Below are 135,301 nucleotides of genomic sequence, written 5' to 3' on the forward strand. Positions count from 1 at the left end.
TGTAAGTTCAAATCCCACTTCTGACACCAGTGTAACGTGTTTTGTGTTACTGATCCCAGTCAACATGTCACAATATTATATATCATAGAATTGTGCCATTTTACTTGTTTATTTATTTCCATTCTGTCTTTCTGGACTCCTGTGTGTCATAAATCAGATGCTGGAGGAATTATGTGACTGTTTTGAGTCAACCAGCTCTGCTGTGTACAAGGTGTGTTTTCTTTTTTAGTTAGTTGTATAGGTTTAAAGCTAATTCTTAGGCATGGGTCTACAAATATTTAAGATTGCATAAGTAATATGCACTCTATATAAAAAGTGTTCTGATAAAATAAAAGTTGTGAACATGAAATTGAAAGTATATGTTTAGAAGCACAGAATTTGATCCACGTGGGGCAAACCTTTCCATTTTAAGCAAAAAATGTAATTGTGCTTAAAGTTGTATAATATTTATTGATATATTTAATGTCCCTTTTATAAGACGACAGATTCATACAGTTCTCATATACGTCAGCAGTGTGGTTTGGAAATTTCTTATGATAAACTGCTATATGGATTATTTTGAAGTAAGTATATGAAGTGTTACTTGTTTTGTATTATATGTGTAAAGATTTGAGTCTTGCCAAACGTTTGATTTATATTAAATTTGTTAATTTTTGTGCTCATATTTTATCATATGTTATTTACTGCCATATAGCTTGTATGAATTTCTTTAATTTCGTTGTATTTTTTGTCAGAGTACTCTAAACTATAAGTAAATTGGTATTTTGAGGTAGTATTAAGCCTTTGCTCTCTGGGGATGACATCAAGCAGTAACTGTTACTGTATTCAGGATTGGACTGTTAAGAACAGGGCACAGTAGTATTGCATTAGCTTGCATTTCCTACATCATTTTATATAAATTATTTTATTTGCAAAAGGCGGAGGTGAATAATTTTAGTTTTGTTAGTATGCAAACAAATTCTTTCTGTGCATGAATATAGTGAACTATCAAATTAAATGACTACTTACTGAGGTAAGCATGAAGCTGCTGCGTTGCTGAACAGAGTTGGCGTAACAAAGAATGACTAAGTACACATGTTTTATTTTCTGAATTTGAGAAAGACTTAAATTTTATTGTAAGGTGTAATGTATTATATTGTAAGGTATGTTACAGCTTTTTTAGATTAATGAGAAAGCATAAATATTATTCAAGAGATATTCCTTCAATTCCTTCATTGGTATTTTAGCTTTGTACATCGTACTCTCAATTACCCGTGCAAGGATTATCCTGTTTGCAGCTAATCTGTGCTCCTTTCAGAGCATTTGAAACCCTGTGAAGTATGTCTGTTGAGTTCATGCTGCCCATTTGTATGTAAGCATGAAAACCTCAAGAAATGCTAGACAGATTTTCGTTTGGATCAGACAATTTTAATGATCACTTACTTGACCCACAAAGCACAATAAATCACTGTAGGTCGCGGTGCAAGGGCCGAGAAGGCCCACCCCTTATACATTCACTTATTCATACTTGACCCACATGCATTTTTATGCATATCTCAAACTGAAGTGAAAAATGTTTCAAAGAAGTGTTGTAGAAAAAATAAAACATGTTTAATATTTACCCATGTCTGATAAGTCATATGGTTTTTTAGTTATTTGAACAAATCAGACACTGTTCTTACATTTCCCAGTTTCTGCTAATCACACTCAGAACATGAATAACCTTGGTCTTTCAATTCATGCATCTTTTGCCCTTCATTATCACAGATAATCAGCAGTTTATCTTTCTTGTTTTCTTATTCTTTGAAACTCAAAATCATTCTTTCTTGTACACTATTGTATACTGTATTAACGGATTTTATAATTGAAAATGTGTTTTTTAATTTAAAATATTCCTGCAACTTCTTAAGTTAAAAGACTATGTTTTCTTCAATCCTGAGTTTCAGCTAGTCACAGAAGTGGAAGTATTATAACTATCATAAATGGCAAAAAAAAAACTCAGTGGCTCCAGTCCACAAGCCAACTAAGGGCCTCTCATAAAAGAATAAAAATATGTATAAACCAAATAACTTAAGTTGTAGTTCCACTGAATACAAGTTAATGTAGTTGGAGAGAAAAATTTACTTATTTAGAATAATTTTATATTGTGTTATTCCCTATGAGTGGTCACACCATATGGAATGTTACCATGTATTATGAATGGGTACAACACTGTTGTTGATAATTACAAAGATGGAGCACCTAGTAACTTACACTGTTTCAGCAAGTGGCCTATGTCAGTTCCATCAGATTGTATGAATGAACTTGGGATTCAGACAGGGTTGAAACTCATAAGCACATCAAGATCCTCTGTCATTAGGTAGCTTAGTTTAGTAATAAAATGGGTGTACATAGTATGTTCAAGGAGTAAATATTGTTTACTCAAATTTCAAGGTTTCACTCATAATTGAAATTGTACAATGCTGTGATATAATGCAATTTAATTAACTGGCAGCTGACATAAAAGTTACATTTTAATAATGTGAAATGTAGCTCCCTAGTTATGAATATTAATGATTTGTGTTCAAGCATCTAAGTAGTAAGTTAAATTGTGACAACTTGTCAATGTTCAGAAATATTTAGACTTGTGAAAGTTAGATTTTGTTTAGTATCCCAATGATGTATATACCTAGGGATGAATTTCTGCTCTTTGTAAAATGTTACACTTTTGTTTTGATGTGGAAATGTGCTTGCTGTTTTTAAGGACAGTATATTCACTGGCAACTTGTGATGCATGATCATATTGTGTGCGTCATCCTCTACTGCAAGTAACTAGTCTTATGAGTGCACGTGTGTACATGTGTTACACCAGAGCTTATTTTCTAGCGCTACTACTTGTTTAAAATACACTTACGTTAGTCACAATCTCCACTACTCCAGAGTATTTGACTTTAAGTATGATAGAACGTTGTTCTTCTTACTAGAAAATTAAAAAACTAATATAAATTGCAGTGAGCTTGACATATGTATAACCAAAATAAATTCTTCAAGAAGCAGCATGGCAGATTTTTCAAATTCAAGTGCTGATTATTGCCCAGTAACAGTGATAATGTTGGTATAATTTTTCCTCTTTATGTTTCTTTCTGGCTATTTTCAGAAATAAGATATAATATATTTAGAATGTTCCGGAGAAGTGTTTTCATATACGTGTTTTATACTACTTTTACAACTACTGTCTTTAGGATGCAGTGCCGGCAATTAAGTAGACAACAGAACTGAGATTTAGTTTTAATTGTATCAGGAAAAGCACATTGGTAGGCACTTAATTTCAAAATTAAAATTGTATTCATTTGAACATTTTAAGTTTCTAGATTTAACTGCTGCTCTGGTATATATCCACATCAAAAACAATGAACTTACATGTATTTTCATTCAACATGAATTTTTTTAATCATAAAAATATGTTATTGTGAGAACAGTTGATCAGAGTATTTTGAAAATTTGGTAGATATGTTACAAAGGCCTGAATAGTATGAACTTTATCTGACCTACTGGATGACCTGATTTGTATTGTTCTATAATAGGTACCCAAATTAAGTTTTCATGCAATATGTGCATTGTAGGTATCACCATTTGCTTTAATTGTTTAAAATACTTGAAGTGTTAATGATCAATGATTGTCAGTTATTTAACATTTTTGTTTTTGTTAATAAACTCCTTTTGTCACTATATAGTGTTTCTTACACTTTGCAGTGTGTCAGCAAGCAGACTCTGCTTCATGCTGTTTCCTTGCTCAGCTTATTCTTCGGCCTTGAAAATGGAGGCAACACATTCCTCTGAAACATCAGTTGACTTTCACTGGACTAGACATTTCCTAGAAAACAGAATTCTTCAGGAAACTTTATGTTGGATTGGAGATTCTCACAGTGGTGATTATGATCTGGGTTGTAATTCCATGTAGTTCAGTATATGCCTAGTGATGTTTCGGAGAAATGTATAACATGTATATGGTCCAAGAGTAAGCCAAATTAGAACCAACAAGAAGCAGGCTTGCATGTAATAGATATAAATACAGTAAGTTTACATACCCTATGTCAGCAGTGTCCCAGTACATTTGTAATGAAGAAAAAATCTGGGAAAGAAATTGGCTTTGGCTGGAACCAATGCATGTAACAGCAAAGTTGAATTTTTCCTTGGTTGCCTTTTCAAGAGAATCATATTTTATATCTGCAAACTCCCCTCCCCCTGGCACTGTCTGGAAGGAACGGCGTTTGACTATTATATATGGACATCAAACTTAATGGAGAACTATATGTACCATGAAATGTTGCTGTTGTGTTTCAGTAATGTATGAGGAAGTAAGTAATTCGTTTACCGACTGAGCTCCCGATAGCTTGTCTCTCGCTTGTAGATGGTAGCACGTGTTTGAAAAGAGTCTTTGTTCAGTCTCTCTTTCATAAACTCATTTACAGGCCAGCTGTGTGCTAAAAAGTCTCAAAATGCAATTATATAGAGTTGTTGTCAGTTGCATAATTTGCGACGGTGTAATTTCTTTTGGAACAAAAAAAGGTATGGTTAATACCTGTTTCGTTGCACATGCAGTGGTGGAACCACATGCTTTTCCGTCCTTGTAGGGATTAGGAGGGTTAGAAGGTATTCCGAATCTGTCCTCTCGTTAACTCGGCTTTCTCGTCAAAACTTTTCGCTGCCCTAGATGTTCACAAGGCTCTGACCATTCGTTCATTTTCTTTTTTTTAATCTTTTAAATCAAAATACATTGATTTCGGATACGTCCACCTATATTAATATTTAAATGCATTAATGATTATGTTATGAACTTATTAGAACTGTAGCTCATTCTATACATCTGCTTATCAGTGGCCAATATCACATTTTTTTATTTGTAAATAAAAAGAGTATGCTGCAGCCAGAAGATAAGCTATGTAGGATCTGAGATTCTCACAGCTGTGTTTATGACGAGTTCATGCTGGTTTCTTGTTTGGTTTGTTCTTAGACCCTGAAGATGAAGGATATACCGATGCGTTTTCTTTACCTTAAACGGATTACATGGCTTTATATATCCCAACAGATAAAACTATTTATGTGGGGATATTTTTAAAAATCTGAAGAATCCTTTTTAGGAAAATCGCCTTAACTTTACGCGATCTATTTAAATTAATATACGTCCGATGCTGCCATATTATCGTAGTCATGCAATTGATTATATATTTAACATGAACAGTGCTATTATTTCCTGGCTGCAGTCCGTTAGGAATCTTATTAATCCATCACGCGACGATTCCATACCGTGCCATATGTTGCCACCGTTAGTGTCGATAAAGTTAAGATACTTGTTGATGTCTATGTGGCCCATGGTCCCAATTTCATTATAGCTGTGGTAATATCTGTGGCCACTAATCAGTAATCTGTGATTTAACATACAGTTTACGAGTTTGTAACATCCGTAACAGGCGTGATCCGGTTTGGTTCGAATTAGTGGGCAAAGATCAGAAATGTTGTGAAGGACAGTTTAACTGTACATTTCTGATTTTGACCCATGACGCACATAGCACGCGTCATTTAGTTTATTACGCAGAGCAACATTTACTTGCAGCCAATCGCTGTTCTTACTGTTAAGTTGCCTACCTTCGTTGTCATGTACGGATTATTGAGTAGTTCAAAAAATTGTAGGAAGTTCATTGTGACAGCATTTAAGTCTGTTAATCTGTTTCATCATACAGCTCCTGATATTAATGAATATGAGGTACTGGGTCAAGAATCTCGTTGTTATGTTGTAGTACTGCAGAACGACGATTTGTATAATTTTTATGGTTATATTGGTAGTACTTGTTACTTCAAATTCAAATCCAAGGGCGTCGTAATTAGGAACTGTAGATGACGTAGTGACAAAATTTATTTGTTGGTTGTAACCGATAACGTATGCGACGCAATATAATTACAATTTCTTGCAGCATATCTTAATAATGTTTTCACATAACCCTGCATCAGATTATAAGGTTAGATATGGATTGTATGTGGGTTGAAGGAAGTGCAATTGTCTGGCAGTCTTACCTTAGAAGTGTTATTATTTCATGTGAAATACAATTCAAAATACGTATACAGAAAGGAGTGAGGTAGATAAGTGTATGCACTAAAAGACGGTGAAATAAATCATGGACGTATACAGGTTTGAATGAAATATTGTAATACTGTAGCTCAGTAGTCCAAGGACTATCTGCTTATCCATGAGGTCTTGGTTGATTGTTGGAGTTTTGAACAGATGGATAAAATAATCTAGTGTAAATAATGTGGTTTGAAGAACAGCCTAATTAGAGCACAAGACTTCCAGTTCAACAGAATCACAAATGAGTTTCTAATAAAGGTAGATGTTATTGACGCATTTTAATGCATCCAACTTTTACTTGTTAGAAAAATTTAATGACTCATTTTACCTACATATTCCAGCCAGTTTTGATAATTTAAAAAAAACATCCACCGATGTATGACCATGTGTTTGTTCCTAATGTTATGGATCAGTCTGTCTTGTTCATAAAATTGTAATTTTGTTTTCTAGGAAGCTATGAAAGCACTAAATTCATTACAGACCAATAGAGCTCTTTTAGAGGAGCTGAAAAAGGAAGCTAGAACATCCCATGTTACAAACATCAAGAAATTGCAACAAACTGTTACATTTTTAGAAAGGTATGTAGGCCTTAATTGTTAGGCTTTTGAAAAAATGCACCTCATCGGGACTTGAACCTGTGATCTTACAGCTTGTAGCATAGTGCTTCAACCAACTACATTACTGTGTGCCTCCAAATTATTTACATAATTTTATAAAAATATTCTGTATTGATTTGTGAACCTTTTACAAATATGAATCATATCTCGAGGTACCAAGCAAGATGGCTGAAGCACTAAAGATTCTGACTTGTATTTAGAAGATGATGGGCTTGAATCTCAGCCAGGCACCAACTTTCCTGACAGCTTTCATGTTATTTCCCAATCCCTCCTGGCAAATGCTGGAGTAATACCTCATAGTAGACCATGATCACTTATGTCCACAATCTTTTAAATTTATTAGTTACTATTGTTGCATCATCTGATGCTGTATATCAATAGTGGCCAAACTTAATGAACACTGGAACTAAATATCATTTTCAGAAGTTTTGGAGCCACAGACAGACATGGATTGGATGCAATTTTATAGGTGTATGCTTTCCACACAGCAGATTTTATATATTTAATCTATTTGTGAAATGGAAATTAATATTTTTCCACAAACCATCCTCTGCAGCTGATGGCCAAGTGTCCTACATAGGCTGAATTACTAACAGCGTCATTAATTACGCTACCAAAATAAAAAACCCAACAAACTCTAAACTTAAGGTAGGAACTGCTAATACGTCTGATTTGAGTTGCCTTTCCTTTTCATGTGTTCATAATAGTTCTGTGTAATAGTTGATATTTGTAATTTTATTGTTTGACTTTACATATAGGATCTGTATATTCTTTTAGATCTGGGGTAAGCCTAGAGAAGCTGGATGAATTGTCAGTGATTCATGTGTCTGGAACAAAGGGCAAGGGATCAACGTGTGCCTTCTGCGAGTCTATCTTGCGTCACCATGGTTACAAGACAGGCTTTTATTCTTCGCCACATCTTGTTGCAGTCAGAGAGAGGATCCGGATAAATGGACAACCACTAAGCCAGCAAGAATTTTCTAGATACTTCTGGAAAGTTTATAATTCATTAATAGAATTAAGGGTATGGAACATCATCTATTTCATGGCTTTTCAAAATGCAGTAATGCTTGCAAAGTAAAGACTTCACATTGATTCCAGTCAGTGATGTTAATCAAATCTGTGCCTTCCAAATTTTCTTAATGTGATGGAAATAAAATTGTATGCTGCGATATGTATTATCCTTTGTATATGAAAATTAGATGGATTGTTTGGGGCAACATAGTCAGTGTTTAAAAGACAACTGATACTTGAAGTGTTAGGCCAGTATACAGGATAGGTGCTTGGGAGTCACTGGTTATAGAGAAAATGAGATAAAATTTTGGTACGGGGGGACAGAAAGATGTGTAAAGGTAACCTGAAGGTGGATTATAAGGAAGTAGGTTATGAGGTTGGAAGGTAGACGGAACTGACTCAGAGTCATATCAATTGTTAAACTTTGCTGTTAGCATTACTGAATCTATCTGCTATTGAAGGGTCAAGTACTGAGTAACTATTTATTTTCATGTTATTTTTTCTTTCTTATTTTCTGCTTATAGGATATAGAGCTACTGCATGATTTATGTGACAGTTCTATTCTAAAAAGTGCGAATAATGAAGTCTCATAAATTAAACATAGTTTCCCCCATATAATCAAAGATGTCAGAGATTTACAAACGGTATCAGAATATTCTTGCTGTAACTTAAACTGATTGTCTTGTGCAGTACAGTGTGCTACTTTTATTATATTATTAATATTTATATAATTTCAATATGAATAAATTGTATAATATGTAGGAGCTATGCTACCGTCAACACAACAATCATGAATTTGCTGTTTTAACTATACACTAATTTGAGGCAAAGTTTTTTACATTGTGTTGCACCGATAAGGATCCATATTGGTATTTCAATAACTATACATATTCCTGCCTGATGATGGTTGTGTATGACCGAAACATGTTGCAGTAAAATAAAGATCTAAATGTAATACTGAAATATTTGTTGTGTTGACAGTAGCATAGTTCCTACATGTTATATATTGTCCGAGACACACAACAGGATGCAATCAGCGGAAAAGAAAAATGAATAAATTGTGTTAATGATTTTGAAAAATGACTGCGGACATCACTAAAAAATGGGATTGTATAATGTCCTTGAAATGTATATAGAAAACTTGTACAATTGAGCCAGAATTACTTGTCCAGCTTATTCACATACTCTCACACATGTGTTTGCACACATGCACACAGACTGTCTGTCTCTCTGTCTCTGACATTAAGAAACATACAGAGTGTCCAGATGAAAGGTATCCAAAATGAAATAATTACATTTCAAAAAGCATTTATTATACACATTTATGGGTTTCACCATTACAAAGGTAAACTGTCATAGTTTTTTTCTGAGTATATAACTTTCAGTAAATTTCAGTGTGGGCTTCCTTGGTGGCACAATAAATATCCAGATGATATTTGACCTCATTCCATGTTACTTGAAGCATGTTTGGTGTTACCGTAGCCATAGTGTCCCTCATGTGAGCTTTCAGGTATTGAAGGTTGTTGATCATAACCTGGTAGACAGTGTTCTTCACATAGCCCCACAAGAAAAAAATCCAGTGGGGTTAAATCTGGTGACCTAGGAGGCCAGGTGATTGGTCCGCCTCTGCCAATCCATCTCCCAGCCATTTCTCTGTCCAGGTGATTTCTAACATGGCAGAAATGTGGTAGTGCCTCATCTTGTTGGAAGTTAGTTTGAGGTGGTAAGTGGGACAGCTCCAGCATGTCCAAGTATGAACATCCGGTCACAGTCTTTTTCCAGAAAGAAAAACTGTCCAATCAACTTGTGCATTAAGCCAGTGCATACATTCACTTTGAGGCTGCCTCTCTCCAAGTCACTTGTAACATGTGAATTTTGACTGCTCCAAATCTTGCAGTTGTACCTGTTTACAACTCCATTAACATGGAATATTGCCTGGTCCAAGAAGCACACTTGGCAGAGGTCATCAGGTGATGGTTCAATTCTTTCTAGCATGTCCACACCAAAGTTTGTGTGTGCTACTTTGTCACTTGGTTTCAGTGCATGAATCGTTTAAATCTTGTACACTCTTAGGCAGAGCCTTTTGTGTAGCACGTCATGCATTGTTGAATGTGGAATTTGTAATTGAAACTAGCAGCACAAATTAATATGCACGGACTCCACTGGAATGCCTCTCTAACGCAATTTACATTTTCTTCAGAGGTCTCTGTCTTTCCATGACATTTTACATGCAACAGACTACCTTTACTCCTCAGTTTGTTGTCCCAGAACCAAATGCTTTTCCATGTTGGAGGTTGATGTCCATATTGCATTCTAAGATGATGCTGGGAAGGCATAAGAGATGGCAACTCTGCTAGCCGTAACATGCATTGAACCATTTTCAGCAGTATTGACATCGTTACTGAGCTTGCCAGAGGTTACCACCTGGCCCATTTGTGTAAGCCAGGCATGAAAAGGAACTTTCAGCATTTTCCTTTCTGATTACATAAATAAGATACATGTATGACAGTTAGTTTCTGAGATATAAATTTTTTATATTGATACCTTTCATCCAAACATCCTGTCTTAAGAAAACATATTTTAAATACTGTTAAATAATTTTATATGACAGAACTGTAAATTAATAATAAAGGATTAATAAGATGAACATTCACTGATACCGTGGAAGATGGCTTGCTAAATTGTTGAGTGGGTAATGTTATACTTGGGTAACAATTGTATAAGATGATGGTTGAAGACAGTAATGAAGCAGGTGATTGCAATGGTAAAAAGGGGATTGAATTGGGTGAACAAATAAGCAAAGCTGGGTTTTTCATTTGTGGCATTTGAAGTTAGGAACATTTCACTAGAAGTGTTTGATGGATCTGCTGGCCATGACTTCTTTAAAAGATCCATGTCTAGTTTCTTCCTAACCTCTGACTTCTCTTGCAACAGTAGATATATAGAAGAGGTTGTGCAGCTAGGCCGAATTTCCCCCTCGCCCCTTGCATTCCTCTGCATACTCTGTTCTCCCTTCTCCCTGCCCCTCTCAGTCAGCTTGCAAGCAACACGCATTAAAGCAAGTGCTGTTAATTAAATTTGACTCAAATTAGTTTGATGTATTAAAACAAAACACATTTCTGGAACCCGCATATATCGAAAAATACTTTTAGTTTGAAGCTTTTGTCATTGAACTGCACCCTTTGTATACATAAACTGACATTGCTTTTAATACGGGAATTAAAGAGCTTCCTGACAGTGAGTGTTTTGTATGAAAGTCGTTGCAAGTTATTCTTACTCTAATACTCCAAAGTTAACATGACTATTGCATGTTAAATGTTAAGGATAGAGTATGTTTTGTGAGGTTTTACATCAAATAGTGCCATATGTACAAAAGCAGACAATACTGATGTGTTTTCACAGATTGGGCCATAATATTTTATGTTTTCTAAGATACATGTTTATGAAGGTGAGCCATAGATTACTTCTTTGGATCAAACATGTAAATGTTGCTCTAATAATGATGTTATATATCCCATCTACTTCACAACAAATAATAATTGTCCCCTTCATTTAATATTTTATAGGACATAAGATGTTAACTGAAAGTAATTTTAGAGTTTACTTATTTGGGTGAAGCTTTAAATTTTATTTTAATAACGATGTACTCCCTCCCCCAAGTTCATAATTTTCCTGCTCAGGGAACATAGCACATACCTCAAAAGATTAACAGTTTAAGTTATTCAGGTTTATTATGATTATATTACATAAATATTGATACAAATGGCTATTGCTAAATTTGTAAAGAATACAACTGGACAGTCATTTAAAAGCAGAGAATAAATATGTTTAATTATATCAAAAGTACAAATCCTTAGAGAAACATAAATAGGAATGTGAATGCTGAAACTACAGAAATTTTTAGACCTTGAGTTTGTACATATGTGTCTCTGTAGTAAATTATACAGATAATGCTGTTATGCTGTTATTTCAATTTCATGTGAAAGCATCTTCCAACACATGATGATGGTAACACTTGAGACTGGTTTTAAAATGTGATTACACACTGGTGATGTACGTAACTTGTCTTTAATATACGTGGGTGGCCTCATTACCCTGCTATACATTGCAGTGGTGGTGACATACAAGCAACACTGTGTTATTAATGTCATGTCATAGTCATATTGGTTTCTTTAGTATGAAGTCATGAAGCATATTGTCATGCGTTGCTGTATGTCACAACAAATAACTTCACGCCAGTCTTGGATCTAACAAATTGCACACTTATCCACACTTACATAAGTCACAACTTCAGGATCCCAATTACTTCTCCTGCTGTAGTCACTTCCTGTCTTGATTCCATTCACTCAATACAACTCAACAACTCGTAAGTGCTAGCCTTCAACTCATACTGAATACTGCTCATAACCCCTACTCAATACTCGCTCAACACTGACAAATACTCTCGTTATGTAGCTTCCGCATTGACCACACAGAAATCAGCCTATTGCCCAGCAACGGACTCCATAGATAACACACTGCTGCTTTGCAACAGATATCAGGTATTGTTGTCAGGCGTGTTTACCGAGTGTCGTGCAGCAAAGGGATGAGTGGAGGTATGTGACGTCATTCTCACTTCCTGTTGCGCCATCCAAGTGTTCACATAGTTGTTGCCTAGCAACGTGCCGATACAATCCGCAACTCTCCCATTGCGTGCATGCCCCGAGGCCTCTGTGGCTCAACAGTTCCTACATAGAGCTGGTATGCCACAATATACGAGGGGGGACCCAAAAATAACCGGAATTTATTTTTGTTATTTTTTATTTTTGCATTTTTATTGAACTGTATATTAGTCCCCTTCAAAGTATTGTCCATGTGCATTAATGCACTTGTCCCAACGCTTTTGCCACTGCTCAAAACAGTGCTGGAATTCTTGAGGCTGGATACTGTTCAAAGCCTTTAGCGTGTTTTCTTTGACTTCATCCACATCACGGAATCGCTTTCCTTTCAGACTTCTCTTCATCCGTGGAAAAAAAAAAAAGTCCGACGGAGCCAGGTCGGGTGAGTAAGGTGGATGAGGCACAATCACCATGTTGTTGCTTGTCAAAAACTGTCGGACCGTCAAAGCTGTGTGGGCTGGAGCATTGTCGTGGTGAAGCAACCAGTTCCCATTTCTCCACATTTCGGACCGTTTTCATCGCACACTCTCTCGTAATCTTCGTAACACGTCCAGGTAAAAATGTTGGTTCTCTGTTTGTCCTGGAGGAACGAACTCTCTGTGGACAATGCCATTCACATCAAAAAAACAAATCAACATTGTTTTCACATTGGATCGCACTTGACGCGCTTTCTTCGGTCGTGGTGAAGTTGGAGTTTTCCACTGGCTTGATGATTGCTTTGATTCTGGATCGTACCCGTAGCACCAAGACTCATCGCCAGTCACAATTCTTTTAAGAAATTCTGGATCGTTCTGCACTTCACTCTTCAAGTCGCGGCAAACATTCACGCGGTTTTCTCTTTGGTCATCTCCGAGCAAGCGAGGAACAAATTTTGCAGACACCCGTCTCATGTGCAAACCTTCGGTTAAAATTCGCTGGACCGTGCTCCATGAGATGTTCGTTTCCTCAGAAAGTTGGTCAATGGTCTTTCGACGATCTTCATCAATTGCACGTTTGATTTTGGCAATGTTTTCGTCATTTCTTCCTGTCGAAGGACGCCCGGGGCGTGGCATGTCTTCTGTTGACATGTTGCCAGATTTGAAACGGGAAAACCACTCGTAGACCTGTGATTTCCCCAAAGCATCATCATTAAAGGCTTGCCGAAGCATCCCAACAGTCTCGGCTGCAGTTTTCCCTAACAGAAAGCAAAATTTCACGCACACTCTTTGTTCCTTCTGGTCGGCCATCTCACTAATCGCCAAAGGGTTGAAACAGGAACGCACACAACAGAGCACCACAGACAAACCACTTAACTCAGACTGACGCCAGCTCACTAACAGTCACGGGAGACCCCCAGCTAACACCACCTAGCAGCACAACTCGTAACTACAAAGCATGCGCGCGCAACAGGTCGGTTCCGGTTATTTTTGGGTCCCCCCTCGTATAATACACTGTGTAACTTATACAAGATTCCAGAATTCTGCATTAACTGACACTTCCATCTGTGACATTTGTATTCTTGCTACCACATTGTTGCATTGTTATGAGTGATTTCTTGCACTGTAACTTTCATTTGTTCTTAAATTATTTTGAGGGAAAACACAACAAAGTACATTTTGTATTGGATGCTGTTACTAAAGTATATTTCCCAAATTCAATTTTACAGGCAGCTGCAAATGCTTTCAGTGCTGGAGAGAAATGATTTAATGTTGTGTGTGTATAAGTTTTCATTTATTTTGTGCTTTGTGAAAAAAACATTTCACATGTATTTATAACATGCATACACAGATACCCACAGACCAGAATGCCATTAACATCTTCGTGCAGTTTACAATTAAATCCTTAAAACACTGTACAGAAAGACTTTGGCTGTTCATTTTTGTTATTATTGTTGTAGATGAGAATTATAACTTGTCAATTCTTTTGTTTCAGAAAACAGAAAATGACATGCCGCCATACTTCAGATTCTTGACTGTGATGGCTTTTAATGTTTTTTTGTCTGAGAAGGTGGATGTTGCCATTGTAGAAGTTGGAATTGGTGGAGAGTATGATTGCACAAACATCCTTAGGTAAACAGACTTCTATCTGACTTAGTTTTCTTTTTAAACAAAAATTGTTACATTATCATGAACACAGCCCATTTTCAAAATATGTGCAATACCTCATCCTCAGGAAGTCAGAAACATCTGTTTTACACCATCTTGAATACTGATGGCCATTTGACACTGAGGTGTACTCTACAAAAGGTGATGTTTGCTTGTTGGGTTCAGTTCTTTTATACTTCTTTTGGTGATGGTGTTGCATTAGGTACAGTTTTATTGGTTTAAATGGACCAGCAGTATGCCACAGGGTCTGAACATCGAGTCACTGTTATAACGAGATATTGAGCCAGGAAATTTCTGTTATGTTATAATTGAACATTCCAGTGTCTGTGTGATGTCATTTTTTAGTGGTTACGGCCCTTGTTATTGTAGCATGCAAGCAGGTATCACTTTATCCTTTGAGCCCAAATTAAATGGCTACATGACTATGAAGCTCCTGTAATTAGTATGATCTTCTAAATTGTCAAATTCTTGAATATTAGAAAATTGGTGACATCTTCATAAATGTTTAGTGTGAAGAAAACAAAAGTGCATAAATTGCTTAACAGAACAGAAAATATGCTTTTTCCTACTGCATAGTATACATAAAAATTGGTGACTCATTTTGAATGCAGTACAGTTTACCATTAGATTTTGTTAGTATGCAATATTACTTGGTGCATTAATTGTGCCACATTCAGATTACGTGTTTTATCAATATTGTTTATTCATAAATTAGATGTAATATGACCAAACTCCTCCTTGACAGACTAAGAGTCACTGAGATAGTTGAAATGCCTGCCATTTGTGGAACCATAGGTTCATTACCAAGTTCATAAGAACTTGTCACTAAACCTTTTCAGATGAATCCAGTGCACATCCTCGCACCCTATTTCTTGAAAATATGGTTTAATATTATTCCACCTGCATCTCAGTTTTACAAGTTCGGTCTTCCCTCCAGGCTTTCTGACAAACCCTTTTGTACCTGTCATACATACCATTAAGAATTTTATACACTTTTGACTTTATGTTTTTATATAGTAGATGGAGAGAGAAAGTTTTGGACTGAGTGGGTGGCAAGCATTTCCCAAATTTAATATACTCATGAATGTGATTACACGGCATGTCCACAAGCTGGGGATGGATGGTAGTTGCAAATATAATGAATAAGCTGTCAAGGACTGCCAGCAAAAGGTGGCCGCTCAACTTAATGGTTGGTTGGGAATGGGGCTATCAACTATTCACCGTAAGGAGGCCAGCATGTTACAAAATATTACACATTAAATAATTCTGGAGGTGACGTGTAATTGTTAATGAACACTTAATAATCCTGTCCTTAAGTTTTTATGAACAGTTGTATCAGTTAGTGTCATGGGTATGTGTGTCATCATAGTCTGCAGTTAGTTCCTAGCATGGCTGTGCCATAGCTCAAGCAGTTAGTTGCTGGTGGCCCGGGTTTGATCCCAGGTCTGGTCAAGTGGGATTTGTGGTGGACAAAGTGGTGTTAGGGCAGGTTTTCTCCGAGCACTTCGGTTTCTCCTTCCAATCTTCATTCCACCAATTGCTCCACAATCACCCTCACCTATCATCTGGGCCTGGTACAATAGGCCAGAAGTGGACGCAGTACAAGGGACTTAGTCCCACTCCACTAGCAATAAAAAAAAATAGTTCCTAGCAGCCGCTAGCAAAAATAAGTAAATGTTGATATTGAGTAGGTGGAGAATAGTGAGGAAGGTTAAGATTTAAAACAACAGTATGCCTTTTGGTAGAACTCATTAGAATGTAAAATCAAATGTGGTCAATGTCTTCTGTGTGCTTTTAATTTCATAAAGAAAATTCTGAACTGTAGGGCAGTAGGTTTATAAATCACATGGTCAGAATTGTTTAAAAAATGAATAAAGACTTTTGAACAATTATGTCTGTATTAGTTTGCCCATTCAGAAGGAACTGCATTGCAGTTTGTGGAACATTTCTGTTGTTCACTGCTTACACTTAATACCTCTAGGGTCTTCGATTCACACGTTATTTTTATGGCCTTCAGAACATAATTTTTGTTGGGGAAGACTGCATAAAGAAAGCTGTATTCACTAAAACACTGACCATCTTTGGAATGTCATGTAAGTAAAATTGTAGTACAGATATGTCTTGTTAAATGCAAAATCATGATTTTAATGCGCTCAACTAATTTAGACTGATTTCAGGTAGTAGTACCTGCTTTAATGTGGACTGCATGTTGGCTGATTGAGAGAGATGAACAAAAGGTGGAATGCAGTATTGTGTGGGTGGTGGAGGAAAAATGTGAGGTGGAAGGGAAAGTGTGGTCTAGCCATGCACCCTCATTTCTGCAACTGCTCCTGTTCCTCTTGAAGGGATAATAAAATCTTCAGTACTGTATTTTGTTATGGTCAATTTATGCAATTTCCAGTTTCACCCTCTGTGACTTTTTTTTGAAACACAACTCACATAAATTGAAGAGTACCTGTACAGTACTACTCAAACACAACACTGTGTTATCTTAAAACAAAAATTAAAATACATAACACCATAATGTAAACATTTCTTTTTTTTTCCCGTGGTTACTATGAAATACATGAAGTCTATGTATTCACTGTTAAGATTCCACTGCTTTTCTTATAGGGAAAAATTAACTCAGACTCAAACCCATTCATTTAATAGCAGAATTAACAGTTTTCCTGAGGTCTCTCCAAGAGGAACATTTGCTGTATTTATCTTTCTTTTCCTACCATGGACTGTTTGGGGGAAACAGGATGAGACAGACTCTTGAATATTTGGCTGTTACAAGTATATTATGGATTATTTTGAGAATGACTCAGTTCTGAGAGTACAAAATCTATGTTAACATTTATAAACACTATACCTTTTACATATTTGCATTGATTAGCAAATATATAGTTGTATGAAGTGAGAATAATGTTAGGCTTCTGTAGGTATGTTAGAAGCTCAGTGACATTCTCTGCCTTATATAGAACTTGAAGGCTCATTACCATAGTCTACCAGTGGACCCAGTTCAGAGTCAAATGAATCCTGTCCACATTCTTAAACCTTATTTGAGATCCATTTTAATATCCTCTCATCTGTGCCTAATTCTTGTAAGTTGTCTCTTCCCTTCAGGTTTTGTAACAGCATGCCCTTCCCATCTTATGCTGCTTGATTTGATCACCATAACATTTAGTGAAGGCTACAAATTATGAAGATCCTCATTTTGCAGTTATTTTTCCTCATCTTCCTAGTATTTTCTTTTGTTAGGTCTAAGTGTTCTCAGTATCTGTTCTCCAAAACATGTCATAGTCAGAGTATACATTCATGAACTTTCAAAATATTTTGTGGCTTATAGACAGGTTTCAACTGTTGGGATAACATCACTAGGCATTGACCACACAAGTTTGCTTGGAAGCACAATAGAAGATATTGCATGGCAGAAAGCTGGGATTATGAAACCTGGAAGCATTGCTTTTACAGCGGACCAACAACCAGCAGCAGCGTTAGAAGTGCTCAGACAAAGAGCATCTGAAAAGAAAGTAAGGCTAAGCTTATGGGAGATGAAGGAAGTACAGTGTTCAATTGAGGTGGAAATGTGCTGTTTACCATATTTTATAAGAGCTGGTGGAAGTGACCCCCCTTCAAGCATGTCTTGCAGCACAGAAGTCTTGTAACACATTCTGAAATTCATGCCCAATATCTGAAGCCATTACACTTGTTTCTTCATTCTAAAGAGCTTCAGTGGTGCGAGGGTTATTCTTGTGCACTTTTCCCTTCAGGTTCCTACAAAGATAAAAGGCACAGTAACTAGGATTAAAAGATGTAGTTGGGGAAAGTCTGCTGATGATTAGTAGGTTCTGAAACACCTGTTGTAGAGTGCAGTTGTCATCAGTATTGCTGTGCTGTAAATAGCCATATTTTCACTTGGTTGAAAAAGGGATGTAGTGTATTGCTCATCGCACAGATCTGAATTCAGTTTGTTGAAAAATGTAAGGCCATTGATTTTCTGCATACTTACAGCACATAACACCCCTACAAAGTATTAGCATTTGTTCAATGGTCTGAGAATTTTCTTGTTTCATATTTGTATATTTTGTGTATTTCCAGGTGTCTTTATGATTTGTGAGAACTGATCTCTAATCATGCTTAAAAGTCTTGAACCTTTTCTTTCTCTAGGACATTCCTCTTGGATTGTCTCTTTTTGCTGTAAACTGATTTGTGGTGCACCACTTTTTGCCATGCTTCATTGCAGACAACTGTGCGGGAACTAATTCTTGTGGGCATTCACAGTGAATCTCCAAATTAACTCTGTAATTTTTCCATGTTATGAAGGATCTGATTATGAAAGCTCACTGTTGAAAAATATACATCAATGCAGCAGTGGAACTCAGTCCTGAAGACAATATATATGAACAAGCACAGTCCAGTTACAATATGTTTGGTGACTCTGAATGACTCAATGTCATATCAACAAGTTAATGCAGTATTCACAGTGATCCTGCTTTCTTCTGATTTGAGCTCTCTGTATATAGACTGAGAAAAGAACAACTGACTTTTACTCATGGATCACTGTTTTAATAACACAATTGCTATTTGTTATTTCATTAACTAATACAGAAATCAGCATTTTTCATGATCACATTGCATTTATTTATTCTATTTGCCAAAAATATAGCAACATTCATTTCCCTACAATTCATACAAAATATAAAGCGTGGGGTGTGTACACATCATCATTATGCATACCAAATGTTGCTTGTGAGTGTTGACACTTCTGCTTTGTGTTCAGGAGATCTTTGGCACAAGTACTGATCTGGAGACCAACTTTCCTGATTGAGGTTTTCCTCATTTCTTCTGGGCAAATTCTGGTATATTGCCTTAACTTAGGCCATGGCTACTTCCACATGCTTTCAGATTCACTGTTCAGTAATACTGTCATTCAATGCTGTAAAAACTTGGCTGTTGTGGGCATCATAAATCAAACAAAAATTAAATTGTCATTGTTACATGCTGTTTCTCAGATGTTGCTAGAAAATTATTAATGATATATATATTTTTTTTTTATTGGGTGTAATGTGTGTATGTGTTTTAGAGGGTGTGCTATGTGGGACCATGTTTGTATCTGCCCTGTCTACTGTTATTCAGCTGTCCAGACTGAATAGTAATTGTCAGACAGCAAGGCAACAACAGAAAGGATGGATGCAGACTCATTCCAGCATGGCAACACACAGCTTCTCCTCTAAAATGTGAAATATATAGCAAGTGTCATGTAACTTCGAGCAATGCCAAGAGTAACCTTGAATGTGCAGAAGAAAAATTTCAGACTGGCTGGAGGGTGTGAGAAGTGACATGCGGCAGTGGAAAAACAAGTGTTAAGAAACTCCTCCACCACAAGCTATGCGCAGGATTTGAGTATGAATGCGGGGCCTTGTTCAAAGTTATGTGACACTGTCTATACAATGTGTGTTATGTAACAACCTGATTGAAATGTCTGAAGACTTCATGGCTAATAATCCATCTAGTTACAGCACGACATCTCAACCATGGCAATGGCATGTTAGAATTATGACAAATGTGACTTGGTTTATTGACACTTGTGTGAATGATGCACATGTGATCTGACCATAAGAACAAAACATTTAACACACAAGTCTGAAGGTGGAAAAAATCTTCATTCTGCCCTATTTGTTTCTTTCTTCAAGTATAATACGTGTATCATGACTTGACCCAAACAGAATTTAACACTGTATTTTTATTCTTTATGCAGACAGATTTTTTAAAATAACATTAAAAGTGGGTGTGTATAGACATAAGGAGATAAAGGACCTGAAGTTTGTATTGATCTGCATTTCATATATATATATAATATGAGTGAGAGCTGTTTCTTTTGTTTTAATTTCATGAGGATGTATTCATAATAGCAGCATGCCAGTGCTCTGGTATACTGTGAATGATGGTTACAGAAATATGGGATTGAGTTCAACCTCTTAACATTGTTTATAAGTCATATAAAGACTGTTTTATTTTAAAAGCTAGTGTTGTTCCAGAGCACCTTGCTCATTGCCCCACCACTGGAATCATATGATTGGAGTTCTTTCACAACACAACTGGGAACTGTAGCAAAAGTACAGTTGGTCAATGCATCATTGGCAATTCAGCTGGCAAATGCATGGCTCTGGCAACATGGAAGTGGTTTGTACTTTTTAATTACTATTTGAAGGCTTTTCAAGTTAGTGTTAAGAAACCCTCTTGTATTTTGCATATAACATAATGATATTTTTGTTTGAAGCAACTACAGAAGTTTCAGTCCTGCAACAATTTAAACAATTCCAAGTAACATGGCATTAGATTGTATGTTAGTTGTGTAACTTAACCAACATGAGATGCCTTTGCACTGCTGCTTGTACTGCAGGCAGAACTGAGATAGGGGGATAGGTAAAGTTTTCCCTGTGCTTAATTAGTTAAGTACGTATGGGGGAATGAAGGCATAGTTCCACCTTTCTTGACCTCGACACTAGATGGAGGTGAGCTTCACGCCCCTGCTGCTTTACTCCTGGGGAAAGAGCCCCCAGTACCTATTGGATAGGTTGGGTGGGCCCCACTGACAGTCTGGACACTGGGAGAAGAGAAAAATCTTGCACTCCTGGAACTTGAACTTAGGCCGTCCAGCCCATAGCCCGTCACTATACCGACTGAACTGGACTGATAGGAGGATAGAGTACAGTTTAATCTCACAAAATCACTTGATGTCTGATGAGAGTGAAGTTCATATTTCTCTTGACAATATGTTTGTTTTGAATTTGATCCATATTCCTGCTACAACGCTACAATCGGAATGCATCCATTCCTAGACAACAGAAGTGATGCAATATAGTAATTATAAAAATGAGTCTCCATGGTTACAACGAATTGTAGAAGCACTGCGTGACAATGGGAAAACTGAACTGTGGGAAATGGTGCCTGGTATCCGGTCCGAACAACACCTATATAAAGGAGGGAACATACCAGATATTTCAGAGTTGGATAGACCCGTGTGAACGCCAGAGTTGGAAGAGACCCACGTGAAGTTATCTGTTGCGCTGCATAGGCAACACATGACAATATTTTATTCTGTACCCAGAAGTTTAATGTGTTGTGTATTTCTTACAGGGGTTTTTACTGTATTACTAACATGATGTGAATTTATTGTGACAGGCGGACATCCACCTGCTGATGTAGCACTGAGAAGAGAGCAGAGTAGAGTGTCAGAAGAACAGGTACCTGTATCACCAGTATTTCAAGTATCTTTTAATATGGCATCGGGCCTGAAATTTTGCACCTGGCCTGGTAGGAACCAGATCATCAGTGAGGGGTTGGTACATTACTTCCTGGATGGTGCTCACACCAGTGAAAGTCTGTGGCTGAGTATTGACTGGTTCATTCAGAATTCACATGCAATTTCTAAAAAGTAAGTTGTATTTTGTGCAGCATACTGTACCTAGGTCTGATGTTCAAAAACATAAAAATCAGAATATACAAAACTAATTTTGCCTGTGGTTCTGTATGGGTGGGAAACTTGGTCTCTTACATTAAGTGAGGAACATAAGACTGGAGGTGTTGAGGAGAATATTTGGACTGAAGAGAGATGAAGTGACAGGAGGTTGCATAAAACTGCATAATGAGGAGCTTCATAACTTGTACTCTTCTTGAAGTATAATTACAATTATGAAGTCAAGCAGGACGAGGTGGGCAGGGCATGTAGCACAAATGGGGAGAAGAGGAATGCCAGAAGGAAAGAGACCACTGGGAAGACCAAGGTGTAGGTGGGTGAGCAATATTAACATAGATTTAAGAGAGATAGGATGGGATGGTATGGATTGGATTGATCTGGTTCAGGATAAGGACCAGTGGAGGGTTCTTGTGAACACGGTAATGAACCTTCAGGTTCATGCTGTGAAATTCTTGAGTAGCTGCAGAATTGATGGCTCCTCCAGAAGGGCTCAGCTCCATGAGTAAGTAACTAATACTGTACTTAGGCGACTATCTTTTGTGAATATGGCTACTTATACCAAAGTAACCAAATGTGAATAACAGGGGAATTCAGCCAGAACACTTGCAACATACACTTCCATTTTCAATGATCCATGGACAGCTTAGTTTTAATAGCATGTTTCATCATAGTACAGAGTACTGTCCATTGCATTTTATGTTATGTCACTGCCTAAAATTGGGTCATGGTGTTAACAGATATGCAATGAAATATTGTCAGTATCTTTTTGGGGAAGTTAACAGTTGCTGAGCTAGTCAGATTCCCATTGCAGCCTTGCCTGCCGATTACAACCATTCCGCCTTTCTTCAGAATTAAATTTTGTATAATTAACATGTCAGGTCAGATATTGCAATTAATCTCCATTATGGGTTCCTGTAGGCAAAACTGATAGCATTTTAATATCTTTGTGCCTACTCTGTTTACTTTTCTGTACTTGATACCACAGTCTTATTTTCTGTCTCAGTACAGTTGGTTATACTTAGTCTAACTTCCCATTCCCCTGTTTCAGCTTTGTGCTTCTTCAAAATCTGTTACTTCCAGACTGAAGTCTTACATACCATGGCCTCTCATATCTTGCATTTCTTTGTTTGTTTTTCTCTTCTCTGCTAGTTGCATTTACTACCTCCGTTCTCATCATGTCTTTTATCCTCCCTATTTTGCAACTAAAACTACTCACCCACTCCTTTAAACTATTATTTTACGAGCAAGAATCAGTAAATAGGTCACAGGTGGAGGTAAAACAGCTCTAATTGATGTAATAGGTTTTCTGTGTGTATCACTAGGTAGCACAGTCCAGCTTCATGACAGTCTAGGTAGCTTAAGTTAAGATATAACGGGAGACTGCTGTAATATAATAAGATGCATATAAGAATGTGCTACAGAGGGCCAGATGGATATTGCCTAGGCCTTTTTTGTATTTGCATTTATTTTTCACAGTAAAAAAAAATAGGTAGAAGATGTGCATGTTCAGAGGCTTGTTTTAATAGTCAAAACGGCAACTGTGCTTGAGGATGTGCTACCGAAGAGCAGCATTCTGTTGTACGTTTTATGTGGGCAAAAAGACTCATGTAAAAGATATTCATAAAGAAATGTTTCCTGTTAATGGTGGGATATGCTTATCATGTACAGTGGTTCACAGCTGGGTCAAGGAATCTTTCGAAAGTTGCAGATGATGCCCGATCAGGTTGCCCTGTTTTAGATTGCAACAGAAGCAACTGTGCAGCAGGTGGAAGAGTTGATTCAAGCTGACAGGATAACAATAGACCTTGTAGCAACTGCACGAGGGTGTTCCCATGGTTTAGCATGCAGCAAGATGCATGATCGATTGAAGTTTTGGAAAGTGCACGCAGGAGGTGCACAGAGAACTGAATGACTGAGAAGTAATGAACCAAATGGGTATGTTTTTTTCAACATCTCTTGATTGATTGATCAGTAACTGTCAGATGACAGGTCCACAGTCTCTTCCAAAACAGTTCCTCCACTTAATGTGATCTTCTGTTTTTGGAAAGAGACTGTCCAGGAAAAGTGATAATGTGGTAGTTTTTCCATTTGCTTTCCACATCGCAGTACAGCAGCCGTTCAAACCACTCTGGTCACGCCTGTTGCTATACGAACTTGAACCATCTCGAGCATCATTTGTTCTGTGCTTCAAGTCGCTGCTGATGACGCTGCTTCCGGCATCAGTTTTTGGTTTTTGGTGTCTCTCTTCGTCTGATGCCTACCCTTTGACCTGTCCAGCAAGGGAGGCCCTGCCAGTAGCTACGCTACCGCTGGTATAGCTCTCAGGGTCCTTGGCATACTCAAACCCCCTCACCACGAGACACCAACGAGGGGGAACATCTCTTATGGTATGCATATAAAGAAGAAATGCTTAACAGGATTGTTACTGGGGTCGAATCATGGATGCATTACTACCAACCCAAATCAAAGCTTTCTTCAGTGCATTGGAAACATTCCAGTTCACCTTCAACCAAACCATTCAAGGTTATGACATTGGCTGGGACACAATATTTTGGGATTCTCAGGGAGTACTATTAGCCCATTTTTGGAAGCATGGTGAAAATGTGAATTCTGTGTCATACTATGAAATGAAGTTCTGTTGAAGCTTTGGGATGCAATTCGCATAAAACGTCCAGGCCAACTGGCAAGAGGGGCACTGCTTCATCATGACAATGCCAGACCCCATACAGCCTCAACAACCCACGAGAGAATTCAAGAACTACAGTGGGAACTACTTGAATGTTGCCTTACAGCGTGGACTTGGTCCATAGTGACTTCCGCCTATTTGGTCTCCTAAAAACCACTTTGGTGGCAAACATTTTGCTGATGATGAGGTTGAAAGGGAGGTGCGGAAGTGGCTGAGACAACAGCCAAAAGACTTTTATGCTGCAGGTTTCAGTGCACTGGTAAAGTGATGGGACAAGTGTATCAATGTTGATAAATAAATGTTTTCCCCAGGTTTGAATATCACATGTTTTACATTTTATATCAATTTGTGACCTATTTACTGACTCTCCCTCATAGAATATAGTTTTCCCTGTAGGTTTACCATAGTACAAGATGGGTTATCTTTACATTTACATTCATATATTCAGTATTTTTACTAATATCATATACCACATCTGAAATCTGTTCTTAACTATTACTACAAATGATGTGTGCATCCACAGTCTAAATGACGTCCAGAAACCATGGCATACCTTGAATTTTTGTAGCCAGAGACAGTATTTCCATTTGAAGCAGAAAGTCTCTATGGCAAAATTATGGACTCATATTTGGTAGATAGTGCATGAGTCAGTATGAAATTGCTGAAAAAGCATAGAAACTGCTCCAGAAATATAGAACTGGAAAAATTTCATAAGGTATGATGGTAAAGGTAAAAAGATATTTTCATATCTATATGATATACTGGGTATATGAATTCAAGACATGCCATTTTTTCTAAAAAAAAAAATTGAATCCTGTTTGTTTTCACAAATTTTTCTTGATGAATGTAAAGTGACCCCATATTTTTTAATGAAAGCAATTTTAAAAAATTGTTATATCATAGTTTTGTCAATACTTCATAAATGATTTTTGTAATATGATTAGTATAACACCCATTCAACAAGAAGTCTCAAGAAAATGTGGATCTATACATCCACTCCCCCACACATCATGGCATAGTGCTTAATTAGTTAAGCACAGGGACAACTTTACCTCTTTACCTTAGTATAACACCCATTCAACAAGAAGTCACACCAATTTTATAGATTGGTATTATTAACTTCCCCTGCTTTCATCTGTATTTCTTTTCAGTCTATCAAATGATATGTCAAGGCTGACATTTAACGCCATCTCCCATGAATAGCATGCAGAGGTAGTTGCTCATAAACTGTTATCCACTACGAGTATACTACACTTAACATATCCACATGAAAATAGTGTTACTACTTACAGAATAGACATAATACACTGAAACAAAAGAGTGCTTGCTTGTTAATGACCTACTGCATAACTTACGAGGTCTGACAGTAAAGTTCGTGAACTTGCCACCGTGTTTGCCATGGCAGCAGTGGATAGAAACCTCAATATAGTTTAATGACATTGGCATATCAGCATTTCACAGTCATGTTGTTGATCTATGGCAGTCTATCTCTAAGTGGTGTCTATTTTTGTCTATGTGTTTTGGTGTGCCATCATGAGAATGTCAGAACGAACATTAAATTTCCTGTTAAACTTAGCAAGAGTGGAAGCAAAATCAGAGAAATGTTAGTACAAGTTTGTGGGGATAATGCTGTGAAGAAAACCAGCAGTTTACAGGTGGGTGACACGGTTTTCTGAGGAAAGAAAAAGTTGTCACTGACAGAGAGATGACAACCAGCAGTGAGCAGAACTGAAGAAGATATTGCAAAAGTTTGTCAAATTATGAATGAAAATCGGCTGTCAAGGAGCATAGCAGAGCAAGTTAATATCGACAGAGAAACAGTTAGGAAAATCTTAATTGAGGATCTTGACATGAGGAAGGTGTGTGCAAAAATGGTCCCAAAGGACCTGCTCACACAAGTCTGTCTGGGAGGGAGTTTTTAGCCAGTAAACAAATAACTGCGCTAAACACCCACCCTATTCACTGGATGTAACCCCCAGTGACTTTCTTCTGCTTCTGAAGATAAAGGAATATTGAAAGAAGCATTGATGACATCATGAGTAATATGACGGCAGCTCTGAAGGCCATTCGACAAAACCAGTTCCAGAATTGTTTTGAAGGGTGAACTAAACACTGGCATCAGTGCATAGCTTCCCAAGGGAAGTACTTTGAAGGTGACCACAGTGATATCCAAAAATTAGGTTTGTAGCACTTTACCATGATGAGTATGCGAACTTTACTGTGAGACCACGTGTATTCATCTGACATGTTAATGTTCAGCAGTTAATGTAATTTCAGAGCTTTCATTTTGCCATTACTTTACTTTTTTGTACACAGTATATAGAAGGATCTGATCTATTTTGTTAGCATTTTCATGTCATTTGATTTGGTATAGTTAGCCCATTCTCCTGGTTTTTAAGTAGACAGAACAAACATCAGTCCAGTAATGTTTCCAGTGAAATCCAGACAAACATGTTGATCAGCCATAAATTTTCATGTTGCATTACTTTATTATTATTTCGGTTATTTGTGGCAGGTTTTTTTTTTTGTTTTGTTTTCTTTATTTATGTATTATAATTAAGCCAAATATTTGGGGAGGGGGAGTAGAATAAGATTAACTCTTTGGACTAAGGTTACATTGCCACTTTAAAGTTTCCATTCTGACTTGCAACAGCAAATGTTTCAACAACATAAACTTGCCAGGTGTATAGTATTTAAACCTGTGTTAGAATTACTTTTGACTTATTGCACTCATAGTAGTGTATGCATATTAATCATACTACTCTCTCAAACAATTCTTTATGAATATATTCCTTTATTTTATAACTGTTTATTTCAACAGTATAATCACAAAAGAAACCAAATGAATGAAGCCCATGGCCAGTTTCATGTTATGTATTAAGAGTGTTGGTTGGATCACAGAAAGTAATGGACAGTTTCAGTGACTGTAGGCCCAGTTGTTTTATTTAAACAAAGACTGCTAGTAGAATTACTGTGCTCATTGCTTCTAGGAACACTCCTTATCGTGTTCTGATATTCAATTGCACTGGAGACAGAGATCCTAAGGCACTTCTTTTACCACTGTTGGACTGTGACTTTCAGCTGGTCATTTTCTGCCCCAACACAGTTACAACCAGTGTTGATTCCAGCTCAGGTCTGTAAAGAAACATGTAACTAAATTTATTAAACTTAATTAATAACTTCTTTATTGCAATATTTCATGTGCATTGTAATTTTCTTCAATCACAGATCAGGCCAATTACAAGATCAATATGATACAGCAGCTAGAGAACTGCAGGAGGATTCAGGAAGTTTGGTATGAACTCCAAGAAGAAAATGTAAAAAATAAAACCAGATTCTTCAATGTCCTCCATCCAATATACATTCGAAATAATGTTCCTAAAAATCTACTTGATTCCTGTAATTCAGTCAAATCAAAAGCAGAAGTGAAACTCTTTCCATGTGTGTCAGAAACTCTGGCTTACCTCAAAAAGAAAAATGAAGATGAAAGCTGTGAATTTCACATATATATCACAGGCTCTCTCCATCTAATTGGATGTGTACTAAGTGTCTTGGATCCAGACCTAACATTGGCCACTTCTCAGCTGTCAGAAGGCATTGGTGTTTCAGCAACTAACGGTACAAATATGGTGGAAAGTTACAGCAGTTAACAAGAGCTGTGTGCAATGTAGACTTAAGGAAGTAAGTGTATATTGTATAACCAGAGCTGAAGAGTGATTGCCAAGGAACGTAATGATTTTGCTAGATTGTAAAGTATACAAAAGGAGAGGGAATATGGGTGAATCTGATGGATTTGTTACATTACTTGGATACAGTATATTAAATTGTATTTAATATACAGGGAGTTTCACGACTTTAGGTCATAATTGCAGGAGGTGATTTCCTAGGTCTTTGTGATCGAAGAAGTTCATATAAACATGTGTCCGATTTTGGACAGATACGGAGTTATGACCGTGTTAAACTCAGAATAGAAGGTAACGATTACTGACAATAAACGGAACAAAATAATAAACCAGCATAATACATGATACATTTAAAGTTTGAATGTAAAGTTAACTTCGTAAAATTACTTTTAATTTGAATTTATTGGTGCTTAAAGCTGGTTTTCGAAAATGTCGCTGCTGGCCGCAATGCAGGCTGCTGCTCGGTTGTGAACCGCGCCGGACATACCAACCTACCCTGCTCTCAAGTGTCGAGATAACGAGAACTCTCTCTCTGTAGCTGGCTAAAAATAGCGACCTGCCAGCTGACATATGCGGTTCATACGAGGGCGTGTACGGGAATGAAAAAATGGTCATAACTCCGTAACCGTCCAAAATCGGACACATGTTTATATGAAATTTTTTGATCACAAAAACCTAGGAAATCACCTCCTGCAGTTATGCCCTAAAGTCGTGAAACACCCTGTATAGAAAAGGACACACGAACAGACTCCTCTTAGACAATCTTGCATTTATCTTCAGCCATGAACAGCATCTTGCTTTCTCAGTACATTCCAATGTATTTTAAATTTTTTAAAATATTGTTCCATATGTATTTTATCAGAGCCATTCTTGGCATTTGACAGAAATGCAGCAAATTCAATTTCTCTATGTTTTAACAAAGAATGGTTATCAAAGCCCAGAAGGCTAAAGCTGTGGATGCAGTTTGATGATGTTAGCATGAAGAATGCTTAGTTAGGTCCACCCAGTCTTAACCTCAGTACTAATGGGAGTCAGTGTCCAATTTTTATTTTTGCTCCTCTACCCCTAGGGAAAGAGATCTGGTTTAAACGTTTCAATTATTTCTATCCAGTAAGTGTACTTTACCACATGAGAGCTGTTTAGTACTGTTAATACTATTGTCACGTGAGTGATTTTATCAGTAGATCTATTTTCCTGACCATTTTCTGAAACAGACTCACAGCATCAGAGAAAAATATAAGAAAAAATACTCCTCTGTTTGAACTCTATTACAGATTTTGTTTGAGATTATGTATTTGGTGGCCATCAAAATGTTTTATTTCCAGAAGAGTGGCAACACTCAATCAGTCTTCCTATTATGTATAATGAATGAATGAATGAATGTAAAAGGAGTGGCCCTTCAAAGCCCTTGCAGTGCGACCTACAGTGGTCTATTGTGCTTAGTCTTCCTGTTATGTTTAAACACAATCTTTTCCCCATATTCTTTTTCAGAAGAAAGGAACTGAACTATTTACTTAATTGTGTGGGTTAATTTAATAACAGTATTTCAGATATGAAAGTTGTTTATTTCATTTAACATTTAATGTTATATGTGAACTGATGCGGGTATCCTGTTCTCTCCAGTCATTGGAATGGAGGTACAAAGGTGACTATTCAAAATTACATTACGCATTATTTGAAATACAGAATTTATGGCAATAGTGTTCTCTCTAATTGTGAAGCTCAAAATAGTGATCCAGTGTCATTAGCCTTAACTGAAAACTGCAGGAAAATAAGATGTCACATTATACACATCAAAATGTATCAAAAGTTATTCCAATTATATTCAATGCAATTTTCCAGATTATGTCAGCAATACTGTAATTATTCCATAAATATGCTGTAAAGAGTAAGAAGTCTCAGGATGTAGATACATTCAGAATCACATAAAAAAGTTACTTTCATCAGCCATGCTGCTTAATGTACGTAGACTCACAAACACAGAAAGCTGGAAACTACAAACAGGTTTTAAGTGCAAATCAAACTGAAGCATGAATGTTTGTATGCTTATACAGAAAAAGTCTTTCTTTCTTTATTTCTTCAAGGGATAAAGTGGAGATGGAATATACTAAAAATTTACATATTCTAAGAATGAATTACAAAAATGTCTGGAATTAGTTACAGTATCCAACTATTCTGAAGGATCCTGAATATTACTGTCTTGTGAAGTCACTTGAACAAGCGGACTTGTGTTCGTGGAGTTCTTGTACACCGACAAATATATTCTCTTCACTGGTAGTAGAGCTCAAGATTCATTCCATCATGAATTTCATCTGCATTCATTGTTAATGGAAGTAGACATGTAAATATTTGGGAATGACAGTAACAAATTTGGCTTTTCATAGAATACCGTACATATCTGATGCTTAACAAGAGGGGCGTCAGTAAAGAATCGCTGCAAACTATGTAAGTTGACTAGAACACCATTATACCAATGAGATATTTCAGGTTTTACACATAGGTACCATGCTTGCAACTTTCAAAGGACTACACTTTTTAATATGGTTGAAAAGAAGAAAAATGTTTAACTTTTATGTTTTACTTGTTTGTCTGTTTAATTACTACAAGTATATTCTCCGATTGTATAGCACTGATTTGTGTTTTGGAGATGCCCTGGAAAACTGCTAACCTGACTGAGGTTTCTGAGGTTTTCCTCAGTCCCTTCAAGCAAATGCTGATATTACTACTAATTAGATGACCACTTCCTTTCATATCCATGTTTATCCTGCCGCTGCTTTACAGTGTGAGTTGCTGATAGTATAAAAAAATAAACAATTATATAGCACCAAATTATAGTATGATATGCAAATAATGAACTGGAAAGAATATGGGAGTGGTTCCTCTTGGTGTCCCTCATTAGGACAAAATTGGACACACAATGCAATGTAAATATATGGAAAAATTCACATTCTGGTGGGTAGTATTTCACAGCATGCAAAGGAACAAACTGCACTTTAAAAATTGGAAATTTGTTTTTATAACTGCTTATGAGCAAAATAATTTTAATACAGTTCTTACATCCACAGTGTATCTAAAAAGAATTTATTGTTAAAATCAAATTAGTCCCCATGATACTGTATACTCTTGCTACATTTCACTTTTAATTGTTGAAGGCATCCTTGAAACTGTTCCAAGTTATCTCCTTGAGATGGCAACTCACATTTTTGTGGATGTTTTGGGTGGTGTGAAATTACTTTGGAAAGAGAAAATTCAGTCGTAAATTTTGTTAATGGGGTGGGGCAAATCTATTTTTGCAAAAGAAATCTTCAAATAATTAATGTAATAAATACAGATGTATTGTGATGCAACAGAAACTAGTAGTTTTCATGAAAGACTGGTTTCATCCAACATATTCTTTGCATGAGTTGTTCCAATGATTCTAAGTAAAACTGGGCACTTGTGGTTATTCCTTCTGGAACATATTACATGTGTGATTCCTCTTATGCGAGTCACATTACTTTTCAGCAGTACTATGCATGCACACCGTACTGCTGTAGTTCAAAAATACCAAAGGTAAAAAAGGATACAATCCTGAAGTTTAATATGGTCCTTGAAAATAGTATACCACTTCTTCAGGACAATCTTCTCCCACCGTGTTCCTGTTTGTGCAGCAATTAATTTCTTCAAATCTCCAATTGTATCATCTGGGTTACATTTAACACGGACTTTTTTCCCCAGCCGATCATTGCAAGTTACCTCCAGCATTGTTTCTTCTAATCGTCAAGAAATCGCTTAGAAACAAAGAAACACATAATACAAGTAAATATACTTTACGGTCACAACTGTTGGAAAATGACAATGCAATATTTTACTCTGCTGTGTGGCCTGTTTCCTGGTTCAGATATATTCTACAGCCAAATAAATATGCACTGTAATACCACATTTTTTTTTCTCACAAAATTTTTGTGTTTATTTATGTTTTCTTAGATTCGTATTAAAGTACAACTTGAAACATACATATTTAGCGTCATAAAATTGTACACTACCGAACATTCTTGCCCACAAAATTTTAGTGTTTACATTTAGATTTGTATTAAAGTATAACTTGAAATTAATTACTATTTAGTATCATAAACTTTCCTGGTACAGCTTCACAACCTTATTCATTCTATCACAGATCAGCTATACACACATTTAACAAACCTCTACTAGATTTACAGGGTCCTGACCACCCTGACGATGGTGTATAACACGCAGAATTATTGCATTTTAATACTCTGTCTATCGTCCGGTATTCTATAAACTAGAAAACACAACGTTTCGAGAACTGTAACTGTTTCCGTTCTCAGTTGAGGGAGAACGAGCTAACCTCAATTGACGTAGCTCTTTCTAAGAGACCCAACTGAGTCGGTGTCTTCCACTATGGACGGAGACATCCAGTTTCCAAGACGTTGTGTCTTTTAGTTTCTAGAATACGGGACGATGAACAAGTCCAAAAAAACCTCAGTAATTCTGAAACTTCTACCACACTAAGCTTTCTACGTACCTCAAAATTTGACAACAGGAAACAAAAACTTAAACGCATGCTCTTCTACAGTTATACCAACATAATGAAAGACAAAGCTTATTTCACATATCTCAGACATAAGCTAAATGAAGAAACGTCCGAATTATAATGCCAGTGAAATAATAATTATATGTAAATCATGGCTACTAGAAAGAAGGCGCTACAAAGTAAGAAGTAAAACTCTGGAATGAGAACTTTGTTCCATGTTGTACTCACTGACAAATTGTACATCAAAGGAGATTTAATAAATGTAGAACTCCAAATGTTTTATAGCAGTTCTATAGCAGTTCTATAAATATGAAATAATACATGTTTTACAAGTTTAATAGTATTAATTTAAATTACTTTATATTTGTATGATATAGTTGTCTTATAGACTAAGCAGTAGGTCGCGGAAGTTATGCTTTTGTCATTCTCCACATCATTCCACACAATTCCCTAGAAAGTGCTTGTTCAATACAGCTGGTGGTGATATGGCCCAGCAGAATGAATTGTTATCAAAAGCAGAAGAAATAGCAGAGGAGGTAATTAGAAACTTAAGTAGAATAAATATGTGAGCATGTGTAGTGTGTATAACATTGTTGCTAACGGTTTATAGAAAAGAGGAAAAACGTGTAAAGTCATGTCATTCGCCCCAGTTTTAAATGTGACGTGTGCTAAACATGTTAACCATTTCTTTTATTTAGGTACTAAGACGTGGAAAACATATCCTACCAACAGTAGCTAGGTTGTGTCTGATTTCAACATTCCTTGAAGATGGTATCCGAATGTGGGTCCAGTGGACTGAACAACGCGAATATATGGACTTGTCTTGGGGATGCGGCAAGTTTCTGGCCACAGTTTTTGTTTTGGTTAATTTGATTGGACAACTTGGCGGTTGTGTTATGGTTATAGGCAGGTTTCGAGTTACAATTGCTTGCGGAGTATTATTCTTCATTGTTGTTCTTCAGGTGAGTTGTTTATAGCAAGACATGTAGGGAGACTATAATTCAACCAGTGCAGTTGAGAAAGCATCTGTATATTAAGTAAATTCTGGGAAAAATCGTAATGTACAGGTACCTAATAAACACACTGAAAAGGTGGCAGCGTTAAAATGCTTAGGAATGACAGTGTTAAATAGAAATAGTCATTATGAAATTAAGAGTCGATTAAATTTTAGAATCCATGCTATTGTTTCAGAATATTTTGTGTTCCCATGTCTCATATAGGGACCTGGAAAGTAAGTATGTTATATCTACCTATGGTTGTACCTATTGCTTTGTACAAATGTGAAATTTTGGATCTCATTCTAAGGGATGAAACAAGATTGATTCATTTTTATTTAAAATGCAACAGTTCAGTCTTGTCCATTTATCACCATAGCATGGCATGTCCTCAGGTTATGGATAGAGGAAACAGCTTCTAAATATTGATGGTACCTGTAAATATGTTGAATAAGCAGTTATAGAGAGCCAACAAGGACTGGACCTCTGGCTATTGGTTTGGACAAGTGGTTAACAATTCCATACTGTAAACACTAACATGTCATGAGGTGTTACATATTGTCAGCTTCCATGAACATGACAGTGAACTAACTGAGCAACTCTCAGGTTCTCAAGAGCAACTCTGCATGATGGAATTAGATACTAGTTTATTTTGTATCATATTTACTGTAACTAATGTTAACATCCTTCTTTCTTTCAGACCGTCGCATACAGCATTCTGTGGGATGTTCAATTCCTTTTCCGTAATTTGGCTCTTATCGGTGCATTACTCTTGGTCCTTGCAGAAAGTAGAGTTGAGGGGAAGAGTTTATTTGCTGGTGTTCCTTCTTTAGGTGAGTTGAATTTTATATATAATTAAATTATTTATACATAGTTAGCATATTTACTCCAGGGATACTTATGGCATCTTGCAAAAAGAAGGTATGTAGATTTCATCATCGTGGAAATAGATATTTTTGTATTTTAAATATACTGAAGCAAATTATGTCATTGAAAGAAAACTTCATTTCTTATCTTTTTTTAATGCAGAATGTTAGAAGACTGGTTTAGTTTCTACTAGTCAGTAGGAATCAGCCGCTATCGTAAGGTCATCTTCTTTTTAAACAGATTTATATTATTTGCAGGTGAAAATAAGCCCAAAAATATTTTGCAGCTGGCTGGAAGAAGTCTTTTAGCCTTTATGTTCATCACTCTGTTGCGTTTTGAATTATCACCTATGCAGGCAAGTAAACAATTAAGCTATTTTACTTAAAATTATCATGATATGTACAAAAGTTTAAACTGGCATTACTGTTTCATGTGAGTGTGGTTGTTCATGATGTCTTTAACCGTATAGTTAAGTTTCCAGTGTGCTGTATGTACAAAACCTTTTGCAATAAGTACAGTGTTCTTCTTGCATTTGGTATTATAAAACTGATATATCCTTTTTATTATTGGAGCTCCCAAGTACATGGGTTTTTTTTTTGGGGGGGGTTAAATTGTCAGGAATGCTGAACGATTTTATCCTTGAAGGATCACAGAGTGTTTCCTGTAAGAAACATACTAACATGTGACAATATGAATTACTGAGACATCCTAGATTGGGGAACATTTGATGAGTGTACTTTTTATTAAATTTTTAACTTTACTTTCAGATATTTCAAGACGTACTCGGTTCCATATTGATGGTAATGGTGACTATTGGCTTCAAAACCAAGCTCAGTGCATTGATCCTGGTTTGTCTGCTTGGAGCCCTTAATTTCTATCACAACGCCTGGTGGAATATTCCATCATATAAACCTCTCAGGGATTTCCTGAAATATGACTTCTTCCAGGTGAGTGACACTACATACTTCAATGTAACATGATGTTTACTATGCTCTAGTAAGTTCTGATCTCCTTCTCATCCATCTAATTTGCAGTAAGCGTCAGTATGCACAGACACATACACACAGTTCCATGGTTCTGTACTACATGGTGGCTGGTGCATCACTTGCTGCGAGGCACGTATGAATCTTGCCAATTAATCAACAACCTGACAGGTGATAACATTTTGAACGTAGGGAAGTTCTTACCTTGTTCACAGGTCACAGGAGGTGTTGAAAATTCTGTCCCTGTACATGTAGACATTCCTCACACTGGCAGAAGCTGTTCTGCAGGAATATTTGCAATTTCCCTACTGAAACTTTGTACTTCGAACAACTTCAGAAAAAAAAAATCAAACAAGTATTAAGATCAAGTGAACATGCTGGCCAAATACCAATGCTGATAATTCTGTCCCCAAAGACAGACATCAGACAAAGTCTGCATAGATATATGCATATGTATGTATGTGTAGTGTGGGCAGTAGCTGAGTCTTGCTGAAACCAGCTATAGAGTCTTTATTCTTCTGGGAACCCTGAAAAGAATTGCCCGAGATTGACCTGTACATATTTTTTGCAAATAATTGTTTCATTAAAACCACAGGTCCAGCAATCCTTCGTGCACTTACAGCAGACCAGTCACCAACTTTCATCAGATGGAGCAGGACTTCAAGTGTTAGATGTGGATTCTTTAAACTGCAGTAGTGATTATTTTTGCATATTTGTGTATCCCTGTAAGTGAAACTACACTTCATCAGAAAAGAATGTCAATTGCAGATCCATCTCCCCTTCAACGACAGACTGTAGAAACCAGCTACAGAAATGAACTCTGCTAGCTGAATCATGCAGCTGCAATGCATGGATTACTGTTGTTGTATAAGGTCTAAGCTTCAGCAATTTTGTTGCATTCTTGCTTTAGACTTTGACATTCCAGTCTCTTGAACTAGACATTTCAGTGATTTTCTAGGTTCAAGTCTGACCCCTATGTCATCTAATTCTTGTCTTTAAGAGTCCTGTTGTTCTAAGTTTATTCACCAAATTATGAATTGTTTGTCTGCTGGGAACTCTTTCATTGCGAAATTTACGTTGAAATTTTTGCCAACACTTTCTAGCAGATCTGTAATTTACATAGGTGTCAAACAGATATATATGTGTTGCTCTGAAGTATACCTCACCATGATGTACCACACTGTTCACTAACTGTAACTGAGAACAAATGGCCAACGGGGCTGGTAACTGCTGCCATCTTCTGACAAATTATAAACAAAGTTCCACACGAATCACACTCCTCACCGTGAAACAAAATGCCATCAAGCGGCCATTCATTCCAAACATTGGCCATTAAGCATGCTGATTCATTGGAAAGATTCATATATGCTTTCAAAGCAAACAGTGCACTGATTGCCATGAAATTCAGAGCTATGGAACCATTCAACAAATTAAAAACCTCCCTCCCTGTGTGTGTGTATAGTAGAAAATGTAACAAAATGACTGCACCAAAAATATTTGTTTTCTCTGAAACACCACTCAGTCTGCTCAGTTCATGTTTACTTTAGCATTAGATTTCACTCAAACGTAATTTTGTTATACAACTCTTACATTACAGCAGTTTGTTTGAGTGCGTGTGTTTTTCTTTCCAGTATTCTAGATTGTTTTATATTCCAACTCTAAGGAAATCTTTCTCTTGATTGTAATACCACTTCCACAGTACATATTTCATTTCATCACTTGACCTGAATTTCTGGCCTCGTAATTGCCTTCTTCATGGCACAGGCAGCTGGAAGTAACAGATGAGTGACACATCAAGACTATAAGGGGGATGGTGAAAAGCATCCCATGTCACAGCCTCATCAGCCATGTGTAGGCAAGAATTGTCATTAAAAAATAGGCACCTTAGGACAGATCTGCCATCTTCTTTCTAGGATTGATTTCATAGGAGGTCACAGTAGTCATCAGCATTAGTTAAATGGCTTTGATCCAGGAATTACACGATTAACACCTTTAGCTACTGAAAACAGTGGCCATTGCCTTGTTTGCTTATGTCATGGTGTTGACATTTTTTGAGTGGAGGTGAATCTATGTGTTACAACTTCATTACCCTTCAGGAATAAACTCATGGTCACAGATGTTATGATACAATTTCTTTTTATATTGCTGATTCAGAAGTGCTGAAATTTTGAACTAGCATCATCTTTGCTCTGTTAACAACAATTGGACAACCCATCATTCACTGAATTTACTGAAACTCTTAGAAGTTGTGGAAGTGAGCTGTGATTTGTACAGAATTCATGGCACCTGGGAAATCAGAACCCAGCCTATGAAAATCAGCAGCAGTCATAACTTAGTTTTGTATTGTGTTGCCATGGACATCATGACTGACTGACTTACTTACTCGTGGAGCTGAGCCCTTCTTGAGGAGCAGCCAATTCTGCAGCTACCCAAGAATTTCCCAGCATTTTATGGAACCCGAAGGTTCATTACCATTTTCACAAGAGCCCTCCACTGGTCCATATCCTAAGCCAGATCTATCCAATCCATCCCATCCCATCCTATCTCTCTAAGATCCATTGTAATAGTGTCCACCCACGTATGCCTTGGTCTTCCCTGTGGTCTCTTTCCTTCTGGCTTTCCCACCAATATCCTATATGCATTCCTCATCTCCCCCATTCATGCTACATGACCTGTCCACCTCATCCTCCTTGACTTGATCATTCTAATTACACTTGGAGAAGAGTACAAGTTATGACGCACCTCATTGTGCAGTTTTCTCCAACTTCCTGTCATTTCATCCCTCTTTGGTCCAAATATTTTCCTTAACACTCTGTTCTCAAACACCTTCAGTCTGTGTTCCTCCCTTAATGTCAGAGACCAAGTTTCACACCCATGAAGAACCACAGGCAAAATTATAGTTTTGTATATTCTAATTTTTATGTTTTTGGACAGCAGACAAGAAGACAAAAGGTTCTGGACTGAATGGTAGCAAGCATTACCCGAGTTCAATCTCTTAATTTCCTCCTGAATCAGGTTTTGATCTGTTATCATTGTTCCAAAATATTTGAACTGTGCCACATTTTCAAAACATCTTTTTCCTATCTTTATATCCTGATTTTGCCCTGCATTTTGGTGAAGAGACAGTAACATATACTTAGTTTTCTCTGTGTTTACTTCTAAACCAACCTCTTTACTTGCGTTAATTAAAGTTTGTGTGTTTTTCTTTATGGTATCTACATTATGACCCAGTAGATTTGGACATCATGACAGCTTCACTAAAATAATCTTTTCTCACTATAGAAGCACAACATCTACTTTTGAACTTCACAAGAGATTTATATTGTCTGAGTTATTTTAATGGTTATTCTGTATGTGCATTCATTACTTAGTTTGGCCCCAGTTTTAGTGATGGTAATCCTCCTGTTCATATGAACAGTTTCATCAGTCTTTGCATGTTTTATATATGTTTATTTGACTAGCAACTCTTTGATTTTTCTACTTGTACATTTTTTGTTGACATGTACATCTCTTTAATGTAGTGTACTATAGTTAACACTCTTCTGTGAATGTTCACTTGCCCTTGGAATGTCTCTCTTCAGTCATACAATTAGTCAAAGAAATGGTAAGGTATCTGTCTCTGTGCTTAATTAAGCATCACACCTTGAAGGCATATGATGAGAGTAGAGGTATACTTCATGCATGCTTAACCTCACCACTAGATGGAGGGGAGTGGTCAGTTTCACATTCCATCCAGTTTACCCTGGGGAAAGCATGTCCAGTACAATTTGGGTATGAGCTGGATGGGCCCCAGGGGTGTTTCGGACATGTTGGTAAGGAGAAATATCTAAGCCTCTGCCAGAATCAAATCCCAATTCTTCAGCCATCAGTCCCGTAGTCTAATCACAACTTCAGTTATGCCATACTGCCTCTTTCAAGGAGTGGACCATATTCAATGTGTGATACTATTGATGAGAGTGATACAGGGATTGTGAGAAGTCGTGCACATCACACTAAGCAGTTATATTTTGCTGGTTTAATGCACAAACTACAAGACATGCAGCACTTCTTATTAATGTTTATAACCTTACATCTTAGAAATGCAAAATCAAATCATGTCTTTACAACATATGCTCAAAGTGGCTTCCCCGTTCAGCAATGCATGCACAAGCTCTGTTTCCCATGTTCGAGGCCACTTTGTGGAACACCTGTAAACTGATGCTGTTAATCACCATTGTAATGTTCCTCTTGAGGTCATGCAGTGTATGCAGATTGTTTTTATAGACAAGTCCTTTGAGGTACCCCCAAAGGAAAAAATCTGTGGGTGACAAATCGGACAAACGCAGGGGCCACAATCCTTTCGAAATGAGATGGTCACCAAAAAACTCGCGCAAAAATTGCATGGTTTCATTAGATGTGTGGCATGTGGCACCATCTTGCTGCAACCAATACTCATGTTCATCACCTTCAAGAAGCGCAATAAACTGTGTAATGATGTCTTGCTACACTGGACTGTTCACAGTTGTTTCAAAGAAAATTGGGCCCACTATTCAAAGATGTGATACAGCACACCACACTCCAATTTTCTGACAGTGCAAGGGCTTTTCATGTAGCACAGTGGATTTTCAGATGACCAAATCCTATTGTTTTGACTGTTCATGTAGTCACTAAGGTGAAACCACGCTTCGTCAGTGAAGAAAACCTGATCAAACTCTTTAATTCCATGGTTGCCAACAAATGTCCGAAACCATCTACAGTACACCAAGCATTTTTCTTTATCCAGGTCCTTCAGTTCCTGCACACAGCAAACATGATATGCACGAAGGTGTGACTTCTTCGTCACTTTCTGAGCACTTCCGTACGAAATCCCTGTTTGTGCTGATAGTCTCCTCAGGCTTTTTGAAGGGGAATGCTGCAACATTCTCTCCACGTCAGCCAGTTTAGCCTTAGTCAAAATGGCCAGTCTCCTGGATCTCTTCCTACCTGAAACTGAGCCACATTCCCAAAATTGGTTGATTATTCTCATTATTGTCGAATTGTTAGGATCTGCAGAACCCGGATATTCCCGACAATACTTGTCTGCAACATGTGCATAAGAACGACTTGTGAAATAATGTTTCACAATGAAAACTCGTTCATGGGAAAACGACATGTCTGTCACACAATAAACACAGCTGTACTGCAGATGTCATATGACCGATACATGACAGATGGCGTTTCTACTCACTGTTAGTACTCCTACATTACCATCTGGTGGTAGGAGATATAATTATATTAACTACAATACAATGTATAACAACTTTTAGTTTGATGTGTGCGACTTTTCGATCTTCCTGTAGATAGTCCTTGAACATAGTCATACAGTCTGATATGCCCATTGCCATTAATAATAAAGGTAAGAGGCCATGAAGGCCTATAGGGTTGTAAGATGTTGAGTCTAGACAGTTGGTTTACAGATGGCAGTCAGCCACCCTTTACCCCCCCCCACGAAGATTCCTGGTACTCATTTCTGTTAGAGGCTAAGTTGAGCCAAGGGCCATGGGGGCAGCTGGAAGAATTAGGTCAATTGAAAAAAATCCACTTCATTAGGACTTGAACCTGTGACCTTCTGGCTTGTAGCATAGTGCTTCAACCAACTACACTACCTCATGCCCCCCCCCACCCTATTGCCATTAATATCGGTATCAAAATGCCAATAATTCCAGTATTTATTTGCTGATTCTAATACATTGTGTTTTGTCAAGAATCTTGGTGTTCTTTGTTCTATAGAGATCTTCAGGATGCAGTTCATAAGAGAAAAGTTTTAATAAATTATGTGCAAAGGTATGCTAAATTTGGTTGTAATAGCATTTCATATTGTGTATACAGAAAAGTTAACACAAATAAGACTTTAAGATCAGTGGATAGGCACGTTTACCACAATTATAAATACTGATATGATTTGACAGTGATCCCTTCATTGATGGTGTGTCGAATAACATTCACGTGTGCATTGTGCCTGCCTCAAATTTTCCAAATGGATTATTTAGTTAAAATCAGATTGTTTTGAGAAAATGTAAAAATATTAATAATCTACTCGTCATTTCCTGGTACTTCCTTTCAGTGTTCCATTCTCTGAATTATATCTGCATATGATTTTGGTTTCGTATGGTACAGGACATTATGTGATGAATGATCAGAGAGCAGTCCACTAGTTTTTGGATGTAGAGTTATGTCCTTTATCTTGTGACTTTTAAAGATAATTACAAGTTATCTTCTGGTGGAAAAATTTTACCAAAACTGGTGTAATTTTTATTTATTTCTTACAGACACTCTCCGTGATTGGTGGTCTTTTGATGATTGTATCGCTTGGTCCCGGCGGTGTTTCTATGGATGAACATAAGAAGAAGTGGTAAATGTTTTGTTATTGATGCAGGAAATATGTTGGAAGTGAAGTAATGCAAAAACTACTGATATTTTATTGAAGTACTTTTGACCAAATCTTATGAATCAGCATGACTGTTAAGCCTGACAAAAGATAATTATCATCCCAGGAATGTCATAAGTAAAACCACAAGGGAGGAGTTCTGTTTTGTGTGTGTGTGTGTGTCCCTGCTATGAAATAAGGAAATCTTGAATTCAGGGTACTGATTGGCCATTCTTTACCTCATGACATGTTGGTAAACGAAGCAGTTGAATTAAATGGCAGTTGACTTCATTTTGTATTTTTATTGATCTGGTAAGAGTTGCAATGCTTGCAGGATCTCCAGTACAGTGCATTTCATAGTGTGTCAGTACTCTGTGATCGAGGTTTCCTGCTGTGGATTGTGCTGGTGAGTGTTACAAACAAAATGGACAAAAATGTAAACCCAGTTTTATCCCATTTTCAATTGATGTTTATGTGTCTTTTGGGGTAGTTTCAATGTCCTTTTAGACTATATGTCCATTTCATTTTTGGTTGATTTTGTACTGGTGTAAACTTTATTTTGGATGCCAGTTTGTGTAATTTAAAACACATGACAGCTGAATGAATAATTTTGGGCCTTTGAACAAGTCTGACAGGTTGAAGTGAAATGTTCTGCACATCCAAATTTGTCATTATTGAGAATACCTTTAGTCAATAAACCATCCTGTCTGGAATATTAAGTTTGCTGTGATTTGTCCTCATTGTACAGTTTTAAAATCAAAATTTGTTACCTTCATTGTTCATTATAGGTGTGGTATTCATGGTGTGAATTTTTTATTTCATTGAGTATTGTGATATGATTGGGTTTTGTTGTGTTTACTTTGGCTGGTTTTATGTATTGTAACAAGGCTGAGCATCTTTGTACTTGTCTCAGTTTCAATAGAAGTTTGAATAAGTATGAGTTAGGGGTTCTTTCATACTCAGCACTTTAATTAAGTAAAGATGTTGCATAAAAAGTCTGTACTTATGGATTAGGTGGTGGATAATTACAAAGAACAGCACAGTAATCTGTTATTGGAACAAGAAGGGTAAGTTATATCTAATTTTTGTTTTTTGGTTCAGGAACATTATGATTTTATTTGTATTCACTGGGCATGAATAACCACAGTCTAAATAATGTTTCTGCTAAATTGTGTGCCACAAAAATGACATGAAGCATTATTACCATGTCATAACACTTAAGATTAGCGTAGTGAAGCAGAATTCTGATGTAAGTTCCAGGGAACTGCACTGTTATATATGATTTTTGTTTTAAACAATTAAATTCATATAATGTTTTTCCCCTTGTAATAAGATCAATAGCAATGAGTATTTTTTGTGAGTGCAGAAGAGTTGGATGCTGCTTTGGTTAAGTCAGCTGACCATAATGTGTAAGTTTGCTTCATGAAGGCACTATCTGGAAACTCCACGGAATTATTTTGTTTCATTTCATAAAAGCCACTACCATATATGTATGTCACTGCTCTGAACTGTATAGAAGCAAATGGGAGTAATTGCAAACAGTGCTGTTGAATGCTTTACTAAATTTATTGCCAGTCATGCAGGTATGTCTGTAGGTTATGCAGAAGCTGATGCCCTGAACTGTATTATACAGTTGCCATACTTAGTGTTCATTTAATATGTGGGACCATTTCATGCACAGAAAGGAAATGTGGGTACTGTTATATCACAAATATTAACAATGCTGAGTTCTTGAAATAAGATCATCATTGCTTGAAAATAACTCTGTCATTGTTAAATAATAATTCAACTGTAATTGGAATAGATGCAATGTACATATAAATTTTAATTTTTAATACAGCGACTCCACTGTGTTTATATTATTTATATAAATGGTTTTTATTATTATGTTTCAAATTAAAAATTAGGGAAAGCACATCAAGAATTTGAGAAATGCTGTATGCTAGCCAAGAATGAATGATGTGGTTCAGTGTTTCAGACATCCTTTGCCTTGAAATGTAAGTCACATGTTCTAAAATAAACAGTGAAGAAAACTGAAGTCAGCGATGAACATAACCCAAAACACAAATCTGGCAGTGTAATTTCTGCACTGGCCTCCACCGTTGTGTTGCTGCGCACTAGTTCATAACTTCATTTTTTGGCAGAAAGACATTTCAGTATATCACTCTTCCAGATTTCCAGCAGTCTGTTTCATAACATCTCTATTGCAGGCATAATATTCAATTCTTGGCACACTCACTGGCATGTAGAACAGAATAGAGTGTGTCGGAAATAGAGGGTTTCTAATATGATGCATTTGTTTCCTCGCCATTTCACTGAAAATGCTGCAGTATGTTTGAATAATAAGGGTATATTCAGTGAGGATTTTAAAGGAGGAATTTTCAAATTATTTTGTAGTTTTGTTACAGGACCTTAGTGATAAGCCCAAACCCATTGATGTAACAGTGTACTGAACAAATCTATTTCCATCTGCCTGTAGGTGCATGCCCATCTTGTAATACATGACCATTTAAATTGTATCATTCTGAGTATTAAAATATTTGGTGTTCAATGACCATGTGCTCATGCCATCAGTCACAGTGGCCTTGAAAGCACCTTGAAATGTAGGATTTGCCTGTGTCTCTTCACGTTTCAGAGAAAAATTATTCTTTGACCCTGAAGATGAAGGCAACATGTTCCTCCAAAACATTGGATGGCTTTCAACAGACTACATGGTGTTATATCCCAAAAGATAGGACTTCATAACCACTGCTATGAGAACCTCAAATCCTTCTTTAAATTTGGCTAAAGATATCTCCTTTTTCCATTTCACTTCACATCAGCAGCGTTTTGGGATGACCAGTGATTCAGATAAGAGTCAGAGGAAAACTGCTGCTACTCTTCTAACTCTATTCAAACTTTGAAATTGATTACATACATAGTGGAATTTAAGAGGAGTCACCATATGTAGAAGTTCCTTCAATAAAATCTCAGTTAATATTGATACTGTGGTATGTAGAGCCATTACTATGCAATGATCGTGATATGTTCGGATATACCAGGGCTGTTTCTGGGCAATGGCTCAGTAAACAAGTTCCCACAGCAACAGACACAAATGCAACAATAGAAGACCTGTTTTCTGTGTGGTCCATGCTGAGATGTTATAAGCAAGGGCAAGGTTAGAGCTTAATCAGTTCTGTATGCAAGTCTATGAAGAGAGGACTTGAGCCCAGGGGCAGAGGAATAGCCACTGTGGAGCCATTACCAGAAAATGTCTAGTAACAGACTGAGTACACTAGACTGTGAGCTCTAGTGAACTGTAAGGTGTGGAAATAGCAATAATGTTATACTTATTTGTATTTATGACCTGTAAGTGGTGAATAAATTTATTCACCAATCCAAACCACCCCATATAGTCACACATATACCGACAATACTCTTCAGGTTTTCTCCTTTCAGTTCTGATGCCACTGTATTAGTGGAAAAGGTTTGCAATGTTTTTAGGGGGACACAATGCCTCCATTTTTAGAATACTGCAACACTGTGCATTTTTACAAGCATGATAATTACTAATGACATGCTGTGTAAATGTAAGCATACAATGGCATGTTTAATTATGAAAACTTAAATACCCATCACAAGGGTTATACTTCAGTTAAAATTTTCCCTATTAGATCAGCTTATATAACATGATTAACTCACTGTAGGATGTTAATAAGAACTTACCATTTAAGAACATCCCTTATAAACAGTAATTCAAGCAAAAATTCTTATTTTTCTTCTGTAATTTTTTTACCAAGAACTGAACCAAATTTTAGTTACTATCTGTAGTGAGCATCCACTTTGAATGTCACAATCCTGACACTGGTGAAAATTGTTATGCCCCATTGTCATATTACTATCCTTTATTCGACTGCTAACATCATAGCAGTTTATTTTATGACATGGATTTGCAGTTATTTGTGCACAGTAGTTAGACTGAGCTACCTGCCTCTCTTCAGTTCAAACTTTTACATGCCGCTGCCTGGTAACATGATGTGTAGTCATTTGTAATGGTCTGTGATAAATAATTATTTTTCTCATATATAAACAGGTATAGGAATTTTCCTCTTGGGGTTAAGAGAGTGTGATAAACCACTCACAGGCATAAAATAATTCTCAGGTCATGTATGTGCTGACATCTTTCACTTTGTGACTTTCTTTGACACAACTGATTTGTTGCCAAAACTGAGCATGCAGTGGCGAATGGCTTGCTGACACAGGTGGAAATCCTTGAAAGGTGGAGCCAGTATACTGTCGAGAAGACCCAAGATTTCAGTGTATTTATCCAGAGCCTGTCTCACTTTACCTTCATCCATCAGTTGTGTTGCTTTATGGAACATTGCATCTGTGTCCTGTGGAAAAAGTCAGAGGGGAAGTATTAACTTATTATTTGAAAGATTTTTATTAAATGAAATTAAATGTTAATGGTGGTGTAGTTCATAATATTTATAATTTCACTGTGAACAGAATGGACCACATATCTGCTGAGGGCTACAGGCTCATTCCTTCTTACAGAAATGTTTAGCAATCTGTCACTGCAGTACTGCTTGATCTTCTGTCCTGCCACCTAGTCAATTTCTCATCTCACCAAGACTGTCTTAGTATGTCAGTGCATGAGAGGAAGCTGTCATTCAGATATCCTCTCAGAATTGTTTTAATGATCTGTGCACACCTTATTTCAAATGGCATGCTTTATCTGTTAGGAAGTACTTGTAAATACTACTTTGTTATTCAAGATACAACCGAAAACTGATATACAGCATTGTCACTGTCTAAAGGCATTAACAAATGTGAATACGTTCAATAACTAATTCAAGGTAAAGATTTTTGGATTGCTTTGTACATTGAAAATAAGACAGAAATATTGTCTGATAAAATTGGATGTGATTATATTATCATGTAAAATTTGGCGAGATTTGTGAGGATCTTCTTGCAGTAGCACTGATGTGTGATACCATTGTACTTTAAATTTATTATTTTGAAATGAGCTTTCATATGGGTAGAAGATTATCAGAATACTGTGAATGAAAGTAAATTTATATTAATATTAAATTACAGGAAAATGTTGACTGAAGAAATGTGAAGTACCTGGGATCTGACCTGAAATGATAAAGCTCCCAATCTGGTAGTGGATATTAGAGGGAAAAGATTGGAGTAGTTGAAGTATGTGATTAGAATAGAAAGGATGGTCAAGACATTTTTTGAACATATGACAGAAGATAGAAGGAAAGTGGGAAAGCCTGGACTGAGGTGATTGGAAGATAACAGAGAATGATTTTTGAGAGCTGAAAGTAAAGAGATGGAGGAAAAAGACAGACAGTGAAGATGAATGGGCTGTAGAGGAGATTGATGTTCTTAAAGAACTATAGAGTCAAGGAGTATGAATGCCTACTGGCTTGAGATAGGATAATTATTTTTGTGCTATGGCTGAGTGATGAAATGGGACAGACCAGGGACCTGTTGTAACAAAATCATTGCATTATTTTGTCTTACTCTGTCATTTGTGTTTAACCAATAGGAATGTAAGGATCTCTTTTATTCCAGCAGTGAGTATGTGAACATGATTAAAGTGTTTAAGATAGAAAGTCAGTCCTAAACCACAGGGCCATTTTATGTTGGAAAACATTCTGCATACCACTCTGATGATACAGTCTTCACATGTCATGTACTGATTTCTCAAAACCATGCATGTGAATCCACATTTTGTAATTGGGGCATGTACACTGAGACTGATATTGGCCGTGCCATAGCTCAAGTGGTTAGTCACTGGCTTCCCACTGTGGCGGCCTGGGTTTGATCCCGGGTCTGGTCAAGTGGGATTTGTGGTGGACAGAGTGGCGCTGGGGCAGGTTTTCTCTGAGTACTTCGGTTTTCCCTGCCAATCTTCATTCCACCAATTGCTCCACAATCACCCTCACCTATCATCTGGGGCTGGTACAATAGGCCAGAAGTGGCCGCAGTACAAGGGACTTAGTCCCACCCCACTAGCAATAAAAAAACAGACTGATATTACAAAGAATGGTATACAACGGTGAATGAAGAGTAAGCACACATTTGTAAGGAGGGCTCATCACAGCAGGTATATTATACAGTGCAGCCTGGAGCTCTGCAGATATATGCTCAAAGTGGTCAGTGAAGAAACTGCTGTGTTATACAAGTGATACGAACCAAGGAGTCACATTTCACTCAGCAGCATCCAGTCAGCGTTAATAACCTACAAATGGAAGCCCACATATTAAAAGCACTGAGTGCTTAAGGTTTGTGTGATTCGGTATTTGGGCAGGACTCCATCATTAGTCCACACCTTATATCAGAACATGAAGCTTGCTTCATGTTTACTGCCAACACTGCACCTCCACATTAAAGGGTTTCATGTTCACAGTTTAATGGACATCAATTTTATATGCCAGTGTGAATGAGGAGTGCTGATATGGCCTCTTTAGTCTCCAGCTCTTACTCTTGTGGGGTATTTGTGAGAACAAGTTTTTATGGTTTCCAAAATGTATCTCAGGGGAATGAGTGTAGCTTGCTTGTACACACTTGTAATTAGGCTGACATGCTAATTTGTTGTTATGTTTTTCAGAAATTATTCAGTGTAATGTGGGTCCATTATCATGGCTTGGTACATCCTCAGATTGTGGATGGAGAAGATGGTTTCCAGGTAAGGTGGGTAGCTGCAAATATATTAACTTATCAGTTACTGACAGATAATAATGGGTGATCATAGAGTTTGGGGGTCGAGCAGACACTCAGAATAGGTTTCAATCTGGAGGCTTTGTGAACATAGTAATGAATCTTTATTTTCTGCCTTGAATAACTAACTATGAATTGTTCAAGACCCTATACCACATAGTTTTGTAAGTACATCAATGTCACCTAATGAATGAGCAGTCAGATTTAAGTGAACGAACTATTTCTAGATTTTATGTTAGATCACTATAATTATGTTGTTTTGAAGCTCAACCTTGCCATAACAATTAATCTACTGATTCTAGTACTTCAGATTCAGTGGCAGGCTCCTAATATGTGGCTTCAGCTTATGGAAATACACTGCATAAAATGTTGTAGGTTTTACCACATGTTGGCAAATATTGCAGCTGCCAAACCTCCCTCCACACAAAATCATAACCTTGAAGACAGCAACTTCAGTGTTTGCCAAAGTATTGGAAAACCTTCAACATTTGATGTGTATTCCTGAAAGCCTAATATATCAGATCAAAAATAATGTCTGTCTTTTAATTCAAGTTAAGTAAAACACTGTAATGTGACACTGTTCATTTATTAATTCACATTGTGATCTTCCAGATTATAACACGTTACAGATTTGTAGGTACCTTCTGCTTGAAGATTTCTCCAGTGTTGGTAACCTCCTTTGAAATTACAATTTGTAGTAACCTATCCATTTTTTACTTTCTTTATGAAGGTCTTTCTGATGGTAAATATAAATAAGAATTAACTACAGCAGCATACACGGTGTGTCCAGGTTCTGTTAGGACCGTGTTCATTAAAAATACAAGATGTGAATTTTTTTCAAAATTTCACTCTTTTTATTCAAAATAGTCTCCTTCTGAATCAATACATAGCTGGAATCGATTGAAAAGTTTTAGAAAACAGTCGCTGTACTCCTTTTGTGGAATCACATTTAAAACTGTGGTACATTCCCTTTGGATGTCCTTGATGGTGTCGTGACGGTCTCCTTTCATTGCCAACTTAACTTTTGGGAACAACCAGAAATCTGCTGGAACCAAATCTGGCAAATACGGAGGACGATCAAGGACTGCGATCCCTTTTATGGCCAAAATAATCGTGCATGATCTTCGATTTGTGGGGTGGGGCATTGTTGTGGAGGAGCAACCAGGAACCTTGCTCTTGATATTCAGGTCGAATTCGAAGAATTCTCGCCCACAAATGATTGAGGACTCCGAGATAATAATCAGAATTCACTGTTTGACCTTCTGGCAGAAATTCCTTGTGAATGAATCCTTTGGAATAGAAGAAAATGGTTAGCAGTGTCTTTACTCGACTCTTTTGCATGCGCACTTTCTTTGGTTTCTGTTACTTTGGGCTCAACCACGCTGCATTCTGCCACTTTGTGAGAGGCTCATGTTGAAAATACTATGTCTCGTCAGCAGTAACAATCGATTTTGTAAATTTTGTATCACTTCGGGCTGATCATAACATGTCTTTGCAGTGTTCCAATCTGGCATGTTTTTCGTCGCCTGACAGCATGTGCAGTACAAACTGCACACAGACCTTCTGTTTGCCCAAATCCTTGGTCAAAATTTGATGCACAGTACTTTTTGGTATTCCCAAAAGCTCCTCGATGAGTCTTGCCCTAACACATCTGTCTGATGCAAGGATTTTGGTCACCTTTTCACATTTTCTTCAGTGCGACTTGTTCTTGGCTTTGATGCATTTGGAGCATCTTCAATGTCCTCCCTGCTGTCATGAAATACGACATACCATCGAAAAATGTTCAAGCAACTCAAACAATCACTACTGTACACACTTTTCATCATTTTGTACGCTTCTCAGGCTGTTTTGCCTTACTTCAAACAAAATTTGATGTTGGCTCTCTGTTCAACTGCCATTTTCCGACAAGCGTGAGAACAGTACTGTTACATTCAAGGTCAGAACACATGATGCAGCAATGCTTGCACTTTGAAATTATAGACAGCCGCAACTGAAACTTCAAGAATCTTGACGCCACAATTCGCGTACAGATGGCAATGCAGGGCAAAAAAAAAAAGAGTCCTAACGGATCCTGGACACACCGTGTATATACAAAGTTTGCAAGCTGCTTCTCTTCAGAGACTGCTTTATTTGGGTCTCTTCACTGCCAAAATTTAGTTATTCTTTCATGAACTATGACGAGATATGCAAGATCTGATACCACGGTTTTCACTGGAATGGCAAGCTACTAGGACCACCTAGTGAAGGGAGGTCATTGCCATCTGACTGCAACTTCACAGCTTCACAAATGTGGGATTCATTATTCTAATACCCATCTCCCAACATGTGGTCAGCATGAAACGTTGGAAGGAAGGAGGAATGGTAGCATTCCAGGTTACACAACAGAATCTGTGTATGATGACTGTCAGAGTTTGCTCATTACTTTGTGAGCAAATGTGTGTATTGTATTAATGGGCTGCACTGTCACCCATCACATCAACCCCTGATGACAGAGGAACAGGCAGTCTCTGAAAAGTTGAATACAAATTCTGTTTCTGCAAGCTTCATCATTTGAGAAGATTGAATTAACTAGACATAGTGTAGCTAGATTGCGAACAATGCTGGTACATTACCTGCAGGACTTTCAGTCCTCTGAGTATGTTGGTGTTCTCTTTGCAGACAGCACATCGGATCATGAAGTCTGAAGTGTCTGTTGGTACAATGATCACATTGTTGCACTTACGGATTTTACCGTCTTCTGTGCCAGTACATCGAAATCTCATAATTCCCTGGTTCATGTTGTTGAACATGGGCCAGTCTTCATTACAAGGCACACAGAGACAATCAAATTTATATTGAGATTTCAGAGTAGCTTGCCTCTCTGCTCGAGGGGTCTGAGTGAAAATTGGTCCATAGTTTTCAGCAATCATCTCTCCGCAGTGGATGTTTTTGATGGCACGAGCTATAACTGTTGTTCCCTGGAAATATCTGCAAAGATAAATATTCTACATTAATGTAATTAATATTTATTCAGAAGATTATTCATTGCATAGAGGCAGAATATATTTTAATACATAATGAAATTCTTCTTTAGTTATACTTATCTTATAATAAATATATTAAGAACAAGAATTCATGATTACGTGAATAATTCTATCATCATTAAACCTTTGAAAGAAAAAGAATATACACAGCAGTTTATACAACTTTATACACTTAGTGCAGCCAATCAGGTGGTGTGTTGATTAATCAGTCAGTTTGTATGGCATTTCATGGTATCAGGAAAGTTGTGTGTGTGTGCATGTGTGACTTATATCAGCACAGTTATTTTTTCTTGAGATTTTATGGTTATGAGATCATGTGTTCAAATGTTAAGTTTTTAAAAAGAATGTTTTAGAATTCAGTCCTGTTGATGTCTTTTGCCAATTTATATTTGTACTTTAGCGTGATTCCACAGTTTCTGTCATTAAAGGACAATGAAACTGGAATTCAGAAGTTTTATACTCTTCTGGAAAAAAGTTACTAATAGAAGGGCCCACAGAGACATTTGCAAGAGGAATACTAATGTGTTAATGCAGTAATAATGATAAGTGTAGGGTGGTTCTCATGGCAGTGGTTATGAAGAGGTCTGTCTTCTGGGATATAACACCATGTAGTCCGTTGAAAGTTAACTGATGTTTCTCAGGAACATGTCACCTCACCTTCATCTTCAGTGTCAAAAAATATACCAAGCAAGAAACCAGCGAGAAAGGTGGCGGTTTATTATTCAACCATGAAAATGGAGGCGACATGTTCTTCTGAAACATCGATCGACTTTCAACAGACTACATGGCAGTATATCCCAGAGCAATAGATCTCTTAATGATAAGTGGTTGTTAGTAGTTTTCATTGCTGTATATCTGGTTCAGTTCCAAGAATGTTTGACTTCAAGTGAACAATTTAAATTCTGCTATATTACCTCCTACACTTTTGTGTAGGATTATGTAGAGTAATACTAATAGAGATGGTTGTGCCACTGTTAATCTAGTTTTCTGATATTTAAGACATCACCTTGTTATTCCTGGGTCACATGAATGGTTGAACAGGGCTAGGGTTGGAAATAATCCCCCCCCTAGGAATACAGAGCGAGCAGAATCAATTTTATTTGGTTTTTCCAATTGCAGTTCAGAAATCTCATGAGCATTGAATTGTAATAACTGAAGATGATGCAGCAGTAATGCTCCGACAAACACCTCATCAGGCATTAGCTCCTGTTCTGAAACATGAACATTGTTTTTGTTTTAAATTCAGTGAGTTAACATTGTTCTTACATAAAACTATTTTCAAATACTTTTACAATTATTTATATATGATTTCTTATAATGAGAAGAGTTGTTCTTAGCCCAGGGGTGAATTAGCCAGGGCATGGAGCAGGCCATACCACCGCCATTTAATGCAAGCTTCAGAATGCATGGAACTCTACACCCACTTCCCCATACATCTTCATGGCATGGTGCTTAATTACTTAGGCACAGGGACAGTTTTACCATAACAGTGAAGGCTAGGAGGCTGTGATGGGTAGGCAACATTAAGATTAGTCGTAGGATGGTAGGCAGAAGGAACTGGCTCAGGATCTTGTCCAGTGTTAGGATTTAATATTAGTGGTGCTGAAATCTCAGGCTGTACTAAGCATAACAAGCATAAGGCAGCACTGTACTCTCACAAAGTGGAGAAACCTAGAAGTTCATAATCGTACAACAAAAATAAGATGAATTCTTCCTTCTTTATGGCAGATACATATGATTAGGTACATGGTGTGATATATAAGACGTAGGAAGAAATTACGATGCTTGGATTTCCTTTAACTTCTTCAATTATATTGACAGACCTGCCAAACTAGTAATATGCTTCAGAATATACTCGCCTATATTAATCTAGCTTAAAATGAAGTTGTCTTTTTCTCTAGGAAAATACTGTTACAAATGGAGATCTTCAAGTAACAGTCACAGATCAGACTCACTAGTTTTAAAGTTAATCCTTCAAAGTCCAGCAACATCCTCTTAATCATATAGTATATAATAAAGGTAAAATGTAAGGTAAAGTCCCTGTGCTTAATTAGTTATGAAGGCATATGGGGGACTGGAAGTACAGCTCCACCTTTTTGACTGGGGCACCAGATGGAGGTGAGTGGTCGTCTTCATGTCCTTGTCACTTTATCCCCTGGGGAAAGAGCCACTGATACCCACTGGATATGAGGTATATGTTCTTTATATATGTTTTGATTATAAGGAGAGTGTCATACCTGATTCTGATGGGTGCATGTTGAAAAAACCTGCCACTTTAAGACACCTGAATAATAAAATGGCTGTATCTGTTCTCAGTAAGAAGTCGAGTGCTGTTCGCATTCCTGAATGACCCACAAGATTATATACTGTTCGATAGTCTGTGGGATGATATTTCTGAGAGCTATTTACAACATCACAGCCCTAGAGAGAAGACATTCTGATATAAACAAATACTCCAAATGCTAGCCACTTATTTATTATGACTTTGACAATATGTCTGTAATTCACAGTATACTTTCAAATATCTGTAATTTAAGATGTAACCTATTAATACAGATACAGTATGGTCAGTGATATTTTTCTGTTGGGTATCCAACCTGGAACTTTTTGGACTGGAATTTGAAAAGAATTGTTGAAAGTGTTCTTCTGAAGTTCATATTTTATACACAGATGTCAATGAAACAAACACAAACGCTCTCTCATCATGATGAGCCAACAATGTGGGGTTTACATATGATGGTCATTTCTGCATGAACTGACACAGTACTTTACAAAAAAGTCATGACTCAGTATGACATAATAAATCATTTTGTCTTCTGAAATTTATAAATTGTAATCCAGGATTTAATTTTCCAGTTAATATTCACTATTGTACCATATTTTATTAAGAGATGGCACTTTTGCAGTAATTTACACATATGAAGAGGCAATTTGGAAAGACGCAAGAGCCCAAGAAAGTAAATTTTACAGAAGACATGAAAAACTGTGCAAGATGTAAACAAAAGTAAACAGATTTGAGGCTTTCACAGCGGTGACTATGAAGAAAGCAGTCTTCNTTTAAACAGACCTTCCTAGTAACTTCAGGGTTAAAGAGCCTCTCCTTGATTGCCATTTGTAATTCTGATAATTGTATAGCTTACAAATCATGTTAAAATTTTGGTTTCATGCCTATTTCCAAGAAAGGACAATTTAAAAGTAATCTCACTGAGATAAGTTTATTTCAAAACAGTGTTCTGTATTTTACAACCTCTGTGTTTGGACTAAACTTTCTGTAATTTTACAAATACAGTACATAGGTAAGGCCACTTAGATTAAAACAGTCTGGATGCATGCCATTTTCAAATGGATGACCATAAACAGACCAGTACATTAGAATAATCCAGACTTCTCATATAATGGAGGTGTATGCATGTATGTACATAGTATTTATTTCACCAAAATGTGAACTCATGCCCTTTTCCAAATTACCTCTTCACTTTTATTTGTAGTTTAATGGAATATGTTAATTCAGTTCATTCTGAAATTGGAATGTATATCACAGCATTGAGTAATATAAAATCCTTTCAAACAGTATTCTTCTCTTAGGCAAGAGATCAAGAATCACACCAGTTCAAAACAACAAGCATAATTATAGTTTTATACTGGTGATGAAACAAAGAATAACAGAAATGACAATGGCATTAGTATAGTAGTGGTAACAAATTAAAGGATACAGTTAAACTGTGAGTTCTACTTCTGTGTGTGTGTGTGTGTGTTTCCTGCATGCATGCAAATGTATAAAAATATAAACTGTCTATAGAGGAATGTTGCTAATTTCCTTGTATGACTTTTCCCTATGGTTAGTTGAGACTTATATTTTTACCAGAGACAGCAGTGAAGAAACCTGACTATCCATTCAGCTTTGATTCACATAGGAATGCCATGAGAACTGACCATCGTTTCTATGTGATACAAAATCTGGAACTGTTCTCATCAAATACAAAATGGTAACAGTAATCAGAATGTATGTTTTTTAGCCATGTTTGTTATTTGTTAGATGGACAGGGAATGTTGCACTCATGAGAGAGACTGGAAATGGAAATAAATTTTGGTTGGAAAACCTGAAGAGAAGAGACAATATGGTGAACCTAAACCTAGATGCTAGGATAATATTAAGATTGAACTTAACAAAAATGGGGTGTATGGTTGTAGACTAGATTTCCGAGGTGGGAAGTTCCCGAACTGTTATTGTTGTAACTATCTCTGTGAAAGAAGATGAGAGAGGAAGACAAGGTCACACTTCTGCAAGCCTATTGCATCAGTCTGCCACATGACACAAAGCTGTGAACATGTACTGTTTCTACACGAGTGCTTTTTCGACTTCATGTTTCGTTTTGCCTGCACTGGATGGCAAGATCAAGCAACGTATCTGCATCAAGTTTTGCGTGAAGCTCTGTAAATCTGCTACTGAAAACTTTGAAATGCTTTGTGAGGTTTTTGGAGAACATCCTTTAAGCCAGCCAGTGGTTTTTGAATGGCACTCACGTTTGAAGGCCGGTTGAGTGTCAATTGAAGATGCCAAACATTCAGGGTGACCAAGCACCAGCAAAATGACAGAAAATGTTTAAAAAATTCGAGAACTCATTCATGAAGGCCATCACTGAACAATCCCTGAGCTCGCAGATACCACTGGGATCAGTTATGGAGTTTGTCAGGAGATCTTAACAGAAAATTTGAACATATGCCACATTGCTCCTTCATCACAATGCGTCCACCCAGACGTCCCTGAAAACCATAGAGTTTGTGATCAATAATAATATGGTTATCGTTCCCCATCATCCCTACTCACTGGTCTTAGTCCCTGTGATTTCGCTTTGTTTCCCAAATTGAAAGTGAAACTGAAGGAACGATGTTTTGAAACTGCCTGACATCCAAAGGGAATCACAAGCAGCACTTGTCAGCATTAAGGAAAATGACTTCCACGGCGCTTTTGAAGATGGAAAAAACGTTAGGGTTGCTGTATACGTTCCCAAGGAGATGGCAGCCAAAATTGAGTAAGTTAAGCCGGTATTTCTTTTTGAACCTAGTCCAGAACTTTCTAATACACCTCATATCTAGCTTAGAATGAGATCCAGTTGTGGGTTTTTGTGAACATGATGAATCTTCAGATTCCATGAATGGCCAGCACACAATGACTATCAGTCTCAAAGGAGAACTCCACACTGTTAGTTTAGTTAGTAGATCACCTATTTGTTTATGGCCTTCATATATCACTCTGACAACTGGACATATAACTTTTAATGTAAAATCAGAGTTACTGCAACAAATCTTGGACACCGGCAAATTTATGTCAAAATCTACCATGACCGACTTGGGATTTGCTTAATTTTAATCATAACTCGACATTTGATACCTTTAGGTTTTCAAGATTATATATAGCATTATTTTCATACCTTTTTCAGAATGTCTCTCATATCAAGGAAATATTTGAGTCCCCGCTGTGACAATATTCGTAGAGCCATGAGGCAAATAATGGAAGCTCCTGAGGACCACAGGGTTTCAAGTATAGGACACTCAACTGCATGATGAGTTGCAAGGGCTTCTGACTGGCATGCAACACTGCAGAATGCCACTCTGGTGCATTGATTACATGGGTAAGCAGCTTCCAACCTAATATCACACAGAAATCAGAACCTGTGACAATATGAGTAAGCTTATTCTATTATTCCAGAATACATTTCAGAAAATTATCCATTTTAAATATAATTTTTTTTTGCCCATGATAACAATAAAATTTAAAAAAAGGATATACATTTGTGACTCCATGACTGGCATATGTATACAGACATACAAATAACATTCTAAAACCAAATTCTCATATTCATCAAAATCTCAAGATTAATCTTTTTCAAAATCACAGTACTTTCTCAGGCTAAGTAAAAATAAGACAGAAGTTATCTATGGGAAAATCAAAGTATCAGTACTGTCACTTCATTTTTAAAACTAGAAAAATCACAGCATTTTGTATCCATCTATCTGATCTTTGGCATGATTACAGCCATAACTCCTGAATGCAAGACAACAACTGATCTGTAAAACACAGCAGTGATTGCCATATTGAATTTCCAAAGAGATTTCCAGGAATTCCACAGATACATTCTTGTAATATTAAAATTCTGGAAGCTCATACATTCCCTTACTACCTCATAAAATTCAAAGTTGTCCCTGTGCTTTATTAAGCAATGTCACGAAAATATTTGGGGAGTGGCAACAAAGTTCTACACATTCTTAACTTTGGCACTAAATGGAGATGAGTCAGCTTCATGCTGCAGCTGCTTTTTCTCCAGGGAAGGAATCCCTTGGTCCCACTGGAGAGGAAGCTGAGTCAGCCCCAGAGCCACTCCGGACACTGGAAAACATTTATTCCTGCTTGGAATCAAACCCTGATCCCCTGGTCATCCAACCCATAGCCTGACTGCCATATATTTGTAGCCATTAACCCCTTGAAGTGCATTATTTTTGCAAGAACCCTTATCATACAGTTTTCAGGTATATGATGCCACATAGCTCAGGCTTATTCCATTTTCAGGGTATTAGAGAATTCATTTTAATATTTTAATTTTTATAAAGTTGTTAGATGCATCATACTTGAAACATAGATTAAAATTGTATTTTACTAGATTACACCATGCTTACAATTTTAGTAATTTTTGTGGAATTTTCACCTGATGACAGTCATGTGACTGAAGCATGTTGTTAGACTGTAGCTTATGGAAATAATGTTCATGTGATGGTATACAGTGACCATTTGTGATTCTTATACAGACAGGATGCCAGCATTATGAAATCAGGAAAGCCATGATTAAGGCATGCACTTTTATTATGTACAATACCTTCTGAAGCAATGAAAGCAATGTGTGCCAGCATGTTCTGCTAATAAGACTGCAACAAATGCTGATTCAACCACCAGCGTATCTCCTACTTTCACTTCTTTCCCTGCCACTGCAAATCGCCCCATATCCTTGTTCTCTTCTATTTTTACTGCAGAACTTGCTGACACATAACGTGAATGCTGCTGCCAAGTCACACTGGGTAAAGTTGCATCTTCTGGAAGTGTTCTAGGCTCTGATTGAAATATAAAGGAATTACATGATCTGCTTTATGTCCTCATTATGGCAGAATAAATGAAGCTGACTTATGATGGATAATTATTAATCTTTTGTAGTTCATCGTGGAATGGTTTGGTGAATTTACATTTCCAAAACATATATACATATATGTTGCACTTCTTGAGATTTCTTTTTTGTTATGAAAATGTGACTAACTTTCAGGTAGATGTTTAGGATTGGAGAGTACACTATTAGAAGCCATGTCTATGATATGGATGTTTCAGAATAGGGTCACTGACTCTCAAAGCTGTCATACAAATTATATTAGCAAATCAGCCAATAAACCAGCTGACCATGCCTGATTAGCAATAACTTGATTACATTTTTTTATATTAATTTTTGATACAGAATCAGGAATTTACTTCACATAGCATTACTTGCTATAAATAGAGAGTGGCACATGAAATGATCCAGTATTTGGTTTAGTATCAAATATTCAACTCTGTAATGAACAATGTTTTGTAACATGTTAATCATGGAGATTAGTTCTAACTCTTCCTGAGTGCACTAGTGTGGCACTGTTCCTGCTTATGTGCTAGTTTACACAAGATGGCTGACAAAGGAAAACTGTCTGTAGAACAGCGCATTAAAACAATGCTGTTCTTTACTGAAACAAGAAGTGTTGTGGTCACACAGAGGCTGTTTCATGCCTGTTTCAAATGTGATGGGCACATTCATTCAAAACAATTCATAAATTTTATAATCAGTTTAATAATGATGGTTCAATGTTGGAGAGGAAACGTCGCCAGCTTTCATCTGTGCATTCTCTGGAGAATGACGCTGTCAGAGTGGCGCTGCAAAGAAGCCCCAGTAAATCAACAAGGAAGGCTGCAGCACAACTAGGGATATCCAGACAAAGGGTGCAATGAATATTGAAAAGTGATTTACAAAATGACAGCGTTGCCTAAACTTGCACTTCAAAACAAACATCAAAGAATGACATTTGCTGAATTGGCTCAGAATAATGAGGTATTGTTAAACAATATCTGGTTTTCTGATGAGGCACACTTGCACTTGGATCATGTGGTTAGTAAACAAAAAATTCAATTCTTGGCATCAGAGAATCCATGTGTGATTCATGAGGAGGTGCATCAGGCACCGAAAATTACAGTGTGGGTCACCATCTCAAGTTACATACTGCTAGGGCCAATTTTATTTGAAGACACAGTGAAGAGTGACCATGTTGCACAATACTTTTTTGCCTCACCTTCTTGCTACAGGTTTACAGTTACAAACTCAGTGGCTCATGCAGGATGCAGCCAGGCCGCACACAGCCAATGTTGTTTTGGACTTTCTGCATGATACTTTTGACTTGCGTGTCATCTCAAACCAATTTCCTTGATTGTTTCGCATGTGGGCAGAAGTGATCATGATTTAAACCCATGTGACTACGTTTTGGGGGATTCCTTAAGTAAAAGGTTAAGTCACAAACAATAAAGGAATTGAGAGCACTAATCATTCAGGCCTGCAACGAGATAACTGAGGATATGTGCCGTTGAATAGTCAACAACATCGCAGTTCATGTTGAAGAAGTTGCCAGATATAATGATGTCATATTGAACACTTGATTCACAGAAGATAAATATCCATGCAAATTTCTTTCTTTTTGTATGTTCATTTCTAGTATTGTACTTGAAATAAAGATTTTATTAATAGATCAGGTACTGGATCACTTCATGTGCCACCCTGTATGAAATTGCAGGAGTATACAGACTTACATGTTGGGATTGCAAAAAGTTTACACAGGACAGACCAAACATTAACTGAACATTAGATATAAAAGCCATAAAAGAAACAAAGTATAATAGGGAACATTCAGGCTACATTACACACATCTTAAATTATATTCATAGATATGGGAAAATAGAAGATATCACAGAGAAAATACATTATGCACAAAAATACTGGTTAATGGACAAAAATGAAAGTTTCTATATTTACATGTATAAGGAACAGGATAAAGTAATACATGAACAATTATTTGGAACAAAAAATAATTATCTGTTCGACATAGTCTTAACTATAACATCCCCGAAACATACATATGATCATGCATATGCACAAAAACAACCAAATATAAACCCACACACACCCTGCACCCTGTATCTAAACACTTCTACATTCGTTTTCCTGCAACAAATATCTTCACAATTGAACCACAGCATCATAGTAAGCTCACACATAAACTATACACAAGCACTTATTTTGAATGCATAAAATTCTAATAAAATAAAACAAACTCCGTGGCCTGTAATCCGCAAGTGAACTGTACTGACTGAGCAACCGCCGCTTGTCTGCAAAGTTAGTGACAACTTTAGCAGATAGAGGGTATCGTGGTCAGCACAACGAATCCCCATGGCCGTTAATCTCGGTTTTCTAGACCAGAGCCGCTATTTCATTGAAATAGCTCCTCAGTTATGCTCACGAGGCTGAGTGAACCCCGTTCCAGACCTACTACTTCTCAGAAAATCTGGTAGCGCTGGGAATCAGACCCAGACCTCTGGATCTGTAGTCAGGAACTCTGACCACAGAGGCGGTCATCATTACATTATATTTACAGACACCAACAAGTGAACAAGACAACTAAAACTAGCATCTCATCAGTGTGTGCTACATCACAGTAAATATTAAATTAAATTCACATGTAAGCTATGCATATACACCCATTTGAGATGCATGAAATCCTAATGTCACTACATTATAAACGAATGAGACGACAACCCAACCGGTACACAGCATAGTATACAGCTCAATTATAACAATGATAAATGGTGCACGGCTTTAACATGGCATTAGCTTTATTATTTTCATAATAATTATATTTGCTTATTTTAGTTTGTATATATTTATTTATTTGTTTTTATTAATTTTGAATCATTACAACTTGGATTCCGTCCATATAATACCCTTGAAAAGTTTCCTTTTAATATCTGTAAAAAAAAATACCCTGAAGATGGTCTAATTAGGACTGAAACATGTTGGGGAATTAGAAGTATATGATCGACAAAAGTTCAACAGAAATTATATACTTTCATGGTATAATGTGTTGAGTTTATGTAAAAGTATAACAGGAAGAGTCCTTAAGTTGTTTCCATTGGATTACTTTGTCTGAAGATTTTACTAACTGTGAAATTACTGGTGTGTTGACATCCATTTTTTGCCATCTTGAAATTGATTTTCCTATACTGTATAGTAAGATGTGAATTACATGCTATGCATAAATTGTTTAATCATACCTAATCAGGCTTTTTAGTAAAAAAAAAAAATCTAAAAATAAGTTCATAAGTACCATTAGCAAGGACCTTGTTCTTGGCCAACATTGTAAGCATAATTTGCACGTCCATTTCCCATTTTCGCTTTCTTTCCACAGGTAGTTTGGCTAAGTCCAGGGCCGTGAGAGTGCACCTGAAAGCTTCGAGTGCATCCTTCAGTTGTTTTATTGCAAGAAGACAGCGAGCTTTCCTGATATAAAACACAGTTCAGTGAATTACTTACCGTCAAGTAACACTGTGTATTATCATGATACGTATTATATTTTTTGTTTGAATATATTCATGTAGGAAGTTTGAGTGAAGATAAGAAAAAAATATTACAATATTATTTGAAAAATTAATTACCTATTTCTTTTCAGCTTATGCCAGAGAACACTAACAAGGTATGGTAGCTGAAGCCAGGAAATGCACATCATAGCATCACAGTAATTATTTACATTGCTTTCTTATTATTCAGGGTACAATAAACACAGAATAAGCCAGGATAGCTTATTTGGTATAATGACAGGCTATGGGCTGGATGGCTTGGGTTTGATTCTTGGCAAGGGCAAGAGATTTTTCTCTACTCCACAGCATCCAAACTGGTTCTGGGGACCACCCAGCCTCCTATCCAATGAGTACTGGGGACAGAGCGGATCAGTATCTTATCCATTATTCTTGGGAGTGGCAGTAAATCCTTTAGGAAGGGCCACACATAGCTCAAGTGGTCAGTCGCTGGCTTCCCACCGCAGCAGCCCGGGTTCAATCCCGGGTCTGGTCAAGTGGGATTTGTGGTGGACAAAGTGGCGCTGGGGCAGGTTTTCTCCGAGTACTTCGGTTTCCCCTGCCAATCTTCATTCCACCAATTGCTCCACAATCACCCTCACCTATCATCTGGGGCTGGTACAATAGGCCAGAAGTGGCTGCAGTACAAGGGACTTAGTTCCACCGCACTAGCAATAAAAAAAAAACTTTGGGATTTATACTCTTACAACAGTGGAAACTCTGTACTTTAAAGAATTCAAGACATGTGATCCTTACAGTGATCAAGTGACAGACATCTATAAGCACACAATAAGTACTTGACTATTTAAGAAATTCTGTATTATTACAGAACCTGGAGATTCAATCTCATCACTGCAAGAGCCATCTCTGTCCTGATCCACTAACATTCCAGCAGTGTGTGTCCCTTCCATACATTTTACTATTATTCTTCCATTAATAACGTGACACATGCCCATTGGTAGGCAACAACTCGGTCAACACATTCCCGTGGCAAGAATTGGATAACTTCCATTGCTATGCAGTGGCGCTGTAAATACAACACTAGAGCCAGTATAGCAAGAGGTGTTTCCTGTGTGGTTCGCATATATCCATTGTTGGGCCATGGATGTGTTTTCTATGGATCCACCTTGAGTCCTGCGGGATTAGGACCTGAGAATGACTGCTGGCGAGGACCAGCAGGAATTGTAAATGACAGACTCATCCTCTCATCAGAGAGGATGTTGCATAAGGACTATAACCACAAGTGTTCAGTTGGAAAATAAAATTACCGATCGTGAGCCTCAAGGGGCTTGTTGCCATGACGAACTGACTGGCGTAAACCGCCAGTCTTAAAGTAACTCTGACTCTGACTCAAATCTGAGAAAATGAGAATGGGGCGAGTCCTCGGCAGTGAAGGAAGAAGGGTTCAGCTGAAGATTGATTGTGATTAAGAGAGATTGTAAAAGAAGGTGTTAATAAATCCAGTCCAAAACTGTTATTATTAGTCACAGACCCATAAACTCATGACAGTATCTTCATATCCCATGTAATCTGTTTGACTAAGATTTCCCAATATAACTATTATATGCATTTCCTGTGCTATAGTTCCTGTCCTCCTCATCATTCCTGATTTATATACAGAAAACAAAATATTGAGGCCCCTTATTTCAGAATTCTTTTCCCCATTTATCAATTCCATTTCAAATATTTCTGTCACCAATTTATATTTAAAAACATTTTTTTCCTCCTCCCAAGTGAAATTTCATTTTCATATACGAGTAGTCTCCTGTATCAAAATAAAATAACTGAAACATACTGCATCTTGCATCTGTAAGTATGGATGGATCAGTACTCATTGTGTTGTGTCTTTGTATTATATGTAACACAATGTTGCTTGCACTAGTCACATTACACTTTATGTTTGGTTCTAATAGTACATGTTTGCTCTGAACAACATCTTCAAATCTATGAAGCTTCCTGTTTCCCATATTTTTCCAATTCAGAACATATAATTTTAGTCCCTATATTTGTATAGTGAGGATATTTGCTTTTATCGGTTCTTGTATATATACACACTACCAAAGTCTGTAAGTTCCTGGAGCGGCTGCAAAGCGTCATATGGGAATTTACTGCCAATATGTTTACGCAGTGCTTCCGACAGCTATATCAACGTTGGCAGACTTGCATTGCGGCCAACGGCAACTACTTGGAGGTCCAATGTGGATCTGTATAAGTGTATGTGAATACCTTTTAATATGATGCGATAAAACCACATTCCACGAACTTAAAGACTCTACCACATGTATATATATATAGTATACATACACACTTGGTCGTCGATTTACAACCGACTTCCATTCTGACTGACAGATCATAAGTCGATCTGGTCGTATGTCAGCCATATATTTATTACCAGTATTTTTTAACTTTTTTAATCTTTTTATCATCTTTATAATTTATTTTTAGAAACTTTTACATTTTAATCATCTTTTATTTTTAATTTTTTTGTGGTCGTAAATCGACGAAGCGTGTGTCTATATATATATATATGTGTGCACTTTTTTAACAGGATAATCAATATATATTGATTATCCTGTTAAAAAAGTGCAGAAAAAATTTAAAAGACTATAAATAGTATTCATGCGAGATCTAAGGTCAGTGACTATGGTATATTAATATAATAATTGCGTTTTTCAACATTATCTATCATCCTATTATTTTTCTTTTTCTTGTTTAAATCACAACGTTTCAGAGATTGGATTCTGTCTCTGTCCTCACATAAAAGTCTGCTCAGTTGGACCCAATTGATAGAGCTAGTTATTCTCTTTTGTGTTCTATCTGAGGACTCAGAGAGATCATCTTCAAGTTGACTCTATGGTATATGTCTCCCAGCATAAAGCAGGGATTAAAGATCAGTAAGCAAGAATATCTAGTGACTAATTCTATCGATTGAGCCCAACTGAGTAGGCTTTTGCCTGAAGACCGAGACAATATCCAGTCTCTGAAACATTGTGTTTTAAACAAAAAACAGGACGATGGATAATGTCCAAAAAATCAACAAAATTATTCATATAAATGTCACTTTATTTGGTGATTATGCTACAGCTGTCTGTACAGAAGGAAATCTCAAGAGGGCCTTTATAAATTATATAATATAAATAATGAATAGAATATGAAATTTTCAACCCCAGAAGCAACAACAACTGCATTTTGAAGGAAAGGACCTATAAGAACAAACATGACTATTAGAGAGATAATGCTGTTAATGTAAAAATAACAGATTTAAATCTGTGGAACACCCTCACTATAAGTTCTTCTCTTAGAATAAGAGACCAAATTCCACGCCAATGCAAAACACGTAAAATGTGTACCTAGCTGCTCAGCAATATCCAGATTCACACTTTTTGTCCTAAAATGTATTTGTGTTTATATATGGGCAGTACTTTGTTCATACTTACCTGTCAAGAACTTTGTAGCTAAGTTCTGGTGGATAATCAAGTGAGAAGACCAGGTCAATATCTTGCAATGCCAATTGATACTTCTGTAAGTGGTAGAATGTAGCAGAACGGTTGGCCACTGTAATAGCAAGTTCCCGGGTTGAATCTGAAAGTTATTGAAACTGTGCAAGATATTTGTCATGTAATGGGATTATTCTGAGCTAGCTGCAGTCTCTGATTTTAGTCTCTGATGGGACTGGAGAAGACATATAGTGGGATCATTTCTGTAAGTTTCTACTAACTTCTGAGCCAATAAACTAATGATGATGAAAGAATACACCAGTCTTACCACTGAAGGGTCTTCCTTACACCTTGTTAATTTTCATCTCTTACAGGTACTGTGCTGAAATTTTGAAATTAAAGAATATTAACCCAGCAACACTATGAGCACTGAAGGGAGAAGCAGAATTAGCATTAATAAATAAAGTCACATTTCAAAATAAGGTAGATGAAGTACATCACTTTTGTAGGGTAAATTTTCCCATAAATCAAGTAACAGTATGGCTGAACCACATTTTCCTGATTTAATGATCTGTTATAGTCAGGCATGTAACATGTAGCTTTCAATGAGATCTATTAAAACTTCCATATTCTGAACATGAATTTAATATGAAGATGACTCAAATTATGTGTGAAACTGCTATGTATGTCTCCAGACAATGAACTATCTGTGTTATGTGGGCAATTTATTAATCATTTTGGGTGTATTTATTCAAAGTCACAAGGTCAGATAAACAATATTAAACCATTAAATGCATTACATATCTTACACCCTGTAAAGTAAGAGCTCTGATATATTTCGGTTTTCAATTGCCAGTTTGTTTGAGTAACACTCTTCTCCAGTCATCTCCTTAAGTGGCTCCGCTATTGTTTCATATATAACTGTAGGTTCTCATTGTTTCTATTAACAGGTGTCCTATGTTTATTACCACTAACATTTGTGTGAACAGAAGGGATAGATGACCTGAGGGAAATATAGGGAAGTATACTGGAAAGGGAATTATAACAATATTATATTTAAGCATCCTGTTGCACTCCATACGATAAATGATATAAACTCCGTCTAGATATAAACTAGCCGCTGCAGCACTTCAAACACAGGGCGAATAACCCTAACAATTTTAAAATTTTAAAATTTGGACAAGAATTTAAAGGTTTAAAATTAGAACTAAAGATTTTATTATGGTGCTATTACAATAAACTCAAAATTAACGTGTGTGAAGTAATCTACGGGTGGACAGCTATCAACGAAGTAGAAGTTGATAATGACAGGGAGAGTGTTTTAGATGTTAAACTTTGAACTGGGTGCAGTGTGACAGCGACGTGAGTGTTTACACCTGATGATGGCCGTCTGAGGCCGAAACATGTAGTGTAGGGAGCAAGATCAAAGACACAAATATATTGTTTGCACTTGAGACGGAGTTTATATCATTTATCGAATTATGACAGTTCAAGGGAAATATGGAAGGAGTTAGTACATGGACGTCATTCTTTTTAATTGTGCACAGAAAAAAATATTTTATACAGAATTTGAAGACGCCATATATTTAGAATCAATCTCACTATAACATGTCATGTGCCTAGCAAAAAGAGTCTCTTAGTTATTGTCATCAGATGGAAAGGTGAAGTTACAAGCAGGGTGATGACTTGAACCATTTAGGAACAGGTTAGTAACTGAAATGTTGTATATTTAAGAAAATCATCAGTCCTCTTTTTCCTTATTTTATTTAACTCTAATATAGAGCTGCGTTTCTTTAATCATTGGCATCAGTTTCGAGTTTACATGTATTTATAGGACATTATATCAGTAATATAAATTGAGAAAATCTACTACTCTGCAGACATACATTACAGGTGACATCCTAATTTGGAAATCACCACAGTATTATCTGTATATTACATATGAGAAAATAAATGTATCAAACAATTAAAATCACTGTACAATGATGCTACCACACAAAATAATTTAAATTCCATTTATAGACTATGTTTTAGTATGTTAAACATGGCTGGAAATACAGTACACCCATGTCAACTGCAAACAATTTTGATTATACATGCAAAAACAATGGCAAACAATTATCTAGAAGATTTGAATATACATACAATGTTTGACCCTGGCCATGACTCTGAAACACTACAATTTGGTTAGCCTAATGCCACTGTAATATTTTACCTCCTAACATGACATCTACCCTGCAACCTATGGACCAAGTAGGTATCAAAACATGCATGTTTTATTATACATGAAGTCTCTATAGGTGCAGAATCCAAGCTACACACTTTTGTACTTTGGTAGCTCAAAGCAGGTCACGTGCATATCTAGGCAATAATGGAGTTCATGCAACCATACACATATCCTCATTTAACCTACAAAATAGTTTCTCCAATGCAGACTTACCCGACATATTCTTTTCAAGGAATCAAATTCCTGAGCTGGATGAGGGTTTTCTGTATTTAATGTAATTACATTATACTTTGTTAGATACGGCAGGGGGTTAATAATGCAAATTCTTATTACAAAATTTCTAATTACAGTGGATGTTTTATAAGATAAAGCTGAAATTTCATTTGAGCCTAATATTTACAATATTTTTCCTGATAGAGGAATTATTTGTGTTTTTGGACTTGCATATCTCTATTGTCTTTCTAGATCTTAAATACTACTTTCAACAACATGAAAGTTATTACAGTATAGAGGGAGCAAGAAATATATTTCAGGATGAAATCTAAAAGATGAACTTCCTTGCATTAGGAAAATTCCTACCTTTAGCCCATGGTATTTTCATAATGCTCTTTGTGTAACTTTGCATTGCACTCTGGTAGTTTCCATTTTGGAATGCTTTGTTTCCTTCTTCCTTTAATTGTCCTGCTTCTGTTTCATTTTTTCCAGAACTGGAAGCCTTTACCTCATATTCATGAACAACAGGCAATTTATAGACAAATGAAAATCGCTTTTCATCACTTTGAAGAGTTGACAGTTCTTGTAATTTTTCATCACTAATTGAATTACGAAGATTTGAATGGTGACACTTTAAGAAACCACAGTCTGTGTCTAACTTCTTTTCTGCTAAAGAATCCAGTTTCATTTTAGATGTTTTCAGCTTGTCTTCTTAGCTTTATATACTAACTGGGCAGTGCTGCAGACATGAGCAGGAGGCATGGGTTGCTAAATTTGGCACAGTCTATTTTAAACCTTTAGTATGAGAGCACCATTAACATGCCACTGCCTGCAGCCAATTGAAATAGCAGAAAAGCTATTTGATCTTATTCCAGATTCATAATTCACACAGTATGGTATGCATTAAGCATAAAATGCAAGGTCAGATATCTTGGAAAATCAAAATAAGGTATGAATTATGTTTGCTTCCAGGATCTGTTCCTATCCAACAAGATATTTATGAACAGTACAAAAGTTACGAGTAATTCTGACATGATATAAAATACAACACTGAAAATCACATAAGCATTATATGGAACATTATATATACATTTTTATTTATCGATAGTGGGGTGGGACTAAGTCCCTTGTACTGCGGCCACTTCTGGCCTATTGTACCAGCCCCAGATGATAAGTGAGGGTGATTGTGGAGCAATTGGTGGAATGAATGTTGGCAGTGGAAACCGAAGTACTCGGGGAAAACCTGCCCCAGTGGCACTTTGTCCACCGCAAATCCCACTTGACCAGACCCAGGATCGAACCCAGGCCACCGCAGTGGGATGCCAGCAAGTAACTGCTTGCGCTATGGTGCAGCCTATATATACATTACTTCAGAAAATGGTAATGTATCTTGATTCAAGTTTGACTCAAGTTTCTCCCTAGTTTGCTTGGGTAAATAAGAGGAAAATGTCCTAAAATATGTTGTGGCCACTTCAATCCAAATCATTTCTAGAATACTGTGCTTAATACACAGAATTACTGAGGTTTTGGACTTTTTCCATTGTCTGGAATTTTAGGTAATAGAGGACACGACGTTTTGGAAACTGGATTTGTTTCCATCTTCAGGTGGGAAAGAAAGACACCTACTCAGTTGGGTCCCTTAGAAAGAGCCAACTCCAGTGAATACAAAATTATAATTTTGCCTGTGGTTCTATATGGGTGTGAAACTTGGTCTCTGACATTAAGGGAGCAAGATAGACTGAGGGTGTTAGAGAACAGGGTGTTGAGGAGAATATTTGGACCGAAGAGAGATGAAGTGACAGGAAGTTGGAGAAAATTGCACAATAAGGAGCTTCATAACTTATACTCTTCTCCAAGTATAATTAGAATGATCTAGTTGAGGAGGATAAGGTGGGCAGGGCATGTAGCACGAATGGGGGAGACGAGGAATGCATACAGGATATTGGTGGGAAAGCCAGAAGGAAAGAGACCACTGGGAAGACCAAGGCATAGGTGGGTAGAGAATATTAAAATGGATCTTAGCGATAGGATTGAATGGTATTAATTGGATTGATCTGGCTCAGGATAGGGACCAGTGGAGGACTCTTGTGAACATGGTAATGAACCATCGGGTTCCATAAAATGCTGGGAATTTCTTGGGTAGCTGCAGAATTAGCTGCTCCTCAAGGACTCAGCTCCATGAGTAAGTAAGTATTTATGCATCATAATTTGAGCCTGTTAACAAGAATCTGATGAGTGCATCGCTGATATGTAATAAGATTATAAATTACGTAAGGTCCTTACCATAGATAACACTAATCTGGGGCCTTATGTAACCTGAAAATGACTAAATTGTACACAAACATGTCATTTTATTAACTTAAGGTCCAGCTTATGGTGAGAATTGCTGTTCATAAAAATTAACTGTTTTGCATTTATCGCCTATTTTTCTACCAGCTTTACTATCCTTGTGGTAGTACATCGGTTTTATACCTCAAAGAGTGAATGACACGGCTTGCCTCAGTTTTACTCAGTATCGCTGAGTATGAACTACACAGGGTCAGAGGGGTCAGAGCATTAAACAAAATCTTTTCCGGCAGAAACAGCTGCCTTACTATCGGATCGAGATATCGGAACCTTGGACCCCTTGGACCGGGCGGACCATTGCTACCGATCACTACCGATTGCTACCGATGGCTACCCATGTGTTGAACAGTGATCCCTAGTGCCAACTACGGCATCTCAACACGATTCAATTCCGCCATGCAGACATTGTTTTAACAGCAGTTTCAGGATCATATATAAAAAAAATCTTCTTGATTAAATAAATTGGTGCATAATCTACCTAAATTATCTCGAAGAATAGATAAAACCTGTTAGACGGTAACTGTGCTCTGCACTTTTCCATAAGTTCCATCTTCAATATTGGTAGAGGGTATAATAATCAGCACCACCGTAATCACGTGTTTTACGTAGAAGTTGATCTGTGTGAAGTTTTTTACGACTGTACGTTGGTTGGAGTGCAGTATATTATGTCGAAATCACCTGAAGCTAGACATCTGCTTCATAGTGGATATTTTCATCCTGTACTTCGAAAATTACAAACATCAAATGTTGAAATTTCGCCTTATAACTTGGTGTTTCCAGTATTTGTTGGGTAAGTTGAAGGTTATCTTTGATGTCCTTACTCTACCCACAGGGATTATAACTGGCGGCACGCGATCCGTATACGGACGGGGACAATTTCCACCTGTTCCCCAAAATAAGTTTTAACGATTCTCTGCCCTGTATAAAAGACGACCATTCTTGTCGACAACACTTACGAGAAGTGCTTTCGAGGTATTTCATGTAATTTTCCAGTTTATTTCACACGACACTTAATAAAGAACTTCGGAAAATTATGGAATTAATATGACTCCATGATCGTATGCCGTCTCCATACAATGTAGCATGTTTAGCGGCTTAAGAGTACTGTTTTCTGGGAAGTAACACTGTAGTCCAGTAGCTTACTGTTGTGAAGAAACGTGCTTTAACCATCTTGGTTGTCCTTTGACCCTGAAGATGGAGGCTGTAGTTTCTTTAAAACTTAGAAAACTTTTCTAGGCTTTATCACAGTATTCTAGAAGACAGTAATATTCAGCCACCAGTATGAGAACCTCAGATCTAACTTCAGCAGCTGATATTTAGCATGGTAAGCCTGGCAATAAGCCCCTACCCCATATGTAATGGTGAGATCACCTTGCTGGGAGTTTACTATAAAGTCACAGTGCATGCCACTTAAGTCTTGCTCATGAGCATAACCACACAGCATGACAACAGATGGCACTGCTACTGTTGACGTTAGAAGTAATGCGTTAATAATTACATTTGTCAGTTGCATTTATTTTCTTAACTTGGGACATAATTACACCCTTTTATGTTACAACATATTGTATTGAATACTGAGAAATGCTCAGCTTGCAGATGTTCAGTCACCAAGTCATCTTTTGGCCAATTGCCATAGGCACCTGTATTTTCACATGGGCATTACTAGTTCAAGTAAATGTTTTTGAGTTCTGTGAGTTCAATTCTTAATTTGTGTGTTTGTGCTTAATCATTGCAGGATTGATATCTGAATCAGTATATTTGAAAGAAATATATTTTTATAATGAGCCCATGGGTAGGTATCTAAGTATAGTGCAGTCATCAGATAGGTACTTAAATTCTCCATAAACATTATCACCAGTACAGGCACAATAGGACATATGGAAGCTGACGTGCCGAGGGGACCTAATATGGATTCCACCTCACACTATGTGAAATCTTAACTATTGTAAACAATTTTAAGTGTTGTAACTTTATTCTCTTAGTGTAATCAGCCAATATACAGTAACTGACTTGTCCTGTATCATGTAACAATGATCTATAGAGACAAAATAAATACATACATACATACATAAGGTACAGTGTGACTCCACAGTGGCTTGAAATTGGAGAGCTCTGCCTTATTTCTTTATTCTTCTCTTAATTGTAAATTCTAATTAAAATGTGAGTAGATTTCTTGTATACCAAGGTGCAGCAGCAGTATCTGTAACTGATCTACACTACTGTTATGCAATGCAAGATGGTATTCATCACTCAACATGCTCATTGGCATGTAGAACAACCCCTTGCATCATGAGGATATTGGGTATAAATATGAACACTTTGCTCATGTTGGCCTAGCTGTGGTTGGGCTTCTGTACTTCTGTACGTGAGAGTTCTACCCCAAGTTAATGGGAGGTCTTGATTGTAATGTAGATGTAATAAATAACAGCAATGCCAGTAAAGTTTAAACTTTTGTCTTCCTATTATTTAGGAATAACGAGAAACCGGTAGATGTTAAAAGCATGCCAGGAGTAGTCCAGTATGGTGTCAGCAATATAGAGGAATGTTTGAGACCAATTGTGAATAAAGGGCTGAAATTAGTACTGCTATTTGGTGTAGAACATGGAATTCTAAAGGTTGGTGATTATCACTACTTCTTCAAAGTTGGAACTCTTTCATGCCTTTAAAACCAAGTTTGTTTCAGGTTAAAGACTCCAGATTGCCTCACAAATATACTGACTTTACAAAAGCAAGGACATTTGTACAGTCAGTACGGGCTGTTATAACAATCTGGAAGTTGTAACATGATAGCCATACTTTATCATATCTTATTAAATCATTAGAACCCCAATAAATGTCCATGTACTGACAGTAATCTGAAGTGAATATGAGACAAGTACCTTATATAACTTTTCATACTGTGAAGTGCTAAAACTTCTTGATGTGTTGTTTTGGAGAACGTTTTAATCCTGAATGGAAGACAGACAATAGACTCATCAAGAGAATGAAACGGACCATAGATAGGCCTGATCCATGAAGATGGTTGTGGTGGTGGTGGTGGTGGTGGTAGTGGTGGCGGTAGTGGTGGCAGTAGTGGTGGAGGAGATCCTTGGTCTGTTTTAATATATTGCCTCAAGGGACACAGGGAAGCCTGTGTCTTAGCCAGCACTGAGGGAAGTATCTCCCATTGTATAACACCATTCACTTCTAGTTTATGTGCATGTTGTCCTAATAAGGAATAGGGAAATATTTAACATAAAAAATACTAATTTCCCTGCAGTTATAATTGACAGTAACCTGAGCTAGGAAGTACGTATTAACTCGCTTTAGAATTAGCTGCTACTTATTTACAATTAATAGACTATCTAAAATACTTGATAATGAATGTACGCTCAATGCTGTATTATGGTTTGATTTAACCTTTTCTGGCATATGGAATTGTATGGGGATAGAGTGTGCAGGCACTTACTAGATGAATATTCACCCTTCAAAAAGGGCTGTAAGGTACAGGCAGGGTTAAAACAACTGGAATCATATAGAGATAGTTTTAAGCAACTAAAAATATTAACAGTACACTTGCTATATGTTCAGAAAACAATCTTATATATGAAAGATAAGTGTAACTCTGCTGTAAATAAAGAAATACATACAGGGTTGAATAAAAAGTAGTGGCAACACCTCTACATTTCTGAAATGACTTTATTACCTGAGGTAAACACACTTATATTCCTTCAATATAATCGCCCCCCCCCCTGTGTACCACCTTCTGCCAAATTTGTGGAAGGCATTGTACACCATCAGTGCGTCCACTTCTGTTGATGTCCAGCAGTGACTGCCCTACAGCATGAATAATCTCCTCTCTTGTGTTGTAACGTGTCCCTCGCAGTGGTTCTTTCATTTTGACAAAGAGATCATAATTGCACGGACTCATACTGGGTGAGTATGGCAGATGTTGCAGTATCCCATTGCCAGCGGCAAAGGAGATCCTTGACAGCATCAGCAGTATGAGCCCTTGCATTGTCATGAAGGATAATGTGGTTCGTTGCCAACAAATGTCGCTTTCTCCTGAGTGCTGGATGAAGATGATTGCACAGGAAATTGCAGTAGTAGGCAGCATTTACCGTCTGTCATTGAGGTACATTATTGTCACTTCAAGTGAGGTTCGTATGAGTGAGCCCAAGTTTCGTCCAGAGTGACGATCCTTCCAAGGAAGTCGTCACCTTCCCTCTGGTACCGGTCCAACAGGTCCTGTGCAATTGCATAACATTGCCATTGTTGCACCTCTGCCATTGTATGGGGTACCCAACGTGCTGCAATTTTGTGGTATCCAAGGATATCATGCAGAATGTGGAGCACAGTTTTGTGACGTACGCCTACCTCAGCAGCAAACTCCCGTGCAGCCCATTGATGATCGACATCCAGCAAAGAAGCAATAAGCTGAATTATGTGGTTGTCAACATGGGATCGTTCTGAACGATGGCTGTCCTGCATGGCATTCCTCCCTTCATGGAATAATTTCACCCATTGTGGCACTGTGCGATATGGCAAAGCAGCATCACCACATGCTTCTCACAGTCCCTGATAACAGTTTTCTGCACTACGACCTCATGCAACTTCAATTTACATCCAGGAGCATTGTTCTTGTTTCATAAACATGTTGTTAGGGTGCTTGAACTGGGCTCCTGCACTTCAAGACGATGCACAATGCAACTCAATGAAACACAACCAGAGCCACTCACTGCACTACTTCAACTGAACTTCTGCCATCAGCTACAGACGGCGCTAGTGCCACCTGATGCACAACTTTCATGTTACGGCAGTGTTGCCACCAAATTTTATCCAACCCTTGTGCATACAATACTGTGGCGTATTGGCTCTATGCAGGAACTGTTAAGCCACAGAGGGCGATTATATTGGCATGTTGCTAGGTGACAACTCTGTGAACACTTGGGTTGTGCAATAGGAAGTGCGAGTGACGTCACACACTCCACTCATCCTGTAACTGCGCAGCACTCGGTAAGCACCCCTCCCTGCTATGCTGCGACATCACACAACAGGCGAGTCCATAAAGAGACTATTGCTAGGCACTCAGTATACATGATGTTACATAACAGTGGTAGCTATCATGTAACTGTTTTCTGTGTTGTCAGTGTGGAAGCTAAATAACGTGAGTATTTGTCAGAGAGAGTTACTAGCATTAAGAGAGTATTCAGTATGAGTTGAGGTCCAGCAGCCACGAGTTGTTAAGTTGTATCGAGTGAATGGCAGTGACTACAGTGGGAGAAGTAATTGTGATACTGCAGATGGCAGTAATTTGGACACTGTAAATTGTGTAAATGTAAGAGTGAGTATACAATAAATTTGCTACATCCAAGATGGCGTGAAGTTATTTGTTGTGTTACAAACACCCAACATATGACGATACAAATAATAATGACTGTCATAAGTATGTACATAGCGGCCTCCGTAGTCTAGGGGTAACGTTCCCACCTCATGACTCAAGGTAAGCGGGTTCAAACCCGGTGAAGGTTGTGGAATTTTTAAGGGTGGAAAAATTCAGGGAACAAGTCCTCTGGGAGGGACTTAAGCTGTGGGTCCCGTGTCATAGATTTATGGCACATAAAAGATCCTCATGCCTCTGGGAGACCTCTGAGGGAAATTAGGCAACAATTTCCCACCCAAGTAGTTTCAAATGCTTGTGGTAGATGGGGGAAATATCAGGTACCGACGGCCGACCTCGTTGGCTGAATGGGGCTGATAGCACGCACCAGTACCGGTAGGGTATGGGGACAGTAGAAATTAAAGGGGTATGCACAATGGACCAATAACTGGTCTAAGTGCATAGGGAAACCCACCCCCTCTAATAATAATAATAATAATAATAATAATAATAATAATAATAACAATAATAATAATAAGTATGTACATAATTTAGAACCCTTGGTAGCAGGTTGTATCTTGTATAACAAATTGCCTAACAACATAAAACAAGTAGGTAAGAACAAACAGTTTAAGGAGGAATTGAAGGGCTTGCTTGTTAAAGGGATGCTGTCATTCAATGGAAGAATTCTATGAATTGGCTACTGATAAGCAGATGTATAGAATAAGCTATATTTCTAATAAGTTTGTACCAACAACAACAAGAACAACAACAACAACAATTAAAACCACATGGGAACTGTAAAAATAGAATCAGACAAATGAATTAATTAAAATAACAATATCAGCATACAAGAAATAAATGTGGATGTCGATTCCCCTGGTAATCGACAAGTTATTGCTAGTGTCCTTAGTGAATACTTCCTCAACGACGATGACCATGCTGGTATTAGTGATATCAAGGGTAAACATAAAAGCACCATTAATAGTGATCCATCACACTATCTGGCCCAGGCCTTAAATAACTTCTTGCTGAACATACAACTCAAATTTTCGACAACAAAGGAAATTGAAAGCATCATTAAATCTCTTAAACCTATAAAAAGAAAAGAGTTGGTATGGTGAAATACCCACTAAATTACTTAAGGTCAACTCTCCTTATATTATCTCACTTCTGAGTCATATATGTAATACATCCCCTTTATCAAGAGTCTTTCCTCATTGCCTGAAGTACTCTATAGTAAAACCATAAATTGAAAAAGGTCATAGAATGGATATTTCCAACTACAGACCAATGCCCATGCTGACCTCTTTCTCAAAAGTCCTTGAAAAACGTAATATATAAGACTGCTTGAACACATAATTAGTAACAACATACTAGCGAAAGAGCAGTTTAGATGCAGGATAAATCTAACAACAGAAAAAACAACCTATGTACTAAGTAATGAAATCATAGATGCCCTTGATAAAAAATTACTAGTAGGCGAGATCTTCTGTGATCTAGCTAAAGCGTTCAACTGCATTAATTGTGATCCTCTAGTGCTCAAATTAAATTGATGTGGGATAAGTGGCAAAGCTGATAATGGGATTAAATCTTACCTTGTTGATAAATATCAGAGGGTGGAAATAAAAAACATAAACTTTAGCAGTCAGATAGCTTCGAATGGGGTAAAATAAGGCATGGCATCCTACAAGGATCCATACTAGGTTCTTTGCTCTTATCTTCTCATTACCAAACTTTGTTAAGAATAAATCTAAACAAATTCTGTTTGCAGATGATATTAGTATAATAGTTACCAACTCTAACCCCACAGATTTTGTAGGTGACATAATGACCATATTCCGATACTTAAATAAAAGTTCAGGGCCGCACCATAGCTCAAGCGGTTAGTCGCTGGTTTCCCACCGTGGTGGCCCAGGTTCGATCCCAGGTCTGGTCATGTGGGATTTGTGGTGGACAAAGTGGTGCTGGGGCAGGTTTTCTCTGAGTACTTCGGTTTCCCCTGCCAATCTTCAGTCCACCAATTGCTACACAATCACAGTGGGCCAGAAGTGGCCGCAGTACAAGGGACTTAGTGCCACCCCACTAGCATTAAAATTTTTTTTTATAATTTTTATAATCTCATACAATTTACAACAATTGTACAACAAAAAATGGGCCCCAAATTAACCTGGATGTAAGGTACACTAAGAAAACAATTTTTAATGCACATGATACAACATTAATTGGATTAATTATAGACAGTATGCTGTCTTGGAAGCCGGTCACGGTAGCCGAGCAGTCTAAGGCATGTACTGTTTTCGCTTGCTCTGAAGCCGGGATCGTGGGTTCGAATCCCACTCAGGGCATGGATGTTTGTGTGCGTTTTTCTGTGTTTGTCTGCAGGTAGAGGCCTTGCGACAAGCTGATCTCTCTCCCAAGGAGTCCTACCGTATGTGTAAGATCTAGAAAAACCGAAGTGAACGGAGTTCATGGATGTATGCCTAGGCCCACTGGGGCTGTAGTGCCAAGGAAAAAAAAAATGCTGTCTTGGAAATTACATATTGAGCATGTTTACACATGCTATGTAGAGCTTGTTATGTGCTCAGATCTGTTAAACCTTACATGTCTCAGGAAGTAATGAAAATGGTTTACTGTGCCTACTTTCACTCCGCTATATCATATATTCTGGGGAAACTATGAATAGCACTGAAATCATCAAGATGCAGAAGAGGGTAATTAGAATTATTACAGGATGGCAAGAATAAATATTCTTGCAGAGATTTTTTTAAAAACTTAAAAATATTACGGTTTCACTCACAGTACAAACTCTCACTCCTAGTACAAACGACACAGCATGCACGTAAACTACACGACTAATAATAAGAATATACAATCAAGAGAAATAAACGACATCTCCCACCATCAGAAGGAAAACAACGAGACCCAAAGTTGGCTCACGATATTTTAACATAACTAATTTTTTACATACAAAAGAAAATTTTAATACAATTTTAAATACATTGGGAGGCTACCGTATGGAAAAGCGAATATCATATTGTGTGCAGTGGAAAATCCCAATCAGAATACCCAGCAAATACACTTAAAAGAAACAGCATAATCTACACTACAAGAAGCGTCATCGTGAATGCCTAAGACAACATCAAAACTAACTGTGATAATAACAAAATTTATACAGTGAGCATTATTCATAGCTTAAGTGCATATCATTAAAACATCTTATGTGACAGTGTTTCCTGATCGTAGTGGTGCGCCTCTGAGGATGATTCTTTTGAATTGAAACATGTAAGGTGATAAAGACTGAAGTATTGTAAAGTTGTATGTCACACTGGACTGAAAAATATCCACTTTGTAATTAATAGCGTGATGGACCAGAATGAGACAAATCAAACTCACTCCTAGTATTTGTGGTAGACAACAAAAGCATGTACAATTTAAATTCTAACATACACAACATAAATATGAGGCAAAAATTCCACTTCCACCAACATTCAGCAAAGCTATCTATGTATCAAAAATAGTTCACTCCTACGACATCAGAGTATTCAGTAACTTCCCTCAAAGTCTCAAAAAAGCAACTGGTAATATTAAGCAATTTAAAACAGCATTGAAACGTTACTTACTCCTCCATACGGAGATATTTCAATGTAAACAAACAGTAACTAGTATCAATTCTAAGCTACAGTGTATTCTCAAGCATGTTCCTGTATCATTTTGCTTATTTGCAGACTGTGCAATATGTATCCAATTAGCATGGTAATATTAATACTATATTATAATCTATAAACTTTTCAAGCAAAAGTATTACTGTACAGATACTATGTTTTTGTATTGTACTTGACTTTCTCCATATCCTATGCAGTCAACCAGTAATTTGATTTATAGATCATAAATAAATTCAAATTCATAATTATTAATGTATTTTGATAATAATATAGATGGGCATGTTCTATATCAATGTATTTTGATAAAATAAAAACGAATGAGTGAATGAATGAAGAGCATGCTAACCCTCATACAAGATGTGTACTGTATCAATAATAAACTGTTTTTCAGAGCAGCTTCTTTTCTATACTACTGGTATACAGAAAATTAGATGCAGGAAAATAAATCTGTTTACTTATTTCCTAAATATCACTTACTTTTAATCACTCTGTGCTGGATTTTAAAACTGAAGTTCTAATATATATCCCCTTTTGACTTTGTTTTTTCCTCTGACATGTCATACATGTATGCAGTTCTGTATCTGCTATTTCTGCCTCTCAGTAAAACAATGCACCACGCACAGTAATTGAGAAGAGTTGTTACTTTGGTTCTGTCCTTCCAGTTTAAGCAATATTGCCTCTTTGAATTCTGGCATGTTTATAAATATTCATGGTTTGATGCAGGATGAGAAAGGATCATATGCTGACTCCCCAAGAAATCCAGTAATTCAAGTGATACCCAAATTAAGAAGATGCTTCCCAGATCTTATAATCATGTGTGATGTAAGTAAGCAGTTATAATAAGGTATGACATTTGAACACTCAGCAGGTGACCAGCTATAGTGTTAACATTCCATCGTTTGTAGTACTAGTGAACTGAAAACATTATCTGTCACCATTATAGATTTAATAGTAAGTATGTGTTTGTACATTCATAGAGGAACACCAGACTATTCCATGTTTAATCTTCTGGCCTGTCTGCTATACCAGAAACTTCATAAAAGTAATGTGATATATGTTACTTGCTGCAGGTATGTTTGTGTGCATATACAAACCATGGCCATTGTGGCATTATGAGCAGTGATGGAGTCATTGATAATGAAGCCAGCATTGAACGAATTGCACAGGTAGCATTGGCTTATGCACAAGCAGGTATTTTCAATATTTGAGTCCAATGTGAGAAGAATGAACATTGATCCCCAGGGTAAACATATTTAAGCAGCCTCCCTCCTTTCACAATCACAACTCCAAATAATAACATACTATGTAGGATTTGAGGTTTTCACAGTGGTGACTAAGAAGATTACTATCTTATGGAGTGTGACATTGACTTTTGTACCAAATGACATGGCATTACTTCTGAGAAGACAGTAGTGTTGAAAGACACTAAATGGAGCAGTTTTGATTTGCCTTACATGTAAGCTAAGGTAGTGTATAATACAGTAAAGAGGAATCAGTGAACTATTAGGGGCAGATGTATATTCGTGAACTATGTACAAGTTTTGTATTAAAAGTTATAACAGAAAAATTGTAGACTTTATTGCATTAAACAGTAGTGGGCTTCACAGATAGTCTTGCAAGAGGGAAATGTTTCATTTTTACAATGTGAAATGTAAATTGACAACTTTTCTATTAGACTTATGGCTAGATTCACTGGTATGAATGTCAGATAAATAAATCACAACAGGTCACAAACCATTGTCCATGCATGATATATAAAATTCATATGTTACTATGTTTACATGTTTTCAGCTCCCATTGAAGCCACTTTCTTTGTGTGTTCCCCTTTTGTGAATTCAGTGTTGATCTTGAGACTGCCCTGCTTGCTAGTTCAGCTTTACATTTACATTTACATTTATTTTCATTTCATCGATCCAATCCTTTCCCTGTAGGGCTCGTTGTAGAAGATGTCACATATTACAAATTCATGATAACTATACATCATAAATCTTAGGTCCAATAGAGTATATAAGTCAGGCTTCATGCAGACAGCACAAGTTGTCAAGACAATATACATAAACTGTTGAAACACTATTGTCACATTGTCACTGTTGCTGGATATGACACTCAAGCAAAAATGTTAAATAAAATTCCTTTTTTTTTTTTGAAACAAATGTGAATAGGGATTGCTCAGTCAGTCAGTGAACTGGGTGACCAGGATTTGCTTCCCAACATAGGTAGGGATTGTCCTCCTTGCTACCACATCCAGAATAGCTCTGGGCCCCATCCGGCACACCTAAGGAGTGATGGTCTCTCTCTACTTCCTATTTAATTAATTATTTTTTTAATTTAATTAAACAATGGAAAACTTAACTATTTCTCTTATTTTGAAGAAAGTGTTAAATTAATATTAAAAACTTGATGTTAATTTTCAGAACCAGTATTTCATCAATGAAGTCAACAACCATCAATAAGACCGATTCCACAGGAACAGAGTCTTCCATAGAACCTTCTGATAGTTGTCCATTGTCATTCAGTACACCAAAAATTGTTTCATGTTCAGTGATAGGATATAGGATGCTCTGTGTAGCAAGGACACAACTGACTTTTAAGATATGTGTATACTTCAAATTAGGATGAATTTTGTTATCCTAACATATATGCCTGATTCTTATTCCCTGAAGCATAATGCTCGTTGTGAAAGTGATGGTTTATCAGATAGTTGAGAAATTCCCAACAGTTTTGTGAAACCCAAAGATTCATTACCGTGTTCACAAGAATCTACCAACAAGTCCTTTCCTGAATCAGATGAAACCAGTCCAATTCTCACACCTGTTTCAGTAAGATTTATCTTACTATCCTCCCATCTATGCTGAGATCTTCCATATTGTCTCTTGTGTTTATGTTTTCCAACCAAAGTGTGCTTGTATTCTGTCAGAACCTTTATGGGATGTATTTTAGCACATTTTATTTAACTGTTATATGAATCCATTCTTTTATTTATTTTGATTATAAAAATACATGAATAAGAATGTGTAATACATTAACTCTTCTAACTGTTTTGTACTAAACAATTAAAATCAAAGCTGACGAGGTGTAATTCAAAAGCTGCAAGTATTATGTTTTTGGAAATTATCCATTGTCTTGTCTATTTAAAAAAAACCGTCCTGTTTCTTTTTCAAAACACATCTATTGGACCCAACTGAGTAGGTTTTACCTGAGGACAGGGACAGAATCGAGTCTTCAAAACGTGTTTTGAAAAAGAAACAGGACTTTTTTTTTTAAATAGAAAAGATGATGGATAATGTCCAAAACATAATACTTACTCACTCATGGAGCTGAGCCCTTCTGGAGGAGCCGCCAATTGTACAGCTACTCAAGAATTTCCCAGCATTTTATGGAACCCGAAGGTTCATTACCATGTTCACAAGAACCCTCTACTGGCCCCTATCCTGAGCCAGATCAATCCAGTTCATAACATCCCATCCTATCTCTCTAAGATCCATTTTAAAATTGTNTTCAAAACGTGTTTTGAAAAAGAAACAGGACTTTTTTTTTTAAATAGAAAAGATGATGGATAATGTCCAAAACATAATACTTACTCACTCATGGAGCTGAGCCCTTCTGGAGGAGCCGCCAATTGTACAGCTACTCAAGAATTTCCCAGCAATTTATGGAACCCGAAGGTTCATTACCATGTTCACAAGAACCCTCCACTGGCCCCTATCCTGAGCCAGATCAATCCAATTCATAACATCCCATCCTATCTCTCTAAGATCCATTTTAAAATTGTCCACCCACCTACGCCTTGGTCTTCCCAGTGGTCTCTTTCCTTCTGGCTTTCCCACCAATATCCTATACAAATTCCTCATCTCCCCCATTCATGCTACATGCCTTACCCACCTTATCCCCCTTGACCTGATCATTCTAATTATACTTGGAGAAGAGTACAATTTATGAAGCTCCTCATTATGCAGTTTTCTCCACNTAGCAAGCATTACCCAGTTCAATCTCCTCTTAATTTCCTCCCAAAACATAATACTGTAGCAATATACCATCGTCACAAACTTTTAGATCTTATTTTTAATTCAAAAGACTGACCATAACATATACTGTACATGGGAAGTTTAATTCGGACACAAAGACACTTTGGATGACCTAAAGACTGAATCTGATTTGATATTTTTGACTACAGAAGAATGTGGTTTGGTATGTTTATACAGTGTGGAGAGATTTCATTTAAATACTGGATACCTGGAACAGAAGTCAAGTATGGGCATTGAAGAGAGAGCCATTTGAGACCAGAATTGGTTTTATAGCTTCATGATGATGATTATAGATATCACCAGTATAATAAATGCTAACGCCATACTGAGTGTTATATAAAATATCGATTTAATTATGATTTTTCATTTAAGTATTATGTTACATTATGGAATATTCATAGTTTTACTGTTAGGTTAATCAGTATCTAAGAAAAGGAAGGTTTCTTTGGGGGGAGGGGAAGTGGAAAAGTTATGTAGTACTTGTTAGTACCAAGCCATTAATAGTGTATGTGCATAGAACTAGAAAAGTGCAGTAATGTACTCATTTGTGTGAGTTCACTGTGGGCGTGTTCTTTTGCTACTGGTGTTATCAGATAAAATAGAGAAAGTATTAATCATTGAAATCATTCTAATTTTACAGAGTATAATATGAATTTTAATATAAAATTAGGAGTATTTGAGTTTTAAATTTCTGTAAATAAGGACATATTTCAAAGAAGGGGAACATAGTTTTAGTAAATGAAAGCGTTATTACATAAATGAATAAAAAAATTAATGTACTGTTATCATATGCCATTCAAGCCCCAATTTACCTTTAGAGATCTGATATTTTGAGAGAAGTAGGGGATTTAGGTAGCTGTAGTATGTGAGGAACGTGTTTTATAACCAAACTTTATTTTATTCTGAAAAGGGATGTAATAATAATTAAGTATAGCTTGAAAAATGATGTCCAAATCAATTTTGTACCATTGCAACAGAGCAAAAATATATTGCCCATAATAATGTGAAAATTACTACTGAAAATTCTACTGAAAATATATGACAGACATGTAAGGAAAATGAAATTATTGAGTGCTCTGTGGGAGATACAAGGTGGAAACACAATATTTTGTTAAACTCTGAGTCATATTCAAGCTGTTCATCCATCACACTGATGAGAATATAGCATAAGTGGTAAACATGAAGCATGCAGAAAATGTTAGACCTTTATATCCTGAAGACAAACCTATTAATATGTTTATAGAATATTTGCAAGTTTCTTTACCTACAGTAAAAAAACCAGGGTCTCAATTTTCAGGGGCTCATATTGTGGCTCCATCAGATATGATGGATGGACGAATTGGTGCAATTAAAAGAAGCCTCATTGATTATGGACTTGGGAATCGTGTCAGTGTATTGTCTTATGCTGCCAAGTTTGCTTCCGGTTTCTATGGTCCATTCCGAGATGTCACTAAGTCTGCACCTGTGTTTAGTGATCGGAAATGTTATCAGCTTCCACCTGGGAGCAAAGGACTTGCTACTCGAGCTGTTGTAAGTAAAGTTCTTAATCTGCATATAAATATAATGTTGTTTAATGGTTTCCCAGAAGTCTGGAGAAACTTTAATAATGAGGACTTTTAAATTTGTGCTCTTCACCAAATATTATTTGTTAAAAAAAGTAAAGCTATCCCTGTAACAGGCCGTGAAGGCCCATAGGGTTGTGAGATGTTGAGGGTCCCACATTATCTACACAATCGGCTCAAAGATGGCGGCAAGGTTGTCATCCTTACGCGCTGGCCGCGCTTTACTCCCCAGGAAAATTATTTAATTAATTCCTGGTACTCATTTCTGTTAGAGGCTGAGTCAACCCCAGCGTCATAGTGCAGCCGGAAGGAATAGGTCAATTGAAAAAAATCCAATGACCTCATCAGGACTTGAACTCGTGACCTTCCGGCTTGTAGCGTAGTGTCTCAACTAACTACGCTACCACATGCACCCAATATTTGGTTGATGAATAAAATGCCAGAGAGGCTGATATGGGCAGGACATGTAGAACATATGGGGAGATGGAAAATGCATAAACTGCTTTTATTGGTATAATGTAAAGGAAATTTTATGAATTAAATAATTGAATTTCAGTAACTGATTATTTGGTTTTTATATAAATTTAATAAAGTTTGATCAAAGCTTGTAAAATTGTTCAGTGAGTTTGATTTGTTTCATTTTTGGTCCGTCACACTAACAGTGTGACGAGTCCATCCAATGTGACTCACTTTTCTCACTTTATGATTCACTAGCCTTACATGTTTCGATCCATTTGGATCATCTTCAGAGGCACCAAACACTTTTTAGAAACCACTATCACAACAGTTGTCATATCAATTACACATGTATTGCCAAGTACACAATGTTCCATCTATCAGTCACAGTAGCCTTTCTGGTTATAGAAATACAGTAGAACTTGGTTATAACATCATCAAAGGGACCTAAAAATGGTGTCGTTATAAACGAATGTCGTTGTAACCGAAATGGGCACTTCCACAGTAGCCTTATGTTAGTCACGTAAAAATCTACCAAAAACCGAGTTAAAATGTTGCATTTTTTAGTGAAATACGTAGCTAAGTACAGACTAAGGTAACATTAACGTGGAATTGCCCAAATGTGTAATATCAAAGACATATTACAGCGCTTTTCACTGACAATACACACAATATTTCACGAATCACTTCTTTCCCTTCAATACTTAAAACTTTCCTTTTCATTGCCATGTTTTCGCTACTGCACTTCTCTGGGTTTAGGCAGGAACACTATAGGGTAAGAAGACAATGTGAGGTCCTGTTAGACGAGATTCTAGGAAAGGAATGCAGTTAACAACCTGCCGCGTCCTCTTGCACTATTCACGCAGTCCCACCCCACACCTTTGTTTTCGCATAAAACCCACGCTCCTCTTGCAGCCCGCGGTCGTATTCTTCCAGGACAGTCACGTCAGCAAGTAGAGAAAGTGAGGGTGGGCAGACACATCGAACTTTCCCACGATATCAGAGAAATTCAGGAATGAAAATGACGTTACATACGAGGTTGATGCATTTGTGCATGTCGTACTAAGCAAGGTATAAAAACAGTTGCTTTATGAGGAATTAGTTTGTACCATTGAATATTTGACGCAATAGACAAGGTGTCGCAGAAACCGATGTTGCTATAACCAAGTTTTACTGTATTTAAAGTTGTTTTTAAAAACTTTGATCAAAATTAAAATTCATAAACCTTACGGTTTGTGTCAATAACCCCTGTTGTCTCTCTTCTAGGTGGCTGATGTTGTGCTGCCTATGTAACTTGAGTAAGGAGATTCTTAATATAGTCCATTATGATTTCTGAAGATGATCCAAATGGATCGAAACATGTAAGGCTAGTGAATCATAAAGTGAGAAAACTGAAATAGTCACACCAGATGGACTTGTCTTTTATAATTTATAATTGTTCAGTGAGTGTTTTAATTATCTGTGGAATGTCCACTATAAATAGTATAGTATAGTCTTACAACTTACAGTGTATCAGAATTCCCTGTACTATGGTGATGTTAGTTTAAGACTAGCAGTTAATGAAAAATTAAGTCATGAAGTTTACAAGATCACTGCCAAAATGCATGTGTATGCTAGACCATGAGTTAAGTTTCCTGAATTAAAAAATGATCATTTATTTTAGCAGAATTTCTCTACAGATTTAGAAAATTTATACATAGTGCTCATGTGATGTTCATACCTTGTTGAACACCTGAAATGTGACTGACTTAATGTAGATTACTATGAGAAAAGGACTTGTGAGGGGGGGGGATAGTATGTTTTGCATGGTAGGTAAGGCTAGCACTGTATTCTAGCAGTCATTACTTAAAGTTAAGAGTTTTGAAAATGAGAGAACACAATGTTTATTTATGCCCTGTGACATCAGACACTTCAGAATGGGAGTTTGTTATTCCTTAGGTTGGCTGTTTTAGTATCGCTTCTAAGGATTGATGGTAGCAGTACACGATCCAAGATTAGAGAATGCAGATTTTTAAACAAAACTATTTATCCTTATGCCACTCTTACAAATGAAATTGTTAGATTAAGTTCTGGTATAGGTGGCTAAAAAGTATAAAATTTGGATTATTAAAATATTTGAACTAGGCAGCATCATAACACCAATGTGGCTGTTTATGTATTATGGGTTTTTAAGTGTGCCTGTGTTTCGTGCACTGCTGCAGATATAGCCCCTGTTGAAGAATTCTGTCTTCTAGGATGTGACATTCCTTTGTAGCTTTGGTGCACTTCCATCAGACTACACCAAATCACATCCCAGAAGATAGTAATCTTCATTATCAGTGCCTTTAGAATCTCAAATCTCACATAGTTCCCATTGCTTAGAATGATCCTTTGCATAAGAAATTTTCTTATAAACCCCTTGTGAATGTCAGGATGGCTTTTTAATTGTTGAATAATTCTTTCGTACTTCTAATTCAGACAGACATGATTCTTCGTTAATTTGTCATTTGCATTAGTCTTTGAAAACCCCATTTTAACCACAAAAAGTAATCTCTGAACTTCATTATTGTGTTACAGAGCAGTTATTCATCATATAACCACAGAGGAAATGTGTGCATACACCCATATGTGTCAGTGTATGTGTATATTTTTTCGCAGTAAAATTAAATCATGTTGCCATTCCAAACTTTCATTGCCCTGTAGGTCATTAGACAAATGAATCTTCATGATCTCTCTGGTATGTTATTTTCAGTTGCGAGATGTAACTGAAGGGTGTGATATGTTGATGGTGAAACCCGGACTTGCTTATCTGGATATTGTCAAGCAGACCAAAGATGCACATCCAGAATACCCATTGTTTGTGTATCAGGTAAGCACAGTTCATTTCTTGATTTTGTATGAGTAAAATTACTATATGAAGTTGCCTGGTGCAGAGTAATCTGAGGATATAAATTATGTTAAAATTGGTTTTAAAAGTAATTTGAAAGGTAAAGAGATGTGTTGTGCCCTTATTTTTCGTGATTAATACTTTCACTAATTTAGGTATCCGGTGAGTATGCAATGTTATACCATGCTGCTAAAGCTGGTGCCATTGATCTTCGAGGTGTTCTGGAAGAAGTCTTACTTTCAATGAGGAGAGCTGGTAAGTTCATTGCCAACATAAAGAAAATTCATATGTTCTAGGCACGTGTCATGATGCATGTTAGATATTAGTATGTTACCATATGTAAATTTTACTGCATCCCAATACTATCAAATCAGTTCATTTTAGATTCGATTTATACATTATATTATCATGATTTATGGGTGCCTATCAAAAGGGGTTTTGGAATAGATCTTGGATTTATTGACCACATTAACACACTATTCATAGTTGCACTTTACAGATCACTGACTCACATGAACTAGTGTCCTCAGTCTATTGCATTGGCAAGGCAACAGATTTTGACACCGGAATTCTACATTTTCGCTGAATTACACACTTCAGATATCACACATAGTCTTCTTTCTACAGCTGTACTCTTCAACTTAATCTTTTCATTACAGCCTCCAGTGCAGAACTCTTCTCAACTGTAGCACCATCTTTTCTCAGCCTTTTGTAAATCTCAACTGAACTAGTTGCCCCAATTCTTTTCTTATAATTCCTTGGCATGGGCCATGTAGACAACACCTCATTTCCCCCCGTTGCTGTGGGAACATGTTTACTGAGCAGTAACTCTGTTGTTGTAGAGGTGTGTTTACCACACCATTGCACAGCAACGTCCGCCATCCGGTTGTTTGCTTCGAGGTCCTTGCCCAGCAATGGGTCTATATGCCACAGTATTGTAACGTGTTTTTTGTCACTGAAGACACCGTTCAGATTGTTAATTGGTTTATTTAACAACCTACAAGTCTTGGCTACAATTAATTATCACAATGTTACAGGTTTACACATTTTACAAACCCTACACACAAATCTCTTCACACTGTCCTCAGTAGTCTACATGTATTCACAGTACAATACGAGAGCTATACCAGTGTCACTGTATCACACACTCCCAATTATTTCTCAGTTATCACAAACTATCACTGATTATCACACATGCGTCCGGTTCTTCTTTCTGCGACTGCTGCTAGATTCCAACTGTCTTCGGCGGCTGCTACATTTTAACTGTCTCCGGTGACGGCTACATTTCAACTCGACTCAACTCACTCAACTGTCTTCGGCGGCTGCTACACTTTAACTGTCTTCGTAGGCAGTGTACTTCTCTTATAAACCTTCAGCTGGACAATGGGAAAACGCCTTGCTTCCTTGTTGCCTAGTCGCGTGTGTACCGGCGTTGCTGGGCTTCACTGCCAGGAGTTGTTTACGGCTATGTAGCAACTGCGGCGTCCCGTGTTACATCACCGTTGGTGGGGTAGGGGAAGGAGTGTTGATTTGCCTGTTGCCGTAGTAACGACAGTGCTCCGATGCCGCCACGTCACCGCTGGGGAGGGAGCGGGTGTCCTCCATAGCGCAACATGTCACAGTATCATAGATTTTCAGAATGTCAGAACCAATTTAATGTTACTACATTGTAAAGCATTAGGTATGCTGAAGACTTTAAAGGACAGATAAAGCACAATAAACCACTGTAGGACGAGGTGCAAGGGCAGTGAAAGCCACCCCTGTACATTCATTATAGGACAGATAAATACATTCTGAAGTGCAGTATCTAAATGCCACATGCCTCTGTTATGACTTTACTCATTCTTAGGTGTTAATGTTAGAAGGAGCTGAGTGATCAGCTGTGTGTTCCAGAAATAGTAATAGACACTTAGTGTGTATTGGACAGGAGGCTGGAAAGCCAGGTATCATTGTGATTAAACTCTAGCTGTATTTTTCTAATGTGCCATATTTCTAACCATGATTTTGTTGCAATACATGTATAGGAAGTCCTATGGTTCTTATTTGCAGGTAGGAAAAGTCAGATTAACAGGACTGGCTTTTAATAACCATAGAATAAGTAATACATTATGAATATTACTTGTACATATGATATGTTATTATCTCCACATAAGAGACAAATGGAGCAATGTCCCATCTATGGAGGTTCTACATTTATTTTAGATAATTTTCTAACCAATTCTTGATGATAATAAAGGCCAAAACATCTAGGATTGTATGCAATAATTTTAATAAATCGTAAATTGTATGTGATGGTTTAAATAATACAAATGTAGATAATTGCTCAATACAGTGGTAAAATGGATTTTACATCCAAAAAGTTAGCTTAATGTTTGTTTCTCTCCATTTTGAAGTTTCTGTATCACTTGTAATATTTACAATTCTGTTCTTTATTTCAGGTGCTGACTGCATTATCACATACTTCACACCAATTATATTAGATTGGTTACAAGTGAAAAGTAAATATTAACTATATATATATACATACATATATCCATACGTATATATACAGACATACACAGGGCTTTTTTCTGCCAGTATGCATACCAGCAAACAACCGGTCTGGTCTTGAAAACTTGTCAAAAGTTATTTATTTTGACCCAGAGCTGAAACCAAGTGTGAGAATACCAGGAAACATATTTTTTAAAAAAGCACTGTCTGTGTGTGTGAATAAACGTAAATGAGGTGTGATTAGAATATTTATGGACTGATTGTGAGGTGTTACTACCACAGTACAGAATTCCTCTTTTAGACGATTTTTTTTATTTCTAGTGGGGTGGGACTAAGTCCCTTGTATTGTGACCACCTCTGGCCTATTGTACCAGCCCAAGATGATAGGTGAGGGTGATTGTGGAGCAGTTAGTGAAAATTGGCATGGAAAACCGAAGTACTCGGAGAAAACCTGCCCCAGCACCACTTTGTCCACCACAAATCCCACTTGACCAGACCCAGGATCGAACACAGGCCGCCGCGGTGGGAAGCCAGCGACTAACTGCTTGATCTATGGCGTGGCCTTTAGATGATGATAGAATACATTCTGATCTGTTGAATCAAATTCTAGAATATAGAAGTCTGAAGTGACTTGTTGTGAAGAGATGTGCTGGCAGTGGTTCTTATTTTGAAACAGTTAGGCTTTAAAGAACAGTGACTGTGCATGAAGTTCTATTTTAAACTAGATACAGGTTCTATAGAAATTTCTGTCCTGCTTTTTATGTGGGGGGAAAATGAAAAGAGCTAAATCGTTTGATTGTTCTTTTATAATTTCAAAATGGAATGACTTCGGTAGAAAATTTATACACAAATGTTCTGTGGCAACTACAGGAAGATGTGCAGTGAGAACATGCTAAGAAATTGCGCCCTGAAAATATTTTTTTTTTCCCACCATGTCAGTGTTCTTGCTCACCCTACTTTTTCTGTAAGAAACTTCTGGCATGCATGTCTGTTCTACAGATCTATTTCCATGTGGACTTTTCCTGTATGAAAAATTCTAGTACCCAAGTGGAACAAATTTGATTATATTGGTATAATTAAAAAGCAATTACAAGAGAAAAGGGAACTATATAAAAGGTGACAACATGGAATAGCCACTAAATGTGCTAAATATGAAAGGGAATTCAGTTAGGAAATTTTTATGACACCTGATATAGTTTTCTGCATAGCAGGTGAATATTTGTACTTTGTTTGTATAACATGATCTCCTATGTTACTTCTGCAATGTCAGTCATGACATGTCCAGTGAGAGGAACATGGTAATGAACCTTCATATTCTATAAATAGAAGCAAATCTGTTGACCACCTGAGTAGCTATCATCTTGTCAAGTACTCCTGAAGTTAATTTTGCGAAGTGAATTTGTGTACAGACCTTTTTAATGGTTCATGTTAAGAGTTGTCTTTTATGAGCTCTCTTTCCAATTGCAAGCTCAACAAAAGGTCTCAAAATTTTGCATAATATCACAGTGCTGTAGTGTCTTCCTTTTTGATTGTAGTTCTTATTCAAGTGCCAGTTCATGTAAGGGTAAATGCTGTTTGTCATGTTAAGTACAGTAAAACTTGGTTATAGCAACATCGGTTTCTGCGACANAAATTTTAACTATAAATTCACAGAGATTTATTTAAAAACTTATACGTGTACATACCCTCACTCCTATTATTTGTGACAAACAAAAGAATGTACAATTTAAATACTGACATCCATAACATAAATATGAGGCAAAAACTCAAGTTCCTCCAACATTCAGAAAGCCTGTCTCTGTATCAGAATGGAGTTAACTCCTTGGCATCAAAGTGTTCAATAGCCTCCCTCAAAGTCTCAAAAAATAACTGGTAATATTAAGCAATTCAAAACAGCACTGAAACTCCTTCTACTCCATAGGTGAATATTTCACTGTAAACAAACAGTAACTAGTCTCAATTCTAAGCTACAGTGTATTCTCAAGCATGTTACTGTACCATTTTGCTTATTTGCAGACTGTGCTGTATGTAACCAATTAGCATGGTAATATTAATACTATATTATAATCTTATTAATTTTTCAAGCAAAACTATTATTGTACAGATATTATGTATCTGTACTTGATTTATTCCATATCCTATGGTGTCAACCTGTACTTAGATTTATGGAACATAAATTCAGATTCAAATGAATAAACTACAAGGATGTGAGCATGCATGACAACAATATTTACATGTTGTTTACCCATATATATATATATATATATATATGGCATTTGAACCTTCAATCATGAGTTCAGGGGTTCTCTGGTAGGCTGCACAGTGTGATTCTCTCTCTATGTTATCTGAAATTATGGATCACTTAATGGAGCTGCTACTTACAGAAACTAATTTGTAAGATGTGAACTACCCTTACATGAAACATTTCATCACTGTTGAAGTTTCTGTTATTTTTAGAGAGCACTATCCTCTGGAACTGCTAAATGCTACTTTAATTACAGTCATGTATCTCAAAACTACATTTATGTTGGCAAAACAATATATTAAAGTTAATAGTTATAACTGAAGTACAGATATTGGTATAACTGTTAGAATATTGGGTTTTATAATTGTAATAATAAATTTTATGAGGAGTATATATATTATTTTTTAAATACATGTTGTGACAAATAAATTGTATTTTTTGAATGGTTTTCTTTTGACTTGGCCAGTCTGGCATGGAGGCTCCTGAATGCAAGTTTATGTACAGACTGCTACAATATGGTTACAATGTACTGATAGGTTAAAACACATTCCTGAGCACAGAATATATCATATGAAATGGAATAAACAAGATTCCCTAATTGTATGAGAAATGTGCAGTACGAAGCTTGCTGTCATCTGGATTGTGGCTTGTTCACAACTTCTTGAAGGTGGAGGTAGCACATTTCTCTGACACATTTATACCCATCTACCAAACTATGTGACATCATGTCTCAGAAAACAGCAATCTTCACAGTTGCTGCCATGAGAATCTCTGATCTCATACAGTGTACAATAAAAGTCTGGGATTGAACTTTCTGTTGTGCTTGGAACAAAATGACAAGCTAACATAGCTTGTGTGAAACATCTAGAAGTGAAGTATACATTTCTGTACATGATTGTTTTTATTGTTGTTACTGCTGATGACAATGGAACAGGTCGATAGGCAGTAGGTGCAATACTGTTTCATTAAAGTCTTGTTTCTAAGGAAATTTTCAAACAGATTTATTTGCTGCCATGTGATCATGAGTCAAGGAGTTCGAATGACGTGTACAACTCTAGTAAGCTCAGAACATATCAGAGTTGTTCCAATATGTACTGCAGGATATGCATGAAAATATTAGCTGTGTTTATGCCTGTACTTCAGTCATAAGACATATGACTGCAGATAAAATTACTGACAGATGGAATATTTGTCTACCAGTTGGTTGCGAAACTACTGAATGTAGCTCAAAAGAAATGCCAGAAAGCAATGTGAAGAATGCCTGCTGTGTCGCTAGGAAGAAGGAAATTGCCTTTTTCAAAGGGTAACAATTTGAGACTACTGAACATTAACACTCCACCTTAGAAAGTAATTCAGGCCATTTACAGATAAAGTAATGGTTACTATTTTTGGACTTTTTGGAGTTATTCATATTAATTTGCTGGCAGGTGATACCAAAAGTGGCTACTGAATATCTATTAAATGCAATTAGGAATATGATACAGACTTGTCATTTTCAAATTGAAGGATGCTGTTGCTGAATTTGGAAATGAAGTCAAATCTAATGTCACCTACCTAATTAACCTGACATCAACTTTACCGAATCAAAAATAATAGATTAAAAATCAGCAAGAAATAAAGTGAATGTACACATATAAGCTAATGTGGATGCAACTGCAGCAAAGTAGCTGTGGCCTCAGTCATAACTGCAGCAAAGTAGCTGTGGCCTCAGTCATGTATGACTCCCTTACAGATGCCAAAATCACACTTACAGCCAATGTTCTTCAAATACAAATGGGAATATGACAACACTGAAGCCACATGACATCAATATTATGACAAGAGCCTAACAAGAGATGGCATCCCTTCCTGGGCAATGACACGATAAACAGACTGTTACATCATAAAAGAAGTTAGACATTGCTACAAAATGAATAAACACACAGCAGAGCAAAAGTTGAAGATGGTGCTTTCTATGCTATCCAACCCAAGGTTATATAACGAGCCCTCTGGGGCCCAAGAAAGACTGCGCTGGCAAGGCCAGCAGCATGTACAAATGGCAGACCCACCCAAACAAGACCATAACTGTCAAATAGTAATAGATATCTCGACACCCAAGGCTTACTGACTGACTATCCGCCAGTTGCAATGTGACTTTGACTTTTCCTGAATTTCTTCTTAACTGAGTTCATATTGTTGCGTGTTACCTATGTAATGTGTCTCTTAGATAACGCGACGAATAAATTCACGCAAGTCTCAGATTCAGTGAATCTTTATTGGACACACAAGTACCATTATCATCCACATATAACGTCGTCAAACGTTTCTTGCAACTCCATTATAGTTACTTCTTGCAGTGCTAATCTCGATGAACTCTTGTATTCCCTTTGTTGGATTCGAGCTTGCTTCTGCTCTACTTGGGGCTACCCTAAGAACTGACTGGTCTCTTGTCGAAGCGGGCTTTTACTAGTGACATTCAAAAATGATTGACACTAGATGTTTTTTCATCACAGCAACCATTTACTGGAACAAAGTACATACAGATTATATTAGAGGTATTCCCCGCCAATGTCTATGCACCTTTGCCGCGGTTCTGGCAGTTTCCGTATTTGCACAGCAAACCAGACCTTGGGGGGGGGGTATCCCGGTGCCAGTGCTGGACAACTGCCTGAAGCTCGTCGTTGGAGGTGAACCGTCTTTCATTGCATCGAATAGAGCGTAGTCGCTAGGGGCAAGATCAGGCAAGTATGGCGCATGAGGCAGCACGTGTACCCTAGAGCACCCAGGGCGGCAATGGTCTGCCGACTGCCATGACGCTGTGCACTGTCATGTTGGAAAAGAATGGGGCACCCGTTGAGCACCGACCATCTTCAAGTCCTGATGGATGACGGTGTGCAGTGCTCTGCGCGACAAACCTGTTGCGTTCTCTAGTTCATCGAAAGTGATGCGCCTGTTCTGCAGTATCAAGTCTGACGCGCTGGGTGCTGTCTGGTGTGCATGCTGTTGCTGGACGCTCACTTCTTTTGCTTTTTTCCGCACAGTCCTTGCCGTCTTCGAACTCTGCTATCCAGCGAAACACGGTTCTGCAACTTGGTGCTGCTTCCCCACATATGGCTGCTAACCTCGTGTGAATGTGTGAAGCAGCCACTCCTTCCCCCCAGAGAAACCATGTCCACCGTTGCCCATGATCGTCTGCTTCCATGTTGTCTGAGCGTTGTCCACAACTGCACCTGCACACCGCCACGAATGACGCAGCACTGTTCGACTTACGCGCAGTAGAATGGTCATCTCGTGGATATTGTTTTTATAAAGTTTCTCCCGTGTGAGACAAACACTAATCAATTATAATCACATAATTCATTAATAATCGGTTTTGGGAATCCCTACTGTGCAGTTTTTCTTTCTTTTTTCCAGCAACAAAGATAATAATTGTTTTTCTTCTTTGAAATAACCTAATTCTGGTTATTTCAAAGAGGGCGTCCTTTTTATCACTGTATCGTATTCAGCTGTGTTAACAGATGGCGATAGTGTGTGCTATAGTGATTTCGTAAGGCAGATTATCCGTAGCGCTATAATTATTTGTAATTACCAGTTACAACCATTTAACAAATCCAATTACCAATCCAAACCACTAACATCACTAGGCACTAACATATGACGGGTTTTAGCGTGTTATTTGTGGCAGCAAACCTACTTTGTAATCCGTGGTGGCCAGGATTTGTGCGATATGTTCCATCTACGTAAATTTATTTTCTCGTCTGTAGTACGAATAATTAGGAAGTTGATAGTTCATATTCACAAAAATAGTGAATAAAATACCCAGAGTTAATAATTTTGTGAATAACCAATATAATGGGTTGGACTGTCATTGTAACATTGTACCAAAATCCTAAACTTTCTCATCATGAAATTTCATTCATTTGATATATTGTACTCCAAATTTTACAAACGCTATAATTAATAATTATGTTAGAATTTTTGCACTGAAGTATCTTCTGGTTATTGTCAGATTGTCCGTACTAAATTTTTGGTGTAGGATAATTATTTTGGATATGCTTTAAAATGATATACTAAGGAGTATCGAGCTCCATGCCGGACATAACGTCAACGACGTCACCAGTCTCGATAGCCACTAATCAAGGTAGACTGGGTGACGTGAATAGTCCAGTTGCGACGTGAGTAAACGAAATAAGTAGTTAATAATTTTAACGATTTTTTTGTATGTTTAATTAGGGTTACCACCTATTAAAATTGGAAAGACGTTTCTATGGTCGTTATAGAATCTTGTTTGTATTCTAAATTTTGCTTTATGTATAATGTAGTAGCGTATGTAATAAAATTTTCCTGAAGAAAGCAAACATCTGTGAGTTTGTTTCCTGCATAAACTTGCTGCTTTAGCTCGAATGACGGAATTTATGGTGTTGTGTTATATAGCCTTAGGATTTCGCCTGTATTTGAAAATTTTTTCTATTCAAATATTTCACATTTTGAACTTTGGAAATGTCAAGATGTGAAGTTTGACAGTACTTATTTAATTTATAGTAGGTAAATTTGCCTTCGTATTGTCGCGGAAGCATCATTTTATATATTGTAAACATTATGTTTATATTAGTGTAACAACCGTGTTTTTTTTGAGGGGGGGAAGGGGGTGATATTTTATGTATTGTGGCTACAGAATTTCTGCTCCTGTTGTTTGTCCCCATTTTCTGTTGGATTCGTACAGTATGACTGGCAGTTTATCTGTCTTAAATTGTAGGAATTAATGGCATGAGTAAACATCTTCAGATTCAATGATGATGTGTCATACTGACATGCTGCAGTCTTTTACTGTTCTTCTGGTTACAAAATTTAGGTTTATGGTGTTGGACAAATTCTGTGCACTGTCATCACACATTGTAAAATATCTATGATATAGTTTCAGACTGCTGTTATGTAACTTTCCTGGCTCATGTAGAAGTATGTCAAGTTGAGACTGACCATTTTGTTCTATTTTTGAGGCTTGTCTGAATCACGGCAGAGGAGTATTGAAATGCTACATTCATTGTGAAGTATTAAATGCCAGAGTTACTTTATATATTTACATTTTTTTCATCTGCTGTATAAGTGCTTTCTTGTCACCAAAATGTAGGGCAAAATCATGACATGAAGATAGGAAACAGGTGTTTTGAAAATGTGTCACAGTTCAGATATTTGGGAATGATGATAACAAATCAAAACCTGATTCAGGAGGAAATTAAGAGGAGATTGAACTCAGGTAATGCTTGTTACCATTCAGCCCAGAACCTTTTGTCTTCTCATCTCTTGTCCAAAAACAAAAATTAGAATGTACAAAACTATAATTTTGCCTGTGGTTCTGTATGGGTGTGAAACTTGGTCTCTGACAAGAAATAAGAAACATAGACTGAGGGTGTGTGAGAACAGGTTGTTGAGAATATTTGGACCAAAGGGAGATGAAGTGACAGGAGGTTGGAGAAAACTACATAATGAGGAGTTTCATGACTTGTACCCTTCTCCAAGTATAATTAGAATGATCAAGTCAAGGAGGATGAGGTGGGCAGGTCATGCAGCATGAATGGGGGAGATGAATGCATATAGGATAGTGGTGGGAAAGCCAGAAGGAAAGAGACCACAGGGAAGACCAAGGCATAGGTGGGTGGTCAGTATTAAAATGGATCTTAGATAAGATGGGATGGTATAGATTGGATTTATCTGGCTCAGGATAAGGACCAGTGGAGGGCTCTTGTGAACATGCTAATGAACCTTCAGGTTCCATAAAATGCTGGGAAATTCTTGAGTAGCTGCAGAGTTGGCTGCTCCTCCAGAAGGGCTCAGCTCCTTGAGTAAGTAAGTATAAGTGCTAGAAAAAACAGGAGAGAAGTAAATGGTTTTGGAAGTGTGTTTTGTGTACCTAGGCCATGTATTTCTTCTTTGAACTTCAGTCTCTTGTTTTAGACTTGTGTCTGCAGTGTGGAATGATTTCTTGTTCCCACTTCATACAGCCAGTATGAAGAAAAATAATATTAAGCAATAACAGGGAAGGGCACCGCAAAACAACAGTAAACAACAGATGAAGAAACAGACCAGTTAAGAATGCCAAATGTTGTAGTGTTGAATGGAATATCAGTTTCGGTCAGAACTTTGGCACTAATTTTATCTTAATGTTACTCCCCTCACATCAACAATGACAATGCAAATGATAGTGTATCAATTTATGGAATAGTACAACACAGGTGACCACCTGAGAATGTCCGCATTACCACACAGTGATCAGAACATGCCATATTATGTTCTAATTGATTCCATATCCATTGTGAGCCAAAAGTCCCTGTACACTTATTGCAGATGATGAGTATATTCAGACAGTCCCTATACAGGGTGATTCAGAAAGATGGACACAATTTCAATTGGCTATATTTCCTGAATTATATGTTGCATTTGAATTCTGTAAATTACATTTGATTATACATAAAGGAAGTTCATAGATGTTCAATGTGCCCCCCTCCGGCTGCACGGATAACATCAAGACGGTAGCTGAATTCATCCCACACTCGATGACAAATATCTTGCGTCACTGAGTTCACAGCAGCTGTGATACGGTTTCTTAGGTCATTCAGATTTGTGGGAAGAGGTGGTACGTAAACTGCATTTTTCACGAATCCCCACAGGAAAGAGTTGCAGGGTGTGAGATCAGGAGACCTCGGTGACCAGAACTGAAATGCCAGGTCTTCATTCCCCATGCGACCTATCCATCGTTGAGGTAGAGATTCATTCAGGTGCCATTGAGGTGGAGCTCCGTCCTGCTGGAAAATGTAATCTCCTGAATTAGAGACTTTACAACATCCTCTTTCAAATGTACTTTACAGAATTCAAATGCAACATACAGTTCAGGAAATATAGCCAACTGAAATTGTGTCCATCTTTCTGAATCACTCTGTACATTACTTAAGTTACAGCATATGTTGGAAATGGCACCCACATGCTTGTAAACAACCATATGGACATATTGTTTGCAAATACGGACAACAGTTGAATCAGAGGGATGATCCTGATGAAATTGTGATAATTTTCTTAATTTCAAGGAGAGTGAGGATTTTATTTTTAAACTGTCCCTTTCATTGCCTGACGCTGTGTCGACAGTGGCATTGCGCGCCATGTCACAGTGCAGAGGGGGGGGGGATGGAGCGCTGACTCACCCGCCACGTCACTGCTGGGTAGGGAGGGGTTGTCCTCCATTGCGCAACATGTCACACTATATATATACACTGCCGTCCAAAAAGTATCCGACTTTATTTTTTTCCACTGTAAGTAATGGCCAAAGGGATGGGGAAGCTGAATGTAGTGGTAGAAGGGACTTAATGTGCATGCGTGATTTTTCTCTAACTTGCAACACTGCCGGATGCTTCTGTAGCTGCCAGATAGCGAAGTAGTGTAACACGTGTTTGTCTCGTTCTCATTTCCCTCAAGATGACAGAACACCTGGAGCAGCGATACTGCATCAAGTTTTGTCAGAAACTTTTGGATACCCAAGGGGAAACAATCCACAAAATTAAGCAGGCTTTTGGCAATGATGCAATGGGGTCACTCAAGATAAAGAGTGGTTCAGCCGCTTTAAAGATGGCTGTATGTAGGCATACAGTGACCAGCATTCCGGGAGACCGTCAGTGAGCTGAAATGCAGATGTCATTGAAAAAATGCGGACACTGATCATGGAGGAATGTCGTTTGACCATCTGGGAAGTTGCTGATGAGGTTGGGCTCAGCAGAGGTTCCACAAACACAATTTTAACTGGGGATTTGGGCATGCGAAGAGTGGTGGAAAAATTTGTGCCCAAGCTGCTTTCGCTGGAGCAGCAACAACTCCTTCTTGAGGTCGCGCAGGACATGCTGGAGTGCGCCAGCAGAGATCCTGAGTTCCTGAAGACTGTGATCACTGGTGACGAGTCGTGGGTGTATGGATATGACCCGAAAACCAAGGTCCGGCATCACAGTGAAACCATCCAACATCCCCAAGGCCCAAAATAGCATGATAGGTTTGGAGCAATGTGAAGGTGATGCTAACTGTTTTTTTTTATTACCGAGGTGTTCTGCATCATGAGTACGCACCACTGGGCCAAACTGTCAGTAAGGAGTACTACCAAGAAGTCCTTAGCCATTTTCATAATGCATTTCGGCGCAAGAGACCGGAGCTGTGGGATGCACACACCTGGCAGCTGTATCATGACAACGCCCAGCTTATTCAGCACACATGATCCAGGGTTTCCTGTCCAAGCATGGCATTTCTGCAGGTTCGCCAGGCTCCGTACTCTCCTGACATGGCTCCTTGTGATTTCTGGCTGTTCCCGAGATTGAAGACACCGCCAAAAGGCTGCCGTTTTGACAGCTGCGAGGACATCATGCAGAATGTGACAGTGCAGCTGTATGCCATCCCAAAAGAAGCCTTCCAAAATTGCTTTCAGTGATGGAAGGACTGCTGGGCTAAATGTGTGGAGTCACAAGGGGCCTACTTTGAAGGGGATTCGGTATTGTAACCACCCAGATACAGAACTTTGCTTTCCCAGCCCAAGGTCGGATACTTTTTGGACAGTAAATTAGATATGATGTATGTAGTTAACTTGAACTGTTGTGAAAGCAACTCTGTTTCTGTAGACTATCTTTGTATATATCGCAATGTATATGCTGAAGTTCTTGCTTCTTTTGATACCTGATTTTGTTTTGATTGCTTGCATCCTGTTCTTTCACAGACTGGAGACAAATGCTTCCTAATGACTGCCCCCACTGCAAACAACCATTCTTGGTTCAATGCAAAGAATGAAGGTCCAGGACACCAAGAGGTTGCACACAACCCTCATCTATATAACAGAAACTTGCCACAACATGTAGGTCCTCCCAGTGATGTAAGCAGATTTACATAAATATGGTCTTTCTTTTCTTGTATATCTGATCAAAGGAAAAAGTTTAGTCTGACTGTTAAAGAAAGTGTAGCATGATTGTAAATAAAGTGACCAAATCAGTGTATTATTAAGAGTTCATCTGATAAAATAGAAAGGCACATTAATTTCTTAAGGTCTGAAGGTTTACCATGAATCTGAAATTAATATTGTTGTGTGTTTTAGCAATGTTAGCAGTTTTACTTGCATCAGTGAGGTAAATAAATATTAGTTGAATGCAGTGCAGCAGTGAGAAAATGGATGGATGATATTAGTTCCTACTTTTCCACCCTTTTATTTTTCTGAAGTAACTCACCATACATTCAAACTGAAATGTTTTTCAGTGTCCAAAAAATTAAATGTAATCTGTTCTGTAACTGAAATTATGTGTTTTTATTTTCACTTTTCTTCATTGGAAAAGAACCACGCTTGTGTCATCACTATACTGTCCTTGCATTCCCTCTTCAAACTTTAATGTAATTTGCCTGTTTTTATAAAATTTTGTATGAATTTCATGCCATTGAAAGTCACCCCCAACCATTTTTTTTTTAATTTCCTAGAATCAGTAATAACTTGGCATATGTAGAAACTTGTGAGGTGGAATGACACAGATGACACTGTAAGAGCATGAAGTCATATTTGGTTATAGATAATGGAAAAATATGCAAATTCTGTTGTAATAGAGCTCAAAGACATGGGAGATGAAACTAATTTCCTGTATATCTTGTGGTTTTGTGTTTTGAAATGTAATGCATTGGTAAGAGCTCATTTCTAACTTATCTTATGTTAAATTTAACGAAAAAAGAAAAGAAAACATTACTGTGTCTAACAGCCACTATGGAATTAATGTTACTTCTTGAATTCTGAAATAAACAGTGTGTTCAACTTGTGACAGATAATGATACATGCGTGAGAGAAGTGAAAGGGAAAAATCAAATAGTAGGTTACTGAGCTTAAGTTACAGTTGCTTCCTTCTTCAGGTATATTACCATTATTTTAGACTGAAAGAACAATAATTTGTTATTGTCATCTCAGAAAATTCCTTTGTGATAAATGAACATAAAGAATATGTGAAGTATATATATTTTCAGATATTTTGTTGTTTAATTTTCATATAATTTCATGATGCATTCTCTTCTTCCTTTGACATTTGAACTTTTACGTGGATTTCCAACAACCAACTCTCTCCTTCATCTTTGTTTTCCAAAAGGCCCCCCTCCAGAATTTCCTCCTGTGTTCTTCTTTCTGCATGACATGTTAGTTAACCCCATGTTCCCATATCATTTCCATTTCATTATTCACTAATCTTCATATTGTTTTGTGCTATACAGTGTATCTCAGGAGGAAAGGTCAATATTCTGGGAGGTCATAGTATCGGTTATTCTAAGCAAAAAAGTGTGTGTGTATATATATATATATATATTTGTGTGTGTGTGTGTGTGTGTCCGATTCCAAATGGCTGTGTCACTATACAGTAGTTAGGATTTGGCACCCAATATTGTCCTTCCCTCCCACCATACTCCACCACTGTCTGTGAATTGGTGTGAAGCATCAGTTGGCCATTGTGACTGTTGATAGTGACATGGTAGGAGTGTTGTGAAAAATGGCACACATCTTCACAAATACCCAACATACTGATGTGCTGTACATTTACAACTTCTGCGATGGCAGTGACACCACTGCTGTTGAAGAACACTGTCACTAGTTTCCTGTGCACAGAATTCTAGATTGTAGAGTGTTTTTCAAGGTGTTCAGTGCATTTCGTGAATGTGGTATGCTTCCCAGTGCTCATGTCTTATCTGCATGAACATGTCAACAACATGTGGAGGAACAGGAAAACATTCTTGAAATGGTACAGTGTAGCCCTACTACTAGCCCGCAAAGACTTCCTATACGTCTTGGTGTTTCACAAACATGTGTATGGTGAACATTGCATGGTGACAGCTTGTACCCATTTCACACAAAGCATATGCAAAATCTACACCCAGGGGACAGTGCCATGCATCTAGGATTTTGTCATTGGTTACATACTAATTGCAAATTGCTTAAATTAATACTCTTCACTGATGAAGCTACTTTAAACCGTAATGGAATCAACAACACATGTTACTTGCATCTTGCATCTCATGACAGTCCACATGGTACTGTGGAAACAATTTTTCAGTTGTCATTTTTCTACGAGTGTGTTTTGCTTTATGATCGATGACATGTTGATAGGTCCTGTTATTTTAGAAGATTGTATGACAGGACATAATTACTTAGACTTTCTGCAAAGTGGATTACCAGAGCAACTAGAGGATGTTTCTTTGACAACATGGATTGCTATGTACTTTCAGCATGATGGAGCCCCTTCTCATTACACCTGACTTATGATGCAGCATCTCATTGACACTTTCTCTAATCTCTGGATTGGTTGTGGTAGTACCATTAAGCAGTCACCAAGAACTCCAGGCATAATCCCGTTTGATTTTTGTTTATGGTATGTATACAGTGGCCGCAGCTAAAAAAGGGAACACACATCACAAGATACGGTTTACACAGAATATAAGAAAAATGACCCCCATAGTGGAAGAACCACACGCAAGTTTTAATTAAGACACATAAGATGAATAATCTTAACAAGTTTTAGTGTGTGTAAATTTATTATAGTTGACGAATATGCACTTTTTAAATACTTTTTAAATAATTTTATAAAGACATATAATGACAATCAATGCAATAGATTAGCATAATTAGGGCACCTGATGATGGCACTATGTTGCCAAAACATGTCGTGAAGTAACAGGTGAAATTGAGTGCACTACAAGATGGCCACTGTATACATATCATGGATGAAAATCAGTGCAACAGGACGCTAAAATACAGCATTTGTTTATGGAGTTGGATGAAGAGTAAAGTACAGAAGAAAAGTGGATACACAAGACAAACTACTCAGTCACATGGTGGAGGTTATCCTGCACTTAAAGGAATGTCAGGATGCGCTCAGACAAGCAACACGCCATGTCCTCACATGAGGTGCAAAGTGCATTAATGTTGATGGTGGAGTTTTTGAAAATGTTTTATACTAGCTAAACTGTACCAGCTTTGTCACATGAACAGTAAATGCTGGTATTGGAAACAGTATGTAGTATCTCTTTTCTATCAACAATTTTGGAACTGTACAGTGACATAGCTCTGTCTTGGAAACCGTTTGGAGTAGGACATGTGCATATATACTTTTTTGCTTAGAATGACTGATACTAGGACCTCCCAAAATATTGAACATTTCTCCTGGGACACTGTATATTGAGACAATAGCAGTGTCATAATATAAACCACACACATACAAGCTCACATTCTTTCTGTCTCTCTCTCTCACCCCCTAATAATTTTATCTCAGTTGTGCCTAGTTCATAAACATCTGTTGTGGTCCATGTCCACGTTTCTTATCTGTATGTTAATATAGACATGTAATAATTTGTGAATGAACGTATTTTCCTGTCTTTGGCATTTCCCATTCCCAAAATGTATCCCCAACCTGATTGGTAAAATTTCCTTGCATTTTATTCTTTTTTTAATTTCTTCTTCTTATTGAGTATACCATGTATATACGTACAAATGCTCTTTGGTCTGGCTTATAGCAAGCATGGCAGTCTCAGTATCAGTGGTACACTCCGGCATCAAAACCCCCACTGAACACAAGCCACCAGATGAACAGTGGCACAGGGACTAGTGACTCATGGAACTGGGGTGGTGGTACAAGCTATCAGCAGCAGCCCATGCAGTATGGGCAACAGTTACAACAGAACAGTCAACAGTATTTCTCACCATACAGGTAGAATTCTGAAATATTTGCAGTAGATAATAACTACAGTAACACTGTGTTAAGGAAGCAGATATTCGTTGAAGATACCATCGACTAAAGGTGGCATAAGAAATATTCTAATCTTGTAGATGTTTGTAGATGAAAGTAGGTCAACATATCAAGTGTTGCATAGTACTCCTTGTTTATGAAACTGTACTTACTTACTCACTCATGAAGCTGAGCCCTTCTGGGGGAGCTGCCAAGTCTGCAGCTACTCTAGAATTTCCCAGCATTTTATGGAACCCAAAGGTTCATTACTGTGTTCACAAGAGCCCTCCACTGGTCCCTATCCTGAGCCAGATCAATCCACTCAATACGATCCCATCCTATTTCTCTAAGATCAAATTTAAGATTGTCCATCCACCTACGCCTTGGTTTTCCCAGTGGTCTCTTTCATTCTGGCTTTCCCACCAATATCCTATACGCATTCCTCGTCTCCCCCATTCGTGCTACATGCCCCGCCCACCTCGTAACTTTCATAATGAAGTGAGCACTCCAAGAATATATATAGGACCATGTAAGGTGTATTAAATTCACATATTTTCCAAGATCACAAATTTCTTTAGGCAACTGGGCTCCGAGTTAACTGGCTGCAGTTGGTCAAGAATTAGGATAGCTTGTAAACTCCATGGACTGGAGTGTCTTGAGGAGCTAAAATGTACTCAGTTTGTCAAGGAATTCTCCACGTTTTACAGCACATAAATGTTCAGTTCCTTTTTCACAAGTGCATGCCACTGTGTCAGATCCATTCCATACCATCTCTCCATGTTTATTTAAAGTCAATTTGGAAATTATCCTCCTGTCTCTGTTTAGGTCTTCTGAGTGGTCTGTCCAGGTTTTGTGACTAAAATTGTGTGAGAATTTCTCATCGTAATGTGTTATGTGGCCCGCCCATCTCGGTTTCCTTGGTTTAATAATCCTAAAAATATTTGGTGAGAAAACAAATAATTGGGCTCCTTATTTTATTTTCTGTTTCCTGCTGTACATTCTCTTGTTAAGTCCAAATCTTCTCAGCACCAGCCTCTGATCTTTACAGTTTTAAATAAGGGACGGGGAGACCAAAGACTTTGAATTGAATGGTAACAAGGTTGTAACATAAAAATTATTGAAATAGTTTTAGTAGTACTGTTTTCTTCCCTATACAGTGGTGTGATACGCAGTGTGGTTTACATTGTCTTTTTTAGACATTGAAAAACAAAGTTGGCATATGAGATCACCTTGTTATCTATGTGTGTGTCTGTGTATACCACGTCTAACATTTGGATGTGTCATTTTCTATGCAGTCCATGTCCTATCAAAGGAAAGTAGGTGATTAGTTCTTCCCAGAACTTCTTATTATAAAACTATATCCATGTCCCCAAATATTATAAGGGTAGTAAAATCAGGGAGGATTAGATGAGTGTGGCATGTAGTATGCATGCAGAGGTGAGGAATACATACACATTATATGGATGGAAGAGGAGTTGGGTTAGCTCAACTGGTATAGCAACAGGCTACAGGCTGGAAAGCCACGTACAATTCCTGGCTGGGACAAGATTTTTCTCTTGCACACAACTTCCAGACCAGCTCTGGGGCCCATCCAGCATCTTACCCAGTGGGTACTATGGGCAATTGCCATGGGTAAATCCACCAAGGTATGAAGTTGCCTACCCTCTGGGTAATAGTGAGGTCAAGAATGGTGGAGCTATACCTCTACTCCCACAGAGGGTGTAAGGGTGTGGATGGGATTTGTCTTAGGATAGGGTGCAGTGGGAGACTCTTGTTAATATAGAAGTAGACGTTAGGATTTTCTCCACACATTGTGTGGTTTTCGTCTAAAATATTTAAGCTTGACTTTGGGCTGGAAAATGCTTCTCAGGCTTCACAGTGTTGTTCTTTGTTTGGAGTCTTGGCTACAGCATTTGCACTGGTTGACTTGATAGAAAATAATATAGTTACTTAGCTAACAAGAATTACTGTAACCACTGAGTATTTTAAGCTCAGTAAAATAAAAGAGTTCTGTCATACTCCTTGCTGTCTATTGTTTCACCGTGAAATGTTTCTAACTGTGAAACTTTTGTAGTAATACTGAAAAGATGTTTTTGTGAAGTTTTGTGTTTTAGTAGCATATAGTCATAATTGCATTATTTGTTGTATTGTTGTTTTCCTTAATCTGAATTTTAACAGAAATTGTCACAACTTTTAGTGCAACAGTCTTGCGATTTCATTCTTTCAGAAACCATTATGATCCGTCTGTGGCTAGACCTTACCCAGACCCATGGAACTGGGGCTGGGAAGAGTCTGGGATCTCAGAGAATTCAGAGCCTCTTAGCAGCAGCAGCAGTAATAACAATAATAATAATAACATTAATCCTGATCCTGCATGGAGGTGGTCTGTAGAGAATACGGCAACCTACCAAGAACATAATATTCCAAGTACTAATGCAGGTTACAGTTCAGGACAGCATGGGCAGAATTACACCATTGCCCCTGTGCATGCAACTTTCAACACTGGGCCAAATACTGCAGTAATGACTCCTGGTACAGCTGCTGTTATAGCAGAATCCTTCGGTTCAGGTTCTGCTGACCAGACAGCATTATTTCACAGTGGTAGTTCACAGCATCTTGAAGGAAATAGGAATCCCTTCACACCGAACTATGTAAAAAATAATACTGTAAATCATCCCGTTATTACATCTGATAATCAGTATGCTACAATAAGTACAGCATCAAATTTTGATCAAGGTATTTATAATCATGGATCCCATGGTGCAAAAAGCAATTTTGAACAAGGCCATGTGAGTAATGTTAACATTTATCAGCAAGAGACTTGCAGAGCGGGAAGAGGTGGAGAAGGAATGGTAGATCAAACTGCAGTAACAAAGGAGTTGAAGAATGTAGAAAATATTAAACAAGACACTCGGCAGTTATCATTGGATTATGTCACAGGAGGTGGAGAATTCACAAATGTTCCTCTAAGTGCCAATGATACAGAGACCATGAAAGATACTAAGGAAGAATTGGACTCACCAGCAAATGATGTTCCCGAGTTAAGCACAGAAAGCTCAAGTAGAGAACAAGACACAAGTAAACAAAGTTTCAGTGCAGGAAATGATGGTCTTTCTTCACAGTGGTCTACAGAGAGTTTACCAAGTTCTGAAGAGCTGTCTCAGACTGTAGAAGGGAATGAAATTGTTTCTTCTCACCCAACTGTACCTCAGTCACATCTGGTTACCAATACGCTTCAGGTAAATGAGCAGAATGATCAATACCAGAATTATGAACCCAGCACTTATGAATTTAATGATGTTAAGCAGGGTGATAGTCAGGCAGAAAGAGCTGATCAAGTACAGAGCTTGAAAGGTGTTACAAATAACACTTCTGTCAGTGAATCAAGAAATTTATATCATCAAGACTACCAGAACTACTGTACTGATCGTTATGCTGTAGAACAGACCACAAATGAGACAGTAAGTTGGAATAAAGATACAGGAAACAGAGGGTGCAGTCAAGTTGATACAAACTCTAATGCATATGGTCATTTGTCTGTTGGTAGTAATAGTTCAGCATCGTCCTCCAACCTCTATGTGCATGGTGATCTATGTACAACACAAACAGAATCCATGACCATTAAGACGGCGTTGTCTGTAGAAAGTGTTTCCAGTGCTTTAGATAGCTTAACAATATCAAATGAAAATTTCAGATCACCAGATGTGGAAAACAAAGAGATCATTTATCCTGAACTTGAAGACAATTCAGGTGCATTGTTGCCTTCTCCGGGACATAGCAACCAATCTTTTGAAAGTAATGTGAATGTGACTCCACCACCTGCAGTGCCTGGACATCCTCCAAAGAGTATTGGGATTACTCAGGGAAGGAACAGTAAACCGTACTCACTGAACCAGAAACATACAAATAAATACCAAACCATTCCACCTAGTGGAGAAGGAGCAACTGGTGTAATTGAGCACAGAAGCTACAGTCATCTACACTTACCTTCAGTAGGACCAATTGAACCAGGTGTGAATATTTCACAGTTTACAGCAATACCAGAGATTATGTCACACACAGTAAACAACCTCATGCAGCCAACATACAGTCACAAGGCTGTGGAAGCTCCAGGAAGCCTTGTTAGCAGAAAAAAGAAAACACCACCACCTCCCATGACTGAAGATGCGGTGAACTTGGAGACAGTACCAGATAATAAGGAGAGACCTGACTTCATAGATGTTCCACAAACAGCTCCTGTAACAAGACCACATACTGCTCCTGTTGGCCAGGTAGGCTTACAGAGTTTCTTGGAGTAAGCTAGTATTTTTGGATGTTTTAATGAGAGAGCTATGGATTTACTTTATTTTGCCATGCACTGCTCCTGGGTATGTCAGTAAGCAGGCCTAGCTGCTATAGATTGAAGGGTACTTAGGCAGTTTAGGCATATTGTCACACATAAGGGGTTAGAATGACGAATAATTGTGGATTCTAGATTTGATGATTGGATTTATTGGATGTCTCTGTTACAGTTACAGTTGATTATAACAGCTTGCACATTGAACTACTCCTCAATAAAGAAAATATCATCGTTGTCTGAATCTTGAAGAGTTTCTAGTGTTAAATTCTGTATCTCGATCTTTACCCTCTCAAACTCTCTCTGGCTGTCTGAATCTCAGACTGAACTAACTTCATGCAGACCGAATATAGATCGCCATATCGAACAGTTGATTGTTCTCTTTTATTCTTTTTTGCCATGAAATATGTGACAATCTCTGGGCAGCGCTTTGATTTGTACAAGCGTATTTGTTGCCGTTGGAAATGTGTTTCAGCTAGCTGTTGTCTAGCAACAGATGTCTCTGCTGTGCTTCTCTGACTGCACACTTCTGGCATTCAGGTGTCATGTCACACTATTAAACTGTAAGTGGAAGATAGTTAACAAATAATAAATAGAATATATATATATATATATATTGTGACGTGAATGGTGCAGCAGGAAGTAGGGGTCATGAGTGATGTCACATACCCCCACTCCTTCCATCATTACACAACGCTTGGTAAACACCCCTCCCCGCTAGGCTGTGATGTCACGCAACAGGAAAGTCCATGCAGCAACTGTTGCTAGGCAATCGGTAAACACGGCGATTACACAACAGGGAAGTGAGGTGCATTTTCTGCTCTTTGGCTGAAGGTTTATAAGAGACACTGGAATGCCTAAGCAGTGCAGTGGAAGTCTAGCATTTGCTGCAGTTAGTTGGGCATTAGCAGTCGGTTTCCAGTCTTCAAAGAGATGAGGCGAAGTCCAGCAGTTACAAGTTGTTGAGTAGTATCAAGTGAATGGCAGTGACTACAGCAGGAGAAGTAATTGTGACACTGCAGATGGCAGTAACTTGTGTGTAAATTGTGTGAATGTAAGAGCGAGTGTGGAATAAATTCGCTAGATCCAAGATGGTGTGAAGTTATTTGTCGCATGACATACACCCAACATGTGACAATATATTTAATGGAATGAAGACTGTAATATAAATAAGGCTCATCTCTGAGCAAAATAACATCTTTGGGCATTGAATAAGTAACAAAATCCTAAACATAATTTGGCCCAAGAAGAAAATAATATACTGTAGTATGATCTACATCTGCCCATACCAAGGTAAAACTCCCGGAACATAGGGGATGCGTAACACGCTAGATACATAACGAACTAGTCTTGAACTATGAATTATTTTGCAGAGTTATGAAATCTGTGGATTGACTAAAGCTTCAGTGACCCTTCCTGATTAAAGTTTCTCCCATTCACTAACCATAGAAAATTGGTGGATTTTACAGGGTGTTCTTATTCTAGAATTCTCAAGGTGATTAACTGCATAATGTTGAGTTGCTCAACACTGATGCATCTGATCACTCAAGAGTATTCACTTACAGATACACTTATTTGATGTTTCAGGATTCGTTAAGAGGAATGGCATCTCAGTGGACCCAACCATCAAGTTACAGTACAAGTCCTGAAAACCAAGAGGTGGCTCCCCGTTGTGGACCAGATAGAAACCAATATCTTGAGACTGGGCAACTCAGCAGTGATGAGAGAGAGATTAGATCTGCAGTGCCAGATGTGATGGAAACGCAATACCGAATTTCAAGGAATGGTAACAGCAGTGTTTCAAGTGAAGGATTCTCGCCACTGCTTGGACTTCGTCGCATGATTCCCGGTCAGATTACTGATCAGCATACCAGCACAAACATTTATCAACCAGAGAATGTAGTTGACATCAATTGTGGGGATAATTTTAGTGAAGATATTTCAACACCTCCACCAGGCCTCCATAGAATGGTTCCTGGGCAGTTTACAGAAAACGAGAATTCCATAATGCAAGTTTTGGACTCTGCTCATACTACTGAAAATTCTTCAGGTGAAATGTTCCTTGATAGAATGGTCCCAGGACAGCTGACTGAGGAAAGTGTTGGTGGTGGTAGTTTTGTTTCAGATGCTGGAAGCGTTAAAACAGTACCAGCACACAGCTCAGTGGATGATATTCCACCACCTGGTTTGAGGAGGATGGTTCCTGGGGAATCTAGTAGCCCAGAAAGTCAAGGAAATTTTGTACAGTCAGGATTGACAGCAGGCACGTTCCAGCCCATTGATGCAGTTCCCTTGGAGCCAAGGGTTGTCACGGGTGTGGCACAAGATGAAATGGATGGTGTGGGACCTGCTGGAACGTTACCATTGCCACCGTCACCAAGTATGTGAAAGAGTTAACCTTCTGTTTTTTTAACATTGAGGAAAATGAACCTTCAGATTCTAGAAGAAATAGGGAATTTCTTGGCCATTGAGTGGCTATCAGCCTCTCAGTCTTTAGAGCTAGTTTGTTAGTGTATGATATGGCAGCTGTTCCACTGTTGAATCAGTATTTTTTGTATGTGGACTGTTTTCGTATCATAAGGAGCCATGATTTGTTTTTTATCTTCTGGTATCAAGAGGTAGTCCTCATACCAATCAACAAGTGTCATTACACAGTGTAAAGGTGGGGAGTGGTGTGCTGCAAGTGCATGGTAAATTATTGGCCCTAGTGCTTTTCACCAGACTGTGAATTCAGACTGGTATGTGAGCGATGTGTTCCATCAGCTCAGAACATCAAGCTTATTATATTGTCACGTGTTGGGTGTATAACGCGACAAATAACTTCACGCCGTATTTCATATAGCGAATTTATTTCACATTCGCTCTTACAATCACACAATTCACAGATTCACAACTACTGCTATTTGCAGTATCACAAATACTAGACTGTAAATGCTAGACTACAACTGAAGGGTTGACTGTCTGGCTAACTCGTAACTATCTTGTGAATTCGTAACTCGAGAACTGTTGATCACACACTCTCTCTTAGGCTTGCTCAGAACTAACTCGGAACTAACTGTGAATAGTCTTCGCTGCTCCGTATCTATCCTCGTTCCGGACAACTCAGAAAACAGCCACGTAATAGGCACCATTGTTGTCTGCCGCAGTCGCGCTAGCAACACTATGTACCGCTCTTATTACCGTTGTCTCTCGCAACCATTGTTTACCCGCTTTGCCTAGCAACCGCTGTTGACTCGCGTGGCATAGCGACCAGTGTGCTGGGACTAGGCTCACTTCGGCTCCGCTTNAACATGCAAAAATAGAGGAACCCTCAGAAGCCATATTTTCTATGTGCTCCGTGCCATTCTCTGTGTGATTCTTGCGATGGTTTGGAGTGAGTTGTCATGAGTTAGTTGAAGTTGGGAGTCAGCAGTAAGTAGTGAGTTGTCAGTCACCAGCTGACAAGAACATAAGCACAGAAGTAGAGAAATGTCCAGTCTTAGCATTAGCAGCCTGTACCTAGCAACAAACAAATAACAAACAGAAGACTATGCTGTAGTTATTGTGATGTATAGAGTGTGTGAATTAGTGACAGTGCCAACATTATTTATAGCTATGAGTTATAAGTGTGAAATAAATCCAGTAGTTATTCCAAATCCCTTGTCTAGTCACAGACATGTGACAATATGGCAAGTTTCTGTCACCTTTTTACTGTGATCACTAATGAAGTTCTGTTTAAATAGTCAGGGAAAATCATTGTGCTGTTGCCATAGAAGCAACAGTACAGTGATTTTCCCTGTCTAAACAGAACTTCATTACTGATCACAGTAGAAAGGTGACAGAAACTTGCTCCTTTCTGTCTCAGTCAAATGCTCTGTACGTCAAATACCAGTCACATTCTACAATCATCAGATACTAGAGAAAATAAAGGGAGTACAGTGAGGCAGGAGAGATAAGGTAAAGTGTTCGTTTGCTTAGTTAATACCATACCATGAAACTGTATGAGGGAGTTGAGTTGTAGCTGCATACAGTCTTAACCTTCACTAAGTGGAGGCAAGCTTCACACTCTTAACTGCTTTAAAGAGGAAAGAGCCCTCAGAACTTAATTGGATAGAAGGTTGGATTGGCTCCAGACCTGTTTGGATTCTACAACTCTGATTCTTCAGTCTTTCAGCCTTTAGTCTGGTCACCATTCCACCTAGAGAACTAGTTGGCCGAATTAAGGTGACATTTAAATAGAATCTGTAAACGTTTTTCCCATTCACTCTGTATTCAGACCTATCTGAAATGAGGAGATGCCTTAGCTTTTTGGCTTCACTTTAGAATACACCATTATGAAAGTTTAAGATTAGATGTTTGCAGGAGTGTCCAATGTTAATATAATAGGTGAAACAGATATTACATTATTTTATGTTATCTCTTATATAGCTTTCAGAATCTAATAACTTATAAAATGAAACTGCATTAAGTGAAGGATATTTGTGAGGATGTAATTCCATACAAGGGGGGACCCAAAAATAACCGGAAACGACCTGTTGTGCGCGCATGCTTTGTAGTTACGAGTTGTGCTGCTAGGTGGTGTTAGCTGGGGGTCTCCCGCGACTGTTAGTGAGCTGGCGTCAGTCTGAGTTAAGTGGTTTGTCTGTGGTGCTCTGTTGTGTGCGTTCCTGTTTCAACCCCTTGGCGTTTAGTGAGATGGCCTACCAGAAGGAACAAAGAGTGTGTGTGAAATTGATGAAGATCGTCGAAAGACCATTGACCAACTTTCTGAGGAAACGAACATCTCATGGAGCACGGTCCAGCGAATTTTAACCGAAGGTTTGCACATGAGACGGGTGTCTGCAAAATTTGTTCCTCGCTTGCTCGGAGATGACCAAAGAGAAAACCGCGTGAATGTTTGCTGCGACTTGAAGAGTGAAGTGCAGTTTTCCCTAACAGAAAGCAAAATTTCACGCACACTCTTTGTTCCTTCTGGTCGGCCATCTCACTAATCGCCAAAGGGTTGAAACAGGAACGCACACAACAGAGCACCACAGACAAACCACTTAACTCAGACTGACGCCAGCTCACTAACAGTCGCGGGAGACCCCCAGTTAACACCACCTAGCAGCACAACTCGTAACTACAAAGCATGTGCGCGCAACTGGTCGTTTCCGGTTATTTTTGGGTCCCCCTTCATATACTGTTAACCTCTCATGTAAAATTAGTGTCAACATTTTGGTCAGGAAGCTTGAATGAAAACATGATTTGGGAGACTAGACGTGGATGGGAAGATAATATTAAAATAGGTCTTTGGAAAATAAGTTGTTAGGATATGGACTGGATTCATCTGGTTCAGGATAGTCCTCAATGGCAGGCACTTAACAAAAACAGTAATGAGCCTTCAGGTTCAATAAATGTGAAGAATTTTACTTCTTCATGGTGTTAATTGTAATTAAAATAGTGTAAATTTTTACACAAGTGCCTTTGTTTGGTGCAGTGTCAGCAAGTAGTCATGCAAAGAGTGAACCTGTTAGCCCATTAGCAGAGCAAGCTCTGAATGGCAACAGCTTACCACAGCCCCCATCTGAACGAAGTGAGACTATTGGTTCTGATGGTGTAGAAGTGTACCCACCGCCTCCACTGTCCGAAAACACTGTTCGAGATGCAAGGTATTTAATTTATTTTCTTGTTATTTTAGGGTCCTCATTGTTTTATTGATATGTTGTATGATCAATTTACATTGTCTCAGTTGTATTTAAATATACTTACTGAATATTACTGATGAAAGAGTATCGGATCAATACAGTTATCAGTATCATCAAAGTATATGTTGTTCAAGCCCTTATGTAAATGTGTAAGTCCATTTTCTTTTTACAACATGCTGCTTAATTTGACAGGGTTATATTGATTTTTCTTGGTACATATTTGTGATGGGTTCAACAGTGTGAACATGTTCAAACTACAGAATCACACCTTTATGCTGCTATATTCAGTTTTTGTGATTTGTACCAAAATTTATACTCTCGCCATTATACCAGTTAGATATATTTTATAATTTTATACTCATACTCATGCTGAAAAAATTTAATTTAGAGCTTAATTAGTGAACATAAGAAACCAGTGGGTAAACTTTGATACATATGCACTGTTAAAAAAATTCTTTCCTTCTAAGACTTATTGCAGCTTACAGATGCAGTACAAATAATATATGAGAGAATGTGGATTTTGGAATGAGTGCGAAAAATGCTTCCTGCACCTTGTGTGGGGCTATATAATAGCTAATGGAGGTTATTTTGAGGACTTCTTGTGTAAGAATTTTGCTGAACTTGAATCTTGTAGGTACTGAGATAACTCAGAACAACTCATTTTGTCTAGCATTTTGAGACCTTAAAATGGACTAACTTTGTAATCACACAGCTCTGCAAGAAAGCTTTTGACAAAACTGCAAAGGATTTTTGGACTCCAAAACAGTTACCTGATATACCCTTAGGAGGAACATAATTTTGTAATTGTGTGTTTGTGTGTAACAGTGACAGAAGTATTGGATGTAATCTGTGGACAGTTATGTACATGTCTCTTGGGATGGGGCGAGACTGAGTCCTCTTGGTACATTGGCCACTAACTGGCTTATTGTACCAGCCCCGGTTGATAGATGATGAATGTGGAGCAGGTGGTGGAATGAGAATTGGCAAGGGAAACCAAAGTACTTGGAAGAAGCCTGCCCCAGCGTCACTTTGTCCACCACAAATCCCACATGACCTGATCTGGGTTTGAAACCGGCCCATCATGGTGGGAATCCAGCAACTAACCGCCTGAGCTATGGCACAGCCTGTATGTACAAGCATATGTTGTGTAAGATGGTGATACATAAATGTAGAAAAACATAGCTTAATATTTAATAACAAGCATTGTCCTTACTGCAATTTAAAATAATGAAGATTACTGAGAAAAATTTGTCTTCTGCTCATAATATGTTATAGGCTATGATGGTTTTTATGCTGGAGATGAATTTATAGCCTGATTGCAACCTTATGACACCTGTGTGAAGGTTAGACATAAGTCTGTCTGATTAGACTCATCCACAGCCTGAAACAGATGGGTGTCAGGTTAGTTTGTTACAGGCACTTAGTTAAGATCATTCAAACAGAAACAACTTTCATAAGTGAGAATTATGGCAATTTTTAAGATGGAAACCACAGAGTTATCAGTAGCCATGGATGTGAAATAGCATACATTGGAAGCTCATGACAGAAGAAGCACTCTGAGGAAATAATATATCAAGGTAGGAATGCAAGCCCTTGTTTGTAGAGAGATTATGCTTTTCCTAGCATGTCTGCTGTCACCATCTGCCCACCCTGTCACCCTCACTACTGCCATATGCTAAGCCTTAGGTAAGCAGCGTGTTCACACTGGTGCCATAAGATTGTGATTAGCCTTTAACATTTAGGACTTGAGGTTCCCACTGTGGTGGGATGTAAAACTTTGTGGTCTATTGAAGGTAAGCTGATATTTGCCATATACTTTCATGCTGGTATCTTGCTTAGCTTATTCCACCCTGAAGATGGAGGTGATATGTTCGTCTGAATCTTTGGCCTCTAATATTAATAAATATTTGTGCAGTGGTTCTCGGCGAGAGGCCATGAGCAAAGACCGAGAACGTTGGCATCGGGATGATGAGGGTAATAACCATAACTCTCAGCACCAAAGAAGACAGACAGATCGCAGAGACCACTACAGTTTTCGTGATAAAGAGAGGGCTGAATCTCCTGGCACCAGTAGGTATAAGGACCGAGAAGAGTGGGATTGGAAGTATGACTCCAGACATGAGCGAGACAGGGAACGAGTGAGGGACAGAGATGATTCCTCAAGTGGTGGTCGTTACAGAGATGATAGACATTATGATCCTAGGAAAGAGTTTAGGAGTCATGATGATAATCAAAGACCGAGGCGAAAGACAAGGTAAGGGAATGACTGTCTTCATTTATTTCTTTCCAAGTGTGTATTCTTATAGAAATTGTGTATGGTTCTAAAATTACTAGTGTAATATTGATGTAGCTATAGATTATCATGGTACTTATATATATTGACACATTTAAGAATTATACTAGTTGGTTGTATATGGAAATACTATTGAAATATAGATCCAGAAAAGAAAAGCAGTATGTGTATGAGGGGGAAACAGCTTGGTACTAGGACTGGCTGATTTTATTTACATATCTGAATGTATGTATCATTGTATAAAAAATTGAAATTATGGTTTCCACATAGGATTGAGTCCTGTGGTACGATATTTTTATATCTGACTAGTGAACAGCACTTTTTTTTTTGCCTAGGTTTTTTGTAAACAAGCTGAATAAGAAGTTCCTTGTTTATTACGACAGTTATGATTATATAATTCCATTAGCCACTGTCCTGTTATTTACCACTCTGTTGCTTTATAGTGATCAATTTATTTATGCATTACATGACTGCGTAACAACAAAACAGAGGTGGACATAAGTGGCTTTTGCACTTTGAAATCCCAGTTATATTTGCCTTGCAACAAGGTCAGAGATAGAGAAGTCACAGATTGGATGAAAATGCTATATGTAAGCGATGTCAGAGGAGTTATCAGTTGGAAAATTGATCTGGTAATTTGAGTAATTTTTGAAAAGGTGGATTCCTCTTTCTGCACAGAATCAACGAATGTTTATCAGGAATTTCCTAAATTCACTTTTCTTTTGTGTCAGTGAGGAGCTCTTGTGAACATAATGAACCTGCAGCTTCCCCCCCCCCATCACACATAGGTGTATTTATATATAAAATTTCGTTTACTGCTAGAGCAAATATCGGCCATTCAGCCACTCTGTGCTATGAAATTAAGTAATTTTTTTATGTAGAGGTTTTCATGTACTTGTCATGATGAGTGTGACATTTCAGTAAATGGAGTTAGTTAAATAATATTCTCCTAATGTTTGTTAACTCATAAAGCAGGCATTTAAATTACCTTGGTCTTGAACTGCAACAGTATTTAAATTTCCATGCCAAAAATTAAATTACATGATTCTGTTACAAATAATTGACCAGATTTTGAGACAACACAGCATTTGTTTTGGAGAGAAGACTAATTATGTTATAAGGTATTACCCTTAGTTTAATAAAACTCAGGCATATGTTATAGCATTGGCAGTCTTTTCATTGTCTGCAGTTGTTGATTGTGTACATGGGGACTTACTTATACCTCTGACCATCCATCCATCCATCCATCCATCTGTTCATCCATTCCTCCCCTCCCTCCGGACGCAGATCTGTCCATACATTCATCCAGCTGTTCAGCTGTCCACTCATCTACCCACCCACCACCCAGGATAAAAGGTGAATACATTTACAGGACTTAACAATAGTTAAGTATGTTAGTACAACAGATATTAGTGCCTTCTGATTTATTTCTCTCTTGCCAGTTATGATAGGCAGGAAGATGATGCAGATACTGAAGATTATTTTAGTGATCATGATCATGACAAGGCCAGACACCGCGATAATTATGATAGCCGGTACAGAGATCGAGCTGACAGAGAAAGGGGACAGCGTGAAATTGTGCAAAAGATCTCTAGAGAGAGGAAAGATCATAGGTAAGCTTGATGGGTAAAGGGTGGGAAGATGTTTATGTGATGAGACTTCTGTGACTAGTTTGATTGGTATGATTTGTGATACTGAATGGATCAGGAAATTATATGTGGTACTGCCATTTGTTATCTGAAAGCACTTTCCAGGTTTGACTTTATATTAAATGCATGGAGATTGTGTTGGCATAAAAATATTACACATTACACACAGAAACAAGTGAGAATCTTTTACCAGAGAAGAGCTTTCTAAATGTCAGCAGATATTGGCAGTATTGGTATTAACATGGGGAACATAACTTCAGTTGCCCCAAGCACTTAGGTGCCTACTTGGTCTGCTGTGTACCCTTGATACTGTAAGGGTCTTCCAACATAGAGCCCTGTCCATAATGCTAGAGTCGGGAACAACTTAATTGAGGCCCTCCTGATATTTGTTGGCTCTAGCCATCCACATCTGAACATTCTATGCCTAGTGAAAGGGGTACCTATAATGACAAAGTATATAATCGGAGGACTGCTCATTCTGCCAACATTTCCCGCACACAATGCTTTCTGAAAGGCCCATACATAATATTTATGTGCCTCTTCAGTGAACAGTGGGCAGTCAACAAACCAGTCACCAGCCTACCCTCTTTCCTCTCCAAGGACAGTAGGTTCTTATACAATTTTTCCACAGGCTTTTCAATGAAGAGCTTTAATTGCCACATATCTAGTGTCGAGAGTGCCTCTGCTTCAACCACTTTTTAATCTGAAGCCTCTTAGCATATAGTGAGGCTAAATTTGCTGATTTGGAACCCAAAAATTACTATAGTGTTTCTTTGATAAGAAGTTTCAGGGGACCAACAAATAAAGAACTTATTATAAGGGAAATTTAAAATCAAGTTTAAATTTTGGATACGCTTTTGTATTTTGATCCCAAGAAATTTTCATAATACTTCAGTTATATAAAACATGTGTAAGGATTTTGATTATTGTATGTTCCTTTTCTGCTTCTTTTTAGGGCTACAGGAAGAGATCGTGATCGAGATCGTGACCAGGGTCATGATAGAGGACGGGTTCGAGACAGAGAAAGACGAAGGCAAGAGTATTCTGACAGGCATGATTATAGGAGGTTTGACGAACACTACAGTAGAGGTTATGAGGATGATGCTTACTATCGAGATAATCAGAGGTGAGTGAACTTTGCCTGAAGATGGAGCAGCAGGTTCTTCTGAAGCACTTGTACCCAGCCAGCAGACTATATTGGGTCTCATTCCAGAAGGCTCTAATGTTATTATTAGATTCATTTTGCATTCAAATAATGTAACAGTACTATTGTAGGTTAATTTTTAGTTTATCCTATATCAATAAAGGCAGGCTAATGGTATCATGCGTATTCAATTTATTTGAATGTCATTCTGGTGAGAATTGCAAATATTTATGCTTTCTAACCCCTTAGAGCCAATGATATGAGTTTGATTTTTATATGAACTTCATGGTCTGAGATTACTACTGTTAGGGTTTTGAAATTTTCTGTAACAGTAAATCTGCAAAAGATATACAACTTTCATCAGGGTTATATGCTTATACAATGTGAGATAGGAATATGGCAGCTGCATGAAATCTGTTTACCTTTCTGCTTGTTATCAGTCACATATATCAGTGAATTTAATATGGGCATAAATCATAAACATAACAGATTTTGGAAGTTTTTTATGGGGGGGGAAGGGGATGCTAAACATGATAATTATGGCAAATTTAACAACGCTTGAGGTTGTGCTTGATAATTTTCAACTGTTTTAATTGTGATGAGAATATATAGCCTTCACAACGAGCTGGTAGTGTTCCAAAGGAATTATGAAATTCTGAATGATATTTTACAAGACTGATTACCAGCCTTTGCCCTTAAGCCACTGAAGCGCCTAAACTTTGACAGTGTACACATGGTTACTATTGTTACTGAGTTGCCTATTGGCTGTGCTGGAGAATCTGGAGTAAGATAAGAGCCGCTGCATAAGCCAAGCCCATTTGGACTTCACCGAAGAAGGCCAGCATTTTATCAATACCTATGTAGCACGCATCAAATTCAATCCATAGAGGTTATGAATGAAGAAGTAATTCAAGTTGTGGGGGAGTTGACAGGCTCATTGTTATTACTGATACTAATAAACATTTCTCTTCTTTTCCTTTTGGCTCATGTGAGACTTAATTTCAAGTTATGGTAACCAAATATTACATGTTTATTCCTGCTTGACCCTTGAGGCTGGTATTTGCTAATGAGCTGAGTATAACAGGCACCAAGCTGGGTGACAGTGATGGGTTGCCAAGCCGTTGTCTCATATTCATCAGAGAGTTTGCAAGATTTGAAGAATATTGAAATCCTGTTATAATGATGAAAAATTATCAATATCATATTTAAGCATCCTGTTACATTTATATATCTTTCACACACTGTATATTCAGTCCTCAATGCAACTATTTTCAATTTTATTTCTACTCCTTACGATATCATTCGGCCTCAGACGGCCATCATCAGGTGTTTTGTCTTTGCCAAAGCTGTCGCACTGTATAAAATGTTCACTTATTTATATGCATGTAAATGTGATGTTTCTTGTTTAATTTACTGTATGTACTCTCATTATCTATTTGCATTGATTAATTTCACTCACTTTCTAATTTAATTTTGGTTTGAAAATTTTTAAAATTTCTTAAAATTATGTAATTCTTGCACCTCTGTTAGGGGCATCATCCATTTGTCCAGATGATATGGTTCTATGTTGCTGCTTTGTGTCCGTATGTTGCTTCTGTTTGTAAGCCCTTTCTTTGTGTTATCATTTGTTCCTATTTGTATGTTGTTCCGTGCCTCTGCGTATGCTGTCGTTGACTCTTGTGTGTGGTGTAGACAGAACACCTGATGATGGCCGTTTGAGGCTGAAACATGTCATAAGGATGAGAAATCAAAGTGAAAATAGTTGCCTTGAGGACTGAATATATTGTGCCTGAAAGAATTATGAATACTGATTTTACTGTTTGAACACAGTTTTCCTCTATTTTAACATTAAAACATTTGTAATAACTAATAATGAATATCTTATTAGAGCCACTGCTTATCTCTATTGGCTAAAAATGATCTTTATAAATACCTTAAACATCCTTATGTAATAAGTATTTCTCACTATTTCTTGTATTAATTTTTAAATTTCAGGTCCCGTCCTTCAAGTCAAACAGAATATGAGGAATATCATCGAAGAAATTACCATGGATATGGAGGTACAGTACTTTAAGACATAGTGCACATAGTCTGTAAGATAAGAATGACAATATTTTAGGATTTGAGGTTTTCACGGCACTCACTATGAAGAAAGCAGTCTTCTGGGCTGTGGCACCGTGTAGATATTGTGGAAACTAGATAATTTTTTTGGAGGCAGGCCCACTGATTTGGTGATGTGCCAGGACAACACTCTGCTGATACGGTTGAGTATAGTCCCATCATAGGGCAGGAAGGCGACTGAGTCCGGTTTATCGTCGGGCCAGCTGACGTTTGGACGACGGTTGAGAACTCTGTGGATCTGACGGCTGTTGTATCCATTGTGCCTGAAAACGTCCCTCAGGAGCACCAACTCCATATGTAGGCTGTCTTGTTTGCATAGAGCTGTAGCCTGGTGCACCAATGTGGAAAGTACAGCTTGCTTGTTGGAAGGGTGGTGGTGGGACGCAGCGTTAAGGTAGAGGTTTGTATGGGAGGATTTGCGGTACACTCTATGGCCCAGAGAACCATTTGGCCTCCTGTCAATATCTATATCCAGGAAGGGGAGGTGGCCCCCCCATTTCAGTCTCCATTGTGAACTGAATGCATTGGTAGATACTATTTAGGTGGTTCAGGTAGTCCTTAAGCTTGTCGGGCCTGTGTGGCCAGATGACGAAGGTGTCGTCCACATAACGAAACCAGCAGTGGGGCTAGTGTGGAGCCAAGTCAAATGCCTTCTCTTCAAAGTCCTCCATATATAAGTTCGCGATGACCGGAGACAGTGGCGAGCCCATCACCACGCCATCAGTTTGTTCATAGAACTGGCCATTGAAGCTTAAGTATGAGGTGGTCAGGACATGGCGGAAGAGTCTCAAGATATCTTCTTCGAAATGTTGTCCTAGCAGATCCATAGTATCCTTTATAGGCACCCTGATGAAGAGCGACACTACATCGAAACTGACCATTATGTCGTGGGGATCAACATGGAGAGAACCCAAGGTGTGGACAAATCCATGGAGTTAATCACGTGGTGTGCACAGTTGCCAGTGTATGTGCTCAGTAGGCCAGCCAAGTGTTTGCCCAAGCGATAGGTAGGAGAGCCAATAGTGCTCACAGTGGGCCTTAATGGAACATCACGCTTGTGGATCTTCGGCAACCCGTAGAGTCTAGGTGGCCTGGAACCTTGTGATCGTAGCTGTTGGCAGACTTTCTCAGCAAGCATGGACTTTTTCAGGAGAAGAACAATCTTGCGCTCTATGGCATCAGTAGGATCCTTCTTCAACTTCTTGTAGGCCTTGTCTTCCAAGAGAGTGGTGATCTTCGGTTATAGTCTGACGTATCCAGTACCACGGCCGTATTACCCTTGTCAGCCAGAAGGACGATGAGCACCTCATTGGCTTTTAAGGACCGAAGGGCTCTCCTTTTCCTGCTCTTATACAGCTGGGTTTACTCGACTGGACTCAGTCTATTGCACCTGCTCACACTGGTATGCTTGCGGATTTCTTCTTGTCTTCTACCCTGAAGATGGAGGTGATACGTTCCTCCGAAATGTCAGTTAACACAATATCTACACAGTGCCACATCACAGAAGACTGCTTTCTTCTCAGAATATTTTAAATTTTCTATTTATGGCCATATAAAGATGTAATAGTAAAAATAGGAAGGTTTTGATTTTAGTTGCTGTATTAATACATGTGTTTTTTTAGTATATTTATCACACTAGAAGAATAATAAGAATTCTTGAGTGCATTTTGTTTGTTCTGTCTCGGAAGTCAGCTAATTATGATGGAATTTTACTGGAAGTGTTACATTATCATCATTATATATTGCTGTTTCGTGAGAGTAACAGAGCCTTCTCCAGTCTTCTCTCTTTCTTCCCATAAGTACTTGTTATATGCATGTTTAGTCTTTCTATATTATATCATATATAGATGTAATCCTTTCATCCAGCATTGCATGTTTGTCTCTGTATTTGGTTGCTGGGTGAACAGAAGTAGTGTTTACAGTGCCAAAGAGATCTGTGTTCTCTGCTGTTTCATGGTTTGGTAGCCTCACTGAGTGTTTATAATGCGGTAGTAAATCTAGGATGTTGGTGGACAGGAATGTATATTCATGTAATTTTCATTTCATGCATCCTGTTGTGTTATAATATACAATTTCTTTATTAAAACTGTCACAACACAACTATATTAAAGTCAGTGCCAAGTCTGGCTCTGCTACATGTTTCAGCTAAAAAAAAACCATCATCAGGCAAATACATGGCCAACATACTGCCACAGTCAAAAAGTTTGTGGAATAGCCTCAAAGCGTCATACGGGAATTTACTGCCAATATGTTTCGCCAATGTTTTTGATAGCTATATCAACGTTGGGCGGCTTGCATAGTGGCCAGCGGCAACTATTTTGAGGGGCGATGTGGATCTGCGTAAGTGTATGTGAATACCTTGTTATATGATGCAATAAAACCACATTCCACGAACTTAGACTCTACTACATATATACACCACTGAACTGCAGTACTAGTAAAATTGGATACAATAATATTAATTATATTAAAATACTTGGCATAAAAGTACAATAAATAAGACTATATAAAACAAAAGTTATGGTATAAAACAAGATTAAAATTCTTCGAGTGATGCTTCACATCATCGAGTCAGTTGTTGGTTTTTGCAATTTTGTTGTGTTCCCACGGACAAATTGGAGTATTCTGTATTATGTGTATATATAATGAACTGTTTTGGAGGCTCGTGATGTAGATGTAGTAATATTAATGTTAATTGTTATTTCCCAACAGAACGGACAGTACTTTGTAAGATGAGGCACCGACTAAATAATTAACATGAATATTACTACATCTACATCACGAGCCTCCAAAACAATGTATTATATATACACATAATATAGAATACTCCAATTTGTCCATGGGAACACAACAAAATTGCAAAAACCAACTTGAAGAATTTTAATCTTGTTTTATACTGTAACTTTCGTTTTATATAGTCTAATTTATTGTACTTTTATGCCAAGTATTTTAATATAAGTAATATTATTGTAACCAATTTTACTAGTACTGCAGTTCAGTGGTGTATATATGTTGGCCATGTATTTGCCTGATGATGGCTTTTGGCAGCCGAAACATGTAGCAGAGCCAGACTTGACACTGACCTTAATATAGTTGTGTTGTGACGATTTTAATAAAGAAATTGTATGTTCATGTGGTTTTCATAATAAATAAGCAAATTATTACAGTGCAGTTTATGTTGGAAAAATGAAAGATGGGCAAAGAGCAGATGCTTTTGCTAGTTTCTGATATGTCTCGTTGCTAGATATCTTCTTCATCCTTGGTCTCTCAGATGTTCATGTGGTAGTTTGTCTCGTTAAACAAGACACTGAATAGAAAGATGTTAAGATCATAATGGCAGATATTTTGTCATACTCTTTTTCCTGTTTGTCGGAAGAAGGCAGTAGGTATGTGAGGTGATCATGCTGTCTGTTAGAGCAGTCACATTTGTCACACAGAGCTAGATCTGGGGAGAGAGTAGGGTACGGACAAGTCATGGTTTCTGGCCAGAGACTAATACACAAATACCTGTAATGAACAGGAGATTGTTGTGGAGACTTTATAACAGGCCGTTTACTACAAATCAAGTCATATTGGTGCCAGGCCTCTTGAGGTTTCAGAGCTCCCCCTCCCAGTTTGAACGCTTACAGTCATGGTCCTTATGCAACATCCTCTCTGATGAGAGGATAGATTTGTCTCTTATGAATATTCTTGGCCTTTGTCAGTTATACATATCACACATATTCATATAGCGTAATATTGAAAATTCTTCCTTTTACAAGTTTAAGCTTCTTATATTTTCTATGTCTGGCTTCGACATGTCCTATGCTGTGAACATGGCCACTCTCATGATTTTGAATGACCTCTGCTTGTTGCCTACACAATTTTGTTACATAATCATATACATATGGCAGGTTTGAAGCTGTGTGCAAATTGCAGGCTGGTTTGCATCTTTGATAATTTCCAGTGGTGTGGAGAACCTTGTTTTGCAGGCACTGTGATTTCAGGAAATGGGTGTATGCTGCAGACTACTGTCTTGTAATGGCCACTGGTCCTTGCTATATGGCCTTGGCTTGGGCCACACAGAAAACACCACCAACAGCTCTTTTATTGCTGTGTGTGTGTGTATCTGGTTGCTATGAAAGCATGTTTTCAGAGCTGTTCCCAAGCAGTGGCCTTCTCTGCTGGGTTCACTACTTCACTTTTCAGGTGTCATGCCGCAGTATCTTGGATTTGAAAACAAAATGTTAATGTAAATAGATATATAAGAGAGAAATTGAGTTATGTGGCATGTCACATAGCAAAGGACATCGTGATTTATGCAGTATGCCTTTTATTCTTCAGGTAGTGAGCCTAGTAGAATCTGTTTGATTTTGTCTACTCACTGTCTCCATATAACTGATTTAAAGATTTTAAAGTAAACATTTCAAAATTATCGTAGAACTAAAGTGTGTATACATTACATCTGTTGTTCAGTAAGTGAAATATTTTGACTTTCATATGCTAGTTTGGCTGATATTTTTATAATTACAGTTTAAAATTATTTCTTTGTTTCATGACCAGCCTACAATTATGGTGGAAGGCAGGTGGATTCTTACCACTATGATCCTTATGACACTTACAAGTATTACGAATACTTGTGCAGGACTGATCCTGCAGCATATGCAGACTGGTATGCCAAATACTATCCATCACACCAAAGTTACAACCAAGGTACCTTCTCAGAAGACCGTGGCAGTGTGCATTCTGGCAGGAGTTCTGCAAATGAAAAATTGCATAAGGAAAGGTAAGCGTAGCTTGTAAATACATAATATTATTTTAACAGGTCAGAGTTTTAAGTGTGAAATTAATTGGGAAATGAACCTAATATTCAGAATTACTGAAAGGATAAAAGTGTATACCACGTGGTGCAATCCAAAAGTTCTCAAAATATATTAATAAAAACTATTACGTGTTACATGGATCTTATTCTGCACTATCACTTTCAATGTATTCCCCTTGGGAGCGCATACATCGATCCCAGCGTTTCTGCCACTTTTGAAATGCTTCCTGAAAGTCTTTCTTTGTTAGGGTGTTTAGTACCATCTGTGTTTCCGCTAGAATTTCCCCAACTGTATCAAATCTTGCCCCTTCAATTTGATTTTCATCTTGGGGAAGAGAAAGAAGTTGCATGGAGCTAAGTCTGGCGAGTATTGTTGGTGGGGAACAAATGCCATGTTGCTTTTAGCCAAAAGTTCCTGCACAATGTAAGCCATATGCGGTTGTGCGTTGTCTTGGTGGAGTACCCAGTTGTTCGTGCGCCACATCTCTGGACGTTTTCTCCTCATGTCCTCCCTCAAATGCCTTGGAACATCGTGATAGAACTCTTTATTGACTGTCTGACCAGGAGGGACAAACTCCTTATGAACAATCCCGTCAATAAAAAAAAAAACAGATCAGCATGGACTTAATGTTGCTCTTGACTTATTGAGTTTTTTTGGGTGAGGTGAAGAAGGGCTGTTTCATTGCGACAATTGCTGCTAACTTTCAGGGTCGTAGCCATAAACCCAACTTTTGTCACTAGTGACAANCGTTCGTGCGCCACATCTCTGGACGTTTTCTCCTCATGTCCTCCCTCAAATGCCTTGGAACATCGTGATAGAACTCTTTATTGACTGTCTGACCAGGAGGGACAAACTCCTTATGAACAATCCCGTCAATAAAAAAAAAACAGATCAGCATGAACTTAATGTTGCTCTTGACTTATTGAGTTTTTTTGGGTGAGGTGAAGAAGGGCTGTTTCATTGCGACAATTGCTGCTAACTTTCAGGGTCATAGCCATAAACCCAACTTTTGTCACTAGTGACAACCTTTGAAGGAAAGTTTGAATCCTCTTGAAGATGTTGTTGAAGTTCCCTGCAGACTTCGGACGATGCTACTTCTGTAAGTTTTGAGGTTTTCACGGCGATGACAATGAAGAGAGTCGTCTTCTGGGTTTAGGCACCGTGTATTCTTCATGTTGGCCGACGTTTCGGCCTCCGTTCCTCCGAAACGTCGGCCAACACGAAGAATATACGGTGCCTAAACCCAGAAGACGACTCTCTTCGATGCTACTTCTGTTCATTTTGCAGCAGTCATGGCACAAACTCCGCTGCAGTCCTCCTCATGTTCAGTTCCTCTGACAGAATTCGTTGACATGTACCATAGCTTAGTTCCAAGGTGTTACAGAGGTCTTGGATGGTCAGTCTACGATCTTGCAGAATCAGATCCCTAACTTTCGCGACATTTTATGGTGTGGTGCCAGTTGACGGCTGTCCTGAATGATCATCATCATCAGTCGATGTTGGGCCATTTTTGAAAATCTTATACCAGTCGTAAGTTTGTGTCTGGCCTAAACTGTTTTCGCCAAAAGCTTGCTTCAACATTTGGTGCGTTTCTGCAGTGGTTTTCCCAAGTTTAAAACAAAACTTTATACAGACACGCTGCTCTCTCAGGTCAGCCATCGCAATACTGCAAACTCACAGAAACACACCAGTAAACCCAACCACTCAACTCGACACCATTTGCCACACTGATTCAAGAAGGGTGTGTGGGGAGACAAAAATTCAAATTTTGGGAACTTTTGGATTGCACCACATATATTACTATGATTTTGCTATCAACTAAATAGAACTAACTTCATGGAGCAGAGTGCTTGCAAAGCTGATAGTTGCTGAGCTCATTATCATTCACAGGGGCGGAAGCAATTTGCTATTAACTCTTAGAATACAAGGGATATTCATTAAGTAACCTCTGGTGAGCTGTTAACAAAAGAAGCAGTGAAAAAAAATGTATTATATGCAGAAGATATGTACATACTTAAGCTACTTCTTAACATAGTCACCGCTAAAATTGAGGGAATACGTTTATGTGTGCCTGTGTCAAAGTCGTCTGTTGCCTGCGAGCTCAGCCATGTTTTGACACCTTTCATCAACTCATTACTGTTGAAGCACTGTGATTGCAATCAGTTCTTCAGGTAGGTAAACAGGTGGTACTGGTAGTCGCTCACAGTGAAATCAGGGCTGTAAGGAATGTGGTCAGATAACTCCCAGTTGAAGTACTCGAGTGCGAGCTGCAGTATGCAGATGTCCAATGTCATGGAGGAGCGCTATGCCATATGTCAGCATTCCATGCCTTTTGTTCTGAATGGCCCAGTGCAATTCTTTTAGTGCTTTGCAGTACATTTCTGGCATTATTGAGGTCCCTTGTTGCATGACTTCCACCATCAGCAATCCTTTCCTTTCCCAGAAGAGTTGCCATCAGCTTTGTGGCAGGCAGACAACTTTTGATTAAACTTCTTGGTTTGATGAATGTGTGTACATTTACTGCTTTTGACTGCTCTTTAGTTTTAACATTCACAAATGAAACCCAGGTTTCATCACGTGTCAGTTGTATGATGTGATTGAGAAATTCATCACCACCTTTGTGGTATTGCTCTAAAAAATGTCAGAGCCATTCTCTGTGTTTTATGCGCACCTATGAGCATTTTCGGAGCCCATGTTGCACAAAGCTTGTGATAGCTTAGCCTAGCTGTGATAATCTCGTAGAGAACAGTGCATGAAATTTGTGGAAATTCACTTGAAAGTTCTGAAATTGTTAAGTGCTGTCTTTCACAAATTTTTTGTTCAATGCTGCGTACAAGATCATTACTCACTACAGATGGCCAGCTGATCACTTCTATCTTCATCATGAACGTTTATTTGCCCATCTTTGAACATTATACACCATTATCTTACAGTTCCTTCACTCATTACATTTTGGCTGTAAACTCATAATTCACAAAGGATTTCTGCAGCACTCATGATTTTAGCATGAAGAATGCAGATGAGAATTTGAATTTTGCAGCTGGTGAGATTATCATTCAAAGAACACATCATAATGCCATCTGTAAAGAAGAGAACAGACATTAGATAACCAATCGTGTGATGGTTTACAAAGCAGTAAGTCTTGTGACGCTATCTCACGTGTGCAAACTCCATGTGGGTCCTTTCTCTCGTAGGGTTCTCAACCCTTGCATTTTTGCCTGGCGAATGGTCCAGTATTATGAAACTTACTTTCCTTCTCACCACCCCTATGAGCCTCTGCTAATAACTGGGCACATGACCAGTGTTCCACATGTTTTATAGTGCTATATCTGTTTTTACCACCATCAGCTAATAAAACAAATGTTGACACAGCAGTTTCTATTTTGTCTCTTTCAGAACTGTTGTTGTGTAGCCTGTCCCATTGTAGGTATATCTTTCTATGAGTTCTCTCTTAATGTGACCCAGCATTGTGAGATGTCATATTTATGGTTGAAGACACTTCCTTTGTGATCTTCCATTTCTGTTGCCAGTCATTCTACTGACCTGTGATTCAATATCTACACATAGAATTATGATGAAGCACAGCTAATTTAGCACTGTCAGATAAACTGTCCACAGTTCAGTTATAAAGCACGAAATCGTATAAAACATATGGTATCTCTTGTGTATTTTTATAATTCTTATATGTCTGTTTTTAAATATTAATGTTTTGATAGTTACTGCATAACCCTTGAACAAGGATAGCTCAGTTGGTATAGTGATGGGCTACCAGCTGGACAGCCTGGGTTCGATTCTCGGCAGTGGAAGTTGTTTTTCTTCTCCACATCATCCAGACCACCTCTGGGGCCCATCCAGTGGCTACCAGGGGCTCTTTCTCCAGGCACAAAGCAGCCAGGGAGTGCCAAGGTCAAGAATGGTGGATCTATACCTCCACTCCCCCATATGTTTTCATGGCATAGTGCTTAACTAATTAAGCACATGGACACCTTTACCTTTATTGCATAACCCTTTGTTGCATCATTTGATTTCAGAGGATGTAAAAGACCTGTTGATTTAGGTGCCCTTTAAATTTTTAAGTATCCAAAATGAAGAACTGCACTGCATCAATAAGTGTAAGCATCATATTGTACAGGAGGAGCCAGAATAGTGAGGGAAATCAGGTATCACCAAAGCAGTAAGAGAAAAAAATTGAACATCTTTTTGCTAGAACAGTAAATTGCAGCGCAATTTGAGTACCTCCCCCTGGTGACATCCACTTTTCCATTTAGTACACAGCCACTGTTCTCCAACATGGGTACTTTTTTTTTTTTTTGAGAAAACTCCTATAGATAAAGTTGTTTTTCTTTCTTTCTTTCAGTCCAGTTATCACACTAACTTCTGTCTAAACTCCATACTCATATTTATGATGCATACTATTGTGGCAAGATAATTTTTTTAATAGACAGTCAATGCAAAATTAACAATATGTTTGAACAAACATCCTACACTCTATTACCATAATGTTTTTTGGCCCATTAATTCCATTCCTTCATATTTATTTATAGTTAATTATAGTATGTGGGCAACAGATATTTCCTTCAGCAGTTTGAATGTGACTGAGGGTTAATGTTGCATTGTGTTATAAATGGAGAAGTTGTGAAATATGTTGGATTATTTCTGTCAACTTTAAGTTATCCTCCTATTCCAGATATGAAAGGACAGGACATTGTTGTTCTCATGATTACTGCCACTCTTCATCTTTTACTGGTGATTGTGACAGTGGGAGGTGAGATTAGCATGTCTGCACTGTACAGAATTCTTAGTTCTCGTTTCTGTTAATTGAATTCAGCTTAGTGAGTTGTGTTGTTGTAGATGTATCTTACTCTTCTGTATGTAGATTTTTGTTTTTTCTTTTTGTGTGTTTGATTTATTCTCGGTTCTGTAACTTTTGGATCATACTAAGTTCAAGGTTCAGTATTTAATGAACTTTTTTCAAGAACTGCTGAACACCGAGTATGTTCATCAGCTTAGAGACTCGCCCAATAATAGAATGGATTTACAAGTGTAGAGGTATGGACATTGTCTTTACAGTTTGCTTCATGATAGTGCTTGAATTTAATAAGAGGACTGTGACTTATTAATTGATAAAATTATTCCTAAATGAGTAGTTTTAATGAAACAGTATTTTAGTATGTTTTCTATATTATGTGGTTTTAGGTTTCTATTCTGCCAAAAGAGATTTTTTTTTTTCCTTTTCTTCTGCTCTTTACAACTTTGAATGGAATGTTTTGCTTTCAGAGAATTTTGTTCTGTTCATCAGACACTTCTTGGCGATTAAATGCAGTACAAATTCTGAAATGTCCGTCCATTTAGTCATTTAAATGAAAGTGCAAGTGTGATGTGGTGATGTATATCATATTGCTGTTTAAACTTTTTCTTTCATTCTCTTTGATGGTTGTAATACTGATGCATGTCCTTTTGTCACGAAGGTTGTTTGTTGAATATCTGAGGATCAGCCAGTATGATGTCTAGAATTTGTGTTCAGAGATTCCATGTTATGGAAGAAGTAGGACGTGTGTATTTTATAGTTTGGATTTCTTATGAAACCTTCCAGGGGTTTCTTCCAGTAATCACAGAGTTCCCTAATTTTTATATATTTGAATTCCTTTGAATATGTTGTTTCTTATGATTAGTAGTTTTATTCTTTTGTAAGGGTTTTGTTTTAAATTTTAGGAAATGGGAAAAGACCTTGCTTGTTCTTAAAATCTATTTTAAATAATATTTGCCTTTATGTGTTTAAAGTATGTTGATAGTTAACAGGCTAATATGATGAGAGAATAATTATTTACAGATCATGAAATATTATTTCATAACTATAGTGTATTGTATAGTACATATTCCAAATTTGGTGGCTCAGAACTATGATCTTCACACAGTATGCTGTTATAGGTTGAATATTTTTGTTATTTACTCTGTATGTATGTATTTATGTACTTACATACATACTGTAATGAATTTGCTCAAAGCATTGCTAGACAATGGCTCAGTAAGCACATTCCAACATGCACCACGCAACAATACAGTGGAAGTGTTCTCTGTGCAGTCTGCACCATGCAACAGTATGAGTGCTGTTTTTTTCTCTGTGGTCCATGGTGCAGCTATATAACAGAAGTCTATAGTACAGAATAGCACAGATGAGTACAGAGTCAAGAACCACAGAGAATTTTGTCTTGTGTGATATAACACTGTGTGATCTCTTGAAAATCAGCTGACATCTTTGAAGAGTTTGCTACCTCTGTCATGCTGATTTCTCTCTTGGCTTATTCTTCAGCCCTTAAGACAGAGGTGATATGTTTCACCAAGATGTTAGATAGTTTTCAATGGGCTACATGAAGTTATACCACAGAAAATGAAAATCTTCTCTGTAGTTTGTATGCACTCATATACATATATTGTAACGATTCTGATTTGTTTTGCAGAGGTCAGGAGCAGACAGATTCATCTGTCATAGAGGATCCCACTGCTACAACTCCACAGAGACTTACACCTGCCAAATTTTCTACTGCTCATGTTAAAGGTAATACAAGTAGGGTAGCAGATAGACGGAACAAGGTTTCTGAGTGCATTATAGGGTTCAAGTCGTAATGAGGTCATTGTATTTTTTCAGTTGACCTAATCCTTCCAGCCGCACTAGGCCCTGGGGTTTACTCACCCTCGAACAGGAATGAGTACCAGGAATTAATTAAAAATATTTTCCTGGGGAGTAAAGCGCAGCTGGCGCGTAAGGCTGACAACCTTACTGCCATCTTTGAGCCTATTGTCTAGATAGTGTGGGATCCTCAACGTCTCACAACCCTATGGGCTTTCACGGCCTGGTACAGGGATAGCTTTGCTTTTTTACTTTTTTACTGTTTTTTTCTTCCGTAATCACAGATATTTTAGAGATTATTCATGTTTGTTATAAATTTGTTCCAACATTAGTCTGCTTGCAGATTTATTTATTTTTCCTTTTACCCTGAAGATGGAGGCGATACGTTCCTCCGAAACGTCAGTTAACACCACATCTGCATGGTGCCATATCCCAAAGACTGTTTTCTTCATTGGTACCTTGTGATCAAAATCACTTGCTTGTAGTTTCAGATGTTTGTTAACACTTGTGTGACATACAAGGTGTGTCCCAAAAGTCATGAAATATATATATATATATAT

At 37.7% G+C, this 135,301-nt stretch overlaps 5 protein-coding genes across 16 annotated transcripts in view; 4 read left to right on the plus strand and 1 right to left on the minus strand.

Moving 5' to 3' along the window:
• Positions 1–4,430: 4,430 nt before the first annotated feature.
• Positions 4,431–28,495, plus strand: LOC111870488 (folylpolyglutamate synthase, mitochondrial). Of its 6 annotated transcripts, none has more exons than XM_023862846.2 (9): positions 4,431–4,527; positions 6,533–6,660; positions 7,477–7,723; positions 14,283–14,419; positions 17,787–17,970; positions 20,479–20,623; positions 21,626–21,878; positions 27,597–27,739; positions 27,835–28,495. In XM_023862846.2, the coding sequence occupies exons 2-9, from the start codon at positions 6,539–6,541 to the stop codon at positions 28,254–28,256; spliced, it is 1,653 nt and encodes a 550-aa protein (XP_023718614.1). In that variant the 5' UTR covers positions 4,431–4,527; positions 6,533–6,538; the 3' UTR covers positions 28,257–28,495. The 6 variants fall into 6 exon arrangements, with proteins under 6 accessions (XP_023718614.1, XP_023718623.1, XP_023718591.1 ...); XM_023862855.2 differs by lacking the exon at positions 4,431–4,527 and adding an exon at positions 5,408–5,590; XM_023862823.2 differs by lacking the exon at positions 4,431–4,527 and adding an exon at positions 5,597–5,722.
• A 4,737-nt stretch (positions 28,496–33,232) lies between these two features.
• On the plus strand, positions 33,233–44,091 carry LOC111870409 (surfeit locus protein 4 homolog). Its single transcript, XM_023862684.1, has 6 exons — positions 33,233–33,359; positions 33,522–33,785; positions 34,519–34,651; positions 34,943–35,040; positions 35,453–35,632; positions 41,956–44,091. The coding sequence occupies exons 1-6, from the start codon at positions 33,309–33,311 to the stop codon at positions 42,040–42,042; spliced, it is 813 nt and encodes a 270-aa protein (XP_023718452.1). The 5' UTR covers positions 33,233–33,308; the 3' UTR covers positions 42,043–44,091.
• Positions 44,092–45,363: 1,272 nt separating this feature from the next.
• On the minus strand, positions 45,364–69,104 carry LOC111870398 (SET and MYND domain-containing protein 4). 2 transcript variants are annotated; one of them, XM_023862651.2, is made up of 9 exons: positions 68,718–69,103; positions 65,912–66,056; positions 62,228–62,400; positions 58,663–58,894; positions 57,223–57,439; positions 54,028–54,211; positions 52,797–53,001; positions 51,380–51,734; positions 45,364–46,426 (listed from the first exon to the last, which is right to left on the minus strand). In XM_023862651.2, exons 1-9 carry the CDS (start codon positions 69,037–69,039, stop codon positions 46,217–46,219), a joined length of 2,043 nt encoding a protein of 680 aa, XP_023718419.1. In that variant the 5' UTR covers positions 69,040–69,103; the 3' UTR covers positions 45,364–46,216. The 2 variants fall into 2 exon arrangements, with proteins under 2 accessions (XP_023718419.1, XP_023718427.1); XM_023862659.2 differs by lacking the exons at positions 58,663–58,894; positions 62,228–62,400 and having other exon boundaries at positions 68,718–69,104.
• A 1,933-nt stretch (positions 69,105–71,037) lies between these two features.
• On the plus strand, positions 71,038–91,498 carry LOC111870406 (delta-aminolevulinic acid dehydratase). The gene is made up of 8 exons (XM_023862676.2): positions 71,038–71,487; positions 73,168–73,312; positions 80,445–80,543; positions 80,792–80,912; positions 85,044–85,276; positions 88,496–88,612; positions 88,786–88,885; positions 91,069–91,498. The coding sequence occupies exons 1-8, from the start codon at positions 71,363–71,365 to the stop codon at positions 91,137–91,139; spliced, it is 1,011 nt and encodes a 336-aa protein (XP_023718444.1). The 5' UTR covers positions 71,038–71,362; the 3' UTR covers positions 91,140–91,498.
• Positions 91,499–97,435: 5,937 nt separating this feature from the next.
• LOC111870357 (protein transport protein Sec16A) overlaps positions 97,436–135,301 on the plus strand; it is an 87,076-nt gene continuing 49,210 nt past the window's right edge. For 4 of the 6 annotated variants that reach the window (XM_023862575.2, XM_023862614.2, XM_023862584.2 and 1 more), the window contains exons 1-13: positions 97,436–97,519; positions 102,085–102,237; positions 105,891–106,084; positions 108,330–110,373; positions 112,026–112,818; positions 115,897–116,068; positions 118,020–118,358; positions 119,840–120,010; positions 121,002–121,172; positions 123,186–123,250; positions 127,854–128,076; positions 132,801–132,878; positions 134,572–134,669. In XM_023862575.2, the coding sequence (XP_023718343.1) occupies positions 102,106–102,237; positions 105,891–106,084; positions 108,330–110,373; positions 112,026–112,818; positions 115,897–116,068; positions 118,020–118,358; positions 119,840–120,010; positions 121,002–121,172; positions 123,186–123,250; positions 127,854–128,076; positions 132,801–132,878; positions 134,572–134,669 (4,480 nt within the window). In that variant the 5' untranslated portion in view covers positions 97,436–97,519; positions 102,085–102,105. The remainder of the gene's footprint in view (positions 97,520–102,084; positions 102,238–105,890; positions 106,085–108,329; positions 110,374–112,025; positions 112,819–115,896; positions 116,069–118,019; positions 118,359–119,839; positions 120,011–121,001; positions 121,173–123,185; positions 123,251–127,853; positions 128,077–132,800; positions 132,879–134,571; positions 134,670–135,301) is intronic. The other 2 variants (XM_023862594.2, XM_023862605.2) reach the window with 2 other exon arrangements.

This window comes from Cryptotermes secundus, unplaced genomic scaffold, assembly GCF_002891405.2.
Source record: "Cryptotermes secundus unplaced genomic scaffold, Csec_1.0 scaffold1674, whole genome shotgun sequence".
In the NCBI taxonomy this organism is placed as follows: Eukaryota; Metazoa; Arthropoda; class Insecta; order Blattodea; family Kalotermitidae; genus Cryptotermes; species Cryptotermes secundus.

What these genes read in the sequence shown, in the direction of transcription:
- LOC111870488 (XM_023862823.2), top strand. Translation starts at nt 5,615, where the DNA reads ATGTACGGATTATTGAGTAGTTCAAAAAATTGTAGGAAGTTCATTGTG. An exon ending in AAAGAGCATCTGAAAAGAAA is followed by an intron (nt 17,971 to 20,478) that starts GTAAGGCTAAGC and finishes GTGTTGTTCCAG; the next exon opens with AGCACCTTGCTCATTGCCCC. An exon ending in GCTCTGGCAACATGGAAGTG is followed by an intron (nt 20,624 to 21,625) that starts GTTTGTACTTTT and finishes TTATTGTGACAG; the next exon opens with GCGGACATCCACCTGCTGAT.
- LOC111870409 (XM_023862684.1), top strand. Translation starts at nt 33,309, where the DNA reads ATGGCCCAGCAGAATGAATTGTTATCAAAAGCAGAAGAAATAGCAGAG. An exon ending in CAGAAGAAATAGCAGAGGAG is followed by an intron (nt 33,360 to 33,521) that starts GTAATTAGAAAC and finishes TCTTTTATTTAG; the next exon opens with GTACTAAGACGTGGAAAACA. An exon ending in TGCTGGTGTTCCTTCTTTAG is followed by an intron (nt 34,652 to 34,942) that starts GTGAGTTGAATT and finishes TATTATTTGCAG; the next exon opens with GTGAAAATAAGCCCAAAAAT.
- LOC111870398 (XM_023862651.2), bottom strand. Translation starts at nt 69,039, where the DNA reads ATGAAACTGGATTCTTTAGCAGAAAAGAAGTTAGACACAGACTGTGGT. An exon ending in GAACAAGGTCCTTGCTAATG is followed by an intron (nt 58,895 to 62,227) that starts GTACTTATGAAC and finishes TATTTCAATCAG; the next exon opens with AGCCTAGAACACTTCCAGAA. An exon ending in TGTGACCCAGGAATAACAAG is followed by an intron (nt 51,735 to 52,796) that starts GTGATGTCTTAA and finishes TTATCTTTGCAG; the next exon opens with ATATTTCCAGGGAACAACAG.
- LOC111870406 (XM_023862676.2), top strand. Translation starts at nt 71,363, where the DNA reads ATGTCGAAATCACCTGAAGCTAGACATCTGCTTCATAGTGGATATTTT. An exon ending in ATCTTATAATCATGTGTGAT is followed by an intron (nt 80,544 to 80,791) that starts GTAAGTAAGCAG and finishes TACTTGCTGCAG; the next exon opens with GTATGTTTGTGTGCATATAC. An exon ending in GACTTGCTACTCGAGCTGTT is followed by an intron (nt 85,277 to 88,495) that starts GTAAGTAAAGTT and finishes TGTTATTTTCAG; the next exon opens with TTGCGAGATGTAACTGAAGG.